Source organism: Jatropha curcas, chromosome 9 (genome assembly GCF_041381405.1).
Source record: "Jatropha curcas cultivar XTBG-Jc1 chromosome 9, XTBG_Jcur_1.0, whole genome shotgun sequence".
Lineage (NCBI taxonomy): Eukaryota > Viridiplantae > Streptophyta > Magnoliopsida > Malpighiales > Euphorbiaceae > Jatropha > Jatropha curcas.
Window position 1 is genome coordinate 27,434,118 of NC_143159.1, and position 139,137 is coordinate 27,573,254.

The window sequence follows — 139,137 nt, forward strand, 5'->3', positions numbered from 1 at the left end:
ACATCAGAAATATTGTTCTTGTTTGTTCATAAACATATACTGTTCATTCACTGTTTAAATTAAAACGGATACTGTTCATCTTTAAACAGATACTGTTTAAATTAAAATTCTTTGGTATATCAGCTGGAAACACATAACCTCCTGGTGTTTATCATTGCACTTGATAAACAAGGGAAACTTTGTGCTACAATGCTAAGTACCATATGAATTATATTCATGTTTTTGTAAATTTAAGAGAAAATAATATTTTCATTACAATATATAATATTAATTTAAATATTTTTGAAATATTAATTGATTTAAATAATAGATCTATTTTAGTTGATATGTTTGATATAAATTTGGATAATATAAATCATTTCTTGTTTGAAATGAAATAAATACTTAAATCGGTCGATCTTGGTGATTTATGGTATCAGAGCCTAACGATTTGAGTATTGGTTACAATCACCCAATAAAGTATTAATTTTATAATATATTAATGAAGCTTTCAGCTTTGCCCACTGAGCCGATTCCATATGAACCCGTTGTAAGACCCATTTGTTGAGATTTGTTGGGCAGTGAAGGGTATAACCGGAGGGCATAATCGGGTAGCTTCAAGATTCTTTAATATATTATACAATGAATCCTTTATTGTGTCGATCTGTAAGTAATGTTAAGTCGGATGATTCTGATTCCTCTGAAATAAAAAGAATCATAAGTAGGAATGAATTAATATTGCAAGATTTTAATAAAGCTATAGATGATTGGGAAATACCTAAAGTAGACAAAGAACAAATTTATAAAATTAGTAAATTTCCTTTATGGAACACAGATTATGTTATTAAAACTGAAGAACGTGATTTTCAATTAAGTAAACCTTTTGAACGGATCATTCTTCTTTCATCAAAAACTTTACAACAACATAAACATAAAAAATATAAATATATTCATATAGGATTAATACAAGTAGGTATAAAACCTTTAACTAGAGAAGGATTAAACACTAGTATATTGGCCGTCGTAAGAGATGCTAGATTTTTAAATTTTCAAGATTCTTTATTAGGATCAGTTGAAACAAGCTTAAGTGAAGGACCGATCTCTTTTGAGGTCTATCCAGATATGACTGTTTCTTTAAATGATCTTAATATTTTAGAAAGTATAATTTTAGAAGTTAAAACTCATAATTATAAAATGAAGCAAGGATCTATTCCAATTGCTTTAATCTATAAAATCCATTATAAAGCTATGAATTCAGCTTTTAGTACTAAATATAAATTACAACCAAAAATTGGAGAAACTAAATTTCTTCAAACTGATTTGACTAAAACCAATACTGTTATACCTAAAACCATCCAATGGAAGGATATCACCTTACCAGAGGAATGGATTTTGGAAGGGATTGTCCCTCCCCCTGAACCAGAACCTATTAAACCAAATGTCAATTTACAGAAAATTGAACAATTTGAAGATGGTAAAGTAACTTTAAAATTTAATAGGAGTCAAAGCTCTAGGTATACAGGATCTACATCTTCTATTGTAACAGATGATGATAAACCAAAAATACCTTCAGTCATTTATGCCAGGTATAAGGAACATGAACCTAAACCAATTCTTCAAACCCTAGTAAAACCTAGGTATTCTACATCAGATATACCTGCATCTAGTCAATCATTTAAAATGAAAGGAGTTGATTATAGTAATATAGTTCCACAGGCAATTTATAACCCTGTTGACAATTATTTAAATCAACAATCTAATTTAGTAAATACTTCACCAGAGTCACCAACAGCTTCAGCCATCACTGAAAATGTTAGTGAAATAAATAGATCTATTTTAGTTGATATGTTTGATATAAATTTGGATAATATAAATCATTTCTTGTTTGAAATATAATAAATACTTAAATCGGTCGATCTTGGTGATTTATGGTATCAGATTAATGAAGTCTGGATTGTAAACTTTAAACTTGTAAGTTTAAATTTGAATTTCATATTTAAATAAATTTATTTATTTAAATTTATAAATTGCTACTACTAAGCCCTGTTAAAGGCTTCTTTCTCTTCTCCCTCCACATTCTGACTTAGTTCTGGGGATCCCAGGCTAAGGTTGCAGGAACCCTCAACCTTAATTAAAATCAAATAATTAAAATTTGGTTGAGTTAATTGATAAATATTAGTTTGTAAATTTATAAGTATGCTCTGTGGTTGCACCTTCGTGTGATCTTCCACATCAGAAATATTGTTCTTGTTTGTTCATAAACATATACTGTTCATTCACTGTTTAAATTAAAACGGATACTATTCATCTTTAAACAGATACTGTTTAAATTAAAATTCTTTGGTATATCAGCTGGAAACACATAACCTCCTGGTGTTTATCATTGCACTTGATAAACAAGGGAAACTTTGTGCTACAATGCTAAGTACCATATGAATTATATTCATGTTTTTGTAAATTTAAGAGAAAATAATATTTTCATTACAATATATAATATTAATTTAAATATTTTTGAAATATTAATTGATTTAAATAATAGATCTATTTTAGTTGATATGTTTGATATAAATTTGGATAATATAAATCATTTCTTGTTTGAAATATAATAAATACTTAAATCGGTCGATCTTGGTGATTTATGGTATCAGAGCCTAACGATTTGAGTATTGGTTACTATCACCCAATAAAGTATTAATTTTATACTATATTAATGAAGCTTTTAGCTTTGCCCACTGAGCCGATTCCATATGAACCCGTTGTAAGACCCATTTGTTGAGATTTGTTGGGCAGTGAAGGGTATAACCGGAGGGCATAATCGGGTAGCTTCAAGATTCTTTAATATATTATACAATGAATCCTTTATTGTGTCGATCTGTAAGTAATGTTAAGTCGGATGATTCTGATTCCTCTGAAATAAAAAGAATCATAAGTAGGAATGAATTAATATTGCAAGATTTTAATAAAGCTATAGATGATTGGGAAATACCTAAAGTAGACAAAGAACAAATTTATAAAATTAGTAAATTTCCTTTATGGAACACAGATTATGTTATTAAAACTGAAGAACGTGATTTTCAATTAAGTAAACCTTTTGAACGGATCATTCTTCTTTCATCAAAAACTTTACAACAACATAAACATAAAAAATATAAATATATTCATATAGGATTAATACAAGTAGGTATAAAACCTTTAACTAGAGAAGGATTAAACACTAGTATATTGGCCGTCGTAAGAGATGCTAGATTTTTAAATTTTCAAGATTCTTTATTAGGATCAGTTGAAACAAGCTTAAGTGAAGGACCGATCTCTTTTGAGGTCTATCCAGATATGACTGTTTCTTTAAATGATCTTAATATTTTAGAAAGTATAATTTTAGAAGTTAAAACTCATAATTATAAAATGAAGCAAGGATCTATTCCAATTGCTTTAATCTATAAAATCCATTATAAAGCTATGAATTCAGCTTTTAGTACTAAATATAAATTACAACCAAAAATTGGAGAAACTAAATTTCTTCAAACTGATTTGACTAAAACCAATACTGTTATACCTAAAACCATCCAATGGAAGGATATCACCTTACCAGAGGAATGGATTTTGGAAGGGATTGTCCCTCCCCCTGAACCAGAACCTATTAAACCAAATGTCAATTTACAGAAAATTGAACAATTTGAAGATGGTAAAGTAACTTTAAAATTTAATAGGAGTCAAAGCTCTAGGTATACAGGATCTACATCTTAAAAGTAGAATATTTTGAATATCAACTTCAAACTCAGACTAAAATTACATTTTTAGATTGGTTTTCATTAATTTACCATAATAAAAGTCTTAACCCAATAACAATTCGAGATAAAAGACCAGAATGGATAGTAAATGATAAGATAATTCAGAGTGATTTTCCTCCTAAAGCCATTAGTAAATTTAAATACCAAGATAATGATATTACTTGTGCACCATATAAAGTAGCTAGAGAAAATGATTCAGATAAAAAATTAATTGAACAAAATAATTTTAGTAATGCTAGTTTAATTTGTCTGAATACACAATTAAAAAAGATAGAACAGTTACTTCAGGATAAACCAGTAGTAATTGAACCATCTAAAGGAAAAGAATTAGTAAAGTCACATATGTTTAAACCATTTCAGGTTTCTAAGTCTAGCCAAAAGGAATTAAATTCACAATTCATAGGAGCTTTAAAACACCAGCTTAGTCAACTTGAAGCAAGTTCGGGATCTACTCCCCAAGTAGCCCAGGATTCCACTCATGCTTCTAGAAATATAAACCTTTTAGAGGAAACTTCTAGCACTGAAGTTAGTGAACCTGATTTAGAAGATGCTAAACAATTTGTAAATAATATAACCCATAGAGAAATAGTCTCTAGGGCTCCAGACTTAGGATTCATTGACAAACCTCCATACATATCCCAATTCCACTATAATGCTAATACATTATATGAATGGAATATTGATGGATTATCTGAATATAAAATCTTAAGTATTTTGCAACAAATGACCATGGCTGCAAATGCTTATAAAACCCAGTCACCTATATCTGATAAAGCCGTTGCTGAAATCCTCATTGCAGGATTTACAGGACAATTAAAGGGATGGTGGGATTACCATCTCACTGAAAAAGATCAATTAGATATTTTAAATGCAGTTCAAGTAAATGATCAGGATCAACCTTTATTTAATGAACATGGTGAACCTATTCAAGATGCAGTTGCAACTTTAATATTAACCATTTCATTACATTTTATAGGAGATCCATCACATATAAAAGATAAAAATGCTGAACTCTTAAGTAATTTAAAGTGTAAACATTTAGGACAATTTCAGTCGTATAAAACCACTTTTCTTACACGCGTAATGTTAAGGGAAGATTCCAATCAAGCTTTTTGGAAAGAAAAATTCCTAGCTGGTTTACCTTATTTTCTCGGAGAAAGAGTTAGGAATTATATTAAACAACAACATGGTAATCCAATTCCATACAATAAATTAACTTATGGTCAATTAATAAGTATAATTCAAAAAGAAGGATTACAGATTTGTCAAGATTTAAAACTTCAAAAGACTTTAAAGTATGAATTAAAAAAGACTAAACAAGAATTAGGAAGTTTTTGTAAACAATTCGATTATAGTATAACCCCTACTCAGCAATGTAGTGGTCAATGTTCTAAACCATCAAGTTCCAGGAAACACTATAAAAAACATTATAGATCTAAGCCTAGTAAAGAAGACTATTATCGTAAAGATAAAACTAAACATTATAAAAAACCTAAAAATAAAAAACCATATAAAAAGACTGATAAAATTTCATATAAAGAATTAACTTGTTTTAAATGTGGTAAGAAAGGACACACAGCTAAATTTTGTAAGTTCAATAAAAAATTGCATGAATTAAATTTAGAAGATGATGTGATAAATAAAATTCATGAATTGTATCTTACTTCTGATACATCAGATTCTGAGATACAAGAAAGTGAACATCAAATTGATGAACTCGGTTCAACAACCAGTTCTTCAGAAAAATCGATAAATATGTTAACTAAAGATCAGAGTACACTCCTAGAAGTAGTAAATACTCTCACAGATAATGATCTTAAAAGTCAACTTCTTAAAAAATTAATTAAAAGTTTTGAAGAAGATAAAGAAGTAAAAATTATCACACCTAAAATTCAGACTAATACTTATGATTTAACTACTATATTAAATAAGAACAAAAAACTAGAAACAAAACTATCATTAGAAGATCTACATAAAGAAGTTAGGATTTTAAAACATGAAGTAAAAGAATTAAAACATCAGGCACAATTAAATGCAACAAAAATAAAACATTTAGAAACTCAGTTAAAATCTAGTTCCTCTTCGGAAGAACCAGATGATGAAATAAAAGATGGAATAAATGAATTAAATGAAGAAGAAGAAATAAACCCTAATTTTCTCTTTCTTTTACAAGAAATAACATCTAGAAAATATTTAGTAAAATTAACTTTACAAATTTCACATGATTTTGTAGTAAATGGTATAGCTTTATTCGACACAGGAGCAGATTTAAATTGTATAAAATCTGATTTAATACCACATAGATTTTGGTCAGAAACCCATGAAAAACTAACTACAGCTAATAAATCTAAATTAGAAATTCTTGGTAAAATTGAAGCAAATATTGTAAATAATGAGTTAGAAATTAAAACAATATTCTTACTTTCACCACAGATAAATTATATGGTAATCTTAGGTACACCATTTATAAACCTAATTACACCATATTCTGTAAAAGAAGATTGTATTAAATTTAAAGTAAAAGGACGTAGAGCTAGGTTAGAATTTACTGAAAAACCTAGGAGAAAAAATTTAAATTTATTAAAAGCTCATTCTATTAAAACTTTGGAAATTAACTCTTTAATAAAATCTAAAGAAGAAGACTTAAATAATTTGAGAAATCATGCATACCTTCAGAGAATTAAAAATCAACTAGAAGATAAAGATATTCAAACTAGAATTAGTAAATTAAGAGCATTTATGGAACAAAAACTATGTGCAGATCATCCAAATGCATTTTGGAAACGTAAACAACACATGGTAGATTTACCTTATGAAAAGGACTTTGATGAAAAGTCCATTACAACTAAAGCTCGGCCTATTCAAATGAGCCCTGAACTCATAGACCATTGTCGCAAAGAAATTCAGGATTTAGAAAGTAAAAACTTAATTAGCAAATCTAGAAGTCCTTGGTCTTGTGCAGCTTTTTATGTCAATAAAAATGCTGAAATAGAAAGAGGAGTACCTAGATTAGTAATTAATTATAAGCCATTAAACACAGCTTTAAAATGGATAAGGTATCCATTACCTAATAAAAAAGATCTATTAAAACAATTGTATAATGCAAACATTTTCAGTAAATTTGATATGAAATCTGGTTATTGGCAGATCCAGATTCATCCTAATGACAGATATAAAACAGCATTCACAGTTCCTTTCGGACAATACGAATGGAATGTAATGCCTTTTGGATTAAAAAATGCTCCTTCTGAGTTCCAGAGGATCATGAATGATATATTTAATCCCCATAGTAAATTCTGCATAGTATACATTGATGATGTTCTAGTTTTTAGTAGAACATTAGAAGAACATTTTAGACACTTAAACAAGTTTTACACGGTAATTGAAATGAATGGATTAGCATTAAGTAAAACTAAAATGGACTTATTTAAAACTAAAGTTAGGTTTTTGGGTCACTATATAGAACAGGGTATTCTCCAGCCCATAGAACGAGCTATGGTTTTTGGGACCAAGTTCCCTGATGAATTAACCAATAAAACCCAACTTCAACGTTTTCTTGGATGTTTAAATTATGTTATAGATTTTTATCCAAACCTCAATTGCATGATAAAACCATTACATGATAGGCTTAAGAAAAATGCTGGCCCATGGACAGCCCAGCATACACAGTTAGTAAAAAAGATAAAGGCCTTAGTAACAGACATTCCATATCTTTATATCCCTGATCCAACAGCTTTTAAAATTGTTGAAACAGATGCTTCAGATGTTGGATATGGCGGTATTTTAAAACAAGTAATTAATAGTAAAGAACGTATTATTCAGTATACGTCTGGTCATTGGAACCCAACTCAAATAAACTATTCTACTATTAAAAAGGAGATTTTAAGTATAGTAATTTGCATAAACAAATTTCAATCTGATTTATTAAATAAAAAATTTTTACTTCGTATTGATTGTAAATCTGCAAAAGATGTTTTACAAAAAGATGTAAAAAATCTGGCTTCTAAACAAATTTTTGCTAGATGGCAAGCTTTACTTAGTATATTTGAATTTGATATTGAATTTATTCAAGGAGATAAAAACAACATTCCAGACTTTCTGACTCGAGAATTCTTACAGAACGATGGGCAGGAAAAAGGATAAGGGCAAAGCCCCTAAAGAAGAACCTGAATCACCTACTAAAGCTCTTTCTGAGCACTCCGAAGATTTACCTAAAACCCTAGACACTAAAATTTCTCCAGATCTTAAAAAATGGATTGAACAGTTAAGTCAATCCCCTGAAGTGTTTAAGGCGTTACAAAGTATAGCGTCCTCTTCCACAGAGACGCCTGGTATGTCTTCTACACCTAAAGCGATCGTACCCGTTCATGGTACGGCTAGTCTGTCTCAAACGGTAGACAGTAAAGACTTATCAAACCCGTTGATGGCTGTGGGTTTGCCAAAAATCCAGTATACTCCAAGTATACATAAATGGTTTGTTAAAAATAATTTTGATTATGAAATTGAGATTGAGGATGGATATAACAATATTAATTCTTGGTCTGTTTTAAAACAATATTATCCTGAGGATTGGTATTTTTCTCCAACTGACCTTTCAAAACCTCAAGAATATTATCACAATATTCTTTTGGATACAGGCTCCGTAAAAATTAAACATAATTATGATTCCAAAAATAAATCGATTATTTTGTATTCTTCACTTAAAATCCACAGGATTCTTCATCCCAAGGATTGGCCTAAACCCTCTCTTTATACACCTGTACAATTTAAAGTTTTATATAAACATGTACACAGTACTGTGTATAATTATTTTGATTACCGTGATGCATGGGAAAAGGTTTTTGCTATTCAAAATCCCACTGCTACGCACTCATGGTTAATTTATTTTGATACTTCATTCCGTACAGACTGTAAGGTGCCTAACTGGTTTAAAAGATGGTGGCAAACAAGGGGTATTTCCAATGAAATTCTCCCTCCTCCCATTCAGGCCTTATATCAGTATTTTAAAGCCCATTATAAACCTAGTCCTGCAGAAGCCCATATTCCTTCCCTTATGTATTATTGTATGGCCTTCTTCACGCCCTGGGTATATCAATGGTATTTGGACACTCAGTATGCAGTAGGAACATATCAGATTCCTATGTTGGTAAAACGGCACAAGATTAAATGGTGGGGATCATTCAAGAACTCTACCACAGAACTTAAAATTGATCTCTGGATAAGTGATAAATTAAAACAAGTCTCTCCATTAACCTATGCAACCACTCTTGCATTAAAGGATCAACCGACTTTCGGAATCCAAAAAGCACAGTGCCAAGCAAGGTTAGCTGCTGCTAAAACTCCGGATGAGTATAAAAGAATCTGTCAAGAAATGCTTCAGCATCTTTCAACAGATTCTGATTCTCCAGTAAAACCCTCATCAAGTAAAAAGCATGCAGACTGTTCCAGTAAAATATCTAAATCAAGCAAACAGAGGTGGGCTGACATGGCTTCCTCTTCTTCATCAACATCATTCCCACTATCCTCCAACGAAGATAGTAATGATGAAGCTTTTGAATCCATTATAGTCAAAAGTAAAGCTGATAAGGCAAAAGAAAAATTAAAGCAAAAAAGCAAAGCAAAGAAAAAAGAAAAGAAAAAGAAGGACACATCGTCCTCATCTGAGTAAAAGGCAGGTGAAACCTTATTTCACCATCATTCAACAGTAAAGGCTAAATCACTGTTTCTACAGGAAAAGCCAAACGCATTATCCACAGTAAAGGTCAACACTGTTCAAGATTCGGTGGCAGACCAAGCACTATTCATAAATAGTAAAAGTAGAATAGTAAAGATTTTTTTCTATGTTATTTAAAGGGAGCCTTTCCTCTTGTGAAGGCATAAGCTTGTATAACAATATACTAAACACTCTCTCATCCTCTCCCCCAAAGTTCTTTGTAAGCATTCAACGTTCGAAGTCTGGATTGTAAACTTTAAACTTGTAAGTTTAAATTTGAATTTCATATTTAAATAAATTTATTTATTTAAATTTATAAATTGCTACTACTAAGCCCTGTTAAAGGCTTCTTTCTCTTCTCCCTCCACATTCTGACTTAGTTCTGGGGATCCCAGGCTAAGGTTGCAGGAACCCTCAACCTTAATTAAAATCAAATAATTAAAATTTGGTTGAGTTAATTGATAAATATTAGTTTGTAAATTTATAAGTATGCTCTGTGGTTGCACCTTCGTGTGATCTTCCACATCAGAAATATTGTTCTTGTTTGTTCATAAACATATACTGTTCATTCACTGTTTAAATTAAAACGGATACTGTTCATCTTTAAACAGATACTGTTTAAATTAAAATTCTTTGGTATATCAGCTGGAAACACATAACCTCCTGGTGTTTATCATTGCACTTGATAAACAAGGGAAACTTTGTGCTACAATGCTAAGTACCATATGAATTATATTCATGTTTTTGTAAATTTAAGAGAAAATAATATTTTCATTACAATATATAATATTAATTTAAATATTTTTGAAATATTAATTGATTTAAATAATAGATCTATTTTAGTTGATATGTTTGATATAAATTTGGATAATATAAATCATTTCTTGTTTGAAATGAAATAAATACTACAAGCCCGAAAGCTTAGTTAGTAAACCTCTCTCCTCTCCTTCCAACGTTCATTGTAAGGATTCAAGGTTAGAGATTCTTTAAACTTTGTAAGTTTAATCTTTTAAATTTTGTATATGTCTTTCAATTTTGTAAATCAAATTTAATCTTTGTAATTAAATAAAGTTTTATATTTTATTTATAAATTGATACTTATTAAATGCCCTGTTGAAGGCATCCTTCTCTTCTCCCTCCACACTCTGACTTAATTCTGGGGATCCCAGGTTAAGGTTGCAGGAACCCTAAACCATATAAAATTGTTCTTGCGTAAAATTGTATGTCGTATAAGTATGCTCTGTGGTTGCACCTTAGTGTGATCTTCCACATCAGAAATAAATTGTTATATGCTTGTTTGATTTAAACAGTAACTGTTTGTTCATATAAAAAAGATAAACAGTAACTATTTCTTAAGTTTAATTTGAACAGTACTTGTTATAAATTTATTTGTTTAATAAATTCATTTGTATAATGTTTGATTTTTAAAATAGGAATATTAAATAATTTCATCATAGCATTTACTTCGTTTAAATTTATTCCTTTTATAAGATTCAGATCTGTTAAACGGTCCTATAAGCTTTTGTTGGTATCAGAGCCTGACGATTTAGATCTGCTAATTGGTATACATATAACGACTCCGATTTATAATATATCATAGGTTGTCTTGATATGGTTCCATTGAACTATACATCTAAGGTCCATTTGAGATATCAGATACAGTAAGAGGCCTATTTTGAACCCATGTGTAAGACCCGATTGGTAGGGCAGTTGAAGGGTATAACCTGGCCGAGTTCTTGAGATATCATAACCGGACTTAGATCTTTGTAGTATAACCGGACCACTGTCATTAAAATCTATGCTATTTTATAAAATGGATCCTTTTATATGTAGCTCGATTAGTAGTAATAAATCGAATGTTTTTGAATCTTCAAAATTTCAAAGGATTATTAATAGAAATGAATTAATTTCTAAGGATGATTATAAAGCTATTGATGCAAAAATGATTTCTACAGTGATTGTTCCTGATAAAAATGATTTTAAGATCTCTACAGTAAATGTTTATACAATTAAAGAACAATTCTATAAAAATTCTAAGTTTTATTATGAAATAGAAACTAGAATACCCCGAACATTAAATATACTTAGTAAAGAAGAAATTGAAAACGAATTACTTGAAGAAGTATCTAAAATAAACAACTTAATTAAAATGAAGCAGATTCTAAAAACTTATACTTTTGAAGAATTAAAATCTGAATATTTAGACTATAGACTAAATAGGCAAAATGAAATAAAATTCTTTGATTGGTATAACTTAATTAAAGAAAAAATTCAATCTCATGTTTGTAAACCATATCACATTTCACAGTCTAGTAAACAAGAATTTGTCAACATATTAAAAGATCAATTAAGTAAACTTGAAGTGCATTCAGCGACTACTCAACCAGTAGCTCTTGACACACCTCAAGCATCACGAAATATAAATAATTTAGAAGAAACTTCTAATTCTGAACTTAGTGAACCAGAATCAGAAGATGTAAAACAATTTGAATTAAATCCAATAAATCATCATAGGGAAATAGTTAATAGAGCTCCAGATTTAGGAATTATTGATAAACCTAATTCGTTATCTCAATTTAAATATAATGCTTCAACAATCTATGAATGGAACATAGATGGTTTAAGTGAATATAATATATTAAGTATTTTGCAACAAATGACAATGGCTGCAAATGCTTATAAAACCCAGTCAACTATTTCTGATAAAGCTATAGCAGAAATCCTCATTGCGGGATTTACTGGACAACTTAAAGGTTGGTGGGATTATCACCTAACTGACCAACAACATGAAGAAATTTTAAATAAAATTCAAGTAAATGATGATAGTGAACCGGTATATGATGAGAATGGTGATGTAATTCAGGATGCTGTGTCATCTTTAATTCTCACTATTTCATTACATTTTATAGGAGACCCATCTCACTTAAAAGATAAAAATGGTGAATTATTAAGTAATCTTAAATGTAGAAAATTAAGTGATTTTCAAGAATATAAAACCACTTTCCTTACAAGATTAATGTTAAGGGAAGATTCAAATCAAGCCTTTTGGAAAGAAAAGTTCTTAGCTGGACTACCTTTCTACTTAGGCGAGAAAATTAGAAATTCTATAAAACAACAGTTTGGTAATCCAATACCTTATGATAAATTGACTTATGGTCAATTAAATAGTATTATTCAAAAGGAAGGATTACAAATCTGTCATGATTTAAAAATTCAATTAAATTTAAAATCTGAAATACGTAAAACTCAACAAGGATTAGGATCCTTTTGTAAACAGTTTGATTATGGCATGACTTCTACCAAACCTTGTAGTGGTCAGTGTTCTATATCAAATTTATCTTCATCTAAAAATTATTATAAAAATATAACTTGTTATATTTGTGGTAAACCAGGACATACGTCCAAAGTTTGTACAAGAAAACCATCCTCTAAATCTCAAACTCCTAAAATGACACAACCACATAAATCTTCAAGAAAAACTTCTTTTAAAGATTTAACTTGTTTTTCTTGTGGTAAAAACGGTCATATTTCTAAATTTTGTCGATTTAATAAAAAATTAAATGCATTAAAATTAGAAAAAGAAATATTAATAAAAATTCATAAATTATATCTCGATTCAGACACTTCAGACTCTGAGTCTATAGAATCTGATGAAATCGAAACATCAACCAGTTCATCTGAATAAAATATTTTTGTATTATACAGTATCTTTATGTTTCTAGTAAAAATCCGTCTTTAAAAGTTTTCAATATCCGCATAAAATATTTTTCCTATTATTTATTTGAATATTTGTGGTAAAATTGTAGTCGGATATGTTCCAGGTATTATTTTCTAAATGTATACTTTTACTATACTTGGTATAGTTTACCTTCCTCTCTAAAATTTTCATTGTTTACATAGTAAGTATCATCTCTACAGTAATTGTTTGTAAACAGTATTGATATTTAGGCTGGAAACCCAGAGGTGCGGGCTACTGGTCCAAAGGACTATTTAATTAGTCGTCTTCTTGGTATAACAACGCCATGTATCATACTTAAATGAATTACATTCATATTTTCGTAAATTTAAGAGAAAATAATATTTTAATATATTAGTTTAAATATTACTGAGATTTTTATAGATCTCAATAATCATACAATTTTAACAATTTATATATATATAATCATTATATTTTGTTCTTGCATCCTTTAAACTCTTCCTTGAAGCCTTACAGGAACAATGGGAAGAAGTAAAGCTACAGGGAGTAAAAACTCACCCATTAAAGCTCTTTCAGAGCAAATTGATGATATTACTAAATCCCTTACCACTAAAATATCTCTCTCTAGCGATGTTAAACAATGGATTGATACTTATCCTCGATCCACTATAGTTCTACTCCAGATATTATATGATATAGTATCTTCTTCAGCGGAAGATACGCAGGTATGACTTCTAAACATAAAGGCGATCGTATCCGCTTATGATACGGCTACTCTGTCTCAAACGGTAGACAGTAAAGAGCTATCAAATCCGTTAATGGCTGTGGATTTGCCAAAAATCCAATATATTGATTATTTAATTGATTGCTCAGGCTATATGTAAAGACATTGTTTGATTAAATTGTCTAATATCACTATTTTAAAACCCATACTCGTAAAATCAGGCTGGCTTTCTTTTTGCCCTGGGTATATTATAGGTATATTAGCAAGCCCATATAATAGGCCCAAATGGTCTCAATAATATTTTGCATAAAGAAAAAGATAAAATTATATTATCATCATCACCTTCACCTTCACATGGCGATAGTGCAATTCATGATGATATTCCATTATTACAGTCAAAAGATAAAAGATAAATCAAAGAAAAGAAATGTGAAGATAAAAAGAAAAAAGTAAAAAGAAGGACAACTCATAGTCCTCATCTTCTTGTAAAAGGCAGAAGGAACCTTATTCCTTCAATTTGATCTCATAAAAATCCAAGATATTATCTCCAACTAAACAGGTGGCAGACAAGTCACTGTTTATCCACAGTAAAGATTCGGTGGCAGACAAGTATCACTATTCATCAACAGTAAAAAGGCAACTAAACAGGTGGCAGACAAGTCACTGTTCATCCACAGTAAAGATTCGGTGGCAGCCAAGTATTACTATTCATCAACAGTAAAAAGTAAATAGTAAAGATTCTTTCTTTTGTTATTTAAAGAGAGCCTCTCCTCTTTGTGAAGGCATTGTCCAATTGTCCAATTATAGGCAATCCTAAGCCCGAAAGCTTAGTTAGTAAACCTCTCTCCTCTCCTTCCAACGTTCATTGTAAGGATTCAAGGTTAGAGATTCTTTAAACTTTGTAAGTTTAATCTTTTAAATTTTGTATATGTCTTTCAATTTTGTAAATCAAATTTAATCTTTGTAATTAAATAAAGTTTTATATTTTATTTATAAATTGATACTTATTAAATGCCCTGTTGAAGGCATCCTTCTCTTCTCCCTCCACACTCTGACTTAATTCTGGGGATCCCAGGTTAAGGTTGCAGGAACCCTAAACCATATAAAATTGTTCTTGCGTAAAATTGTATGTGGTATAAGTATGCTCTGTGGTTGCACCTTAGTGTGATCTTCCACATCAGAAATAAATTGTTATATGCTTGTTTGATTTAAACAGTAACTGTTTGTTCATATAAAAAAGATAAACAGTAACTATTTCTTAAGTTTAATTTGAACAGTACTTGTTATAAATTTATTTGTTTAATAAATTAATTTGTATAATGTTTGATCTTTAAAAGTTTGAATATTAAATAATTTCATCATAGCATTTACTTCCTTTAAATTTATTCCTTTTATAAGATTCAGATATCTCCTTGAATAAATTCAATATCAAATTCAAATATACTAAGTAAAGCTTGCCATCTAGCAAAAATTTGTTTAGAAGCCAGATTTTTTACATCTTTTTGTAAAACATCTTTTGCAGATTTACAATCAATACGAAGTAAAAATTTTTTATTTAATAAATCAGATTGAAATTTGTTTATGCAAATTACTATACTTAAAATCTCCTTTTTAATAGTAGAATAGTTTATTTGAGTTGGGTTCCAATGACCAGACGTATACTGAATAATACGTTCTTTACTATTAATTACTTGTTTTAAAATACCGCCATATCCAACATCTGAAGCATCTGTTTCAACAATTTTAAAAGCTGTTGGATCAGGGATATAAAGATATGGAATGTCTGTTACTAAGGCCTTTATCTTTTTTACTAACTGTGTATGCTGGGCTGTCCATGGGCCAGCATTTTTCTTAAGCCTATCATGTAATGGTTTTATCATGCAATTGAGGTTTGGATAAAAATCTATAACATAATTTAAACATCCAAGAAAACGTTGAAGTTGGGTTTTATTGGTTAATTCATCAGGGAACTTGGTCCCAAAAACCATAGCTCGTTCTATGGGCTGGAGAATACCCTGTTCTATATAGTGACCCAAAAACCTAACTTTAGTTTTAAATAAGTCCATTTTAGTTTTACTTAATGCTAATCCATTCATTTCAATTACCGTGCAAAACTTGTTTAAGTGTCTAAAATGTTCTTCTAATGTTCTACTAAAAACTAGAACATCATCAATGTATACTATGCAGAATTTACTATGGGGATTAAATATATCATTCATGATCCTCTGGAACTCAGAAGGAGCATTTTTTAATCCAAAAGGCATTACATTCCATTCGTATTGTCCGAAAGGAACTGTGAATGCTGTTTTATATCTGTCATTAGGATGAATCTGGATCTGCCAATAACCAGATTTCATATCAAATTTACTGAAAATGTTTGCATTATACAATTGTTTTAATAGATCTTTTTTATTAGGTAATGGATACCTTATCCATTTTAAAGCTGTGTTTAATGGCTTATAATTAATTACTAATCTAGGTACTCCTCTTTCTATTTCAGCATTTTTATTGACATAAAAAGCTGCACAAGACCAAGGACTTCTAGATTTGCTAATTAAGTTTTTACTTTCTAAATCCTGAATTTCTTTGCGACAATGGTCTATGAGTTCAGGGCTCATTTGAATAGGCCGAGCTTTAGTTGTAATGGACTTTTCATCAAAGTCCTTTTCATAAGGTAAATCTACCATGTGTTGTTTACGTTTCCAAAATGCATTTGGATGATCTGCACATAGTTTTTGTTCCATAAATGCTCTTAATTTACTAATTCTAGTTTGAATATCTTTATCTTCTAGTTGATTTTTAATTCTCTGAAGGTATGCATGATTTCTCAAATTATTTAAGTCTTCTTCTTTAGATTTTATTAAAGAGTTAATTTCCAAAGTTTTAATAGAATGAGCTTTTAATAAATTTAAATTTTTTCTCCTAGGTTTTTCAGTAAATTCTAACCTAGCTCTACGTCCTTTTACTTTAAATTTAATACAATCTTCTTTTACAGAATATGGTGTAATTAGGTTTATAAATGGTGTACCTAAGATTACCATATAATTTATCTGTGGTGAAAGTAAGAATATTGTTTTAATTTCTAACTCATTATTTACAATATTTGCTTCAATTTTACCAAGAATTTCTAATTTAGATTTATTAGCTGTAGTTAGTTTTTCATGGGTTTCTGACCAAAATCTATGTGGTATTAAATCAGATTTTATACAATTTAAATCTGCTCCTGTGTCGAATAAAGCTATACCATTTACTACAAAATCATGTGAAATTTGTAAAGTTAATTTTACTAAATATTTTCTAGATGTTATTTCTTGTAAAAGAAAGAGAAAATTAGGGTTTATTTCTTCTTCTTCATTTAATTCATTTATTCCATCTTTTATTTCATCATCTGGTTCTTCCGAAGAGGAACTAGATTTTAACTGAGTTTCTAAATGTTTTATTTTTGCTGCATTTAATTGTGCCTGATGTTTTAATTCTTTTACTTCATGTTTTAAAATCCTAACTTCTTTATGTAGATCTTCTAATGATAGTTTTGTTTCTAGTTTTTTGTTCTTATTTAATATAGTAGTTAAATCATAAGTATTAGTCTGAATTTTAGGTGTGATAATTTTTACTTCTTTATCTTCTTCAAAACTTTTAATTAATTTTTTAAGAAGTTGACTTTTAAGATCATTATCTGTGAGAGTATTTACTACTTCTAGGAGTGTACTCTGATCTTTAGTTAACATATTTATCGATTTTTCTGAAGAACTGGTTGTTGAACCGAGTTCATCAATTTGATGTTCACTTTCTTGTATCTCAGAATCTGATGTATCAGAAGTAAGATACAATTCATGAATTTTATTTATCACATCATCTTCTAAATTTAATTCATGCAATTTTTTATTGAACTTACAAAATTTAGCTGTGTGTCCTTTCTTACCACATTTAAAACAAGTTAATTCTTTATATGAAATTTTATCAGTCTTTTTATATGGTTTTTTATTTTTAGGTTTTTTATAATGTTTAGTTTTATCTTTACGATAATAGTCTTCTTTACTAGGCTTAGATCTATAATGTTTTTTATAGTGTTTCCTGGAACTTGATGGTTTAGAACATTGACCACTACATTGCTGAGTAGGGGTTATACTATAATCGAATTGTTTACAAAAACTTCCTAATTCTTGTTTAGTCTTTTTTAATTCATACTTTAAAGTCTTTTGAAGTTTTAAATCTTGACAAATCTGTAATCCTTCTTTTTGAATTATACTTATTAATTGACCATAAGTTAATTTATTGTATGGAATTGGATTACCATGTTGTTGTTTAATATAATTCCTAACTCTTTCTCCGAGAAAATAAGGTAAACCAGCTAGGAATTTTTCTTTCCAAAAAGCTTGATTGGAATCTTCCCTTAACATTACGCGTGTAAGAAAAGTGGTTTTATACGACTGAAATTGTCCTAAATGTTTACACTTTAAATTACTTAAGAGTTCAGCATTTTTATCTTTTATATGTGATGGATCTCCTATAAAATGTAATGAAATGGTTAATATTAAAGTTGCAACTGCATCTTGAATAGGTTCACCATGTTCATTAAATAAAGGTTGATCCTGATCATTTACTTGAACTGCATTTAAAATATCTAATTGATCTTTTTCAGTGAGATGGTAATCCCACCATCCCTTTAATTGTCCTGTAAATCCTGCAATGAGGATTTCAGCAACGGCTTTATCAGATATAGGTGACTGGGTTTTATAAGCATTTGCAGCCATGGTCATTTGTTGCAAAATACTTAAGATTTTATATTCAGATAATCCATCAATATTCCATTCATATAATGTATTAGCATTATAGTGGAATTGGGATATGTATGGAGGTTTGTCAATGAATCCTAAGTCTGGAGCCCTAGAGACTATTTCTCTATGGGTTATATTATTTACAAATTGTTTAGCATCTTCTAAATCAGGTTCACTAACTTCAGTGCTAGAAGTTTCCTCTAAAAGGTTTATATTTCTAGAAGCATGAGTGGAATCCTGGGCTACTTGGGGAGTAGATCCCGAACTTGCTTCAAGTTGACTAAGCTGGTGTTTTAAAGCTCCTATGAATTGTGAATTTAATTCCTTTTGACTAGACTTAGAAACCTGAAATGGTTTAAACATATGTGACTTTACTAATTCTTTTCCTTTAGATGGTTCAATTACTACTGGTTTATCCTGAAGTAACTGTTCTATCTTTTTTAATTGTGTATTCAGACAAATTAAACTAGCATTACTAAAATTATTTTGTTCAATTAATTTTTTATCTGAATCATTTTCTCTAGCTACTTTATATGGTGCACAAGTAATATCATTATCTTGGTATTTAAATTTACTAATGGCTTTAGGAGGAAAATCACTCTGAATTATCTTATCATTTACTATCCATTCTGGTCTTTTATCTCGAATTGTTATTGGGTTAAGACTTTTATTATGGTAAATTAATGAAAACCAATCTAAAAATGTAATTTTAGTCTGAGTTTGAAGTTGATATTCAAAATATTCTAGGAGACAAAAACAACATTCCAGACTTTCTGACTCGAGAATTCTTACAGAACGATGGGCAGGAAAAAGGATAAGGGCAAAGCCCCTAAAGAAGAACCTGAATCACCTACTAAAGCTCTTTCTGAGCACTCCGAAGATTTACCTAAAACCCTAGACACTAAAATTTCTCCAGATCTTAAAAAATGGATTGAACAGTTAAGTCAATCCCCTGAAGTGTTTAAGGCGTTACAAAGTATAGCGTCCTCTTCCACAGAGACGCCTGGTATGTCTTCTACACCTAAAGCGATCGTACCCGTTCATGGTACGGCTAGTCTGTCTCAAACGGTAGACAGTAAAGACTTATCAAACCCGTTGATGGCTGTGGGTTTGCCAAAAATCCAGTATACTCCAAGTATACATAAATGGTTTGTTAAAAATAATTTTGATTATGAAATTGAGATTGAGGATGGATATAACAATATTAATTCTTGGTCTGTTTTAAAAATATATATATATATATATATATATATATATATATATATATATATATATATATATATATAAGTAGTAATAGGAATAAAACATTTAGCTTGTCAAAAATAATTATAGATCGAACAGCGCATAAGATATGATCCTGCAATAGATACGGGTTCGATTTTTCTCCTCGATACTCAAAAATAATTATATATCGAAAGAATGTCTTCAAAAAATTTTAATTGTATTTAAAAATAAAAATCTTAATACAATTTGAGAATAATTAACATGTTTAAATCATGTCGTCGCAAGTTTTATTTACTTTTGCAATCAATAATCTTTACTTTCATTATTAAGAATTTCGCTATTAAGAACAATTCTAATACTTATCGTTCAACTTATTATTATTCATAGTTAATCTATCGCTAATTTTGATTTATTATCCTACATGTCATTAATGTTATTTGTTATGAATTGTGATTATTTATGCATAAAATATCATAATCTTTTAAGTCTAATCATTATTTTTGTCTTAGCATAATCTATTCTTTGTTGTACAAAACAAATGGTGGTCTACTCAATATCAAGCTTTCTTTCACTTTAGAAATCATCATGCAGCTTTCTCTCTCCCAATCGCTCATGTTGCTGAATTGGTCCGCTATCTCTCAGTGTTACTCTATTCTCTCTTTTTAACTCACTGATTTGGGCAAGTTGATAAATTAATTTATGCAGTTATGGAAGTGGGCTAGCTGACTTTACGTTTTTCACCACTGCTTGTGGAAGAAAAGGTGGTTAAGATGGAGTTTAAGCTGGGACTTGAACACCCTCAACAACTGCCTCGACCACCACCACCACCATCACGATCGTTCCACCCTATCTCTTCTTTGCAACATTTCACTCGCTAAAATTCTCACTTTACTTATAAGCCTACCATAATGAGTTATACTCCAATTTTGTGCTAGAAACTTTTCAATGATGAGCGTCTATGATCGATCCAATTTGAGAGAACCTTTAAGGGTTCTATATAATAAACGGTCAACAATGTCATGCTCATGCTAACTTGGATTTAAATTCATATCAAGCAAAGAGATGGATGAGGATCGACATAGATGATTAATTAATCCATATGGTGAGTAGAGGCTGTGTACTTATCAACGTATGGCAAAGAAGAGTTTGAAATATGCAATTTGATAAGAATCAAATTAAACCATGTAAGCATTACAACGTAACAAAGAAGATTAATTTATGACGTTAACCTCGTTTACCTACAATTTAAACAATAACTTCCTTAAATCTCTAATTAATTCAAGATCTAAATACGCTTTTTCCTCTCTCTCTCTCAATCCACAACTTCGATTATAGCTTTTGTGACATCTCGACCCGGGCAAAGCGATCCTAAGGATGGCAGGCTAGCTAGGGTAGTGGAATGCGGGACACATGAATTAATCGAATCATATATCGAAAAGGGGTAAACTAATCATTAGAGGCGCCTTTTTTAGTGAAATGGCTGGAGAGTTGAAAGAACTCTAGGATTAAGCGTGCTCGCTTAATAAAAATCTCATGATGGGTGACCTCCTGGGAAGTTTTCCATTTCACTGCGGGACAAAACCGTGAGGTGTAGGGCATGCGGGGACTACACGATGGGGTAGGGCGTCCGTGGACTACACCAAAGCGGACAATTCCTCTAGTGATTAGAGTCGGGGCGTGACAGCTTTAATATGAAATCTCGATTTTACAAGTGTGAAATCACATGCTCAGTTCGAACATGATGGACTGAATAAAATCCTAGAAGACGATTTGTTACTTGCAAGATTCATTTGGTGAGTTTCTATTTCAATTTTTCCCAAATCAACTTTGGAATTTTGAGTTTTTTTGATTTGGGATTGAAAATACGTACTTTAATTTGAAGATTGAACGAAGTAATAGTTTCATTTCTTTGAATTGATTGATTTTGTTATTTACAACAGAGCTAAAATGATTATACTTGAATTATAGAAGAGCAAGAATGAGATGAAAGTTGAGTTGCATAAAAGTTAGAAGCGAGATAAGCTTTTATGGGTCCCGGCCGTTTTTGTCCCTCATTGTCAAAATGGTGACTGATAATGTGGTAGGAAGTTTGTTTTTGTTTCAAACTCACACTAATTAATATTATGATGGATTGTAGTTAGTTAGGATTCTATTTTTGAAACTAAATTGTAATGTCCTGGTTTGAGGATTGAATGTATGTAATGATGACTCTTTGCCAATAATAAAAGATGTATAAACATTGCCTTTTAACTATTTGTTTAAATGTGTGAATGAGTATTACTGTTGTACACATTGAATTTTGATAAATAATATGAAAAATGGACCTAAAAAATGGTTCTATTTATCAATTTATGCCCTAGATTTGAGAAGAAAGAGTTTAAAGAAAATGCCCCTCTTTTGCATCATGAATTAGGTTAGAATTTTTTGGAATTGTTCTTTCGGCGGTAATAAATGAGGTTAAAATAGTAAACCAATCACTTTGCCACGTTGAACTGCTATCGTATATTAATTGTTAGGCCAACGTGAGTTCCATTTCGTTCTATTAGACAATCCGACTGTTTATTTCATCTATGAAGACATTAAATTAAAAAAATTGCAAGTCGAAATATCTAATTATCACTATTTTCCGTTCAGACACTAAAAAAATTAAAAATATAAATTTAAGTGCCAAAAATAATATTATCATTTTTGTATTAAAAATTCTAATCATCTTATTTTGGGAAGTTGATATATAATTTTCAAAATGAAGGTACGTAAGGAACAAATATCATTTGATGATGATCATGTTATAAGTCGGAAAATTTAAAATTTTTTTATATGTTAGACTTTAAATAAAAATAAAAATTGAATGACTAAAAATGAAAAATTGGAATTATATAACCTTAACAAAACTAAATATAAATTTAGGTCATTGTTGGTATAATTTACCCAAGTTAATTATCCAAAAAAAAAAAAAAAAAAAAACGTACTCAAATGAAAATAAGTCAATAAGAGCGTGTAGACCGGGCGGCTCGTTTCTGTCTGGCAGAGAGGAAACTTCTGGAGGCGAGGAAGGGAGAAATAAAAGAAAGGAAGGATTGGATCTCAACGTACATTGGCCATTGCCCTTCAACCAAAGAAGTCATTGTTTTATCTTCAGGGTATTTTGTGTTTGATCTTCTAGGAATTTAATTAATCAGCCTATCGAGATCTCGGAAGGAAGGAAAAGAAAGGAAGGAGAGGAATGGAGGAGGAGAAGCAGCAGCAGCCGCCGCAGGGTGCATCATACACATATTGGGTGAGGGAAGCGACGGCAGATGCGGCTCCTCTTCCTCTTCCTAAGAAACTCTCTACTAATGATTTAATTACCTCACAATCTCAGCCACCAACATTGGGTTCCGTCTGGAATCGGGTATTTTTAAATCTCTTGTTCTTTAAGCTTTTGGGTGTCTGTATGTTTTTGTTTTGATTTTTGATTAATACCTATGCAGGCTGGAACTTGGGAGGAGAAAAACCTTAATAAATGGGCAACTGATAGGATAAAGGTCTGTACCTCCACAAACCAGTAAGCCATTTTTCCTTTACTTTTCAGTATTAATAACAAAATAGTATTATGGGCATGGCGTGCTCTTATTATAATATTCTGGTAGTCAGTGTTTATACTGATTTTTCTTTTAATTGCAGGAACTTCTTGTGTCAGTTGGCTCCTTGGAGTTCTCCTGTGGCAAAGCTGAAATAACAGAAGTGTCAAAATGTTTGGGTGACGTGAGTTCTTGTAACTATTACATGTTATTGTTTGTTCCAGTTTCTTAGTTAGAGCTTTACGTATTTATTGCTGTTTTTACGCATGCATGGATATAATCCTGTTTGTTCTGGTTGTCTAATGCTTGGTTGATTGCCATTATTTCACTTTCCAAGTCCCTATATAGACAGGATCTAAATGGAAAACCAAGTCATTCTATGGCATTGTTAGCAGATTTAGCACAAAACCGTGAATGTGAATTTGAGCATGTGCGTGTGCGCACAGAACATGAGCTGCAGGGCTGCAGACCAGAATAAATTGTGAAAGTTCTTGTCTTTGCTCTTTGATATTGCGTGTAAATTTATCATGGTTGTTGTTCCACTACACATTATTAAATTATTTCTTCAAATTTAACTGATTATTACTTAACTAAAGAAATTAAAGAAGTGAATTTGTGAGAGGCTGTTTCTCTTTAACTGTTAACTTGTAAACAGACTACTTATCGTTATTTTCTGATTAAGCAGGCATTCTTGGTGACTGTGAGAAACAAGAAACGAGTTGGCTATACTTATGAGTTGACATTGAAAATCAAAGGTAATTTGGTGCCATCTAACATGGATTCTCTTTTATTATTAGTCTATTTATGCACTAATTTGAGTTGAGTTGACAATTGGAATAGGGGAATGGACAGTCAAAGAGGAGAAAAAGAATGTGAAGGCCCATATAGATATCCCAGAGTTTTCTTTTGGTGAGCTAGATGACTTGCAGGTGCGTTCTCTATTTTCATTCAAATGCTTAAATGTACAAAGTGAATTATGTAAAGTAATGAATGGAATGTCCTTGCTCTAATTGGAATGACTATGGAGAGAAATCTACAAAATAAAATACGTGTATGCATGTTTTATTCCATTGTTCTTTTCCTTGTGACATTGACCCCATGGTGTTTTTTTTGCCATTATATACTAAAATTCAATAGATTCTCTTCATTTATTTTTAAAGGAGACAGGAGACAGAAAAATGGTTTTCATAATATTTTAAAACAAAGTAAAGGAAGTTCATTGAAAATCTATATTTGTAATTCTATACATTTGAAAGATTTAGCAAATTTGGGTTAAGGTGTCTGATAGTAGAGGTAGATTAATGATGACTTGAACGAAATGGTCAAGTAGCATTTAGCATTACAGACTCTCCTAAAGTGCAAAATAAATCAAGCAAAATAGAGAAAATATATCCTTATCTAACCCCTTTTAAATATGAATTCTGGCTGATTTAGTTTGAGTGTTGTGAAGTGAATTTCATAATTAGAAATTGAAATGTGTTTACACATTTTAAAAAAGCTAATTTTCGCCACCCTCCCTACTATATTAAATAACAAAAGGGACATGGTTGTTAATGCTTTAATTTTATAGGTTCATTTATTTCAATGGATTAGATTGTGAAAATGACCCAGAGTCAGTATGTTACATTAGAGCCATATGGTGATGGAGTGGAAAAGGGCCCAAGCTTAACTATCATGGAGATTTTGCTTGTTCCCCCTTTTATCCTGTAGCGGAGGTGGCGGTGGTGGATTTGAAGGTGATCGATTGAAAGTTGGGGTTCTGAGTAGGGTTAAGGGCAATTTTGTCCTTTGATCTTTACGCTTCATTGCTTGACACGTCAAATCCGACGCGTCAAGCTATTTGGCGTTCTATTCAGCTTTATTTTTAACTATTAGTGGGTCCCATGCTTCCTATTCATATTTTTGGCAAGTCACGTAGGACGGAAACACCTGATTGAAAAAAAAAATATTGGTCCTGACACTTGATTGCAAACGTTTTCCGTTGAGACATTAAAATAAAAAATTTTCGGAAGTTGGGGCACTAAATATAATTAAGCCTAAAAAAAAAAAAAAAAAAAAAAAAAAAACTCTAAAATGAGTGCTTGTTTGGGAACAGTGGGGGTGGGTAAGCGGGCTGAATTGGGAAATGAACTTCCCTCCATTTGGGAAGCTGGAGAAAGTAAGAGAAACAGTTCCTGAAAATTGATGCCACTGATCTTTAACCTGAATTTTTGGAGAAAGGTTAAGGAAATAATTTCTATTTTTTTTAAATTATACTTTAAGGTGATTTGACCTTTGTGGCCTATATTTATTCTTCACTTAAACTAGATTACAATAGGTATAAAAAGTATGTAAGGTAGTTTTAATTGGGGCCTGAAAAATTTTCTTACTCCATTTTCTCTCCTCTATTTTTTATCCTCTTCTCTTTCTTTTCATATTCCATTTTTTTCATGAATAAAGAGTCAGTGCTATTTTGCGCTCTTTTTATTGAAATCACACTCATGTTGCCTGTACCAGACTTAATTTAACAATTAGGTTTAAGCATTTTGATAAGGTAACTACATTGATTGGGGTGGTGCCTAAAGCCTATTATACTTTTATGTCTAAAAAATGATGTCTATATTGATATGATTTAAAATTGGAAATACAGCATGGTTTGTCTAGTAAAATTAGGGTATAATCTATGTTAATATTCAATGGATGGTGATCTATTGTTATGATTGGGTCGATACACTACATAACGACTGGCATTTGAAACCTTGAGCCGAGCGTGAGATGGAGAAGTTGGGGGAAAAAAAGAAAATTAGCGTTCTTGGATCTTAATGGAGAAGTGGCTCTAAATTGCATATAATGAGGGCAGAGGATCCATGTAGAGATTATAACTAGTTTGTTATTAAGTGTTAGTTAAGGAATAGTATATTCAGTTTCAATCCTAATTACTGCTGTCTTTTTCCTAAATTATGCATCTACTGTTAGTCTACACTAACTATTGTGCATGTTGGGCGTTTTTGTGTGGTTATTGAAAAAAGGAGAAGTTTGTGCGGAGTAATCATATATTGACTTGTGACCGTTCAGAAACTTTTTTTAAGGTAGATATGACATATTTTAGTTCATAAAATAGTTAAACAGCAAATTGCCTTTTGTAACACCTAAAGGAGTTCATTTTTGGAAAAGCAATTTCCACTTCAATATCTAATGGACCCATAATTCAATTCGTTTCTTCACACTAAAAAGTAAAATACTTATTAGGAATGCTTTGTACAATCGCCTAGCAATTTAAACCATTACCAAATGGTGGAGTTTAGCATGTTGGCATATGTGGAGTTACATCCAAGTGATGCAGATGCACTGTCAGGATGTGGGCATCAAGCTAATGATTGAATATATATTTTGCTTTTGATATTGCAGATGGAAGTGCGGCTTAGTGATGAGAAAGATCTTCCGCAGCAAGACAAGCAGCAAATCAACCGGGATCTGAAGCTGTTCCTGAAGCCTGTCCGTGAAAAATTGCTTCAGTTTGAGCAGGAACTGAAAGACCGGTAGATAGGGGCGCTAGAACATCCAATTTTCCTCAGAAACCTTAGCTTGTGATCCCTGGACTGTAAAACTATTTATTCTCAATTCTTAGAACTGATTGTTTTGCAATACACGTAATGGGATATAAATTCAAGGAAGCAAATGCTTTGCTTGGTCATGTTTAGAATGTAGACAAACCTTGATATCATTTGGGACCAAAATGGAAATTTTATGCATTTGGATTTGGTAAAATATGAAATGTGAAATGTACCAAGTTTGATGGGAGGGAATAGGGATGACTCTATCTAAAAATGTTTCTGCCTGCAAGATTTATCTTATTGCCAACATATTTATGGTATGTAAATTGAACACGTGATGATAGTTTTGAAGTGAAAAAAAAAAAAAAATATATTATTTACTGTAAATTTAAAGAAGTCTTAAAAATATTTACACATTCTGAAATAAGTGTTGATGTTCCCCATTCTCAATAAATTGTATATTATAAAATAAGCTAGGGATAGCGATTTTATATGATTTGGTTGATTTTTTGATAAGAAATTGATTGATTTTCTCACTAATAAAAGGAAATAGAAATTTCAAATTTTAAGTTTTTGTGATCAAAATTTGAACATTTAACTGTTGAAATTCTGAAGCGCCTAGATATTGTTATATTTGGTTGTTGCTATTGTTTTTAGCAACAATTAAATCAAATATGGCTTATGTGATTGTAACAATAGCAATATGCAATAACACAGTATTATTATTATATTATGTGCATTCGGTTGGTTCAATTTAAGGAATATTAAATTGAATCCAATATGATTTTTATTTTTGTGGAATTTATATAATGAAAACCGAACCAAAGAAAAAAAAAAAAATCAATTTTGTCAAATCTATGCTTAGCCCTTGGCACCACCGTCCAAATATAAGAGTGTAACAGGGACATGGGATTAGGAAAAATGCCAATGATTTGGTGACAAGATGCCAGTTCAACTTAATTATGTTGCAATTCTAATCCAAAACTAAAGCTTGTTTCATTAAAATTATAGACCTAGTATTCACATCCAATAAAGAAAATATATAATGACAGGTTTACAACAAGAGAGACATAGTAAGAATCATATTCATGGCTGGACTTTCCCTTGTTTTTGCAGGACAAAATACAGAAAGAGAAACACACAAAAAGATAATCTTATAATCTCCATCATCATATGATTCTTGATACCCTTTTCAAGGTGTTTCTCACTCTTCTCACCTTTGGTTTGATGCTGTTTTTGTTTGATAGATTCATGTTCAAGTGTCTTGTATTGCTGTGTCTATATGCATGAATATTCTTTGATTTTAATTCCTCTCAGTTTGTTTTTATTTTTTTTAATCTGAACAGTCAGTATGACATTTTAATCCACACTCTTTCTAGCTTATTGCTTGATGCTTTAATTTTGTTTCGTAGATTATAATTCATTTGGAGGTTTGATTCATCTTAATCTTCTTCCACCATGCACCTATTTCTAAATCATTTCCCAATTCCTTAACTATCTGCTTTCACTTGACAGTGGCTGTTGATGAAAAAGTTGAGCTCACATCAGAAAACTATGAACTTCCAGAATGTTATTTACATGAACAGAAGGGAAATGCAAACTCACTGTATTGGAATCTCCCCCTTTTATTCTGGGACAAACACTGAGTCAGTAGACTTTAGATCTTTAAATAGAAATCTTCCATCTACTCTTTTGCACCAATGCACACCATCAAATCCATTCAATTCTATCGCACGAGTATCAAATCATTCTATGAGAACTTCTGGTATTAACTCTCTTGATTCCGCATTTCTTCTGGATGGAGAGCTACCCGTTGAGTCTGACAATTATGACTCGACTACTTGGTTAGACTTTCTTGATATTCCTGTAGAGAGTTCAGTTGGAAGCTTTCCGAGTTTGCAACAAGCCAATGAGAATTCAAGAATGATAGAGAAGATGGGAATAGAGATTCCTCATGACAAAGATACTGGGAATCCTGCACCTGCTGTGAGTACTTCTTACTAAATAAGTACACATTCAGGGTGAATTAAGAAAATGATGTTCACATATGTAGTTTACAAATCTTTGTAGGAAATATTTGAAGTGCCTCGAATGTCACTGATCCCTGTCATTGACTTGGATTGCAAAAAAACCCATCGTTCTTCGTTTGGACGGAAGGACAATAGTGCCGCTTATTTTGACTATGGAGTTCCTCAGGCTGAAACTTCATACAGACAAAGAATGAGATGGACACCTGAACTCCATGACCTCTTTTTGGAAGCAGTTAAAACTCTCGGTGGCCTTGAAAGTGAGTCCAAGATCTTTGACTCTGAAAGAATTACTAATTTTCATACTTTTCTTCTATGCTTACAATAATTTTATCTATTAATCATAGATGCAACTCCAAAGAAGATACTGGGAATTATGAATGTTGTGGGCTTAAACATAGACCAAGTGAAAAGCCACTTGCAGGTAAATTTGTACTCTCCATATGCTCTTTATGTTGTAGAAACAGCTGCAGAAATTGCCTTTTCCGTTTCAGAAAAAAAATATACATATATGATTTTGCAGAAATGTCGGCTTGCTAAGAATTTGTCAGATCAGAAACATGGTAAGTTGGCCTTGTTCTGGACTTTCTTTCTCATTTAATAGGTATAGATTCGAATTGACGATGGCTTTGGTATAACGGCGTGTGGAATGCTCTGTGCACTCACCTTCTAATCAGATATTCAAATTACTAAACCGAACTTTTGTCGCGATAATGGCAATTCGACTCTTTCTCTCTTGCTTTTGATTGAAGTGACAGTTAATCCTAATTGCTTACATGCTTAAACTGTTGTATGTCAGACAGAAAGGCTTCCAGTGTAGAGAAGAATGCAGCTTGTCTGAATAAAGATAGTGAAGCAACTAGCAAGAGGTTAACCATCAGTATCATTTTCCCCGCTTTTTTTGTTTTTCAATTCATAAAGAAACCTCCAATTTATATTCCTTTTACAGTGATATAGAAGTACTGGAGTCTTTGAATATCCAAATAGAAGCTCAAAAGCTGCTGCATGAGCAAATTGAGGTGCCTTTCTCTTCTCTTATTTTTCTTTTGCCAAAGCTATTCCTAAACTGTGGTACTAATGAAAGTATGAGTGGGTTTTGATTGTGGAGGAAAACTGAAACAACAACAATAATAACAACTACGCCTTAGTTCCAAACTACTTCGATTTCATAACGTGTGTTTGACTGAATTTTACGTTCGATGTCAAGCAACTGCAACCCTCCTTGTACCGAGCTCTGCAACCCTCCTTGTATCGAGCTTGGGACCGGCTATGCTTCACACAGGCGGAGTTATGGAGGAAAAATGAAAAAGAATAAAAAAAAAGACGCAGAAGTCCTAAATCATTGTTTAATCCTAGCTTTTAAAATCTGATAATTATCCTAAATTTTGATGAAGTATGATTTAATTGTCCAGGCACAAAGAGAGTTGCAGCTACGCATACAGCAGAATGTAGAGTTGTTGAAAAAGTTAATGGAAGAACAGCAACAGAATGCAATTCCTAAACCTATCCATGATGTGCCAACTTCCATTTCAAACTGTGATCAGCTATCTCCCTCCTCATCAAGGCCTGTGATCAATTACTGCTCTGCATCTCAACCATCAACTCATGAAGCTACCAAAAATCATTTAAAATCTAACAAAAGGCTCCGAGGAGAGCAGTAATTTTTCCTTCTTCTTGGGCATGAATCCTATGCCAATGAGATGGCCGATCTGTGAAAAAATTGCATGAATAATTGAACCAGTAGATGATATTAAATTCCAGATCAAGCAGACTTCAACCAATGCAAGTTCTCATGTATAAAAGAAAATAACTTTCATAAGAAAAAATTGATTATTCAGTTTTTCTTCGTAAAAATCAGTTACCATGCAACTGATTATCCATGATTTGACTCATAAGCAAAGGATAGGAAGAAGATGACATGATAGGAAAGATCGGAAAAAACAAAACCAACGAGTAGATTGAACCGTGTTCATATCTGAAAATAATAGCCTGCCGAATCAAAGTACAAGATTAAGCAATAATCCTTTAATAGACTGGACAAAAAATGTTACCATTTCCCCATCTTCACATACATAAACTTCCGCATGAAAACAATGTTAAATATATCTAGTTCATGGCATCCACCATGAGCAGAACTGCTGTTTTTGTGTTCATGATCATTACCAGCACAATTGTTGTGCTCATCACTGCAGACCTGGCTATCACTGCATTGTCTTGCCACAGTTAGGGCACCATAAATATCACTTGTCACCACTACCATTACAGTTAAAAGCTTTTTCTCTTAACTTTAAAATCCAAGGGCGAGAATAACTTCTCAGGGACAGCGGCCCGGTATATAAATCCTGTTTAGACTAGATTCAACACTGGCATTTGGTAGCAAAAAACTAACAGGAGGCCAAACGTACTGGGTAATATGCTTTTCTCCTACCTTTTTCTCTTGCGTGATCCACTAAGAGCTGCTTTAATATTTTCCCACTCTTTCAATGATGCATCTGTCCTCATAAATGAGCAACTCTCACCTATCAAAACACCTCCAACATTTGTTCTCAGATCAAATTGCTTTTTCGCTGATCTATATATGTTCTCTGTTGGAGGTGCAGCTTGCTTTGTTGCTGAACCGTATTTACCATCTGTTGGAGCTGGAACATCATTGTTGCCCACAACCATGTGCTGGCTAAGTTCTGGAGTGCTTTTAACGTCACGATCCCTTTCAAAACCCAAAGCCATTTCCCCATCTACAGCAGTATGACTTTTCCGCTTTTCAGTTATATCACTATGCTTGCAGGATGTAGAGTCAGCAATAATTACCCCATCAGGTTTTACTGGCTCTTGCTTTTCAAAGTTAAGACCTGGCAAGATTTGGGCGATACTGAATGAACTACTACTATTACTAGCGACCAATTGTGTCCATGAAGCTTTGTTGAGCCATGCAGAACCTCTCCCTGTCTCATTCGAAGCAGAATCCTGTTTGGTAGGCTGAGTTTCTGCAGGCCCTTCCAGTTCTATTTTGTCCAACACTCCTTGATTTTCTGTTTGACCCCTCTGATTTTCATGCCTCAATAATTTATTGTTCTTGCTGTTCTTGGAGTTTGGTGTACTATCAGAATCCTGTTTGGTAGGCTGAGTTTCTGCAGTCCCTTCCACTTCTATTTTGTCCAAGACTGCTGGTTTGTCTGTTTGACCTCCTTGATTTTCATGCCTTAATAATTTCTTGTTCTTGGAGTTTGCTATACTATCAGAATCCTGTTTGGAAGGCTGAGTTTCTGCAGGCCCTTCTATTTTGTCCAACACTTCTTGTTCATCTGTTTGACCTCTCTGATTTTCATGCCTCAATAATTTCTCATTCTTGGAGTTTGGCATACAATCAGAATCCTGTTTGGCAGGCTTAGTTTCTGCAGGCACTTCCACTTCTATTTTGTCCAACACTTCTGGTTTGTTTGTTTGACCTTTCTGATTTTCACGCCTCGATAATTTCTTGTTCTTGCTGTTCTTGGAGTTTGTTATACTATCAGACTTGGATTTCTCTTCCTTATTGGATGAAATTCCAGGCAATATATCTGATATGTTCATTGCACTGCTGCTCTTATTCCCAATAAGTTCTCTCCAAGAAGACTTCTGTGACCATGAAAGCTTAGGATCTGATTGTTTGGCAATTGACTCTGGTTCAATGAGTTTAGCCTCCAAGATATTTCCAGGCTCATTCAAGTTAGACTGAAAACTCCCATTGCCTTCAGAAACAGCAGACACAGATCCCTTTCTATTACCGTCATCATGTCTTCTTGTCTGACTCTTGAGCACATCTTGAGTTGGTCCATCTTTGGAAGCTTGCCCTTTATTTAGCTTTGACTCCTTGGTATTTGAGAAAGAAAACAAAGTTAAAATTGTAAATGATATCAAGGCACTGCCAAGTAAAAAACCAAACTCCATTAATTAATGTTAAGCCATACCTGATCAGTGAAGGCTGTTTCCTTTCGTCTCTGTACCACATTAATAATGAGATTATCGTCATCTTCAGTGGAGTATCCTTCATTCTCCTCAGATTGGAAATCATCAGACACTTTGATGGAACTTTCTTGTTCCTTCGTCAGTACAATGTCACTATGTGCAGTGGCTGAAACATTTTCTATCTCAAAGAGCTTATTCATCACAGAGTTCATCATATCAAGTTCTTCCTTACTCATCCCACCACCTTGTTCTTCCAGAACAGGAATTGCTTTTTTTTCAGTAGTATAGACAGAACCTGAATGTTCCTCACAATCACAGAAATGTGTAGGGAGAGGAGGAACTTCAACACGTCTGAAACTGTATCTGTGCTTGCCAGTTCCACTGAATGGCAGTGATTTCAACTGTAAAGAAACAGGGTAAGCATACAAAATAATTGGTACTGAGGTGCTAGATAATGATGAGCATGGATACTTGCAATTTTGTTAAAAGTTACCTTTTGCAACCTTGGGAAAAAAATCCGCAGCTGCTTCTTTTCTGAACTGAGCTCTTTCATGGGCTTTTTGAAAGACTCCATATTCTTATCCGTGTCATCATCGGCAGCAGCAGTATATGTACTACTTGCAAGTTGAGCATCTTCAGCCCATTCCTGCTTCAAACGATCAAGATAATGTTCTTTTGCCTTCTCAAGTCTCAATCTCTTACCCTTCCAGACACAACCATTGTACTGCATATGACAATTTTATTTAGAGGGTAAATGACAGCAGCCTCATGAATCAAATATGGAACTAAGAAAAGGGGTTTTCCACAAACAACACTTAACAAAAAAAATTTTTAAATTTCTTTTAAACATCAAAGAGGCTAAGATGGTTCAAACTTTTTATTTAAATCCAACACATGAATTTTTCTATGGAATTTCACCAAATGTTTGATGTTAATTCTATACTGAACTCAACTAAACCCTAATCCCAATATGAAATGCTAGCTGGGGTCAGGCATATGAATCCGTTTTCACTATTTCTCCTACTTTATAACTACAGTTTCTTGAAGGTACATAGCGTCTAGATCCTTATTCACTACTCATACAGAAAACGAAGGTTCCACAAGAACAGCCATAAATGAGCACAAACAAGACGTGTTAACTCTTTTACAAACAGGGATACAACAAACAATAAAGAATGGAATGTAACTCAACACAAAATAATGAAAGAAAGAGTGAAGAATACAGTGCTGAAGAGCTTGGAGAGGGAATTATGAGACGAAGGAGAGAAGTCAATATAGGCAAAGCTCCGGCCTTTGGTTCTGATGATGTCCACTGCTTTAATATCACCGCCGATTTTTGAGAATATGGTGCATAAATCATCGCTGGTAACACTTTCTCCCAATCCTCCAACGTAAATTCTGGTGGTCGAATCATCTTCTCCTCCTTCCATATCTGATATACTTGCTTCTGTAGCTGGGTCGCCTCTTCAGCTCTTCTTTCCTCAAATCTTCTCACCCTTTTCGGCGCTTGTTGCAAGTTTGCAGCAATCAGCTCTTCTTATTTTTATTTATTTATTTATAATTTCGAATTTATTTATATTAATATTGCTAATTAGAGGTAAACCGGTTCATTACGGACGAGTTATATTGAAACCGGGTTCGGTTTGTTAAAGGTAAATTTAAATTTAAACTCCGTTTGAGATCCATGAGTTCACCTCAATTACTATTTATCTTTTTTATCTTTTTTTTTTTGGATTAAAATTTAAGTTCAAGCTCTATTTATTTATTAAACAAATTTAATAGTAAACAAATTCAATATGGAGATTCGAACTCAACTTAATAAGTATCACGAACTGAAGTTAAATGAACTTTTTTAGAATTGAACCTCAAGCGGCTAGTTAGGCCTTAAAAACAATAAACGTAAATGATGACCGATAAAAGTGAGCAAACTATTAGTTCCATTCAAATTGAATAGAGCCAAGGTTAATATGCAAACCAAAGTGAAACCGAATTGATATTAGCAATTGAATCGAGTAAGCCAATTTGGCCGGATTTTGATTGGATTTTGCCATATCAATTCGATTTAAGTTTGATCAATGAATTCTATTGAACCGACTCGATCAAAAAATAAATTTGATTTAAACTGATAATTCGAACAGAACCGAAATGGGTCGGTTGGATCGGTGGTTTTGCACACCTCTAGCAGACTGGGCCTTTAAAACGACGTGGTTTAGCAAACGTCATAGATTATAAGCTCTAGTTGAAGGTTTGTGCCACATAACTGAAAGGGCCAGACTTTGCCAGTGACCACAAAACAATGGCGTAATTTCGCGGCGTAATATTTTACTACGAACTACAAATACAACCGCAAGAAACAGAGAAACTGATGAAGAAGATGCCTTTCAAGAAAGAGCTTTGCAGAAACTTTCAGCGCGGAAGGTTACTCATCCTCCGCTACTTCTTTTGCTCATAAGATAAATTAGGGTTTTCTTTCGAGCTCAGATCACTTCTCTTGTAATTGCTGCTTTACTTGCTAGGTATCAAATTACAATCATTTCAAATTTGATAGCTTTTAGACAACTCAGAAGAAAAAGTAAGAGAAAATGAGAGAAAAATAGACGAATGCTTTGTATTGTGATGCTCAGTTTTGTTATTAATTGACGTTTGATTTTCTTGTTCAAACGCTTAGTTGAGCTCTGGTCCTTTTCGTTTAGTAAATGGAATTATAATTAGGATTTTGTGTTGTTGGTTGGTTTGTATTTTTGCTGTTGCAGCTGTCAATATGGTGAAAGGTGCAAGTTTCTTCATCCGATTCAACAACAACAACAAAAACCTAATAATAATAACCCTTTTGGATTTGGCTCGCAACAGCAGCAGCAGCAGAATCGGTCTTCTAATCCGTTTGGATTTGGCGTTCAATCAAAAGCCGCCAATGATTTTGGAAACAAACAGCAGCAACAGTTTAAGGTTTTTATTTTCCTTATATCACTTCATATGTTGGGTTATGTTTTGGTTCTTTCTCCCCCTTTTCCTATTTTTATGTTGGATGTGTTCACCACAGAATTTTTGAGGGGGGAAAAGAGAAGGGTTGCAGGGTTTGAGCCCCTAATTGTTTGCACTATGTGGCAGGTACCTTCCACTAGGCTATTGGCAAAATCGTGGGAATTTTCAATGTATCTGTACATCAAAAAACACAAATTTCATGATTTTTTAGTGATTATAAATTGCTTATGAACTAGCCTTTTGAAAATAAATGGACCCGGTTCTCCCCTATATCCAATGGTGGTGGTGGTAGTCAATCCCGACAACCAGATAATCAGCCCCAGGCAGTTAATCACAAGTATGTATCTTGTTCCATAAGTTACTAGTTTGCTTTTTCTGGTCCTGTATGGCCTCGAATTGTTTTTTTTTTCTTTTTAATCTTTCACAAGACTTGATCGTTGTCTTGGTCATCATGTGAAGGTGCACAGATCCTGAATCTTGCAAACGTGAGATTATTGAAGATTTTGAGCATGAGAAACCACTTTGGAAGCTTACATGCTATGGTCACTCAAAAAAGTATGTTTGAACTACCACATCCTTATGGCATTGTTTGTAAGAGATCTAGGATTTGGAACCTATAGAATCTTGATTTTTAAATATATATACCCCACCCCCAAAAAAAAAAAGTCTGCCAAAAACCTAAATTTAAAAGAGCAGCCACATGAACCATGCATGTGGCTGCTCTTTTAAATTTAGGTTTTTGGCAGACATTTTGTTTTTTGGGGTGGGGGGTGGGTGGTGTTTGCAAGGGAGTTGTTTCCATAATGTGTACAATCATTGGATTTCGTTGATTTTCATCTCTCTCTCTCTCTCTCTCTCTCTCTCTGTTATGCAGAGGTCCTTGTGACATTTTTGGCGATGTCAGTTATGAAGAACTGCGGGCTGTTGCATATGATGATGCTAAGCGTGGATTAAGTTTGCAGTCAATTGTAAGAAAATGTGGCATACTGCTTTGCATTTTTACTCTTGTTTAAGGTTCATAAATGCTTAAATTATTTATTAATATCATATTTGTTGTTCCGTTATGTTTTCTTGCAATTTGCTCTTGAACTTATTGCTTGTGGTGTTTTATCGTTAGAAGTTATTGAATTCAATGAATTAACTGAAGTTAGGGAAGTAGAAGTAAAAAATATTGAAGACAAACTTTATTGTATGGAAATGCAGTTTAGGGATTATAAAAGTATGCAGTGATGTTCAAAGAGCAACCCTTTTGAGATGCCAAAATAATAGATAAATGCTAATGTTTGGTCCAGTTCCCAATGAATTAAGCCCTTTTAACATATATCAGTGTAATTATATTGTCATCTTACCAATTCTTGGAAAAAAAAACCCTTTGCATTAATCGTGATTGGCCTTGTCCAGGAGAGAATCAAATGGTTACCACTGAAATAAGTTAAAGAAGCTAATTTATTGGTGTCCTAGTGAGCTTCATCATTTCGATAGTGGTGGTTGTTTCTATGCTTCACTAATTGTCATCTGGACTATCCATTAGTTTCTCAAGCTAAAATATTAAGCTTAATCTTTGTTAGGCTTACTCGTAGTCTGCCTTTCAGTTTAGCATCATAGAGATTGTGATTTCACTGTTTGGTATGAACATGTGCCTGTGTCAAACCTGATGGAAACCCCTACCCTGCCCGTGGTAGCATGGTAGGCATGGGTTTGAGCCACCCTATTCCACCTTGAGGCAACTATACAATTTGTAACTTACCTGATGTAAAATTTTATTTACACTTTGTGTGATAGATTTCTTTTTTGGAACAGTTTGAGGATCTCAGTTTCACTCATGATAAAAAATTTTTCTAAACCTGCTTTACATTGCATGAATGAGAGGGTGGTTTTAATATAGCGGTAAAGTTTCTCCATTCATGACTTAAAGATCATGGGTTTGAGCTACAAAAACAGCCCCTCTGCAAAAAAGCAAGGGGAAAGTTGTGACCCTTCCCAGAGTCCACTAAATATAGGATGCTTCGTGCATCCGGTACCTCTTTCATTTCGTATCAATTAGTTCAATATCATGATGATTCAAATATTAATTGTTGTTATGGATAGAAATTGGAAAAAAAAAATTATCTGCATGATGGGCACTTTCTTTTCACATATCATTTGTATGAATCTGTGAAGAAAATAGTGAAAATGCTGCTCTTGCTTGCATTGAAAATCTCAAACCATTCAAGGTTCAAATTATGATGCTTTAAACCGCAGGAAAGAGGCAGCAATTGACTCCATACTGGAGTATACTTTTCTTTCCTTTTCTTGTTTAAGGTACTTTATCCTTTCTTCTCCCAACAGTAGAAGAGGGAACTAAATTATGTGCACATCCATTATATAAAGGGAAAAAAGGAACAATTACTTAACTTTTCTAAAACAAAGTGAGAGCCATGCACATTTTGATCGTGGATTAATGCATTTCAGTAATGTAATGCTAGTGTAAGCCGTCTACTTTGTTCTATTGTCATGAGTGGTTGCTCCTAGTGCAAATAACCAAATTCCATGGAGTTTTGACATTTTATGGAAGAAATGAAGAATTATTCAACTTAATTGATGCTAGAATTATGTAAAAGGCATGTCAAATCTTCATCAACCAAATGAAAACTGTTTCTTCTCCCCTCCCACTTTAATTCCTAATGTTGCAGAAAAGTTGGAAACTGAATTAATTGCTGTTTTAACTCTATTGGGGCTTATACACAGGTGAGACCTTGTTAATTCCCATTAACCAAGTGAAGTGGACATAGTTCATCAATGGGCAGAATACTCAACTATATTTGATTGACTTGAAATTGATGTGCATTATCTGATATACTACAATCACAACAACTAACCTTAATTCTAAGCTAATCGGGGTCAGCCTTGATAAGCATATTTATCCCAGCATCTGGTTAATGAATTCAATTCCAGAAATAAGTTACGGAATACAGTACAAATTTATATGAAAAAAAAGTCATGCAAGTGCTCAAGTTACTGTTACATTTTGGTTACAATTCTAAAGGTTAGGAAAAGCAGATATGATATAAAATTGGTTCTTCTAAGCAAGTTGTTATGCAACAATGTGAATCAACTAATAAGTAGCACGAACATTATTGTCTGGGAAGGAATCTGAATGCTGGTAAAAATTCCATGTCTCTGTCTATTTACTACCTATTTTATTTTTAATACAGATATATTGATGTTATAGTAGCTATGCACAATTGCTATTGCAGATATCACTGCTTTTATGTATTTATCTACTAGAAATATTCTCATGCCAGGTGGAGAGGGAGAGAAATTTGCTTAATTCCAAGTTGATTGAGTTTGAGAACTTGATTCGAAACCCCTATGTAGCACCCGCAAAGTCTGCTCTCAGCCAGAGTCCGTTTGCAGGAGTCACTCCTCCTGCAATTGCAACTAGTGATCAAAATAATGCCCCTCCTTTAGTATCCAGTTTCAGTCAACTGGGCCCGTCACTTAATGTGGAGTCTGGAACGAGGCATAGATCTTTCCTTCCATTCAACTTTTGTTGTTTCATTTTTCTTTTAAATTCCGTCAACTATTTTTCGCCTTTACATGATTAGCTATCATGCCTTGTGAATAGTAGTCAACTAAAGGCTTTTAGAATCCTGTTTAGCACCTTTTCCATTTCTTTTCTCAGGCCTCTTGCACCATCAAGTCATGCGTTTGGGCAAGCAAATCTCTTTGCTAATTCTACTTCCACTGGATTTGGAATGAGGCAAGGATATGTTTCTAGTATTTTAATTTTTGATTCTTGAAAACAGTTGATTCTACAAATCACTAATTTCTTAAAATGTTTCTAAGCTTATACTTTTATTAACTTGTTAAGCAATTTTTCTAGCAGGCCTTCTTCATCATCAAATAATGCCTTTGGGCAACCAAACATCCTCTCTAATTCAAGCCAAACCTCAGGTTCGTTTGGGATAAGCAATTTTGCACCTGCAAATTCTGGTACGAGTTTGAATATTTTGTTATTTTCTTTGTGGTGGATGTATTTATATGGTGCTTCTAATTATCAGCATTATGTTAGGTTCAATTAGCAGCCAACTTCCTAATCAGGCATCTGGAAATCCCTTTTCCTCCAATGTAGCGGGCTTCAGCAACAGCAGTGCAATCATCAATCAGAGCAATCCATTTGATTCTTCAGCAGTGACAAAGCAAGTCACAAATTCATCTACTGCCCAGCATGTCATCATTTCCAATTCACCTAATTTAGCTTCTAATGCAGTTGGGCAAGCAACTGAACATATTCATTCAACGTAAGTATATAGAGGTTGCTTTCATAGCTGTTAAAAAAGGGATACACCTCACCGGCCCCTTATGCTCAAACCCTGAGGGGTGGTTGGTGTTATTGAGGGATACTCTTTTTGGTCTTTACTTTAAGACCAAAAAAAATCAAAAAAAAAAAAATGTAAACTAGCAAATTATAACAATTGATTGGTGCAACCATGCCCCAGATTTTAGGATGATTGCCTTAAATTGGTTCAAACTTCTGCTCCAATTCCCCATTACCATATATATACAGTACAACGAACAGGCCCTCTTGTATATACATAAATAGGGATTAAGGTCCTCTCGAGTTTGGTATAAGCATGACCTGTAATGTTTGAACAATTTCAATAATTGATTTTGTAATGTGCAAGTTTAGATCTGTTTTAGAAATTAATTCTGAATTTTTACAAAGTGGGTGGTTATAATGAAATCCTAACCATTCATTATCAAATCAACAGTTATCAAGAGTTGAGTACAAACATGATAGGTCCTGTTGCATAAACATGAGAGAATTTCAGTCCTATAAATAGATGGTACATCAGTTCTATATTTAATAATTTAATACATTCTTCAATTCCAGTTGCTACCCAATTCAATATTTAGTGGAGTTTAGGATTATGGCTTTAGACATTCTAATCAATGGTCAACCTTCTCGTTGAAGGCCCTGAAGGGGTCGGAGAATGTATTAATGCTTATTTTATTGTTTTATGTAACTATTTTAAATACCTGTCTTATGTATGATTAGGTGTTATCTTTTATATTTGTGTGCCTCATGTCTCTCAGGCACACATGTGCCTTGCGTCAAGGCTCTGGTTTGTACCTTGCACCTTGTACCTTTGATAACTTTGCTGCTTTTGTACACGAATTGGCAGAAATTGAAGTTGAAAGTAGATAACTGAGTTCTCAATCAAGAACTTGCTAATGTGCAAAATCATGGGTTTTGAGTTTCAATCTAAAATTATTAATCATTATTGTTTGACATTGTGTTAAGGTTCTGAAACATTGAATTTGCATCAACTTTCTCCAATTTGTTTGTAATTCTTCTAACTGTGTTTCAGCAAAAAAAAAGACCTCCTTTTTTCCTCATACACAACTCCATTAAGTAAACACATTCATCATCCCAATTGAAGTGGTCATGCTTTCATGAATGCGTTAATTTTCATTCATCTCAACTTTTCTTTATCATCGTCAAGACTGTATATTGACAATACCAACTGATGGTATTCTGATATATAATTGTGTAGATAGGTTTGAAAATTTTAGTCTTATACTTTTTGGTATTAAACATATGCAATGATCGATTTGTGTTTTTTTTTTTTTTTTTTTTTTTGACAATTACACAGAAATGGCATGCAAAAGGGAGCTGTGGATGCGAGTATTTGGTTGAAAGAAAGCTGGAACCCTGGGGAGGTAATGATTTCTCAAACGGCTTTCTTGAATAGGACATGCAGTTAGATCCTGATTTTACCGTCTGAAGTTTTTGCAATAAGAAATTCATTTTTGGCTATCCACATTAAGAGGCCCAAAAAAACAAATCTGAGAAACTGAAATGTGCAAGCAGCTAGAAAAATCAACACTGCAGCTGCAAATGCAAATATCTTATTCGTGCAATTCTTTTTCACAAGCTTTTATCCACTTCAACTATATTGTTTCTTGACCTTAGTAACTGTCTGATCATTTTACTTTTCTTGTGCATACCAGATTCCAGAAGAAGCGCCTCCAGATCAATATATCTGACCGTAATGTTCTTTTTCCGGAAATGTTAACCATTAGGCTCGTTATAAGCTATGCTAGGATGTTTTCTGTTTAGCCTATTTTTTGAAGCTAGGCTCAAGAACTGCATAAAGATTTTGCCTGCATGCACTTTATGTGAAAGATTTAACAGATGGAATAGAAGATATGTTTGTACTTTGTATACAACACATAAAAAGAGAAACTGTAATATGGATTTTGAGTTTTGTTTAGCAATGTACTGGGAATCAGGCCAGTTACATGAGTGAGTTTATCCATTTGGGGTTTGGCTCTCTCATAATTTTTTTTTTTTTTGCTTTGTATTGATATTGATTTGATCAGAGCGAATATTTAAAACCAAGGATTTATTAACTAGTTTGAGACTAAGCTTTTTATTAACTAGTTTGAGACTAAGCTTTGGTGATGGATGTTATTTTTGCAAATGTGTCAGTGCCATGTTCAATAATTAATCATAACCAGTGAGGTCTCTGTGTTGTAATGGTGAGATTAAATTTAAAACTTTGTTTTAATTAGATGCATATTCTAAAAAATGACAAATTAAGTAAAAAGAGCTACAAGATAATTAGAAAGTGTGTACTGATTGGTAACAATTGGGGGTGTTGGATGATATTTTTTTTTCCTTTCTCATTCATTTAATGAAATAATTTTTAGTTCTTCTGCTAAAAAATAGTTAATTAGGTATTAAAATAGTTGATAATATTTTGAAATGAAAAATAATACACTATAAAAGAAGAGAGGGAGAATTGACATTTGCTGCTGGTCTGGTCTGTCCCACTTGCATAGAGAAAGCAAAAGTGCAATCCATCTATGTTGTGTGTATTATTACTCATAGCTCATGTATCAGCAACAACACAAACAAAAGATTGAAAAATTAATAATTTTCCATACGCGTTTTCAATTTCAATTTTTGAAAAATTAAAAAAATTAATTTTTTTTATTTAAAAAAAAAAATAAAAAACATAAAAGATTCTCAATTTGAAAAAGTCTGAAAGATCGTGCAGACAGTGTATCTGTGGGACCCATGTCTGCTCTGTCATCTTAAAACTCCCCAACCCATCTCTTACTGAACCTGAACAACTGAACCATAATTATCCAATTAAACTATTCAAAGAATAAAGACAAAATGCTCTTGTAATTTTTTTTTTTTTAAACTTTTTACCAAAGAGCAAAGACATTAATATATAAGTTGACGTAGCTAGGGGTAAAAATTTCTTTCAAATGCTGTTTTTCGAGTCTCAAACTAAGTATATATTGTTTTTACAAATATGAATTAATTTTCCTATTTTACCCTTTTTCTTTTTCAGTAAATGGGTAATAAATACTTTCATTTCTTAAAAAAAAATTTCTATTAATTTAAATTATGAGTGAATTCATGTACCCAAGTGATTCAATGATATTAGGAAGTGGTGCAATTTACTTTTGGATGAGAAGAAGACAAGTTTGAAGTGGTGATTTTTCAATGCATGTGGTATGAAAAAAATAGTGAATAGGAATAAAGTATTACAGAGAATGATATATGTAAAGCGAAAAGGACAGTGGCTGTGGCTGTGGCTGTGGCTGTGGCTGTGGCAGTGGGTGTCACGTCCTCTCTGTGAGTCAAAGACCCTTTTAAGCTACGCCCTATACCAACTCAACACTTTCCAAATCTTTGTTAACGAATACGTGCTTCCATGTTATCATTTCTTCCATTTCATTTTCATTTTCTTTCACAGTCAGACCCCAGCTCTTAACTGGCCCATTCTTCTGCCTTTTTTTCAAGATTGTTTGGTATACTAGTTTAACATTGATAGGTCTAAGCATTCAGTTGGTTTGATTCAAATGAAATGAATAAAAGCCAAATCAAAATTTTAAGAAATAAAATCAAACCAAAATAGTATATTGGAATCTGATCGAATTGAACCAAATCGAAATTTTTATATATTTTTTTGAGAGAAAAAGATTCACGTAACAGATTTTAACTAGATTAAGATGTAATTATTATTGCATGTCTTATGCTTTGTTTATTTGTTAATATGGTAAATGATTTTAGATATATATTTTTCCAAAATCACTTTTAAACATGAAGTATTTTCAAAACTTTTCTAATTTTATACTTTGCTTTTAGAGGAACTGAGCGAAGAAATAAAGAATTCATATAGCAAACTCCAATCGGTTAGGGATTAAGGTTCGGATAGTTGTTGTTAGGTTATTTTTTAAGGCTCGTGAAATTTAATATTATGGTTTTGATAAGCAAAATACCTAATGCATATAATTATTATTATCGAGAATATTTAAAAGAGATGGAGTTGTTAAGATTTAAATCTCTGTATTCTCATAACGATATATAACTAATTATTGGTGCTTAGTAGGTTAAACTATGAATTTTAAAATGTTACTCAATTGTATATTCTTTATACTAAAAATTTACCAAAACCAAATTCAATCAATCCATTCATTATATGTATGCTTTACCTTAACAGACCACACCAGAAAACCAAGCTAGTCTTATAATTTAAAAAAAAAAAAAAAAAAAAAAAGAAGAAGAAGAAGAAGAAGAAGAAGAAGAAGCAGAAAAAGAAATGTCAATGTTAATCACGCCATAATTAGAGGTTTGAAAACTAAAAACACATTTATAAAAATAAATCTTATTTTGTATCTAAAGATGCCTCATGGATCTAAATTATATGATTAAAAATTAACTATTTTAGTAGCTGTTAATTGTTTTAGAGTTGTTTGGCAATACTAGCTGTATATAAAACTGTTTCGGTTAAAAAGATTTGATAAAAATAATTATTTGATTAGCTATTGAATTTAAAATGACAAAAAAGACATTTAAATATAACTATAGAAATGAACTCGTTACAACAAAAAAAAAAAAAAGAGATAATTTATAGTATGTGTTAAGAACGTCAATCTATAGTATGTAGTCGTCTAATTATATAAATTGAAATAATTATCATTTCTAAAATTATAATACAATTTTCTCACATATTCCTCTATTAATTCATTATTAAATTATTTTATTTAATTTTTTTTTGTAAAAAAATGTAATTTTTTAACTTAATTGCAGACTTGTAGTATCATAGCAACCATTGAAAAGAAAAACTTTAAAGTTCTGTTAATATAAGTTAATTAAGGACAGAATTGTAAAAAAACTTTCAATCAAAAAATGGAATCACTAAACAGTTAGATAGATTAACGTTTTAATAAACACTATCTTATTTACTACTAGCTATTTTATATACTATATTAGCGAACTAATTACAAAACAATGTTTTGACATAGTCAAAATTCTAAACGCTTCCTCAAATGATGTTGTCGAATAAAGCATTAATAGTGTTTAGTTGTTGGCTGTTCAAGTATCTTTTTATATAACGCTAAAAGCCAAACAACCTTACATGAGTTAATTTTTTATAAAACGTTAACGATGTTACATGAGTTAATTTTTTATAAAAATTATATTAATCTTTAAAAGTTAGCCGAGCTAGAAATGTTAGAGTTTAACATTTTAACTGATCAAAGCTGTTGTGAAACAAAATCTAGAAATTTCCCTCCATTATTATAAATTTTTTTCCTCACATTAAAGCCCCAGTTTCCCTTTCAAAAAATAAAAAAAAAAGCCCCAGTTTAAAAAAAAAAAAAGAAAGTTTAACCCCCCTCAATACACAACCCGGACCAATTGTCAACCAACCTATCCAAATCTTACTATTTTGGTCACAAGCAAGTAAAGTAATGAATAATAATAATAATACAAATCAATTCCACTTTGTACAAAGAAAACAGGAAGAAAGAAAGGAAAGGTAAGTAGAAGAAGTAACAGTTGTAAAGGAAAAAAAAAAAACTATGTGAAATCACATCCAGCAAAGGCTTAAGGCTTTATAAAACAATACCTAGGGAGATGGGTATATACACATTGTCCAGCGTATCTCATATGACTCCAACTCTTTCCTTCATGTGACTCTGCTCCTCTTCCTCCCTCCCTCCACTACCAAGCAATCAATGTCTTCTTTTCCTCCTTTCTTCTTCTTCTCCATTCTCATTCTCCTTCAGATCTCCTCTGCCATTGCTGCTCATGAAGATGAGCCCCTTGCTATTCATGTAGATCCAACTTTCAAGTTTGATAATCCAAGGCTTCGCCAAGCCTACATTGCCTTACAAGCATGGAAACAAGCTATCTACTCTGACCCTTTCAACTTCACAGCCAACTGGAATGGTCCAGATGTCTGTTCTTACTTGGGTGTTTTTTGTGCTCCATTTCCTAAAAATCCCAAAATAAGAGTAGTTGCTGGGATTGATCTGAACCATGCTGATATTGCAGGCTATCTTCCTCCTGAGCTTGGTCTTTTGACAGATCTAGCTCTTTTCCATATCAACTCCAACAGATTTTGTGGGGTTGTGCCTTCCACTTTTCATAAACTTAAGCTTCTTCATGAGCTTGACATTAGTAACAACCGGTTTGTTGGAAAATTTCCCAAGGTTGTTCTTTCATTGCCTGCTCTGAAATATTTGGATCTACGGTTCAATGAGTTTGAAGGTTCTGTCCCTTCCAAGCTCTTTGATCAACCGTTTGATGCTATATTCTTAAATGACAACAGATTCCAGTTTGGAATTCCTCGGAATCTTGGAAACTCTCCAGTTTCTGTTCTTGTTCTTGCCAACAACAATCTTGGAGGTTGCATTCCAACCAGCATTGGCAATATGGGTAAAACCCTTAATGAGATTATTCTTATGAATGATAATCTCACTGGTTGTTTGCCTTCTGAAATTGGGTTGCTCAAGCAAGTTACAGTCTTTGACGTAAGCTTTAACCATCTTCAAGGCTCATTGCCTTCTACTATTGGTAATATGAAGAAGGTTGAGCAACTTGATATTGCACATAACAGTTTCACAGGTGTTATACCAGCTAGTGTTTGCCAATTGCCTAATTTGCAGAACTTTACCTATTCTTTCAACTACTTCACCGGGGAAGCTCCAAGTTGTGCTGCTATTGGAGGCAGCGTGGTCACTAATGGTACCAAGAACTGTATTCCTGGTAAGTTGAATCAGAGATCTGCCAAAGAATGTTCTTCAAACGCTGCACGTCCTGTGGACTGCAGTAAATTCAAATGTGGTGGAGGTTCTAGCGGTGGCGGCGGTGGAGGTGGCGGCGGTGGAAGCAACCCTCCTTCACCAAAGAGAAGACCTCCGGTTGGAAGGCCATCTGTACCAAAGCCTGCAACTCCAATGAGGCCAGTTATTCGTCCTTCACCTCCACCACCCACTTCCAAGTCTTCACCTTCTACCAGATCACATCCTCCTCCCCCTCCCACAACGTCATTCAACCCACCATCTTCACCGCCACCGCCTGCTGAAAAGGTATCACCCAAAATACATCTGCCACCACCATCACCTCCTGTCGAGCACTCATTCCCACCTCCTCCACCTAGCCATTCCCATTCTTATGCTCCACCCCCGCCTACTAAAAAGGTTTCGCCAAGTACACATCAAACTCCTCCGCCGCCACCAGTTGAACATACACCCTCTGCACCTGAGCATTCACCCCCACCTGCCACGTACAACCCACCTCCCTATCAACATGAAGCACCGCCACCGCCACCTGTCGAGTACAACCCACCTCCCTATCAACATGAAGCACCTCCACCACCACCTGTTAATTATCATGCCCCTCCCTATCAATACCATCCATCACCACCGCCGCCTCCTCCACCAACGAATGGCTATACACACTCTCCTCCTCCAACTCATGAGCATTCACCGGTAAGTCCGCCTCCTCCTCCACCAAAGAATGGATATACACACTCCCCTCCTCCAACTCATGAGCATTCAACGGCAAGTCCACCTCCTCCACATGGGCCTGGATGCACCACTCCAGAATCACCGCCGCCATCCTCCTCACCAAACTATCACCACCCACCACCATCATCGCCACCAACATCTACACCAAGCTATCACCACTCACCACCATTAGAACCGCCGCCAACATCCACACCAAGCTACCACCACCCACCCCCACAGCATCATTGGCATTACCCACCATCACCTTCTCATTATCAAAATCCTCCTCCACCTAATGAGTATTCATATTCCTCACCCCCACCGCCGCCCCCACCACCACCGGCAATTGAGAATACCCCACTCCCACCAATTGTAGGAGTATCATACGCGTCACCTCCTCCACCAACAATTCCATACTACTAAACACTTTGTCGGCTTCTGATTTCATCGTCTCTAGTAGAAGAAAAACTGAGTATTAATTCTTTTGGTGCAACGACGAGGACTTGTTCCATATTGTGTGTTTTTTTTTTTTTTTTTGTCAAATCAAATATTTATTTTATTTTTCTGAAATTTGTTGCAATAATTAATATTATATAGTTGCATTGCTGGTTATTGAATTCTTGTTCTATGTACGTATCACTTTGTGTGATGCACTTCGAACACTAAAAAGCTATGCTTTGCTGATTGCTATACAACAATTGTGTATAATTTGAATTCCTTTACACACATAATTATCCTTGTAATTTAATTATACTATTTATTTATTTCAAATAAGAGAAATATTAATTTATATTATAAATGTATTTGATTACATTAATTTAATTAGCAACAGTTTTGTTTTGAGTTTGAGTCTTTTTGACTAAAGTAAATTTTTCTAATTTTGTGAACTAAAAGGAGAGTTACCCTATTCGTAACCTGTTATTATTTTGGTCCGTGAAATCTTTCTATGAATGTAAAAAAAAATTTGAAACTCATCCGATAAGTTTAATAAGCTAAGTTTAAACTTGGTTATCGAGCTTACTTTTAAGCTCGAATCCAGATCGAACTCGAGCTCACAAGCATGGTGCATCAATAAGACAAGGACCTACTAGATGCATGGTAGCAATTTTGCATTTAAGTTTTCTGAGCATTTTGGGACCCCCTGAAATTGATATCAATGCTAAGCTTATTCTACTTGAACTCCAAGCTACATTCTGCCATCACTTTAATGTCTGCATCTGGGGATAGCAATAATGGGTTATTATTGATTTTGCTTTACCATAAAAAGAGAGATGGTTGAGGTCAATAATTATATAGTATCAATAAAGCCTGTCTTGCATCAAGCATTGAGTGTGATAGGGTTGATTAGATATGTCATGTTCTGGTATAACCCAACAAGTCCACCGCCACCCATATGCTTCTTAACGACTAAAAAACATTACTCCTCCATAAAAACCAAGTAAACCAAAAATTAGTGCAAGACTGTAAAAATATTACACAGCCAGCTGAGAATAGATCCAGGGAAAGACACTGATATAGAAAATAACATTCGACGAATGTAAGAATCATATTCATCGTATGACATAGAATACCCTGTTATATAACCACAACCATCACTACATACAATACACAAGAAAGTAGCAGATCTTAACTTATTTATGTTCACAGCCTATACACAGATTAGAATCTAAACCATTTTTATGAACTTCCTATCATCCGTCCAGTGAAAGAATTAACACCAGTAATTGCACCCAAACCCAGCAATAACCTATTTCCTGTAAGAGGAGACCGCCTATCTGCCTATCATGCACACATGGATTTATGAGGATCTCTCTTTCCTTGGTCAGATAAAAAATGCTTCGGTACTTCCATTTTAACTTTGCTCTAACATGAAAATTTCTAACAAAAAAGCAACTACATAAACAAAGCCCTCTATGGTCCCTATTTCCAGCTTAAAACAAACCCAACCAGCTCATAATTTCAAAGGGATAACAGTAGTAATGCTCAGTGACTTTGGAAATAGCAATGTGCTATTTATGCAGAATCATCCAAAACGGATCACGATGCATGATATGTCATCCTTACTCTTTCTTGTCAATGCTTCAGTCGTTAACCGCCTAGCAGCAGCCTGCGGATCCTTAATAGGTTTCACCAAATCAACTGCCTCTTGATTCTGCATGACCTGCCAAATGTTAGATAACCAATTAGCATTAACCAGTACTGAATTGCTACTTGGAGAAAACTTAGTGATATAAATCCCGAGATAAATTTGCTTTCTTTGCTATACAATCAATGACGTAGACAGGTAGATGCTTGTGCACAAAATATATGCGACCAATATAAGCATATTTTCGAACTACGCAAACCTGGAAACAAGAAGAGGAAGGCTCAGATTGTTTAGAAACTCTAAACAGAAGAACTAATGCCTAACATCAGCAAGAATATCCCTTCTAATAATTGTTTACATTCTCTTTTCTGGCTTACTTGTTCTCCAGTGTGACAAAGTAAGCCCCAGAAACATTCCCATGGACGAATACAAAAAGATTATTAACTATGCATAATGTCATGGCACCATTTTCAGCATGCCATATGGTTTGCATAGTAACTTGACCAAAATCATAACTGCTATATAATTTCTTGCAACAGTTCATTGATATATTGCTTAATAACTGACATATCCAATTCACAAATAGCTCTCAATGATAAGTTTGCCATGAGGAACGACTTTGGGTACTTGTAGTTGCATGCAAAATGAAGAGGAGAGTGAAGTTCAACCTTGTTCCACGTATCATCATTCAAAGAATCATGACTTTTAACAGCAAAACATTCATCAGTATTTTGTATGCTCCAAGAATGCTGGAGAAAATGATTAAAGAACAATATCCCACATACAAGTACCTCCTTAAACTGACTTATGGAGAACATTTACATCAATTTTCTATCTCTAACTCGTAACTTTGAGCAAAATACTAATATTTTTTTACAAGCATCATAACACTCATTGGTATGATATAGCTGTAACTGACATATCCAATGATAAAACCTTCATTTGCCTCAAGTAACCATTTCTTACTGAAAAAGAAAAGAAGATTTATTGCTCTTTTAGCATTCAATTCAAGAAAAATGGCTGCATAGACATCTCCAAACTCCTCAAATAAGCTACAAGACGCTTCCAAAGAAGTCCATCAATTATTTCAATGTCATAGAAACATTCTCCATGCCATCATATTCAGGAATAAAGGCTTTAAGTTTGCATTTTCAATTCAAGATTTCACATCATTATGTCATGCAAAATTATTTGTAAGATCTAAGGCTCATCAAAATTTTGGAAAGTGAAATCTTTCACATCTTTGCTACACTGATGAAGATTTGTTAAAAGATATAACAGAATAGAGCTGGAGTTCTGTCAGAAGAGCTTGAAAAGGATCAAACAGAGGGGCTAAACCATACTGAGGAGCAATGTATTAATCATTTAAGTTTATAACAACAATAATTAGAAGCTACACCCCCAAAAAGTATTACATTGTATTATTTTAACACAACCCGATGTGCACCTAATTTCTTTATTGGTAAAACAAAGTGGATAAGTTGTATTCAATATGGTAAAAATATAGTAAAACCTCCAAATCAATTTGGATATCCAAGGACATCCACAAACATCTAGAACCTAACATTCCATGAAGAGATTATGGAAATAATTTTTTTCCCATAATAGCTGCAACAAGTACTCAAAAATAGAATTCCTAGCATTCCCTTCTAACCTTACCATATAGGCCAAATAACCCATGAACAGAGTAAATTCCCTGAACAATTTAGGCACATCTACTCAACAAATTCAACATTGGCAAATAGTGCCTAAGGTTCCTCTCCCTTAACAACTTATTGATGTTAATTGGATTCGAGTACCAACTACATAAGAACCTTAACATTATAAGGAATCTTAGCTTTCCCAATGAAGTTAAATAAGGAAGAGTACAAGCTATAAAACCTTCATTGCATGATCATTTCTACTAGTTTGAATGTTTGAAACTCAATCGGACAACTAAAACCCTTAGAAAAAAAAGAATACAAACCTTCAATGATTTTTAAATCATCTACAACAAAAGCAGTTTAACCATGCATTGAAACAAAATTCATCATGTTTTAATTGTTAAGACAAATTTTAAGATACCTCAGAGACTCAATCAAATTAGTGAATTACAATCTGATTGAGCACAGCATGCGGAGTAGATATATAAACGATCTATATGTCAATGCACATTTAGTGGATTTACTATTGGAAAATGGTAACACTATTCTCAAAGTTATTAGTATCTTAGATATTAACCCTTTTCTCATCTTTATATATCATCTTCTGTTCCCCCCAGAAATAAGGTAGTTTTTCCCTATGAAATTTTCAATTTTCACATCATAGGTCCTGAACTTGATTCCTGTCATTGTGTGCTTGATAAATTCTCCATGGATTTTCATACTACCATTATGCTAACAAGATGGAGAATATAAAAACTTCCATGGCCCTTCAGCATTTAGATGAAACCAACTGAACTATAACACTGCAAATAATAAGAGCACTATGCACAATTCCAAAGACAATATATAACATAATCAAATGTGATCAAATAACATTGGAACACATCTCCATGAAGAAATAAGGAGAAGGTTCAAGCAGAAAGGATTCTTTGATATACACATAGATAAAACCTTGGAAACTATAATATTAGTTCCCAAGAAGAACTATATGCGAATTATAAAAAGATTGACCAGATAACACATTCTACTATTCAAAAGCAACCCGCAATTCCATATGCAAGGTTTTGTCCTAGAGATCAAGGCAAGGCGATGGGGAAGGACTTTCATGCACAATACTGTGAACAGTATATCACTGCGTATTTTGAAAACAAATAAATCAAATTAACAGGAGATTGAGCCTACATTTACAGGAAAATATCTAAACATTTAACCCTGTATATTTCAACATATCCACAAAACTCTAAAACAGGGAATACGCAAGTAATGAAAAAGAAAGGGAAAACTGAGACAAAAGCCAGGAGTTATTAAATTAGTAGCACAACTGACCTTCCACAAACCATCACTTGCTAATATGACAAACTCCATAGTTGAGTCTATTGGCACATGTCTTACATCAGGTTCTGAACTTAAATGTGCTTTAAGACTTTGATCTCCAAAAGCTCGTGCAACTGCAAGTTGACCATTAACCCTGGGGACATCTCCTGAAACGATTTATAAGCTTTTGAGCACAAAAAGAAGAAAAGCTGTTTAGTTCCCAATTAAAAGCTCAACATTCTGGTTGCAAACGTAGACATTACCAGGAAGAGTTGTAACAAAACCACCCTGCTTTTCTATCCTTTTACGTTCAGTGTGTGGCTCATGGTCCACAGTAAGCTGGTTGGCACAGCCTCTTTCACATACAACAGCTCTAGAATCACCAACATTGGCCACCCATAAGTCTTTTCCATCAATTACAATAGCAGTAACAGCAGTAGAGCCACCAGGCCCCAATTGCATAGAATTGTCTAATATGTACTTATCAGTGGCTCTATAGGCATTTTTAATTGCAGTCTTAGGGTCATCCCAAAAGTTTGGCTGTCAAAAAAACAAAGAAACAAGAATCAAATAGTAAGTAAAAAAAATTAACAATAATAACAATAAGTCAAGTCAAACTAAGTAAACAAAGAAGAGACCTCTTGAAGGATGTTAAGGAATAGATTATCTTTCAAATAACTAGGGACTCGATCCCCAAGATGACCATCAAAGATAGCAAATAATCCAAGCTCGTGATTCTTGAATTTCCGGTACTCGGCCACATGATAATCTTCCATATCATGGCCGGATTTTCCTTCAACCAATTGAAACCCATGAGAAATCTTTTTATTTGATGATTTACTTTTCCCTTTTCCTGAGTCCGGATTAGCAGAATTAAGACACGCGATCTGCAAAAACCATCATAATCAAGAAAATCAATAAACCAAGATTAAAGAACAATCTATAATAAAGAAAATCAATAAAAGGAACCAAACCTTGATCCTTTGAAAGAAGCTGGAGCGTTTTGAGGTGCAAGAAGCACCTGCAACTGAGTGTCTACTCATAGTATCTTTCAATTTCAAACATATAAAATAGAATCAGTCTTTAGTCTTTTCTCCGATATTATGTTGAGGAAGAGAACAGAACACAAAAAGGGGAGGAAGTGGAGGAGGAAGAAGAAGAGAAAGACGAGAAGGTGAGCGTTTACCAAAATTTTATTTTAATTTTTAAATTCTTCTTCGTAGTTCTTAATGCTGCGGTAGTCAAACCTCTGTTTTTTTCCCCTTTTTTTTTTTTTATCATTCTTCTATTTCTAATTTTTTTAATCTTATTTTAAATTTTTTTTAAGCTTTTGAATATTGTCCTCTGCAGTATGATTTTATGACCAACGAAAATCAAATGAACGGCTAACACGCGGATTCCCATTTGGAATGAATTTCGCCCACTTTCTCATTTTTCCCTTAGTAAATACACTATTTTTGTTCGGCCTCGACAGTAGTGCTGGCGTCCCGTTACCGTGAAATCTTATAATTTTCGATATTTAAATTCGATATTTCTTATTTTTAAATAAGTGAAAATAAATTAAATATATTTAATTAATATTTTTTATTTTTTTATTCGGTGTAAGTGCAAACATATTTATTTTTTTAATGTAATCCTAACCTTTGATTTACATGTTAATAGAAGGCAAGTGATAATTAAGTGGTGTAATATTATTATTATTATTATTATTTGGTTAGTGGCATAGTGTTTATCATGGACTGCTTTTCAATAACAGCGGTTTAGTCATTTTACTTTTTCTAATTCTTTCAAACGTAAAAAAGGATTTTGTTTGCTAGGATTAAAATGGATTTTTTTTAATAGCTTCAAAATAAGAATAAGTGCATTTTTTATTTATTTTTACCCGTAATTCTTCAAATTAATAATATTTATAACTATGAATATCGACTACAACACCGATTGGAATCAAAACGACAAACTGAAGTATGGAAGAGATGCACATTTAAATTAGGCCACAATGTCTTTCATATAAAGTTTTCTCTCTATAATTTTTCCAAATAAAATGAAAATTTGTTGAAATATGTGTAAATTAAATTGGTATAATCCTATATTATTAGGCTGATACCGATCGTGTTGGGGCTACCAATTAGGATTGCAAATCCGATTTAATCCAACTTAATTTAATATGTTTGAAAATAGGATAGGTGGGTTGGACGAGTCATTTTTTTATGTATATATTGGGTTGAATTAGGTCAGCGATTCACTATATTAACCTGCAAACCTGATCTAATCAATAATTAATATTAAATTATAAATAAATAAATTTAATTTAATTTGTAATTTTGATAGATGCTAAATTTTTTTACATATTTAGTAGGAGCTGCCTTTTAAATTGGTGCTTCCTTAATAGAAACTTATTTTAAAATGTTGTTATTGGAACATGTCATAGTATAGAACTCATTGTATAAATATGTTATTTGTTTGTTGCATTTCTTATTAGAAGATTTAATTTTTCATTATTGTTGCTTATTATTACAATAATTATTACTTTAAAAAAATTTATTTTCAAATGTTATTAAAAAATATTGTATGATTTATGAAAATATCGTATAATTATATTTATAAGTATATTTAATTTTGTTGGTTATTCATTTTAAATAATTATATTATATTTGAAATTATTTCTATTTTTTATTTGATCCACCTGATATATCCACAATTCATATCTTATTTGATATGTGGATTCACATATTTGATAGATTCGATTAGATAAAAATATTATTGACCCGTACATATAGATCAGGTGTTTACATATTTGATAGATTAAATTAGATAAAATTATTATTGACCTGTAAATGTGGATCGAGTGTTTTAAATCAATGAACTTGATTTGGCGAGTTTGGGTAGTGATCTCTTACCACTAGGGATGGTAATTTAACCTAATCCAACCCATTTTGGTGGATTCGTGTAGTGATTTTAGTACCCGCATTGGATTCCGTTTGGAGCAGATCCGGGTTCAGGTGGACGGATAACGGGTAGCCGCTACCTGCTTTGTTACCCATATGATTTATGGCAAAATTTTTATGTCAAGGGTTAACATATCAATTAATACTTAACATTTTTGTGTAGAATATATGCACAAGAAATATATATATATATATATACTTACTGATAATTATAATAATTTATACTTTAAACATTTATTACAATATCTTAATAAATTGAAATTTTCATAAAATATAATAAACAAAATTTTGTATATAGTATTTATGTCATGTCTTAGTAATTTAATTAAATGTTTTATAGTTTGATAATTATGAAGTTTATTAAAAATAAAAAAGTTATTAACTAAATAGAATGTTAATAATGTAATAATTAAAAATTTATAAATCTACTTATCAACATCACTATTAAAACTTCTAATGATAATTATAATTAGATCTTAATTTCAATATGAATCATGTGGAATATGAAATCTAAATAGATTTTTAGTAAATTATAATATAACTCGTATAAAATATCACAAAAGAACTTATAAACATAATTACAATTAGATCTTAGTTACATGTCTTTTTATTTTTTTATTAGTATTATCATATATATTAGTATACTTATACTTAGAAATCTAGTGTATATAGATACAACAATCATAATTAATTATAACCTACTAAGTATATTCTCTAATAAAAAAATATTAAATTTAATACTTTACATAATACTTTGTTATTACACTTACTATAATATTGAAATATAATTCTAGCTTTTTAATTAATAATTATTAATAATAATAATATTTAAGGATAATAAGAATAATAATAACAAAATAACTATTTTCCATCAAAACGACGTAGTTTGGATGTAGGAGGTTTAAATGAATCCAAAACAAACTACGTCGTTTAGCCCAGGGTTGGATTTTAATCATAAAAACAGATAGTCCTCTCATACAACCCAACTGAAACGTATTTTCTCCTCCCTCCTCCCTCCTCCCTTCGCTGCTTCGCTCGTTTTCTGCACTTCTACAGCCAGTCTTTCTTGAAGACCTTCCCGTTGCTTTCGTTCTTGGCCATCGCCTCCGCGGCAGGCGTGCTCTTCAGCCACAGGTTCGTTCTAGATTTTTTTTTTAATTCTCAGTTTTTTTTTTTCCATTTTGCTTCGTTCCTTTTTCTTTTTTTCTTTTTTTATAAACACATATAAACAGACAGAGATTGTGAATTGTTGAATTAATTCTAATTGGCAGCTTATAGTGGGATTTAATTCTACAAAAAAATAGATGGAATTATAATTGTACCGCTTAAAAATAAATAAATAAAGAGCATGTATTTAAAAGTTGCTATGGATGTTTCTGTGTGAACTTCATTCTTCTTTAATTCTTTCATTTTGTCAGTGGCATTCTTATTCTTCTAGATGTGACACCTTTTTTATATTGGAATGTGTACATTGCTACTTAGTTTTTTGTTTCTATGAACCATATGGTTTTGTTTGACTAAGAAATGGTACTTTCTGCTATAACAATATTTGCAAAATAGGTGCATAGCTTTTTGTCTTCCACCTTCCTGGTTTTTTTTTTTTTTTTTGCCTTGTTTTGTATCCGTTTTTTCTAGCTTGAGAAGCGGTAAATTTGTTGTAATAGAAATAAAGAGCATGTATTTAAAAGTTGCTATGGATATTTCTATGTGAATCTGATTCTGCTGTGAATTCTTCCTTTTTGTCAGTTGCATTATCATCCTTCTAGATGTGGCACCTTTTTTACATTTGAATGTATACATTGCTACTTAGTTTTTCATTTCTATGTTAGTTTTTCATTTCTATGAACCATATGATTTTATTTGACTGAGAAATGTTACTGTCTGCGAGAACAATATTCGTAAAATAGTTGTATAGCTTTTTGTCTTCCAATTTCCTATTTATTTTTCCTTATTTTGTATTCATTTTTCTAGCTTGCTAAGCCGTGGTAAATTTGTTTTGTTGTCGTAGAACATAAAATCATTTAATTTCCTGCAATTTGTTAACTTTATATTCATGTTTGGAGTTGTTCCCATTTTCTCGGATCAATGGATCCCTAGCACGCCGAGCAATCAAGGATTTGATGGCAAGAGGTTCTATCAGGATGATATCTGCTCATGCTAGTCAGCAAATTTACACCAGAGCCACAAATACCTAGATGGAAATCAATTGTAGAATGTTTTACCTTAGCTAGTCTTAAGGATGAGGATCTGTTTTGCTTTGTTATCTTAATGCTTAAGCCATTCAAGTTCTTTCTGTTTAATACTTGTTATTTGAGGCTGTTGATGGTGAAATGATATTTTTTTAGCTGCCTGTTGAACTGGATTATTATGAGATGAGTGATTTTGCCTTTTTGATTACTCCCCACATTTGAATAGTTAAAATTTAAATGGTATGAGATCTTTTTCAACTTTGGTAGTTTTTTTTTCTTGTTTATTTTGATGTCATTGGAATGCATCAATTAATCAATAAACTGCCTTTTGGCTTTTTCTGATGGTAATTAACAACTGCGTTAATTATATTTTTGCCTTGTTGCATGAACTTTTTAATTCGAAGCATTTGTAATGGATTGTGGGAATTTTTCTAAACATTGCAGACACTGATTTGGCTTGCTGAAATGTTAACTGTGACGAATCAACCATGGCTTGGATTTTATTGAAGAATTGATGATTGGTTTCTGGTTTCGAAGTGACAGCATGGGGATGGAGATTTGAGAGTTTGAGAGAGAAAAGTAGTGTTCTTGGTTGAATTAGCTGATCTGTTTGTTTTTCAACTTTTAGGCGTTTCTCTAATGTACACTTTTTCTCTCTCTTCCTCTGTTGGTATGTTCTGTCTCATTTCCTCTCTTGGTTTTATCGATGATGGAGACAGAAGGTACAAGAAGCTGTCTGTATTTAAAATTTGTCTTTTAGGCTACAGCCTGTTCGTCTTCTGATCGTTTTGTTCCGGGCTGATAAAGTGTGAGTTGAAGTTTATGCTCTTGGATCTGTTTGTGTTGCTTCTCCACATCTATAAGCCAAAATGGCTTTTGGAACAAGCTTCACCATTTCATTACTACCTTCTCAGTATCTTCTTATGCAAAGGCCATTCTTGAGCCATCGATCATCTCTTCTATTCCATTATTTGTTTATAGAGAAGAAGAAAGACGAACAATGTTTAGATTATGTCGTTTGCTTAAGCATCTTTGAGGAAATTGAAATTTGTAGAAGATTGAAAAAGCGTGGGCACTATTTTCATATGGAGCGTATTGACATGTGGGGGGTTGCATTGTAACTCTAATTGTCCAATTTGCAGAGCTCCTGCAGCTATGATGGAGATTTTAGAATAGATATTGTTGCCAATTCAAATGAGAATTAGAATAGTTATCAGAGTGAAAATGTATTTTTCGTATTAAATTTCACGTGCAAATGGCATGCACAGTTTTTTTATTATATTAAATTTTATTAAATGATTTTCATTAATAAAACCAAAATAACAAAAATTAAAAAGATTAGGCACCAAAAGTATAATTAACTCCCAGAGTAAAATGAATCCTCTACTAGATTTTTTAAATGACAGTTAATTAATGACTTGGTGTACAGTTCCCCTACATAGTTGTGGGAAAAAAAATAATTTCTTCAAACATTTGTCATCCTTAATTAATTCAAAGACTAATTAATGAAAAGGATACAAAGATGCAATGACAGTTATAAAATCTCCTTTGAGAAGTAGAGCTAGAAAGTGAGCAACAATCAAAATAAAAAAATAAGAAAAAAAAAAAAAAAAAACAAATAAACACGCTTGAATCAAAGAATTTGTTGAAAAGAAGAAGCAAGTTAAAGAAACTCTAAGCATTGGGTCTCCTCCTACCAAGTTGAACAGCACTTTGAAATCTAGACCTGAGAAAAAGAGCACTCCTGCTGCTGCATATAACAGAAGTAGTATTTGGTGGTGTAATTGGTCGCTGTTGTTCATCTGCCAGTAGCACTCTTTGTCCATGAAAAATCATAGATCCTGCTGTATCAACCGAAACCACAACCTGACTCCTCTGCTTCCTTAGTTTTTGAACACTTACCTGACTTATCCCTCTGCATCTTTTCACCTTCAGCTTGATGAGATTAGGACAACCATCTCCAATGGCTTCAATTGCAGCCTCAGATATAGGACAGTTCTTGATGCACAGCTTCTTCAAGGCAGAGAATTTCACAGCAATAAGTCCCATTTCATAATCTCCAACAGAATCAGAATTGCAAAGGGCTAATCTTTCCAATGTCCGGCAGTTGGAAGCCAAAACAGTGAGAGAGGAAACACTTATAGGAAGTCCCATTAGGACTAGTTCTTGCAATTTAGAGCAGTGATTTGCTACAGATAACAATCCATCATCTCCTATGCTTCTGCCACCGAATCTGCTCCACGCATCTATGTGTAGCTTGCTAAGATTCTTGCAAGAACTAGCAACTGCAGACAGCCCATCGTCCGTACAATCACTGGTTCGGTTGAGCTGCAGAACTTGAAGGTTAGGGCAAGAAACAGAGATGGCAATAAGACCTGCATCACCCATTTGCACATTCTCCATTTGGATCTCAGAAATGGCAGTAATTGTTCCTTGGAGACTCTGGAGAACCTTGTCCCAGTTTCCAGAGCTCCTGCAAACAATGAGGGATTTCAAGGCTTTGACAGAAGAAACAAGAGGAATAAAGATACGAGCATTGTGCAGGTCTTTGAGGCAGAGGAGTTAAAGTTTATTGTTGTGGTCAATAACAATGGCATCACTATGAGCATCCAGTTTCCGAAGACGCTTGAGAGTAAGATGCTGGAGAGAAGGGCAGTTAGTGAGAAGAGAATTAAGTCCTCTTGCTCCAAAACCACACGAAGCCAATGAGATTCTGGAAAGTAAAACAGGACGTTGCTTTGAGAATGCTTCTAACCCATCATCAGAAATATCGACGCAACCCTTAAGCTTAAGCTTTTTAAGACAAGCAAGAAAGATAGGAATTCGAGACAAGGAATGGTCGTCAATGCTGAGGAGCTTGCGAGAGCATTTGAGAGAAAGAGTAGAGACAGAGCTAAAGCGAGAAAGTAAACCAGGTAAAGAAGAAGACATCTCACAAGGAGAAAGCAAGACTAGACGGTTTCTAGATTTGGAATCCACAAACAACCATCGCTTACAAACAAGAGAGCAAGAGTTCCTGTCATGGCAACCAAGTTTCCCAAATATAGTGGCCAGGCATTCGTCAGGCAGAGACATTGTCAGATCTTCATTGTTATTACACTGTTTCTTGGCGATGACAATAGAATGGCTTTCTTGACTACAAGGAGAAAAAGAAGAGGAGGCTTGTCCCATGTTCAAGAAAGATTGCTACCCAGTTGCTTGTTTTCTTCAAGAACCAACATTCATTTATTTCCTAAAGAAAATACAATCAGACAAGGTACTTCATTTCCTGGATACCCAGTTGCTTGTTTTCTTCCAGAATCCATATAAGGTACTTCATTTCTTGGATGCAGTTTGGACTGCAAGAGTGAAGAAGGAGAAGAGGCACTCAGAAGTTCTTGATGGCTTCAAATTCTGTTTTAATAGAGAAATATGGTGAAAAGTGGGGAACCATGTTTGAATTGATTTGATGATGGGGCTCAACTTTTGTTGCTGAATCTTACCTTCACATTAAAAAAAATTGAAAATAAAAAGAACTTTGTCTATAGCTGAGGGGTCCATCTGCTTCCAAAGCTCTAATGCTGTCTGCTAGTTTCCATAACATAATTATGACTTTGTCTTTTCCTTTTCTTCTTTCACTTTGTTTGGAAAAAGATGCTCTGGCCTGGCCTTCCTTGGGCATGGTTATGGAGCAAATTAAGGGGGGACGAATATAACTCTCATTATGCAAAACAATAGGTGATACGACAAGTGCCAGCATCAGTAGCAGTGACAGTAGCTCAAAAATGTCATTAGTAGAAAACTACTTTTCCTTTTCAACTATTCAACTGGGACTTGAAACTGCGGTAGCATTTCATTATCAAAATTCAAATATATTCCCTACTCTTTATCTATTTATAGATTTAACCCATTTTAATTATTAGCCTCTCAAAGAGCTAAACTTACAAACAAAATAGAGAGTTTTGATTTTTTTTTTTTTTAACTTTCTTTGATTGTTTTCTTTACTACGTTACAGCTTAAATTAGAAAAGGAAAAACAGGAAATGGTGAAAATAATAGGATAGCCTTTTGAATATTCAAAGTATGCAACTTTTTATTTTTCTTTTGATCTTTTGTACATTCATATATGATTTTTTATTTTTAAATTTGATTGGTGGTTGCATCCTTCATCTAATTAATATTTATCACAAATTTTTTGACATTATTAAGTATATACCATAATTTAATTTTGTAAGTAGAAGTTAAATCTAAAAATTATTATAGTAATATTCCACTTGAAAATTAAAATTATTTATCTAATATTATAAATCTTTTTAAAACTTGTGCAGTATGCGAGCAAGCAACGAGTTATTTACTATGTATCTAAAATTCGGAGTGTGCAAAACTACTTGCAACCGAATCGACCCATTTTGATTTGGTTCGGTTAACTATTTAAGAGAGGCTAAGTTTATCGATTTGAATCGAAATTGTTACTTAGTTTGAATCGGTTTTATAGAAATTCATCAGTTGGATTTAAAATCAAACTAATATGATAAAAACCAATTAAATTGGCTCAGTTGACTGGTTTGATTTGAGTTGATTTAGTTGAGATGCCAATTTCAATTCTATTCGATTTGTTGTAAAAAAAAATTTTGTCGTATTTTTTAACTTGATCAAACCAAATTGACCGATTGCTCACTCCTATCTAAAATAATATTGTAATAGTTGAAGTCTAGTTTTATTTGAAAAAATATAATATTAATTAATTATAAAGGATAATTTTTTGATTAATTTTTGAAAGGAATATAATTTACAACATAGAATTAGAGAATATAACTATTTAAAAATTTTCAATTTCAAACGTTGCAATTTGTAAAAGGAGAAGGGCGTGTCCGTAATTTTCCGGTTTGCTTCTTACTTCGTATTTCTCCCACTGTCTCACTGTTGGGTCTGGCGGCAAATCGTCTCCGTGTCTCCTCAATATCTCAACGTCGGCAACTAAGATCGGTTATTCCAGTTTTCAACACCAATCTGAATCCAGGTTTGTGCTTTTCTCGTTGTAATTTGGCACCTGGGCTTTTACATTTTTTATAATGATAAATTCCATTTGTTCTCTCTGCAAAATATTTATGGATTGATACAAATTTCTTCATGTATTGGTCATTGGAGCTTTGAAATGCAGGCTTGGACTCCCTCAAGCTTTGGAAACAGCCTTCCAGTTTAGGATTCAGTGGACTTAAGGTACCGCCACTTCCTTTTTCTTTTTTTGAAGTGTTGATTTTTTTTTTAACTGTCTCTCGTTTTGATAGTTTATGACACTGGTATTGCATGAAGTTGATTTTTGGATGAAGTGCGTGAACGAGTTTAACAATTCTTACATGTTGGATTACTGCCTTGAGTGCTTGACAAATAATCATAATATTTAAGTAGTAACTTCAAACTCTGTACATAAACACCTGCTGTTTGCTAGATTAGAAAAAAGAAAAAACAAAAAAACAAAGAAAAACAGTAAATATAAGCACTTCTAAAAGGAGCTTAAGCACCAGGTAGGTGCTATGTTTATTTTAATATGTTCCTTATCATATCTCTTCCAAGTTCTTTTTTTTCCCCGTGTTGCTGATTAATTTACTGTTTCGTACGAAAATCATCAATAATTCTTCACAGTTATTGGATTCGCAGAAAAAAAATGTTATTGGAGTTTGGTCGTATTTGTTTGGTATATTTTCTATTTTTTCAGACTTAATTGTTGATTATCATCGTTGATGTCCACTCTATTTTAGTCATGCAATTCTCTCTCATTATACTATGGACTCTTTTTATTGTTGTCCTAAATCCAGCTATAAACTTTTAAATTAGAGAGCTATTCGTGTAATTTAGACATATCTTCCTCTTCGAAAGAATTATATAAATCCAAAGTTTGCCAACCTACTGGATATGTATTCATTGTCTATTAAATACCATTACAAACGCAGGTGCAGAACCAAACAATTAAGTCTAATAACAACAATACAATGAAAATCTTGCTTTCTACATATAAATGGTTCTTGTTGAAATGGTTTCGAGTAAGGGTGGGACGGAGATTACATAATCTTGTTTTATGGCTGTCACACTGTAATATCCTTTTCTATTTTGTCATGCTATTGTATCTCTCTTTGTGTTTTTTATTTTTTTTACTTATTTGGTATTATTTTGTGAAATTTCCTTATTGGTTGATGGTGTAAGGTTGAAATGACTTGGTGGGAAGGCTTCGAAGAAACTCGTCTTCTCATTGCACCCAGTAAAGTGCCATTTTGTTGTCTTTTCTTTTTTCTTTCTTTTCAAATTTCCTTTTCATGAAACAAAACTAATCCTCTTGCCTTGTAAGGTGCAACTGGAAATGGTCTAGGACATTTATTATCACTCCAGCATCCAAAATCAGGTAATGAAATACACACATGATTGTTGCATTTGCAATTCTATTTCTACCCTTTCAATTCTTCAACAAAAATTGTTGTTCATAATGGATGTAGTACTGTGGGTAGCCTCATCATTGATATTCTACAACGTTTGTTCTATTGGTATGACAGGGAAACCGACGTGTTATCTCCTTGTCAATGGAGTGCTCCATGAACTTCATTGGTTCAAGCAATCTTATACATCTTGGTTTTTGGGAGATTATGTTTGTGAAGGTAGATATTGTTACATGAATATATTTGGAAATTATTTTCAAGAATTCTTCTTCTTCTTCTTCTTCTTCTTCTTCTTTTTTCTTTCAAAAGGAACACATGGATTTATTGCTATTATTGACATTATTTCTGACAAAAAAAAAAGGGAAAAAATTAACTCCTCTTCTATGTCCAATCTACCTAGATTATCTTTTCTCTTGACAAATAATTCCTTCCTTTCATTTGATTTCTCTAAATGATTTGTTATAATGTAAATCAATACTGATACTTGGGTGCAAAAATATAACATGATTGATACAAGACATGACAACATAATACTTCCAATATAGTAATTAATATTTTATTTATTTGATTCTTGGGTGCAAAAATATAATATGATTGATACAAGACATGGCAACATAACACTTCCTGTATAATAATTGATATTTTATTTACTGTCTTGAATACGCAAGCACCCTGTTAGCATTAGAAACTCTGATACCACCTAAAAAAAAAAAAAATAGAAAGAAATACAATTGATAGAAAACCCAAGAGTAGTAGACAGAGTAGAAGTTTAGAATAGAACTTCTTTATTAGAACACTCTTTGTTGCTTGATTACAACTAGCATAGGATAAGCTATTTATAGGTAAACTAGCACTTGCAACTACAAAGAAACTAAATGCTAGGTTTGAAACTTAAGCTCTAAATTACATAAGAAACGTAAGCTCTAAATGCAACAAGGAACTCTTAAATTTATTATTGAAACTACTAAAGCATAAATGTAAGTAAAGTAAATTCTTAATACTTTAACACACCCTATGATGTTGCTTGAGTTGTCTACAGTTCTATTTCTTGTTTATTTTAATTTTTATGCGGACTACTCTTACGACAGCTGTGGATGTGCTCATATATATTGTTTGGCATCAAAGGTCACTGATGAAAACAAATTGTTAACTTTTAGTGTTGGAAACCTAAAGAAGAAAGGGTCCTCATGGTCAAATTTTTAGGAAAGCAAAAGAGGCACATTGTTTACAAGTCAATATTATTTATATACCAGAGACATGGTTCTGCATTTGTATATGTATTTTTCTAGATATTTCTTTCTCATTCATTTCAACCATATCAATAATTAGTCTGCTGGCCTCCTTTGATTGCTTATTGAAACCCTTTTTTTTTCATATAGATGGGTGCCTTTATTCTGCCACTCCAATTGACCCTGTCTTCATTTTCCTGCCTATATTTGAGGAAGCTAGAATGAAGGTACTTGTCATTTCTGGTGCTTTATTCCATCATGAGATCAGCAAAGAGCTATCCAGGTTCTTTGATTAATCTTCATTCCTTGTTCAAAGAATTTCTTTCATCTTCAGATCTGTCCGCGAGTTATCTAATTTTGAGTGGAAAACCCACTTGAAAATCTAGAGTGATATGTCGACCTGGAAAGTAGCAACTGGATCTATCTAGTTTTAATGGTTTTTCACTATGTTTATATGGAAATATACATATAAGGTTGCTAATTGGCATGCCACTTAAATTAAAACTTTTCTTTTTTCTGATATGCAGAAGGAGGATGATCCTGGGAAGTTCAGACAATTAGATGAGATCATTTTCATTAATGGGTATCCTGGATATTGTCATTTAATGTCCATTGCAGAGAACTGCATGCAAGTAGTTTGTGAAATCAAAGGTTGTCCATTTGTCTCATTCTAGTGCAAATCATAGCGACAATGTTGAAATATGTCAGCTACTACATTTTATGCTATGACTAGGTGTTTATTTTCTTAATAAAGTTTTACTATGCTGATCTGTTACGAGAGATAATTGAAACTGCATTAGTTTTATATGTTCATGATGGAATTCTACTAACATTTTGGGTTGAAAATTGATCCTTTGCTAGCTCCACTCATTTATATATTCTAAGGCTAAATGTTAAAAATCTGGAGCCTTGTTGTAATGTCTTTGAATTGTGAATGTGGAGCAGAGATGCATGCCATAGTGGTTAAATATATGCCCTCACTCCATGATGTTTGTGCCATGTTTGGGGCTCAACCAATGCATGACAGATTTTTTGAATTGGAAAAAATGACTTAATGTGGCAACTTATTTAAATTCAGTCTAAAATCATGTTAGGTGGATATTTTTTGACGATATCTTCTTTTCTCTCTCTCCCTCTCTCTGTGGGTGCAGAAATTGGCTCTTCAAAGTTTTTTCGCCTTGATGATTCAAAGGTTTTAGCTTGGTTGTCCTGCAAGGTCTGTCTATATCAGCTTGACTTACTACATATAACCTTGCTATAATGCTTTAGTTATGTAGTAAATTTCAAGGCTTGAAAACTATCTTTCAGATTTATTTGTGTTGATATATAATGCCTAGTTGTGTCGAGAGAATAATTGCCTCATCACTTCCTTGAACGTGTCTTGATCTTTCATCTGATCATAATTATCTGACTGTCCGTACAATTTTGTGGGAAGTGTTCTGGGCCATTGTTGTTGATTTTCAAGAACTAATTAATTTTCAGCATTTTTGCTATTGATCCCTACCAGTGAAAGTGAAATGCACATGAACTTTTCAATATTGAGATTTTCTATGATCTTTAATGCCTTTTAAGTCTCCTTAAATGCAGGTCTGTCAAATAAAACAAGCTTTACCTTCACTGGACAAAAACTATGCTGCTCAAGATGAGAAGAATTCATGTATGTTGGTAAATCTAAACTGAATCATATACTCTCCTTTCTTTTCTTTGTTCTTTTTTCCCCCTTGAGAGGGAGCTTGATTTAATGAGAACTTTCTGTACGCAAGAAGACATGATATATAGAATCCTATGCATCCACTTGAAGCTGGTAAAAACTAAAATAAAAGGTATTTGCTTGATGCAAAAAAATTGCTTATTGGTGACATCCTTTGTTAGCGTAAATTTCTGCACTGGAATTTGCAGATCATATGGGGCTGTGGGATTGAGAAGCAATCATACTAGATGAACAGTGACCTGAATTATGAATAAAAGCTTGAATTTGCATTGCTGCTACCTGGCATCTAGTTCAACTGGCAGTTGAGTTATACCCAATAACTCATGGCTAGGCTAAGACTATCCCTTAAGGTCCATAATTCAGTTGGCTAGGTGGTTGCTAGACTAAACTTTCTAGCACCCAATCTGTTAGTCATCCCATTTATGTATTGACAAGTCAGACATTGGGGAAAATAGGAGCTGATAACAAAGAGATATGCAAGGGAAGCTAACAAGTACAAAAGTGCAAAAAACAAAGCAGAAAACCTTTTGTTATGCAAATGCAAAAGATACAATCCTTTCATCCCTTCTTCCAACACTTCTTGCAAGTGAATGACACACACCCTATTTATAGGTGCCTTTCATCCCCTTACTGTTTTGCCTTCTTAACTTATAGGAAACTTCTTTTAACTTGAGTACAAGCTATCTTACAATAATGACGTAATTGCTGTAATTGATTATGGTAAAGATGGCATATGCCCGTGGATGTATTTCTAGTTAGAGGGTGAACCAAATAAATATTTTTCTTGTGTTTGTTTTGTTTCTTATGTGTTTGACGTTTCCGCTACTAAGCAAAATAGCCTTGATGCCAAACATATCAGATCCTATATTTGGAACATATTCTAAAATTTGCTTTTTTCCTTTTTTCCTTTTTCCCCAAATCTTACTCTCCTTTCATTAGATCCACAAATACAATTTATAAACTCAAATATATATTTGTAGGGTTAGGAGTTATCCTTGTTTTTCTTTACCCCTTGTTTGTAGCAACACAAATTTATGTGTCACAATGTTTGTTAAGCATCTTAATTGAGTTGGGATTCTTTTCCTGCTACTATTCCTTGTGGTCTTAAAATTCAAGTTACCTTCCTAATTTAATTTGTGCACATTTAAAATGTATTATGTTACCAAACTTTTCAACCATATTGTTATCTCCATTGGTAGAATGCAAGTGATTTTGCTAAATTAACATGTGTGGTGCGGGTATTTAACTAATAAGCCTATGCCCATCTTCAAAAGATGGAAGATATGTTGAAGAAAAGAACTTTTGCTTGTCTCTAATTAGGTAATTTACTTTTGCAGTGGCTGATGCTGTTGCCATCTTAGGGGAGTACTTGAAGGATGATCCCTGGTTGAAGCTTTTGTACAAACATTTGAAGTATTGCCAACAATTGTTTAGTCATCCATTTTCCCAAATAGTTCAATTTAATGTCTAAAATGAAATTTGATTGCAGATTAAATTTTGTGGAGGCAACAAGAAAGGCACGGGATACTGAAATGTTCGAGACTGCTGATGAAAATAACCTAACGTCTTCTAATCTCACAAAGGTATGGGCAAGAGAACTCAAGGCTGTCTCCTTTCCATATTAACTTAATGATTGAACACAAGTATTTCTTTTAAACACTGGTCTGCGGCAAGTTATATCACATGTTTGATCTGTTTATTTTTCTTAGAAGCATTTGTACAAAATGGTGATCGAATCTGTGTGTCTATATACTATGAGCCATTAGTTTGGGTCTTCTTGTATATCATCCATCTCTGTGTCATTTATTCTGTGCTAGTTTTGCCATTATGCTCAGCCAATGTGAATTGCATACAAAAATTTTGTAATCAATGTAAGGGAGAAAATTGAAATTTGTCAGATAATCATAAATGATAAAATTCCATTAGGACTACCTTTACATGCTTCACCGTTACTGCTTGACAGGGTTCATACTCACCATTTTCTGATCATTTTTGCCTATTCTTCTTAATCAGGAAAAGGGAAGAAGTGACATTAAAACCAAGAGAACTGGGAAACAAACTAAAAATGCCAAAGTGGAGACAGAATCTCAAAATATCAAAGAAATGTTCAGCAGAGCTTCTAGGAGAAAATGAGTCTTTTATTGGAACAGAAAACATTAGAAATCTAGTTTACTTTGTCTTTCTGGCTGTCTAGTTTTGTTGCTGTCCAGATTTACATCAGTTTTATCAGCTAACAGGATTTCTAACCAGCTAATTGTTGGTTCCTGGGGTTTGTGACCTAATTCAGTCACTAAAGGTGTGAACAATCTCTTGATATAATTGTATGGCAAAAGCACTAGGTTGCTCAAAAGTTATCTCGTTCGAACTTGTTGAGTTTGGAGTATTAACGTCAAATAGATTGGTTTGTTTAACCCCAGGCAATCATTCTATATGCGTGAGAAGCTCTGCATCTACTTGAAACAAACGTGTTTTTCAGTATAAATTGCATTATTACTGTAACCATTATTATATGTCTCAACAACTGTTCATTATTAATTACTTCTAACAATCAGAATTAAGAAGTTACTAAGACCATTTGGTTCAAATCGGACTAGCCGAATATGCATATTAAGAAGATACTTGTACCTGTAAAAAAGCTCTCTTGGTTTCAAACCGACAAAAAAGCCAAACAATTAGCGCATTTGTTGACTTTGCGAACGCTAATGCTGGAATTCAATTTCCCAAGCTGGTTGAGAGGTACCTTCATTAACACTTCGGAGAGCAAGAACCGAACTAGTTTCATTTAATAATACTGTCTTCTCTTGCACTCTAAATTTATCAGCAGCCTGCTGTTCAGCACAAGCTAAAGAAGCATGCGAATGCGTTAAAGGACATGCCGCTGCCAAGCTAGGTTCTACCTGAAGTCATTCGGTAAATGCAAAACATCAACTCCCTGTCACAGTAATTCTAATGCACTATTAAAAGTTGCCCCCATAAACCAAGATGTGGTTAGATGAACGGAAGTGGATTATATTTCTAAATACCTTTGGATATTTGGACTTGGAAGCCTCCGCATGGAACGACCCGAGCTTGATTTAATGCTTCCTACATATTAATAGATGAAATATTACATTCTAGAAACAATGTGCCAATTAACAGATAGAGGGATATTGGGCTAAAACTGTAAATACTTTCGGAGTGACACAGATTTTGCGTATAGTTAATCCGCCAAGCAACTGACAAAGAGATATTAAGCCAAAACTGTCAAATGCTTCTAGAGTAGTTTCGATTTTACGCATTAATTTATATGGTGTATGCGATTCTTAATGACTCATCAAGCAGGCGAGATATGCAAGTCGAATTGACCATGAGACCCCAAACTATCGCCTATAAGACCATATACAAACTGCTCGTCAGGTATACTGACGATATTTGCTTCAGAACCGAAATTCATATAGGGCTTCTTAAACCAAAGGGATACACCTTTGTATTTTTGGGCCTGAAAACTCTAGCATAGAATGGTCCGAAAGTAATTTTAATGCTTCCTACAGGTCTTGGATGAAATATTATGGTCCGAAATGGTGTGCTAAGTGACTAACAGAGAGATATTGGTCCAAAACTGTCGAATGCTTCCTGAGTGGAACCAATTTTGCACATGAATTTATATGGCATATGCATCTCTTAATCACGCATCGAACAGGCAAGATAAGCATGCGGGGGTGACCATGAGACCCAAAACTATCACTTGTAAGACCTATACGAGCTGCTGGTTAGGCATACATATGATATCGGCTTTGGAGGAGGCCTTCATATTAGGGCTTCTTAGATCAAAGGGGTATACCTTTGGATTTCAGGAGACAGAAGCTCTGACACAGAATGAATCGAAATGATTTTAATGCTTCTTACATGTTATAGACAAAATATTATGGCCTTGAAAAGATGTGGCAAGCAGCTGACACAGAGATATTAGGCCAAAATTGTCGAGTGCTTCCAGAGTAGCACCGATTTTGCGCATAAATTTATATGGCGTATGCAATTCCTAATGACTCATCGAGTAGGCAAGATAGGCATGGCAGGCTAATGATGAGACCCAAAACTATATGAGTTGCAGATCAGGCATACACACGATATTTGCTCCAAAACAGTCATTCGTACACGGCTTCTTAGACCAAAGGGTATACCTTTAGATTTTTAGGGATGGAAGCTCTGGCACAGATAGCCCAAAAATGATTTTAATGCTTCCTATAGGTCTTAGAAGAAATATTATTGCCTCAAAATGATGTGTCAAGCAACTGATAGAGAGATATTTGGCCAAAACTGTCGAATGCTTCCGGAGTGGCACGGATTTTGCGCATGAATTTATATGGCATATGCATCTCTTAATCACGTATCGAGTAGGCAAGTTAAGCATGCGGGGATGACCATAAGAGCCAAATTATTACTTGTAAGACCCTATACGAGCTGCTGGTCAGGGGCACACATGATATCTGCTTCGGAACAGGCCTTCATATTAGGGCTTCTTAGACCAAAGGGATATACCTTTGGATTTATGGGGACGGAAGCTCGATATGAAATGACCCAAAAATGATTTTAATGCTTCCTATAGGTTATAGACAAAATATTATAGCCTCGAAAAGATTTGGCAAGCAACTGACACAGAGATATTGGGCCAAAACTGTCGAATGCTTTCGGAGTGGCATCGATTTTGTGCATGAATTTATATGGCGTATGCAATTCCTAATGACTCATCGAGTAGGCGAGATAGGCATGGCAAGCTAACCATAAGGCCCAAAAATATCACCTAAAAGACCCCATACAGGCCATAGGTCAGGCGTACACACGATATCGACTCAGGAATAGGCCTTCATACAAGGCTTCTTAGACCAAAGGGGTATACCTTTGGATTTTTGTGGACAGAAGCTCTGGCACAGAATAGCCCGAAAATGATTTCAATGCTTCCTGTAGGTCTTAAAAGAATATTATTGCCTTGAAATGACATACCAAGCAACTGACAGAGAAATATTAAGCCAAAACTGCCAGATGCTTTCTGAGTAGCGCCGATTATGCGCATGAATATATGGCGTATGCAATTCTTAATGACGCATCAAGTAGGCGAGATAGGCATGCCGGGCTAACCATGACATACCAAAATATTGCCTAGAAGCCATATACGAGCTGCTTGTCAGGTGTACTGATGATATTTGCTTTGGAACATGCATTTATAAAGGGCTTCTTAGACTAAAGCGGTATACGTTTGGATTTTTGGGCCCAGAAGCCTGACATGAAGTGCCCGAAAATAATTTCTATGCTTCTGACAGGTCTTGGAAGAAATATTATGGCTTCAAAATGTCATGCCAAGCAACAGACATAGAGATATTGGGCCAAAACTATTGAATGCTTCCGGAGTGGCAACGATTTTGCGAATGAATTTATATAGCATATGCATCTCTTAATGACACATCGAGTAGGCAAGATAAGCATGCGAACTGATCATGAGATCAAAAACTATCACCTAGAAGAACCTATACGAGCTGTCGGTCAGGCGTACACACGATATCGGCTCCGAAAAAAGCCTTCGTACAGGGCTTCTTAGACCAAAGGGGTATACCTTTTGATTTTTGGGCCTGAAAGCTCCAGCATTGAATGACCCAAAAATAATTTTAATGCTTTCTACATGTCTTAGATGAAATATTACGGCCTCAAAATGGTGTGCCAAGCATCAAACAGAGATATATTGGATAAAAACTATCGAACTATCGAATCCTTACAGAGTGGCTCTAGTTTGCGTATGACTTTTTATGGCATATGCAATTCCTAATGATGCAGCGAGCTGGCAAGATATGCATGCCGGGCTAACCATGACACCCCAAACTATCGTCTAGACTTATACGAGCTTTCCATCAGGCGTACACACGATATTGGCTCATAGAAAAACCTCCATACAGGGCTTCTTAGACCAAAAGGGTATAACTTTTGATTTTTGGGCCTAGAAGCTCTGGCACCGAATGGCCCGAAAATAATTTCAATGTTTTCTATATATCTTAGACAAAATATTGTAGCCTCAAATGGCATGCCAAGCGACAGACAGAGATATATTTGACAAAATTTACCAAATGCTTCCAGAGTGGCACCGATTTTGCGCATGAATTTATATGGTATATGCAATTCTTAATGACACAACAAGCTAACGAGATAGGCATGTCAGATTGACCATGAGACCCCAAACTAACACCTATAAGACCATATATGAGCTGTTAGTTAGGCGTACACACGATATCGGCTCTGGAATAGCCCTTTATATAGGGTTTCTTAGACCAAAGAGGTATAGCTTTGGATTTTTGGGCACGGATGCTCGGGCATAGAATCATCCGAAAATGGTTTCAATGCTTCTTACAGGTATGAGCTTAAATATTATTATCTCAAAATGATGTGTCAAGCAATAAACAAAGAGATATTGGCCCAAAACAGTCGAATGCTTCCGGAGTTGCATCGATTTTGCGCATGAATTTATATGACGTATGCAATTTCTAATGACGCAGCAAGCAGGCGAGATATGCATGTTAGGTTGACCACAAGACCCTAATCTATACAAGCTGCCCGTCAGGCGTACAGATGATATCGGCTCTGGAACATGGCTTCTTAGACCAAATGGGTATACCATCGGATTTTTGGGCCTGGAAGCTACTACACGAAATGGCTCAAAAATGATTTTAATGCTTCTTACATGTCTTAGACAAAATATTATAGTCTCAAAATGGTGTGCCAAGCAACAGATAGAGAGATATTGGGCAAAAAACTGACGAATGCTTCTGGAGTGGCGCTGATTTTGCGCATGAATTTATATGGCATATGCAATTCTTAATTATGCATTGAGCAAGCAAGATAGGCATGCCGAGCCAACCATGAGACCCTAAACTATCATCTAAAAGGCCCTATACATGTTGTCCGTTAGACGTACAGATGATATCGGCTCCGGAACAGGCCTTCTTATAGGGCTTCTTATACCAAAGGGGTATGCCTTCAGTTTTTTAGGACCAGAAGCTCCGGCATGAAATTGCCCAAAAATGATTTCAATGCTTTCTACAAGTCTTAAATGAAATATAATGGTCTCGAAATGGTGTGTCAAGAATAGACAGAGAGATATTGGGCCAAAACTGCCGAATGCTTCCGGAGTTGCACTGATTTTGCGCATAAATTTATATGGCGTATGTAATTCTTAATGACGCATCAAGCAAGCAAGATAAACATGTGAGGCTGACCATGAGACCCTAAATTATCGTTTGTAAGACCCTATACGAGTTGCAGGTCAGGTGTACACACGATATCGGCTCTGGAACAGGCCTTCATATAGGGCTTCTTAGACCAAATGGGTATACCTTTGGATTTTTGGGCTCGGAAGCTCCGGCACCGAATGCCCCAAAATGACTCCAATGCTTTTTACAAGTCTTAGACAAAATATCATGGCCTCAAAATGACATGTCAGGTAGCAAACAGAGAGATATTGTGCAAAAAGTGTCGAATGCTTTCGTGGCGGCACTAATTTTACGTATGAATTGATATGGCGAATGCAATTCTCAATGACACACTGAGCAGGTCAGATTAGTATGTTGGGCAGACCATGAGACCCCAGACTATCACCTAGAAGACCCCATATGAGCTGTCTGTTAGGCATACAGACAATATCGACTCTGGAACACGCCATCGTACCAGGGTTCTTACACGAAAGGGGTAAACCTTTGGTTTTTTTGGCTCGAAAGCTCTAGCATTGAATGACTAAAAATGATTTCATTACTTCTTACAGGTCTTAGATGAAAGATCATGGCTTCAAAATTGCGTGCCAAGCAACAGACAAAGAGATATTGGGTCAGAACTGCCGAATGCTTCTAGAGTGGCACCTATTTTGCGCATGAATTTATATGGCGTATCATTTCTTAATGAGACATCGAGCAAGTGAGATAGGCATGTCGAGCTGACCACGAGACCTAAAACTATCACCTAAAAGACCCTATACGAGCTACCAGTCAAGTGTACACATGATATCGGCTCCGGAACAGACCTTCATTTATATAAGGCTTCTTAGACCAAAGGGTATACCTTTGGATTTTTGGGAACAAAAACTTAGGCACGGAATGACCCGAAAATGATTTCAATGCTTCTTACGTATCTTAGACGAAATATTATAGCCTTGAAATGACATGCCAAGCAACAGACAGAGAAATATTAGGCCAAAACTACCGAATGCTTTCGAAATTGCATCGATTTTGCGCATGAATTCATATGGCATATGTAATACCTAATGACGCAGCGAGCTGGCGAGATATGCATGCTGGGCTAACCACGACAGTATAGCCTGTAGTTTTTGAATCCTCCCACTCATGAGCTATAACCTTCAGTTTTCTGAATCCTCCCACTCTTAGCGAGCACTTGAACAAGTATGTTTTGCGACCAATTCTATGCTTTTAACAGTCAAAACAGTAACATATATGATGCGATAAAACATTCCTTTCCCAATTTGGCGGTCTTCTCTAAAAAGTCGTGAGCTATTATTATATTTGCAGACAAAAATTCGTGCCACTTTGGATTGGTTATTTGCTTGTGGGTCTATATCTTTTCATTTTGAGCCTTAAAGCCTGAACTCCGGCTCTACTATGTTTTGACATTACCACTCAAATGAAATGAACTTACTGTCACACCATTCAGTTCAGAGGGTTCTAGACCCAAATTGTCATTTCCTAATCGCGTCAAAGCATAAGTTTTGCAACCTGTTCAACACTTCCAATATTTAAACCCTGGACATATATGATGCGACAAAATCATTGTTTTCGCCGCATCAAAGTGTCATTCCCAAATTCATGAGCTACTCCATTTGCACCAAATAATTCATGCCTCCGGATGGAATATTAGCTTATGAGCCTATTTCCTTCCCTCTTTGAGTGGTTAAGCTGGAATTTCAACTCGAATGTGTTACAACATCATCCCTCGGATGAGATGAAATTATCATCACACCTTGGTTCCATTCCACGTCATATGAATAAAACACATTTGCAATTATTTAAGGATCCAAATATAATATAAATACAAATTCAACCAGCAGCTAATACAGCTTATCAACACATTTACTAGTTATTTGAATACTCGAATAAAATTCTTACCGAACAAGAGGGTTGGTTGCCAATATCTTAAACTCCTAAACCTGCCAATAGATTACTACCCTAGTAGATATATCCAAGTACTTTTCCACACCGCCAAACCATCATTTTTAGGGGATTTGCTATATTCGTGTCCTTTTTAACATTCCATCTTTGGAAATGAAATGTTCATTCCTTGCACTTGCTAAAATGCAACCACATGGAACTAATAAATTAATTCCCATTAAAGATTTAATTAATAATAAAATAAATAAATAAATAAACACTAATGATTTTGCATTACCATTTCTCCTTACAATGTCAGCTCAATTCCTGTAATTGTTTAAAAATAAACCTAAAGTTACATTCCATTCTTTACTTACAAAGCCTGCAACACCCGGCAGCGGTACTCTCCCAATGCCCATATGGGGAAAATATCTCTGTAAGCCGCATAAGTTATCATACAATTCTTATTGAAAACACCCATAATTTCCTGGGGGAAAAAAAAAGTGTTATGCAAATGAATAGGTTGGAGAAGTAAAAGTAGGCAATGAGGGAAGCTTGGACAAACCAAATTCAAATCATTGTTTTTACTCAAGCACCCAAAAGGCAGCAGCCACTGCCAGCAATGACCACTTTAACAAACTCAGGACACACACACAGGAAAAAATCCAATGACTTTTGCTAGTCATTTCCAGCTAATTGCATCAATTGTTATTTAACCCTAGAATAACTTTACAATACAAAACTGCCCCTTAACAATTAAGAGCCAAAAATTAAAAACTACTAAGGCGATAAACTGAGTTTTTGAAGTGCAGCAACGTGATCTCTCACTATATCATGCATCTACCTGTGAGTGTTACTGTGTTCAAATCTTAACAGCCTTCATTCTTAAAAATTTTCCAACAGGTTAGAAATTTCTTTAACAAACAACTCGATTAGACACTTACAGATTATCAAGCTTAAATGGTCGAAAGGTTGAACTAATCAAACCAAGAGACAAGCAAGAATGATTAGCTATTATAATTACATGTGATATGAACATCTTCTTTTCAACTTATGAGTAAATCAATATCACAGGCAAAGGGCAAACCTACTACAAAATTTTGCCAGTAGATGGAAAAAAAAAATAAAACTGATACTTCATATAGTTCTGCAATATAATTTTCCACAAAAAGTTTGTCATGAAATAAAAAATAAAACACGCATCTTATACTCTATATGTTTAATTATCAATTCAGAATGTAGATCACTTCAGAATGTAGATCACCCAATTAATTACCCGCCCAAGTCACAATATAAACACCACATTATATATTGCAAAATTACCTGCTGTGGAAAATCTCCGTTCTCCATTTGAGCATTTATTAAATATCGTGCTGCTCGGTGCAAAGGTATTGGATCTCGTTCAGCCTGCTCAACATTTCAGTGCACCAATGCAAATATTATTTCAAAGAAAAGACAAAAGAAAATTTTGGTACGGAACAAGTTGAACTGTGATTACCACAGCATGCAATATAAAACATTCTATATGAGCATGAAGATTTTTATTTCTTTTGAGCAATTTTTCAATTTCATATAGATGGTTTAAAAAAAACACTTATGGTGATGACGTTAATATGAAATATATTATTGATATCTGAGGAAGATTTATTTATTACTTGGTTATAAAATAAATGATTCTTGAAAATCTTATTGCTTTCAAATTCATTTAGCATATCAAATTATATAGATAATTTAAATATAATTCTTTCCTACCCCCATTCCACAGTTTAGGTGAAAATGATAGGGTTTTAAGGTGTCAATTGCCTATGTATTCATTGTACATAATTGAAAATTTTATTATTTTTATTAAATTAAAAAATGTACTATATATAATCAATGCAATATGTTATGTAATTGACCCTTGCAAATGTTACATTTTTAACCTAATGAAAATCAATATTATAAGATATGAATAGATCGTGCAACATCTGAGCAAAAAAAGCTAGTGCTATATACTGCAAGTGAAATTGTTGTCAAGGAAAAGAGCAAATGAATTGCGCACTCAACATATCAAGTTCATACATATCAAAGCAGTAAAACTTTATATGTACCTGCCCAGCATCAATAAGACTCAACATAGCCCAAGCAGTATTTACCACATGAGACTTGCCGCCTTCAAGATGGGAATAAACCTGTAAATGATAAAAACAGACAAACATTAAAGAAAAAATGAAATGAGAAATGAGAATAGGAAAAGGACCTTGAACATGAAGAATGTTCTTTTAATAATGGTATCTCACTCTGACAAGGTTCAAAGCTAACAAGATAATTATTTCCCAAATTTGTTCGTGGACATGCATGTCGAGCCATTCTTTTTTATCTTAAAAAAAAAAAAAAGGTAGGGTCCCTTAACCACAAAAAAAATCCTCATGTTTTGCCAACCCATTCTCAAAATCAAACACTTCAGTTCTTGAGTTTCATTAAATAATGAACATGTGGCTCTCTCATATAACAAAAATTTTTGCTTTTTCAACCTTTCTACAATTAAGGAATAAACTGTCCAATTTTGCAAAGGAGAGAACCAAAGAGCTTATTAAGGCTCAGTTCGTTTGCAGAAATAATTTGTTTGTGGATAAAATTTTTATGAGAAAGTAACCATATCTGATTTCTACAAACCCTAACCCTATTCTCCCAAAATTTTTAAGTTTTCCCTAGCTGTGGTATGTCAATGCACCTAGTATAACTTCTTTGAAATGTTTAATAATCTTGTGATGCTACTGAATTTTTCAACAAAGGAACATCTATATAGTTAACACAAACCGCATGTAGCTAAAATGCAATTTGTTGACTGCTGGTGACACTAGTTTCAGAAGTTTATTTAACTTTTCCTTTCTTTATGGACACAAGGCAACTGTTGTAGCTTATTTTCTCAACCAACTTAATCCTTTGTGGTTAAGGGGTTCTTGTTCAAGATTGTACATATTTTTTGAATTTTTTCAGGAAAGCATATTTAACACAACCTGCATGTAGGCACTCTCACCTAAAATGCAATTTGTTGACTGCTGCCAACACTAGTTTCAGGAGTTTATTTAAATTATCCTTCCTTTATGGACGGAAGGCAACTGTTATAGCTTATTTTCTCAACCAATTTCATCCTTCGTAATTAAGGGATTCTTTCAAGATTGTTTAGCCACTGTTATCCGTTCACTTTTACTTTCCCTACTCCCATCTTTGGACTTCACTTTTGTCAATTTTAATGATCTGCAATGTCATTCTTTTTTCTTCCTCTATGAGAACCTTCACAGCATTCTCAAAGCAAGCACACAGTGCATATCCTTTTCAAGCCATTAGAAAATATACTAATGAATTTCAAATTCATAAGATAACTGAAGATTACATCACATCCACACTAATGAGCACATGCCCTCAAGAAAGATATATACATAATAAAAAAATATTTTAGAAAGCATTAATTTACCTTTTTTTCACATGAGAGATAACTCTCTCCCCAGCCACCAGAAGGGCGCTGTTTAGACAGCAGAAATTCACAAGCTCTACGAATACTAGAGCAATTATTGAAGTTCCTTCCAGCAGCCACCAACCCTTTTATGCCAAACCATGTACCATAGGTGAAGCAAACACCCCATGAACCATACCTGTTCATTAGTTTCATATTTTAGAGATAGTCTAAAATCAAATGGAGTTTCAATCAAAGCAATTGAAATAATACAGCTAGATACCATAAAAACTATCAAATTAAGAAATTTTGATCCGTAGGTCATCCAAATAAAATTTCTTAAAGAAAGAGGAGTAAACCATGAGCCATCTGCTGCCTGTATATTTTCAATGAACTTAGTTGCCTTTGTGATACAGCAATCTATTTCTTCTTGCCGATGTTCAGGATACAATTTACTAAACGACATCAAAGCTTGAATCGCAGCTGAAGTACATTCCACATAACTACAGAAATGGTATAAGTTAGTGGATTGTAATAATTATATGCATAGAAGAATATAGTGATTGATTTGACTGAATGTGCAAATAACTTACGGGTAATCAATAACAATGTCACCAAAAGTTTCAGCAGGGTTGATCAACTGAAATGACAAACATGGGGCAGTAAGTAAATGATAGAATTAATTGCCAGTAATGAATGCAAAGGAATCATTGCTACATAGTATATATTTCAAAGTAAAACATAGATAGACAAATAAATGCGAAATATCTAAAATATGCAATTAACAACAGACAATATCATCATAGAACTATAAATGAACTAGAATGTCCAGTGAGGAGCTCAGAATGAGCTCAGAAAAAGTTCACCCATGTTCATTTATTAAGATAATTAAGTAACTCTCTACAAATTTTAGTCTCATTCATTGGATGAATTCAACACAAAATGGAAGCTCAGCATAATTATGCCCATGAAATGGCTTATTCAAGCTCAATTCTAGTTATTGTTAATTTTCATAGTTAGAACATTTGGTTACTAATTTTAGGCCATTAGATTTGACTTTGCAACAATGAGTATTCCTAGATGTTGGTCTAAAATCATACTTTTATTACAGAATTTGTGTGATGACAGGTTATTTGTCTAAAATAAATCAAAAGAAAAGATATGAGTGTTAAGGAAAGTCAATATAAATTATGTATGTAGCAGATCTTAGGGATCTTCATAAACAGACTAGGATTTACCTAAATAGTCTAGGAATTTACTTGTATATAAACTTGTATCTTTCATTGATGAAAGACAGAAATACAATTTCTCAGTTCTCATCACATTGAAAATCATTCGTCTTTGAAATAATCTAAGCAAAAAAAAAAGAAAGCGGCTGACAATGTGGGTTTTCCAATATTAGCAGAGAGAAGTAGTGAAGCCTTCCTTTTTGTTCGAAGAGCTCCTCCTCTCATGTGCCTTTTGTGTGCAGGCATCCCTTATTATGCCCAATACATTTGGTTGATGGATGTGAAGCATTAGAAAATTAGTTTAAGTGGTTGGTGGTTGTGAAGCATTAGAAAATTAGTTTAAGACTTTTAAGTCCATGATCATTCGAGCAGTAGCTTTAGTGTTTGATTTAACTGGTCAAATTGAACCAAGCTGAGGTCAGATGAGGCTTCTTGAGATTCAACCAACTCAAGCTTGCAAAGGAATGACCAAACAGAACCTGGATAGCTAAGAACTCAGCTTGTGAACAATTGCAGATGCAAATCTACTACTGAGTACTGACAAAGAAATGACCAAACAGAGCCTGAACAGCTAAGAACTCAGCTTGTGCACAACCGTAGATGTAAATTTATCATTGACAGCACAAGGCTTACTCATACCCATTCACAATCATTGACCTCAAACATGTAATCAAATTCCACTTTGATAATTGACTTCAAAGCATAAGAGGAGTACCAGACAAACAATCTTCATCTTTTATACTGCTCCTAACAATGTAAAAACTTAGATTTCTAATAAATTATCATAAGTGGAGTGAAAAACATGTACACAAGTCCCATGGAGTAGAAAAAGGCCAATAAATAAGCAGAGTAATTTCCTTTATCAAAAAAATGAACAAATTTTTCCCATGTAAGAAGGTCAAAGAATGAGGGCACCTGTGTTTTAACACTAAACCTAATGCACACTAGAGATTATTATAGAATGGGTTTTTATTGGAGCCCATACCTAAAACAATTCCATGAAAAATGCAGAATTAAAACATAAATCAAGTAAGACAGCCAACGCAAGAAACACTTGATATAGATATTACCTCCAGCCAATTGTAAGATCTTGTGAGCTCATATGTAGCAAAGCCACCACTGTCATTCTACAAATTGCAAGGGGAAACATATCATTAATTGAAACTGCTTAATAAAGATATGACAGGAAAACAGAGAACATTCTGCTCTAGAACCCTTTGCACCTTGGACTCTAACAACAGTTTACTAGCCAAACTGTCTATCATCTTAATATTATGGCCAAGAAATAATAACGTTGATATCTAGACCTCTTCCCTAAAGAGATTGTTCGAATCTTCCCTTCTTCAACAAAAGTAATCATTATTACTTTTGCAATGCGTATTTTTCTCCTAGTCTAGATACTCAATCTAAGGATAAATTACTATAACACCATTGTGATTTATCATACTTAGCATTTTAATCCCTGTTGTTTCAAAATTAACACTTTAATCCCTGAGTAAAACATAAATGAGAAGTCCAAGACTTTGAGGGACTGAATCGTTTCATGATATAATAACTTGGGGACTAAGTTTCCAATTTTAAAAATCAGGACTAGATTGTTGATCATTGAGGAACTGAAAAAACTAATCTTAAAAACAGTAGGGAGTAATGCACTAACTATGGTAAACCAGAAGGGTTTTATAATAATTTACTGAATAAAAAAATGACCATTATGGAGTTTCAAATTTGTTCAAGTAGTACTCTGATATCTATATCTAAACTTGCCAGAAACTTTTGAATACACAATCTGCATCTTCACTTATTAACCCAGAAAGCCACTGAGAGAGAGAGACTTCTATCAGCTAACTGATATAGTTTATCACCTTCAGAAAACCAAAGCATGAGATACCTGCAATGAGAGAATAACATTCACTGCATCATATAAGTGGTTTGCATCTACTCCTTCCCCAACAATCTCTGAGGGAATTTTTGACAATAAGAGAGCAGCCTGGATAAAAAAATGTTTGTTAGTAATCGGGAAATTTAAGTGAAGGGAGCTCTTCTAATTTAAGGAACCATTACTTTTAGTCCCTCTGCTGTACAATCTGAGATAGGCCATCCATGATCTGCTGTTGAAAAAGGCCACGCTCCTTTTGAAATGTGACGATACCAAAAATTAAGATCTCCAGGACAATTTTCCAAAACCTTCAAAAAGAAAAATGGATCAACAAGGTTAAACTTTCAAGAATTAAAAGACAATACAAAATATAATCTTCAACAAGAAATACCAATCATTATGAGTGGGTAAAAGAACACCTGTGATTTTTTTAAGTATATGTGTGCTTTTCTCAAAGTTGGACCATAGTCCTCAACCAGATTAGTTGAGAGGATAGCTTGAATTGCAAAAGCTGTGTCCCACAATTGACTACCATTATAACCCTGCAACAAATTTATTATTTCCACCAAAGTGATAACCTTGATACCAAAGTGCAAAAAGCTAAAAACAAAAAAAAAAAAAAAACAGATATACAGACACAATAACCCAAAAAACCTCAAAATAGCTTCATGCATCATAGCAACTGTAGATTTCAGTTAATGATACATATTACAAGGTAGAAAAAGCCACCATTCTGTGAATGTATGTCAACTAAAACTATATCAGTGATCAACTTTTCTTTCAGCATTCCTAAAAAACATGAAACTCCCCACATACAGTGCCTATGAAGCATACTATTTATTAGTTGTTGGTAAATATTTGAGACCTGCATTTTCATTCCATCTTCAGCAAGCCAGAGATAATCATATATTCTCGGAAGATGCAGCTTGAAAGCTTCTGAGTTTGGGTCTTCCACCCAACAGCAGAGCATATTTAACACCTGTATACCAAGATAAAAGAAAATGGCACATGTCATCACCCTAATGCAGCTTGAGTAATCACATTACCATCTAAATAGCTGAATACTGACCAATTATTTCACATCAGGAAATATACAAATAAGCCAAAAATAAAAAATAAAATGAAAATTAACCCAAAGGAGGCATCTAAGAAAGCGTTAAAAGAAGCAAATTGATCAAAATTTAGAGCAAATAGATGTATCCTTCCAAATGATCAATTATGCCCATAATTTAAAGTTAAATGCAAGCAAGCTTTTGACAAAAATTAGCAATGCTAGACACCTGAAATTCAAACCTTGTTTACAGGCCCTATGCATATGTAACGAGTGTTTTCATCTTCATAGTGTATGTGCTCAATGGCAGTAGAGAGAGCCTTTTCTCTCAACTTTTTCGCTGGCCAATGCATTAGAATAGGCTCAACAATTTTATGAAGAACTCCCCAGAGAACATCTTGCACCAAGGGATGCGGATAATACAAGTCTTCCTGCAAAAAAAAAAAAAAAAAGTATCAAGTTAATGTTGGTTGAACAAACATAAACGGAATCCAGTAATTCAAATGCTGAATCTCCCTTCGGTGCACAACATAATTTCATGTCAAAGAGAAACAAAAACAGTATGCTTTTATCATACTAACTACTCTCTTTACAGTTTTTTCTTCCTTTGGATTAAGAAAAATGGAATTAAAGAAGAAAGAAAATCTACATAAAAGACGATGAGATATTCTCCATGGATATACAACCAAAGGAAAAACAGCTAAGAACACCAAAAGGATGTTAGGATCCTGGTTGCAAGACAAGCTATGGAAACTGTAAACAAAAGTAAATCAAATCACACCTTAATTACCTTTTTATTAAAGGATTACTACAATTCCTTTACATATTACCCATCCTACTTAAGCATTTTGAGAGTTTACCGTGTGGATGCTTATATTAAGTTGTGTGTTTTACTAGTCACATGTAATCTCCCATTCCCTGGTTGCAGAATTTATTGACATCCTTAGCATTATTTTATATGTTAGATGTGTAGCAGAGCAAACAAATGTCACAATCAGTTACATAATTCACCTTACAAGCATCGCCTAAACATTCCGTATAAAATTTTAAGGGTCACTTAAATTATCTAAGGCCAAAGTGCAAAGCGATGTAAAAGGGAAAAAACAAGAATGTAAACTAGTTGCACCAGTGCTTTGATAGGATTTAGATACTAAAGTACAAACCTTTGCACAGTGGTTGCGAGCATGATTCCAATCTATTTCATGATATGGGAGAGTAAACAGTTCCTTTCTCAAAGATAAAACTGTTGGTGTGATTGGGCCAACAAACCTCTTCCCATATAAATATGACATAGGCAGATAAACCATCCGGCAGTGACACCACATCCTCCCTGCAAAGAGTTTTTCATTCTCATTTGTACAAAAAAAAAAAAAAAAAAAAAGGAAAGGAAAAAATAGAAGTTCAACCATAAAGCATTTCAAAACCTTAGAAAATTACTAGAGACGAACTGTCATACATCAGATGGATGACAAAGATATTAGTCAAGAACCATTTGTCTCAAATCTTAGTTGAAGATAATGATGCATGCTTCTCGCAATTATCTGACAGTAGAAGACAAGAGAAGCCCAATAAATATGCAAATTAAACGGGCCAAGTTAAGAATGCATTTGCTTCACTTTTTTTCCTTTTCTGTTCATTGAATTTGATAACCAAAAGGAGCTGTCATGCTAAGGCTACATTGTATGAAAATTTGCGTATAAAAATTCAAAATTTTAATTAACTATTCAGGCAAGCGAACAGAACTGCACAGAATGGAATTAGCACATTATATTTTCTTTCAGATAGATATAAGAATATATTATTAATGAAGGAAGAAGAGATCAACATTTTGGATAAGATATCCTCATCAAAGAGAAACAAGACCAGCACTCGTAAACAAAATTAATGAAGCAACACCCTGCAATTGCATTGAGACTCCTTTTTCGTTAAAAGTCCCAAAAAGCCCCCTAAAGAGGATCCAAAGCCACCCTATCCCATAACGTTTCAATCAAAAACTCCAACTTCTAAAGATAAGCCAGTTTATCCCAAGCATGGCTGAGAACTAGTTCTCCGGCCCAAAAGCTGTAAGCCTTATTTCCAAAAATTGCTCTAATATTGCCTGCCATAACCAACTTTCGTCGAAAATACCAAATGAAAAGTCTGAAATATTAAGTAGCCTCTTAAGATCAAGGTATATACTTGCTTCTCATAAATAACTAACTGTTTCCCTGGAACTAGTACTGCTTCTACAATAAGGATTGCCTACCATAAGATGCTAGCTCAGCTTACTAGAACAACATTCTACTTGTTCAAATTAATGCTGTAGCTAGTATATTTCTAAGCCAAACTAGCCAAGATCAAACTCTTACTATGAGCAAGACTGGATCCTGCAGAGGTGGAAACTAGTGAACCAGGCATACTACTTCCCTATCTTCCATAGATTCACACATCTCATGATTTTTGCTATTTTTTCCAAAAAAAGATCGACCTCCTACAAAATCAACATTCATGATGCAACGCATTTTTGGATCATAATTTAATGATTCTTTCATTTAATTAAGTCATATTTAATTGAATCTCCATCTCCCTTAATTTACTTCCATTCTGTCATTTCTTTTACCTGAACGGCTCTTCAAGAATTTCAGGCTTTCCAATCTTTCCTCATCAAAGTTATCAGCAACTCCTCTTCGTTTCATGAATTCAACTTCAATTCTATGAAAAGCAGGTGAATTCTGCACCAACTATCCAGCCAAACAGGATACATTTTTTATTTTACTGCCACTTGATCCTCAACAACATTCAAAGATGTCTGTCCTTGAGATTAGCCATTCCTATAGTTTGACTTGGCAGTGAAGATGGCCAATCCTACAACTCAATTGTTTAATCAAAATACTAGGTTTCTGCTATGTTAACTCAATAAGACTGGTCAATTCAACTATTAGCTTACAACTACATCCACAATAGAATAGCCAAATACATATATATGAACTATGATGCTGCAGGAATTAGCGTCTCCCAGAGAGTACTTTTTAAGTTAATCCTTTGACTAGAATTAATGATGCATTTAAGCACCATTCATATACAGATCAATACATTGTGGAAGATCATTTACAATTCTTACTATAAGGATATGCAAATCGACAATAACCTGGATGGAATGGAAGAAAGTAAGGGAGAAGCCATATCTCAGGGGGCAGTGGATTATTGCCAGACCACTCAAATGCTCCAAGCACCTGCTCCCATTAAGCATACAATCAAACAAAAGGCAAACAAAAGCCAAATGACAAAGGCAAAACTTGAAACTGCTTTTAAATAATCAAGATCTAGCTTGTAAGGACTGAACTGAGAGCCACATTTTTCCCCATGATGTTATTGCAGTAGCACCACCATGGTCCAGAATCCAGTTACGTCCTCTCTCCATGGCTCCCTCTCCATCATTAGCCCCTTCACCAAGCAACCTTAAAGTAACATAGTTCAAGACACTGCCAAACATGGTGCTCGGACCCTCAATATGTAGGCCCCATCCACCATCTCTATTCTGCAATCACATTTCTACTTTGAGAAATCATATGGCCCATGTGTGAACGATAGTTAAAAAGTAAAGCTCCAGTTAAACAACTGAAATCATCAGTAAAAATTGTCAAAAAACAAAACTAGGGAAAGACCAAAGAATGATAAGCCACAAAAAGCACACGTGCCTGGTGATTGTAGAGGTAACGGCACATCTCCCGTTTATGTTCCTCAGATAAAACCGCATTCAATGCACCAGTGACAGACAGAGTTATAACCTGAATTCAGAAAAAACAGAAAAAAAAAAAAAAAGGTTCAAGAATTCCATTCTTTCCCGCGAACAAACTCATGCCAGTAAATTGATAACACATTACAAGCAGTATACTCCATCAAGAAGCAAATGCAATGAAACTCATTAAGACATTCACGAAGAGCAACATTTACCAAGCCAGGCATGAGAAACATAGGACCACCATAATCCCCAGGCCAATGTCCATCATAAGCCTGAATCGTGGAATAGAAATTCAAAGCCCTTTTCAATGTAGTAGTCACTGCCTCTTCAGTAACGTCTTGCGTGTCATTCAGTTTCACTTGAGGCAATACCGCACCCAACGGATTTTCCTTTCCAAACTAAACTCGACAATGAAGAAATACGTCACACTCACCAAAATAACTGATTCTTCACTCTACAAAACAACAAACAGAAGAAAGGAAGATACCTGAATGCGCATAAGCAGATCCGAGCTATGCTTCTTATCGAATCGATTTTTTGAGAAATTTTGACGAGCATTTTCGATCTCTAACAATTCCTCAGGAGATCCAAGTTTGGGATCGAATTCCCACACTTGTCTTCCATAATGATCATTGTTTGTTCTAAGCCAAGAAGTTCCTCCTCCTTCAGCGATCTTGAGTCTCCACATTCTGTGCTCTCCCTGACTTGCCTCTGCTCTCCACCACAAACAAAACAAAAAAAATACAAATGAACTGTAATGCTGAAGCAATAATGGCACTGAAAGTGAAATATAGCAGAAAGGATTAGGATTTTGCACAATGCGGTACAGATGAATTTACCTTTCTGGAATTTGATGTAATGTGTTACCTTTTTTGGTTAATTTAACGCTGAAGGAAGACCAGAACCAAAGCGCTTCTTTGATGAAATTCTTCACCGACGATCACTGCTGCTACTAAGCACTACTCGTATTTTCTTATTTTGGACTAACTTTTCGTACTTTTTCTTTTGGCAAAAGAAAGCAAAATCAATTATCAATTAGTAATTAATTAATTTTAACAACAACGACGTGACGACGGTAGAAGGTGTGAATGTGTGGCGCCTGTGTAACAATGGGTTAACACTTAAGAGTTAAGACATATGTCAAAAGCCAGTTGTCCTGACACAATGTCTACCATGAGTAGGTCAAAAAAATAATGGGAAAAGATGCAATTTGCTCCCTGATCTTCGAAGAAATATACAATTTCTATAAAACTCAACTGTTTTTTTTAATTATTACCCTAAATAAACAAAAAGAGTCAATTTTATATAAAAAAAATTCGTTTCAATTTGACCACACATTTTACCATTCATTAGTCCACATGAACAATTACAAACTTTTAGAGATTAGAATATAGTTTGTAATTTTTTAAATAGTAATATGAGTATTAAACTAATTAGGTTACTAAATAACCTTTGTTCCATGAAAATAGTTCATTTTCTTTTTTATTTGTCTCAAATTATAGTCTACTTTCTTTTTTTAATTATAATTAATCATTAAATTGTCTATTATACTTTTATTAAATTTTATTTTATTTTTAATAACCCTCATTAATTCTTACTTAATTTAAGATTGACATAATAAAAAAGTTATATCAATAAAATTATCTTTTAATAATAATAATTGATATTTTCTTAATCCATATGAAATTAAAAAATGGGCTATTTTTTTGAAATGTATGGCGCATCGAACTTAATTTATTGAATTCTAATGATTGTTTGCTTTTATATTCATATAAATTTTTTTTTATCTAAAAAACAAAATAAATAAACAAAATCCCTTACTTCCTACACCTTCTATAAGAATTAAGAAAATCAATCAAACTATACAAGATTAATAGTTTTTTTTTTTAACTAAGGGTATATGTACCAATTCACTAAAAAAAATATAAAATTATGACTGTTTGTCTTAAGTCACAAACAATTAATTAGTAATTAGGTGAAACGATAGGCCCATGCAGCAGGAGTAAGCAAGTAATTGATTTGCATGGGTTGGGCTCCCAATTATGTGTGGACTCAACCCAAATCCAATAGCATCAATCTTTAAGACTTCGATTATTTTCTAAAACTTCGATTTAATAAAAATTTAAAAGTTTAAAAAATAAAAATTCGGGGTATTTCAACATTTAGCACCAAGTGCTCTGGATTAGCGGGGAGGCAAATGGACATTTCAAAAAAATATTAAAAATTTAGGATTTAGAACCGTAGAGAGAAAGAGACAATCGATGGACCGCAATGAATCGGAAGAAGAAGAAGAAAAGGGGAGGAAAGGAAAAATAAAAAAAATAAAATTATTAGTATTTTATTTAAAGTTTGTCTATAGTTGCAAGTTGGAACATAATTATAATTTATAATAATTAGAATAAAGTTAGAAATTTGAGATATACTAATTGCAAAAGATTCCAAATTAAATTGTTTGTCGTTAGACCAATACAAAAAGGTTATACTTTCTCCGTACACAAGATTTTGATACCGTCATTAAAAAAATAATTAATTTCTCAAATTACATTATTAATTAGTTAGATTATCTTTTATTTCACATCATTAAAGATAATTTTAAAAATTCATAAAAATAACTAAATTGGAGGGCGTTGTTGTAATCTGCATTATTTGGACGCCTATAAAAGAACTCGTCGTTCAAAGCTTGTTTATGCAAGCAAAAATCATCTTTCATGCTCTTCTTCCTTTCTTTTCTCCTCCTAATATATAAATATATACAGATAACAAAATTCTCAACTAGTAAGAATTTCCCTTTTCTAATTACCTTATTTCATTTATTTATTCCCTAATTGCTTTATAATTATCACTGTTATGCTTAACTAAGAAAATGTAAAAACATGATGTATATCTCTTTGCAGGTTTTGGAAGTGTTGTTTGAAGTAGAAAAGAATGTGGAAGCTGAAGGTTTCAGAAGGAAACGAGGGTTCGCTTAAAAGTGTTAATAATAATATTGGTAGACAATTTTGGGAATTTGATCATTATCTTGGAACTCCTGAAGAGCAAGCACAAATCGATAAACTTCGAAATGAGTTTACAAACAACAAATTTCAAATCAAACAAAGTTCTGATCTGCTAATGAGACTTCAGGTGAGATCATATGCTTAATTTTTTTCTACGAGTATTTCCATACTAATAATTATGCGTTTCGTATTGGAAAAATATAATAGTTTGCAAAGGAGAATCCATGTCCAAATAAGATAAAGCAAGCAGTGATGAAAGTGAAGAATGAAGAAGAAATAAGTGAAGAAGTGGTGCTTTCAACGTTGAGAAGAGCCCTCAATTTCTATTCAACTCTGCAAGTTGAAGATGGATTTTGGCCTAGTGATTATGGTGGCCCTTTGTTTCTTCTACCAGGTTTGGTAAGTTACCAATTCAACTTTATTTGCTAATACTCTTAAAATTATGCTTCAAAAACTAATTATTTTTCTATTAAATTAGAAAATAATATTAATTTTAATTGTATATTATTTAGTTACTACCAAAATAATATTTCTACTCCTGTCAAAAAAAAAAAAAATATTAATAATGAGAAGATGTCTTTTCTTAAAATGGCCTAAGAGAAGACGAAGGAAAAAACAAGGTATTACAATAAGATTGAGAAAAAAAAAATTTGTTTAGAGGAATGATTGGTTGGTTGGTTTTGCAGGTGATAAGTTTATATGTGACAGGGTCCCTGAATGTCATTCTGCCCTACCCCCATAGACAAGAAATCCGACGTTATCTTTATAACCACCAGGTATTTATTTATTCCTATTCCCAAACAATCCACAATTAAGAAAAACTTATTTTATTAATATATTAATAAACTGCATGCAGAATGAAGATGGAGGATGGGGATTACACATAGAAGGAAACAGCACCATGTTTTGCACTGCTCTTTCTTATGTTACACTCAGATTGCTTGGGGAAGGAATGGACGGTGGGGATGGCGCCATGGACAAAGCTAGGAAATGGATTCATGATCATGGTGGCCTCACTTATATTCCATCTTGGGGCAAAATGTGGCTTTCTGTAAGAACTGTTTATTATATATATAAATATAAATATAAATAATTGCATGTTATCATCATCGATTATCGTTTTCACATAATTATTGCCCTAACAAGAATAATTAATTAATTAATAATTTAATTATTATTGGTTTAAAAGTGGTCCAGTCTTGGTTTATATGCATATATTTTTTTTCGAAAGGGAGTAAATATGTATATATTGATTATAAGTTTATAATTATCATATTAGATAATGATAATGATATTCTTTTTTAATTTTTTTTTTATATTTCTTTTGTTATTTAAGGTTCTTGGAGTATATGAGTGGAGTGGTAATAATCCACTGCTCCCAGAGATATGGCTTCTTCCCTACTTGGTTCCTATACACCCAGGTACGTAATCACTAATCAGTATATATATAAGAAAAGAAGAGTCACAGTTGTATCTATATGAATATATAAATCTTGCATTGCAGGACGTCTATGGTGTCACAGTCGGATGATATATCTGCCAATGTCGTATCTGTATGGAAAGAAATTTGTGGGTCCCATTAATTCCCTTGTTTTGTCCCTTAGAAGAGAGCTCTATCCCATTCCCTATCACCAAATTCTTTGGGACACAACAAGAAACCTTTGCGCCAAGGTATATATTTCAACTTTCAAGTATAAAATCCCGAAAAGCTTAATTACGCAGTATCATTTTAAACCTAAATAATAAAAAAAATATCAAATTATTGAAAACTTTGTGATCGAGAAAAATCAAACTCGAGGTTTCTTATTTTCTACGTTAATGAAAAAATCAATCCTACTACAACCGAACCGATTAGCTAAAAAAAGTAGTTATGAATAACTTAAAATTGGCAGGAGGACTTGTACTACCCCCATCCGCTTATCCAAGACATGTTATGGGATTTTCTTTACAAGATTGGGGAGCCCCTTCTTGCTACATGGCCCTTTTCTAGGCTAAGACCACTGGCCCTAAAAACTGTGATGAACCATATTCATTATGAGGATGAAAACACTCAATATGTCTGCCTTGCCCCTGTAAATAAGGTATTTTTATGTTTAATTAAGTAATAACTAACTATTTTAATTAATTCAAATCCCAAAATTTATATTTAATTGCTTTTGGTAATATCAAAACATATATTATATTGGATATTATATATATAGGTTCTAAACATGCTTTGCTGTTGGGTGGAGGACCCATATTCAGAAGCATTCAAATGTCACCTACCTAGAATCAAAGATTATTTGTGGATAGCAGAAGATGGCATGAAAATGCAGGTAGTAGTTATATTCAAATCTAACATTCTTCTTGGATTGTCATCCCTCTTTTATTTTTTTTATTAAATATATTATTTTAAAAACTTAGTTAATATTTTTTATTTTATATCATGTACCAAAATAAAAAAATATTTATATTTACCTTAAAAAATTAAAAAAATTATATGTGAAAATATATTCAACAGCAATCAACAACCACTACCAACTACCAATTAATACGACAATGTTTTAAAATTATTAGCACCAGATAAATTGAATACAACAATGATGTTTAGGATATTTGAAATCATTGAAAAAATAATAATTTGAAGAGGTATATAATAATATGTCATTTTCACCTTAATTCATATTATTCAAAGGCAATATATATATATTATGGAAGTTAATTAGTTATATACATATATACATTAAACAAGAAAATGAAATATAGTTCCATAGATTGAATATATTTCAATTTTTAAAGCAATTCAAATGTAGCCTAAAAGTGGAATTTTATTATTATTATTATTACTGAACATTATATGAGAAGGTAATAATGGTGGTGAATTGAATAAACAGGGATACAATGGTTCTCAATTATGGGATGTTACTTTTGCTGTTCAAGCAATCCTTGCTACCAACCTTGCTCAGGAATATGGACCAATGTTGAAGAAAGCACACAATTTCATAAAGAATTCACAAGTACCACCTATTCAACTTTTAAGCCTTATTTTTGGGATAATTACATAAAATTAACTAATGCACATCAATACTAAGATATTGGAGGTGTTTGTCCTTTGGGTTAATTGAGGTTGAGAGAAACAGCAATGGTGATTTGAGGAAATGGTATAGGCATATTTCAAAGGGAGCATGGCCTTTCTCCACCCCAGATAATGGCTGGCCAGTATCAGATTGTACAGCAGAAGCTTTAAAGGTAATATTTTTTCTTTTAACATTTTAAAAAAGTAACTGTGATGGCTAGAAAATTAGTTAGTATAATTTTTTTTATTGTAAGAATTGGTTAAAAGTTGGTTTGGTCTCGCTTGCAGACAGCAATCTTACTGTCCCAGATGCCAGCAGATGTTGTGGGAGAAGCAATACCAGCAGATCGGTTATTTGATGCTGTTAACTTCATATTATCTCTACAGGTTTACTGTTTTTCCTGAAATTTAAATATGACCAGCTTACTATTGGATTCGTATTTGTGCTATGATGTGGTCATACATGCATGTATATATATTACAGAACAAGAATGGAGGTTTTGCATCATATGAGCTCACAAGGTCACATGCATGGTTAGAGGTAAACCATTAAATTTTGTCTATTCCATTGGATTTACAAAGATTAAAGTGATAACTTTGTTCAAATTAATTCTTAATTGCAGCTGATTAATCCAGCTGAAACTTTTGGAGATATCATGATAGATTACCAGTAAGATGAACAAATTAGTGATAATTGCAACATAAATATACAATTCTGATGCTCCTTATAAGAATTTATTTAAAGGTCTATTTGGATATTTATATATATATAGGTATGTGGAATGTACCTCAGCAGCAATTCAAGGCCTGAAATCCTTCATGAGACAATATCCAGGGCACAGAAAAAAGGAAATAGAAGCATGCATTCTGAAGGCAGTGGAGTTTATTGAGAGCAAACAAAGACCTGATGGGTCATGGTAAGTAAATTTTTTTAGGACAAAATTAGTGTTTTAATGTTAATATGTTTGAGAACTTTAACATGAATATTAATTTAGGTATGGGTCATGGGGAGTTTGCTTCACATATGGAACATGGTTTGGAATTAAAGGGTTAGTGGCTGCTGGAAGAAACTACAGCAATAGCAACTGCATTAGAAAAGCTTGTGATTTCTTGCTTTCTAAACAACTTGCTTCTGGTGGATGGGGAGAAAGCTATCGTTCAAGTCAAGATAAGGCAAGCCTTTTCTTTTTTTCTTTTTTTATTCAAAGGAGGCTGAATGCATCCGAAGAACAATGCAGACTATGCAGCAAGAATACCGCTTCCTGTTTGATGGTTAAATATTTATTTATTTATTTCAATCTTCTACAATAGGTATATACGAATTTAGGAAGTTGCAAATCACATCTTGTGAATACTGGATGGGCAATGTTAGCTCTTATTGAAGCTGGCCAGGTATGAATCTGTATATATATATATATATATATATATATAGTTTAGGTAAATTATATATAATATAGGAAAGAAATAAAAAAATCCAAGCTACTATATTATATAGGCCAAAAGAGACCCAAAGCCTTTGCATGGTGCAGCAAAAGTGATAATTAATTCACTGGTGGAAACTGGAGATTTTCCACAACAGGTGAATTTCAAAGAGAACTTTTTGCTATATGGAGTGATGTATAGATTTATTTATATATTATTGATTATTGTGTGTTTATAATTTTTTTGTAGGAAATCATTGGAGTTTTTAACAAGAATTGTATGATTAGTTACTCCAATTATAGGAATATCTTTCCTATTTGGGCTCTTGGTGAATATCTCAACCATGTCTTGTTATCTTAAATTGAATGTCTCGTGCAAACATCCCATGTATACAAAATGGAATCATAATAAGAAGAATTTATCTTTTTTCTCGAAAAAAATAATTTGTTATCTTTTTTTGAGCATTGGAGGAGGGAGATTTATACTTAAATCTATTGTCGGATCATTTATACACTTGGTGTGCAAGTAATTTGCACTATGCATTAAGTGGTAGTATGGAACTTTGGATTTCTAAGAATGTAAAATTCAAGGATTTATATATGCATCTGCTGGTGTAAAATTAATATTTTAATTGATAAAATGTAGAAATCCATGTAAATCAAAAACAGCAACTCTTTGATCATTTTTTGAATGTAGATTGTGCCTTTATCACTCTTTATCTTTTCTTGCTAAAGTCACCCCCACGCTGTAAAAACTATTAAACAGAATAATGCAACAATATGATTTAATACAATGATTTGAGAACTGCAAAATACTTGTAAAAAAAAAAGAAAAAGCAAAAAAAAAAAAAAAAAAAAAAAAAAAGAAGAGAGAAGTCATTGTTCAATGACATCAGTGAGAAATTTAAAGAGAGAAAAATAACTTTTTCCTTTTCTTCTTACTGTTTTATCTTCCACTGAGGCATAAATTTTTCCAAAAATAGTAATGGAAAAAAAAAAAAAAAAATCAGGCAGAAAGTATCTACTTCTATAATAAATATAGGAAAGACACAACAGGATTTGCAGCAAACTGCCACTACTAACTGCTTTCATCCATGAGATCATTTCGACCACAAGATTGAGATGTTAAATCCTCGTCATCTTGTCATGATTCCTTAGAAACTCTGGAAACCGAAGCTTCAAGCGCCTCTAGAAAGCACGCAACAGCGAACTTGTCTGCAATATCACAGAAAGAAAATAACAGTTACTCATGGCGTCTTTCACTCATGAACTAAAAAAGGTTAATGACAAATAAATCCAAAACTTCAATTAAGTTGTGTAGTATAATAAAATTAATTTTCTGTCAATTACGTAAGGTAACTTTAATTTTTTTTGTCAGTACATTTTGCAAGAGCACATAGGAGGAATTTGCACAATGGATATGACAGGTATAAGCAGTGCAAAAAGAGTATTAGTGCAATAAGCAGTGGAAGGTTTTAACCTCTAGCATAGAATACACTTCATGGGATAATGCAGCTTTGGGGATCGAATTCGGTATACCCTACATCAACAAGACAAAGCCCATCTGGGGGTGCCGGAGGAGCACTGGCACGTCTACATGAAGCATCCATCAGCTTTAGCAGTGCATCATCTTCTGCACCTGCAGCCGCTTCCCTTATTGATGTTGCCACAAGAACTCGGACCATCTGTCACAAAAAAATCACCCAAAATGACGACAGCAAATACAAAAACCCCAAAACAGTAGACAATGGCAGTTGCTATGATCAATTGAGAGAAAAAGTGACTATGAAGAAGCATAAAAAATTTGTCATCAATTTTTAACTAAAAAATATAGAAGGCTGCTCCCCATACACATTAACTGCACAAAAATTCCAAAATCATTCCATCAGAAATGCTAACAGTGAACTGTTCCACATGTAAAGTTCACTTCCAATTTGCCAAATAGAAATCTTCTGATGTCATGAGAGAATACATTCATGCTGATATACTTTACAATATATAAGTCAAGTAAAAGACCTTGCGTAGAAACCGATTAGCAACCAGCTCAATACAAATAACTTTTCTTCCTTGCCCGTGATCCTACAGGAATAGCAGTGCTATTAGTAACAGCGGCAGATTGCAATCATATAGGTAAATACACCATTTCTGATAAATCAAGCTAACTTTGATCGCCTCAATAGAGGATGGGATTACTCTGTTAAAAGTTGATTTTGAAATGGAAAAGCCAAAATCAAACAGAAAACAACAAATTTATAAATGTAAAAACCAAAATGATCTGATTAGTTCAAGTTAACCTAGTTTTTGTTTCAACTTGCTGTTTGCAGGAACTTACTATAAGGCAAAAAAAAGTGTAGACCTTTTCCCATGGTTATTTTACTTTACCATGCAAACCAAAACATTAGACAAAGAATCAGACTCCTTGTATTCTCTATACTGAAAAACTTCTGTACTCTGTCTCATATCGAGAGATTAATTTGTTAGTGCTTTTATTTTCTATTTTGGATGATTTCAGTCTCTATGAGTAGGGGCTGCAAAATATGCTATTTTTTCCTCAGGTGCTTTTACTATAGGAGTTTGTTTCATTGTTTAGATTTAACAAATTTCTTCTGTTGCTGATAAAGACACATCATACTTATAAGGCATCACAAAGAAGCATAATCCACGGCAATTGAAGATACAGTCCACAGAAAGCCATAGATAACTAAAAGAACATACAAGGACCATACATGGACGCAGATAAATGCATGCCAAAAAGTACCACATGCATATTGGACTCCAAAGGACAACTTCAAGTCAAACCATGTAAATTGTACAACAGGAAAAACAAGAATACGAATTTTCAAGGACAGAAAGATTTACAGAACATGGTAATCTCATTTCCGTTGCCCGAGCATGATAAATGAAGCACTCTGTTGGTGGACCTCTGAAACAGAAAGATAGATACCACTGGCTATCAAATTGAAGGATCGCAAACATTGAAAGAAAGCAAATTTCAGCAGTTGTTACAGGCCAAATCAGTGAAATGCAAATGTCCAAAGCAACCCAGAGTGTTGAAATGAACTGGTGAAACATTTCATCAATAAACGAATATCAGGTTAAATTGGTTGAAAATTATATTGTTCCAAGATAAATAAGCGACTTAATACCACAACAACCTCCCACTTTACCTGCTGTTGGTTTTTAATGAAATATAGGTAGGATGGGGACACAGAGAAAAACAAATAAAAGCTTAGACCCCACAAGCAACATAACAAATTCAGTAAAGTAGCATATACATTCAGTTCTTGAGTCAAATTATAAGGAGCCAGAGTAAATACAAAGTAGTGGATTTGGAGCACTTTCTGCCATAAAAGAACAAGGGGTGTAACTGCATAGTTGCCAATTCATGACAATATGACAGTGTTAGATAATGTAAAAATTATATTCTTTTGCCATGTACAATTAAGAGGAACAACTGCACAAGTACTAGGTAGGTTATTGGAGTCATTACACAAGTGAAATTACATTTGAAACTATGGAGCAAAACATACAACTCCAAATTGAGAGGACAGGTTAACATTTCTTTAAACAACTTTTATTGGTAGTTGCTGACGATTCTTGAGAATTCTGACAATGCATACGATGGTGTATATTCTGCACTTACGAGTTCATAGACATGCAAGAAATTTTTACTACATAATTTTGTAGACCGAACATAGATTTAAGGATTTCTTTTTAAAGATGATATCTAACAATATTTTAAGATGAATATACATGAAGCTAATATTAAATGCTATTGACAGAAAATTTTGACTGAATTTAATCCAAACAGCACAACTACTGATAAATGCTATAGCAATGCAAGCAGAGAAAATGCCTGCTTCCAGTAAATACTTACTCATTTCTTGAAGCTTTTGTGTCTCGTGCAAATATTTTGTAGGACAGTAACTTTCCTTCTAGCTGTTGTAAAAGCTGGTTAACCCTGCATACACTGAATGTCCTAGGTTTTATTGTACCTTCAGGCTCATCCTTGTCAATAATAAATGATTCATCAAGTTTCTCCTTACTGGTGAGTTCACCACTCCCAGGTCTTTGCTCATCATATTTGTCATGAGAACTAAAATTTTCAACATCCTCCCCATTTTCTCCATCATTTAGTGGAAAGATATATAGATACCGTCTCCATTTGGCAGAAAAATTAGGATGGAAAGCACGTGAAACCTATAACAAGTTCGTATCTCATTAGCATGCAAAATTGGCCATTCACTAAACCCAGTTTTCTAAAGTTATCAACAAAATCTGGCATTCAAAAGTTTGAAGCACTTGATACCTCAGAAACAGATACAACTCTAAGTTTTCCGGGCGCTGAACTGTTGATGGCATCTTCTATTTCGTGAGGTCTAACATCCTTTCTCCATGTATCTGGACATATGATAAAATTAAATCCAACCAATAAAGTATCCAAGTGACGGTAAAACCTACATAAATCCCCTTAAAAAATTTAATCAATAACCTTTTTGTTAATTTTGTATGCATGTTCTGCAAAACAAGTTGATTCACCTTCCCTTAAAAAAATTAGCATCAAGTAGACATCCCATCATTAAATTTTTACAGAATTTGGAAACTTTACGAACATGGCTACTTTGATCATATGATATCTATTCCCCATGGCCCAGGAGGAACAAATACTACGTTTGGAATAGAAAAATCCACATTGAGAAAAGAGAAATTAAGAGACGAAAAGGATTATTTAAAAGAAATATCTATTGAAGAACTAAATTTAGTGATTCATCAAAAAAATAGACAAAAGCATAATACAGTTCATATTAAAAATTATGCTCCACTTTTCTCTTTCTCTATGATGTTCTAATTTTTTTGAAACTTCAATAGATTCTTTGAGATGTGAGATAGCCCAGGAGAACAGAATAGAATATTTATAATGGGATTTAAGATGAGAAACAGTGTCAGAGCAATGCACCTTGTCAAACAAATCTACAAAAAAGCTAATCCTTCTAAGTGATTGGAGAGAAATACACATAAAGCTGAAATTGTCACAGGAAATCCTTATATAAAGCTTTAGAATTTTAGGAATTTATACTAATAAATGCAAGCCGGCAACTAATTGACGGGATGACGCAAGTTAGATTTAATGCCAAATTAGAAAACTGAAAATCACTTAACAACTCAGATCCCAAAGCCTAGTAATCCAATTCAAATTAATCAATTCCAAATCTTATGTTCACATAAATAAATTTAAAAAAAAATCCAAAATCTGAAGCCCTTTGAAGATTCCTAATATATAATTAATCTGTATTGTTCTTTCCAATTTGGAAAAACACTTGTCTTCAAGTTTTAAAGTTTAAAATTAGCAAATCACATTCATGACTGTCATCTACATTATAATGAAAGGAACCCCAGATGTCTTCCCTGTTTTAAGGAAGGAGAAATGATAGGGGGAGATCAATGCCTCAAATACTGCTATTGGATTTAGTTGGACTACAGAACCAGCAGTGGAGCCATACTGACCATCAACATAAAGCTATTGATGTTAGAATTTGCTACTTTCTCCAGTCACACAGAAAAGATAATTACACTTTTTTTTTTTGTGCTGTTCATTTTGAACATATGTCTTGGAAGCTTAAAATTAAATATAAGAAGTTTCATTTTAATATTATCTTTATATTGCCATGACCAAAATAGTTAAATTGTATAATATGTTCAAAGGATGAAGAGATATCTACAACAGTAAATGGAAGATAAGGCACATACATACTAAGGCAAAAAAAAAAAAAAAAAACCACAGCAAATTAAACTTACTTTTGCAGGAGCACGGAAACACAGTTACCATCAAATTAGAAAAGGAATTAAATTGGTTGAATTTACCTCCAAAAGTTAATCTTTCTTGAAAATTGAAAAGTCAATAACAGAGACACAACAATAATAACATCATGGTCAATAACAAATGAAATACTTTTTAGAATATGCTGGTTCATCTTATGACAAAATCATAATGTAGGTCACAATGTACCACATCTTTGACAGCATCCATTAAAGAATAGTTGGGACCAATATTGTTCAACACCATTTTCAATTTTAAAAAGCCAATTATACCAAGAATACTTCATCATGAGTAATATGTGTTTTGGATCTTTGAATTGAACATGAAATTAGCAGGTCATAAAGAAACAAATGGCAATCATCATTAGAAAATATTAGAAATTCCAGAAGACATAAAAAAATCAAAAATTCAAGTCACTTGATAAAAAAAGTTTCAAAAAACATATTACACTAAAATTTACTCAGACAGTCAGTAAAGAATTAAAATGGTAAAATATCATATGAAGAACATGCACAAATTAATTGATTACAACTGAAAGAAGTTAAATATAAATAAAAGACATGAGGGGAAACAAGGCAATCACTTACAGAATGAACAAATTTGTTGAAAAGCTGAGACACCTTTGTCTGTGCGCCCTGCTACAACAGCACAACCTTCCAGGGGTTTACACTTGTCTTTCAGCTGTTGAGATTTCTTCTCATCAACAAATGTTCCAAGCGATCTTTCTACTAAGCTGTAAAAAGTAAAGAAGTAATTCAAGAACACTCAATTAATTTGCAAAGTAAAATAAAGGGTTTCTCTCTAAAGAAGAAAACTAATTTATTGTATTAAATTAGAGCAAATTTTCCATGTCTTAAATATGCTTTACAATATTTTGAAGCAACAGACACAGAAAAAGAAATAAAATGAAGAAACTATGAACTAAGAAAAATAAGATTGTTATTTCCTTTGAGGATCAATGCCTTTGTATCAGAAACCTAAGAGCAACTAAGTCAAATGGCTGCAAAAGAACAACAGAGCGAGATCTATCTATCTCAAAGTATGCATGACCAAACTACAAGTTGACAGGAAATAAATTACCCCTGAACAGTGTTCAAACCAGGCTGTTTCTGCCACCCATCAAACGATGCCCCATGATATGAAAGAACTATCTTGAATGTTACTCTTGCCCACCTCCCAAATTTATCTTTATCTGAAAAATCCTCTAATTTACTTTCGACGAAAGAGTCTTGAATTTTAGCATTATCATGAGCAAAATGTATCTGTTGATGAAATTATCTAGAATAAATATAACAGATGAGAATACCATATATGATAAAATGATTAAATAAAAAAAATGAAAATATCATATAACATATAGCAATTAATCAATTTGAACATACATAGTGGTAAAATTAACAGGGGTCTTATTCTTTGAAATGATTCTATTTTATTTTATGGACAACAACATTGCTGAATTTTATACAAAGAAGTCACTTAAGATTTCCACTGTACTTTGTGCTTTCTATGTCCCAACCCAGTTTTGTTTCAGAGAGAAAACATACACATAAATGCTAACTAATATAAAAGAACATCATTATATTTGAATAACAATGTAAGGTGATCTGATAGTGCCCACAAAGTTTAACCCACAAGAGAAAAGCACACATTCAGTGCCTAACTGTTTGAATGCAAGTCAAACCAACCAAAGTACCAACAATCACATTTCGAACATGTTAATAATCAAAGACTCTATAATGGCAATGGTTCGCTTCAATGAACATCTCTTAAAAAGAATGCTTTGCATCCTTGACCGAGTAAGCATAACAATTAGTGGTTTTTACTTCAACCATTCTCTTGATTTTCTTTTTTGTCCTATTATTTTCCAGATCTTATTACTTTTTTTCAAGTTTATTGGTTGTTGCAAATTAATTGAAAAGAAAGACTGATTAGCAATTCAGAAGCAATTAAACTTAAAATTTAACAAAAACAAGTGAATATTCAAAAAAACAACCACTAAATCATAGTCTTGGTTACTGATTGGTGATTATATTTTCAAAATTTATAATTGGAATCCTTGAATGTGGTTTACAAGCCCTTAGTCATGAGGCAAACATGGTTACTTCACCTCCTTCAAATATTTCCTAGTGCTGCATTTGGATAAAGAATTGAAATTCAAAAATTTAAATTTGAAAATTTCTCTCAGATTGTATAAATACATATTTGTGCATGGCTAACGAAAAACATTATCTTTACAGATCCTCCCATCTTCATTGCCTATTTTTCTCTCTTTCCCTTTTTCTTTCTTTCTTTCTTCCTATCAGCAACTATAGTTCATACAATTCATTTCATATTAATGAGTCCAAGCACATTAATACCCCCAAATCATTTACCTTTCACATAATCCCTCCGAAAACCAAACCAAAGGTTAAAGAAACCCAATAATTATAAGTGCCTAACAACTAAAATTCAAGAAAAGATAAAGAACCCACCTGAGTTCCAAACAACTCCGACAAAGATAAATGGCCATTCACCACATTCGAATAGAACTCCACGACTTCTTCCCAAGGCCTTGCATACATGAATTGGAAGCTCTCTCTATCCAAAAAAAAAATAATAATAATATCAACAATTAAATCCCAATGATCTAACACAACTCAAACCAAATATTAACAAAGAAAAATAGAGGTAGTATACCTAGCGGTCCATCTTAAAAACTTGCAAGAATCAGTGTGATTATAGTGAACATAGACTTTGTTTTGTGCTTGCATCTGCCCATGCATTTGCAAGGATCTATAAAATCTCTGAATCTGCCGTCTATTAGTAACAATAGTGGCAAGTGGTTTCGCGTTGGCAGCCCAAAGGAAATCTCTTACCATGCCCGTTACTGAAAGAGGAGTTCACAGTATAGCCAATGAGGCAATTTAAAAAACAGAAATTAGAATAAATTATTATTGAGCTAATTACCTTGTAGTCCCTAATTTTTGGTAAATACACTATGAAAGACCTTGGATTTCAAAATTATACAATTTAGTCCCCGTATTAAGTTGAATTAAATGTCTTACGAAATTGTATTGCAAGGCTTCTTGCAGTAAGCAAAATAGGAAATGAAATGCGCGAGTGGGAATTTATTATTGGTGGAAATAACTTAAGATTAGTATTTTCAGATGCAAAGTTGACACTCTTAGAGCATGTTCCAATTTAGGATTAAGGTTTAACTGGAACTAATTTTTCCCTAATCTGATTAGGATTGAAAAGTTAAACAATTAGGAACCAAACCATCACCTCCTAATTGAAAATTTAGGGTTATGTTGGGACATGAAAACCCTAGAATTAGGCTTCATGCATATAAGAATTTCTTCCTCGGATTTGATTATTGATTGGAATTGAGAAATTAGACTTGCTGATAAAATTCATCAAGAGTTTTATTCATCTTTATAAAGATTTAAATGTTACAAGTTTGACTTTATCTTACTTTATATAAAAAGAACCTTATTAGTCATTTGATTCTAAAATTATATTAAAATAGGTTAAATATATCAATAATAAATGTGCATATCTTCATATAATTTTAGAATTTAATTGTTGATTTTTATTTTTTTATTTTTTTTGCTTATCAAATTTTAAAGGCAGACCGAATATATCTCATTCCAAATACACTTTCTACTCATAAAACACCAATGAGCAAAGACTTTGTCAACCTCTTTACACCCCCATTTCCTTTTCCATGCTTCTAATCTTAGCATTCTCTTTTCTCTTCCCCTCTCTCTGTCTCTGTCTCTCTCTCTCTCCTCCCTCTCTCTCTCTCTTCTTCCATGCCATCAAAATTTCATCACCTTCCCAACCTTCTTCTCCACTCCCCAGAGCACCTGACTACAAGCATTATAGTCCCCATTGCCGCTCCAGCCTGTTAAGGGCGGGCACGCCGCCCCAACAGTGCGCGCTATTACCACCACCATGGCTTTTAGAAATAAACCCTTGTTTCTTCTTCTCTTTTCTGTTATATCCATGCATTTCATTGTCTCTTCAGGATTGACAGAATTTGAGAGTCTCCTTAAGTTTAAGGGTTCTTTATCTAATGCCTCGGCATTAGCCGATTGGAGCGACAAGACCAAACCATGCAAAGGGGACGTTACAAATTGGCATGGTGTTCTTTGTTCCAAAGGTGTGGTTTGGGGTTTGCAACTTGAAAGAATGGGGCTAACAGGTAAGATTGACGTTGAACCTTTAGAGAATTTGTCAGAACTGAGAACTCTTAGCTTCAAGAATAATAACTTTAATGGTACCATGCCCGAGATCAAGAAACTTCGTGCTTTAAGATCAACTTACCTGTCAAACAACCATTTTTCCGGGGAGATTCCAGGCAATGCTTTTGAAGGTATGCCAGTTTACAGTTGTTTTATATTAACATATATGTTGCAATTTAGGGACACTTGTTGTATCAATTGAGCTAACCAGGGCACTTTATCGTTTCAAGGCATGATGAAACTAAAGAGAGTGCACCTAGCAAACAATAATTTCAATGGTGCCATTCCTTCATCCTTAGCTACTCTGCCAAAACTTTTCGATTTGAGGTTCGAGGGAAACAAGTTTAAAGGGAAAATACCAAATTTTGCACAAAACTTTTCATCGTTCAACGTCTCCAACAATGCATTGGAAGGGCCAATTCCTGCATCTCTTAGTAAGATGAACGTAACATCATTTTCTGGTAAGTTATTATTTACTCTTGTGATGATTGTATATTTGTCTTTTTATTTGTTATCTCAAACATCCATTACTATTATATTAAAATCAGATGTTAAATAAATCATGATCCAATGTATTTTTCATATTTAGTAAGAATCCTATATTGGTTAAATATAGCTAATTAGTAGTACTAATCTTCTAGCAAATTTGAACGTTTTTTTATTATACTTTTGACGGCATTATTTTTTCCTTCTCTCTTAACTGTTTGTCCTTCTTGTTTAAACTTTGCTCCTCTTAATTTAAATTTCTGGCGTTAACATTGTATGGCCTCATGACTAAAAATGTAAAGGATTGCACCATTAGTCAAATACTATGCAAGTCACTTGTGAATAAAAAAGCAATGATATACCAGAAATAGCAAGGTTGGGGTAAAGATTTTGAAAGAGCCAAGAGTCCATCTCATGAAATGGACTTAAATAGAAAAAAAAATGATTTGAAAAATCCTTAATGTTCTGGCAATAATTTTAAATGAAGAAAATTATTATTCGAAAAGAGATTACTATTCTCTTTCTTAACGTTTCCTATGCATAAACACCAGGTCACTAAATTTACTGATGCTTAGTTTTTTTGATGGAGCAGGCAACAAAGGACTATGTGGGCTTCCACTAACTAAATGTGATAATGTTGGGACCTCCACAAACGCCTCCAACTCTGGATCAAACTTGCACATTGAATCTAACTCTAAGAAACCTTCAGTTGCAAGTATAGTTATTGTGGCTGTAGTTGTAGTGGTAGCACTGGCAGCCATATTTGCCGCTGCCTTCATCCTCCTCCGACGACGGAAACGAACATCAGCGTCAGTAGAGGCACCGCGAGGACCAAACCGTCGGAAAAAAAAGCGTTTGAAAAATCAAGACCCTTCAGAAAATGGCAAAAGGCCTGAGACGTCAAAGTTATTGACATTTGTAAGGGATGATAGGGAGCGATTTGACTTACCTGACTTGTTAAAAGCCTCAGCAGAGATTTTGGGTAGTGGTTGCTTTGGAGCATCTTATAAAGCTTCTCTAAGTGGAACAGTTATGGTAGTTAAGAGATTTAAGCAAATGAACAACGTTGGGAAAGAAGACTTTCACGAACATATGAGAAGGTTAGGGAGGTTGAGTCATCCTAATTTACTACCTCTTGTTGCTTACTATTATAGGAAGGAAGAGAAGCTCTTGATAACTGACCACGTTGAGAAAGGAAACTTAGATGCTCATCTTCATGGTATGTTATATATGTTTTTTCAGGGTTTTAATTTTGTCTTTTCACTGGTTCTAAGTGCTGAAAACTCTCATTTTCATGTTTATCTTTTCCTTTAGGTTATCGGGCTTTGGGCCAACCAAGCATGGATTGGCCAACTAGATTAAAGATTGTTAAAGGAACAGCCAAAGGACTTGCTTATTTGTGCAAAGAGCTTCCTAGTATAATAGCAGCTCACGGGCACCTAAAATCCACAAATATTCTTCTCAACCAATCCAATGAGCCTCTTCTCACAGACTATGGACTTGTTCCTGTTATCAACCAAGAGAATGCCCACGAATTCATGGTGGCCTATAGATCACCTGAATTCTTGCAGCTAGGTCGGATTACCAAGAAGACCGATGTATGGAGTCTTGGGATATTGATTCTTGAGCTTGTAACAGGAAAGGTTCCTGCAAATTTGTTGCCACAAGGAAAAGAAAGTGAAGAAGAAGATCTGGCAAGTTGGGTTAGTAATATTCCTCAAGAGCAATGGGTGAACCAAGTGTTTGATAGGGAGATTAGAGTAACTAAGAATAATGAAGTTGAAATAATAAAACTATTAAAGATTGGGTTGAGTTGCTGTGAAGGGGATGTAGAGAAAAGGATGGACTTAAAGGAGGCTGTGGAGAAAATTAATGAGTTGAAAGATAGAGAAGGTGAAGAGGACTTTTACTCTTCATGTCCCAGTGAAGGGGATGGGGATGTGAAATCATCAAGAGGAAAGTCTGATGATTTCACAGTTTCCTGAATGAGGAATGTTAATTAGACTTTTGATCAATCCATACTTAGAGGATTACAAATTACGTTGTTCCAAAATTTGAAGGAATTAAAGGTGATAATGGAATTGGTAATGCACACTAATTAAGATTTTCATTCCTTTTCAGTCTAAAATTGTAGGGTGGAAGTTGGAGTGGGATTGGGATTGGGATTGGGGTTTGCTAATGCAAGTTTTTGTTTTATTTTGCCACTAACAATGTTAGGATTTCAGATTGCATCTCTCTTTCTCACTCTCTTAAATTTTTTTAATAATAGTTTTCCTAGTAAGAATGTAAGATAGGTAAGTGAGAAGACTAATTATTAAGATGTACAAGAAAATAGGAAAAAGAAATGTTTGCTACAGAAAAAAAAAAAAAAAAAACATAATTTAGTGAAGCTAATTTACAACCAAAAAGAGCATTATGACTGCTAGAACAATTTGCCATTCTAAAAATTCACATTCAAAGTTAAATTATTTATGATTCTTCTAATGATAAAATACATAAAATTTTCAAATGTATGATGTTATTATACCTCTAGAAGGCAATTTGATTATTTTTGTTTGGAATGAACGTATATTGTAACTTCAATATGAGTTTATTCTGCATTTATCTAATTTTTTCTTTGTAGGAAAATGATTTTAGCTTATTTTGAGTTTGGATAAAGTATTACCAAAATGTTAACAAGTAAGTTTTCTATCCTTTATAGCCAATTGAGTCGAACCGTTCAATTTGTTCACCTCTATAATAATTATAAATTCAACTGTATTTTAAATATTTGATCATGGATCAGGTTAGGATTGAATTATATGTAATATCCATATTTTATCCACCAATAAATAAATAGATGCATCATGCTTCAAATTCTGGTAATAAAATATATTTTGATAAAACAATATTCATTCCTCAAATGACATTTGTCGAACATTATGCATTAAATCTTAAGGTTTTGAAGAGTTGACAGTCTCTGACATGATTGAATCATAAAAGACACGAAGATGAACTAATTCTTAAAATCCCTTTAAGTTTGAGGAATTGTGAAGACAAAATCATTTGGCACATGGAAAGGAGGGGAACCTATTCTATAATATCGGCCTATCATGTAGCTTTTAGCTTGAATAATTCTATTACAGCTTATGGGGTGCAGCTAGCGTCTCTGAAAATATTTGTGGAAATTAGAAGTTCCCTCTAATGTTAAGAGCTGTGTTTACAGGATGAGTCGGGATTTCTTACCAACCAAGTCTAGCTTATCGAGGATGAGAATTCATGTTAGTATACATTGTGCTTATTGTGATCAAGCTGAAACTATTGATCATCTGTTATTATGGTATCACAGGGCTGCATGGTTTATCTGGTTCCATAAGAATTTATTTATCTGGCAGAATTCGGTCTCTGATCCGTGTCAAATGGTTCCTGTGGCTCTGTGTTACTTTCAAGAATGGAGAGAAGCTCGGTTCGAATTCGAAGATGGTGATAATAGGCCATGTCGTGCTGATATTGTGCAGCAGATGGGATGGTCTCTTCCAGTTTCTGGGTTCTCGAAATGTAATGTTGACACAGCTATATTTGAAGGGTTGATAAGGCGGGTTTTGGAACCGTGTTTCGAGATGAGAGGGGTCAGTTTGTGCAGGCCTTATCTGGTTTCTTCAATGATATTCTGTTAGATTATTTGATAATCTATACGTGGCTCATGTAATTAAAAGGCTGGTTCTAATTAAGATAGTCTAAAATTATGGTTATTGGACTTAATAGAGAAGGACCAGTTAGGGTTCTAATATCCTTTCTCTGCCTTATAAAAAAAAAAAAGAAAATCAACAGTTTAGGTTAAGAAAAAAAAAACAGAGAGCGTGACGTCTACCTCAAACACATACTGTGATAAGTTGTTTGAGAGAGCGTGAAAAGAAAACTTTCGTGTTCTTGATAATTCTCTGATCATTAAGAAAGCACTTACAGACAAAATGCCAGAGTGAAGAAACATACATCTGCTGTTACGGTGAGAATCGAATTGCCGCAACGAGATAATCAATAGCTATGGATCAAGATACGCTTCTGCTTATGAGCTTCCTAGAAATATAGAAGCTCTCGTTGTATCTGATGTTTTTATTTAATGCTAATTCCATTTTTTTCCTAAAAAAAAAAAAAAAAAAAAAAAAGTTCATATGTGAAAATTTATGTATTAAGATGAAGAATCTTACCAATGCAGCGTTACTTGTTACTATCTTTGTTCCCCAAATTTTGACGCTTCTTGACTTTTATTTTCTTCTAACACTTTTGGAAAATCAACTTTACATTTATATTAATCAAATTATTCTGTAGAAAATTATAGATATAGTTATTAAATTCAATATAAATAAGAATTAAATTTTTTTTAATAAATAATTAATTACACTTAAATATTCTTAAAATGACTTATTTTTATGGATAAAAAATTATCCTAAAACGATTTATATTTATGGACAGAAAACATATTTAAATAGTAATTTAGTTAGTTACACTTATTTTTTCTATAATTGAGATAATTAATCTTATTAATTTTTATAAAAAGTTAAAAAAAATATCAAAACCGAACGGAGATAGTAGTCAAAAGAATATTTTGTGCGGGAGAGAGATCTAAAGTTACATTCCTATTCCTCTCCTTCTCAATTATCTATTTATCTATTTCAAGACTCAAGAATTTTTCTTTTTACTAGTTCATTCTCAATCTTAATAATGCATGCAGGAGCCATGTTAATGGTTATCATAATCTGGCATCTAGGCAGTGCAAAAACCTACTGTTTATCTACATTTACGGACTAAGAAAATGATTAATTTATCTTGATTTTACAAAAATTATATTTCAAATTACCTCAATACCTTTTTATTAATTTTTTTAATTCTTTCTTGAATTTTAAAAAATGACACTTAAAGGTAAAAAAACAAAAATCAAAAAATTGACCATTCGAATGGAATGAATGAAGTAATATTTGTTAGAAACATTTGAATACCAAGCCACCTAACCATATGAAACACTCATGTGGTTTAACATATTGTTATTACCAAGGTACAATGTATATTTAAATCATGGTAGGCTTTGTGGATAAGAAACATTTGAGCTAGCTATGAATACCATTTTAAAAAAATTTGGAGCCAAGGAGCGAGGTTCTGCTGGTGTATCAAAATTCTACCTGACCACTAACTTTAGTATCAAAATGGCTCATACCATATGTTTTATTCAGAGGGCAAATCAAGGTAAAGAAGAAAAGAGAGAGAGAGAGTGCCTCTCTCATGGTTTGGTTGCTATATATAGTAAAGCCAAAAAAAAGAAGAAGAAGAATTCTCTTTCTTGTATTTTAGGAGCCAAAATTGATTGTTTATGTCTCTGCAATTTGTTATGGCTACACATATTTAGCCATTGAATATGTGGGCTTATTGTATTGATAGATCTTGTTTATGTCTTATTTAGTCTTGTAATTAGTTATTAAAAGAGTGAGAGGTAGGAGAAGGAAAAATTATGTTGAATCCAAGAGGGAGCAATGTCGATAGGACCATCATTCAACCCAGAGGGAGCAATGTCGATAGGACCATCATTCTTGGAAGAGAGAGCAATGTCGATAGGAACATCATTCTTGGAAGAGAGAGCAACGTCGATAGGACCATCATTCAACCCAGAGGGAGCAATGTCGATAGGACCATCATTCTTGGAAGAGAGAGCAATGTCGATAGGAACATCATTCTTGGAAGAGAGAGCAACGTCGATAGGAACATCATTCGAGGAGGAGGAGGCGGAGGAGAGAAAAAATGCATAGCAGTGGCAATAGATAAGGATAAATCTAGTCAACTTACTCTAAAATGGGCTCTTGATAATCTTGTAACGTCTAAAGATGATATTTTGAAACTCATCCATGTTAAAGAAAGACAATCAACAACAGGTAATTTTGTAGAATTTTTTTTAAAAAAATTAAATTATGTATTTGCATTCTTTTTATTTTAAATTTTACGTGATTATAGTGCAGAAAGATGATCCATCAATGGAACAACAAATTGATAGCATTACCATGGAATTATTCCTTCCATTTAGATGTTTTTGTCGACGTAGACTGGTGAGGTTTCATTTATACTTGATATTAATTTTAAATTATTTGGTTTATCAAGGAAAATTATTGAGTAATTAGTAATTTATCTTCTCGATTCCCAGATTCTGGTTTATCAATTTCTTTGCAGAAATGAGCAAAATGTTATTTGTGGAATATTCGATGCTCGGCTCAAGAATTGCTGTACACATCCATTGTTTGTAAAATAATATGACTTCTTATTTTATGTTGTTAATTAAATTAGGTACAATGCGAGACAATTGTGCTTGAGGATCAAGACATAGCAAGAGCAATTACTGATTATGTTTGCCAAAACGGAATTGATACATTGTTACTTGGTGCTGCGGCAAAGAATGGGCTTTCTAGGTATTCACCAAATGATGTTTAATTGATTCATTAATCAAGATTAATTAGCAACTACATATGTATTAACTTAATTGTTTCACATACAGACTTTTCAATAAGACTGCAGATGTTCAAAACAACGTATTAAAATGGGCACCAGATTTTTGCACAGTTTATATAATCTCAAAAGGAAAGGTCAGCAACGTCAGGAATGCAACTCGTGCACCCCCACTTATTTCTTCCGCCCCCGCCGGAATGCCCCCGCTTCCAGACTCTGTACCTCATAATATCCAGTAAACGCTGAACGAATAGATAGTTGTTTCATTTCCAGGAAAAAAAAAATGAGAAAAAACTTGTTTGGTTACCTAGAAAATGCAAGAATATTTGTTTATTTAAAAAATGAATGATTGTGCAGATCATGGTATGATGAGATGTCAGCATTAGACATTGACCCAGTAACAAGCTCTGGAAGGCCAAGCACCGATAGCAATTTTTCTCACTTTTATGAAAATCTAGGGAGTGATTTAAACAAAGAACAGTCTCCAAGACGCTCAAACTTAAATATGTTTGAGTCCCCATTTTCTTCAGGTTTCAGAAACCAATCTCTATCTGATGACTGTAATAATGGCTTGGATGCAAGAATTTCTTGGTCTTCAAACAATATGGTTAGATATAAATATTCACTTTTACAACTTCTTCTTCTTTTCTTGTCAAATTTAATTTTATGTTCCAATCCAATTCTTGCAGGAAGAGTATGAAGAAGAGATGAGAAGGCTCAAGACTGAACTTAAGCAAACAATCGACATGTATCATGCAGCCTGCAAAGAAGCACTAGCAGCAAAACAAAAGGTATTTATTAAAGAAGTGTATATTTCTCTTTTTCGTTTTCTTTTCTTTAGCACCAGTTTGGACCCAAATCAAACTAGAATCAGACCAGAACTGGTTTGAAATTTTAGTTTTGAATGACAGGGGAATAGGCCTGATTTCAGTTCCTGTCTCCCCTTAATAGGACCAAAACTAGCCTGAACCACTAGTTCAATTGAAACCCAGGAGGATCCATCTCAGTTCCTGAGCCTCACCAACCCAGAACCACTGATTCATTGAAATGAAACTGCCAACTCAATCAACCAGCCATAGATAAAACTCTTTGAAAAAAAGGTGTTTAATTAAGCTTTCGAGAAAAAAAAAGGGATTTGTTCTTCCCTAAAATACATTATTTACAATAGAAAATCCATTGGTAGGCTGCTGAACTTGAAGAATGGAAAAGAAAACTAGAGAAAAGGTTAAAGGAGGCACATACAGGAGAGGAAAATGAATTAGCAATGGCAGAAAGTGAAAAAACAAAGAGCAAAAGTGCAATCGTTGCAGCTGAAGCAGTTCAAAAGCTTATTGAGGTAGAAGTACAAAAACGAGTGGATGCAGAAATGAAAGCTCTCAGGGACAATGAGAGAAAGCGGAAAGTTTTAAATGCTTTAGCCCAATCCCACGTTCTTCTTAAATATCAAAGCTTACTTCACATGTTAATTGTTTTCTTTCTGTTTTACTTTTACTTTTCACTGTTTAAGCCCTAATTATTATTATTTGAAATATGTATAGTTTTTCTCTCCTAAATATCTCATGCTTTCTTCGGACACGAGACTAATCTGTAAATATCACACACACTAATGCTTTTAACTATTTAAAATCAAGCACACACCAACAAAGAGAGAGAAACATATGAGCAATCAATGGGAAGCGCGGACAGAAGGCAAATTCGAACACGCATCATTTCGTTTCATGCAATTATTATAAAGAGGGTTAAAGCATACATGCATTTACTATTTGAAAGCAGTCATTTTGTCTAAAGAAATGGGAGATTGGAGACGTACCAAACAAATTTGACCTCAGCTTTCGTACCAACTACTACATTTATAATATTATTATAAATTAATTGAGTTTGAAAAATTATGCAAATGCTTTCTCCTACCTACAAAGAATTAATTATGTTGAGCCCATGGATTTCCCTTTGAAAACCATTGGACATGCACCTACCCTCCACCTACCCCACTTCCATCTCTTTATATAAATAAATCCATTTCCCTCCTTTCTGTCTTCTCATCAAATCAAACCATCTACGATGGCTCATCTTATTACTAAATCAATCTTTTGCTCTCTCATTATTGCACTTTTCACCAAGTTTCTATACCCTGACATCTTCCAAAATGGCTCATTACCACATATTTCAATATTCATCCTTTTACTCCCTTTATTCGCATTCTTGTTTACCTCAATTTCTAATTCTTCCAAAAACCTCCCTCCAAGCCCTATTTCTATCCCCATATTTGGCAACTGGCTTCAAGTAGGAAATGACCTTAATCATCGCAACCTAGCTTCTATGTCACAATCTTATGGTCCTGTATTTCTACTTAAACTTGGTTCCAAAAATTTAGCTGTAGTTTCTGACCCTGAACTAGCTACTCAAGTCTTACACACACAAGGCGTAGAGTTCGGGTCTCGCCCACGAAACGTGGTGTTCGATATTTTCACCGGCAACGGTCAAGATATGGTGTTTACGATATATGGTGATCATTGGAGGAAGATGCGTAGAATTATGACACTGCCATTTTTCACTAACAAAGTTGTGCAAAATTATAGTAATATGTGGGAGAAAGAAATGGACTTAGTGGTATGTGACTTGAAAGCAGACTTAAAGGTGAGAGATGAAGGGATTGTTATCAGAAAACGTTTGCAATTGATGTTGTATAATATTATGTATGGAATGATGTTTGATGCAAGATTTAAATCGCAAGATGACCCATTGTTCATTGAAGCTACAAGGTTTAATTCTGAGAGGAGTAGGTTGGCTCAAAGTTTTGAGTACAATTATGGAGATTTTATTCCTTTGCTTAGACCATTTCTAAGAGGGTACTTGAACAAGTGCAAGGATTTGCAGCAGAGGAGGCTAGCTTTTTTCAATGATTATTTTGTTCAAAGAAGAAGGTATTCAATTTTATTTTTTTTTAAAATTTTGTTTATAGAAAAAACTAGAAAATTATGTTATTAGTCATATCAAAAGTATAGGACTGTTCGGTTCCGACGGTTTCGAGCCTTAAAAACATAAGTTTTTAGAAGAATTAACCCTAATTCATGTTTTGTGAATTTGACAGGAAAATAATGGCTGCAAACGGAGAGAAACACAAAATAAGTTGTGCAATTGATCACATAATAGATGCTCAATTGAAAGGAGAGATTAGCGAAGAAAATGTGTTATACATTGTGGAAAACATTAATGTTGCAGCAATTGAAACAACATTATGGTCCATGGAGTGGGCCATAGCTGAGTTGGTCAACAATCCATCTGTACAACGGAAAATCAGAGATGAAATCTCAACCGTCCTTAAAGGACATCCAATTACAGAATCTAGTATACAAGAGTTACCTTACTTGCAAGCAACTGTAAAAGAGACATTAAGATTGCACACTCCAATTCCCTTACTTGTACCACATATGAACCTTGAAGAAGCAAAATTAGGAGGATTTACCATTCCTAAAGAATCTAAAGTAGTAGTCAATGCCTGGTGGCTGGCTAATAATCCTAAATGGTGGAAAAATCCTGAGGAGTTCCGGCCGGAGAGATTTTTTGAAGAAGAATCTGGAACTGAGGCTGTCGCTGGAGGAAAAGTCGATTTCCGATATTTACCCTTTGGTATGGGAAGACGGAGCTGCCCAGGAATTATATTGGCATTGCCAATTTTAGGACTTGTGATTGCAAAATTGGTATCAAACTTTGAGATGAAAGCTCCAAAAGGGATTAACAAGATTGATGTGAGTGAAAAAGGAGGACAATTCAGCTTGCACATAGCTAACCATTCCACCGTCGTTTTTCATCCAATCAAATAAGTTTGTAATGGACAATGCAAAATCAAATAATAATTGAGTGATTTGAGTGAATTGGTTTGCCCCTACGACAGTCTCATGCACTTGTAAACCCTTTTTCTTTTACAGCATGTAAGATAATTTTCTATATAAAGATTAATTCAATATGGATATTGCATATTCAAGATTTATAATTATTGCAGGAACATCACAAAAATTGCCAAAGACTTCTATCATTTAGTTCATATATGCAAATACCAATGAGTTGCCTAAAATTGATTTGCTTAGTAGAACTATATCAACAGTATGCAGAATCACAATAAACATTTGAAGTTCAATACCTTAAAAACAAAAAACTTAATCCCAAATTTGTTGAAGTAGGCTATATGAATCTTTGTTTCCTTTCTGCTCCCTCAATACCTTAATATGAGAAAATTATAACATAAGATGCTATGCAGAAATATGAATGATAAGATGAGGGATGCAAGTCAAAGTAGAATTTGCCGCACAAAACCATAACTTACTGAGCAACAAAATGAGATTCATTATCAGTGACTAAAATATTAAGATCGGACACAAAAGTAATCATCCTGTTGACTGAGGAAATAACATAAAGAAGTGATCAGCTCAAATGTTAAATGTTAAACAGCTATTGGAAGGATAGGATTTCTTTTTCCTTATAGTAAGTAGCAAGAAGAGAGAGAGTTCGAAAATAGTACCGTCTTGCTTAAATTCATCTCTGACACTGAAAACTGAAATAGAAGACATTGTTTGAAAAAGTTAAGCCTCTAAAAATAGTTTGTAGTTGGAAAAACTAAAATCACTAGCATTAATCCACAAATAGGTGATTAAAACCAAATCTGTCAGTATCATTGTCACTCAAAAATCATAAGAAATTTACACTATCCGGACAACTCATATGAGAGCTTTAGAACGAGATGGAAGGCAACAAAGAATTCCTTAATGCAAACCTACCCACTTCTTGAAGCTTAATACTGCTTCTCTCCTTTTTAATTGTGATTCTGTCTGGAATTTGGGAGCTTTTCCCTTATGCAGTGTTTTATGGTACTTCAAGAAGAGGGTTCGGTATTTGTACTTGTCGACAAACATGTTACCTTTCTCCATCATATCCGCAACTTCATTTGCTCGAACAAAAAATCCACCTCTAACAAATGTGTAAAGCACAGAATCCAGGAGTTCCTGGTCAAACTTCATAGAGGTGGACGAAGCAAGAGATTTCATTTCACCCCATAACTCTGTTACCTCTATATATTTTCCCCCAATAGCAGCGTAGCCCGTTACCATAGAATGGAAAGTTTGAGCATTTGGAGCATGTCCTAGACTTCTCATCTTCTTCAGAGCCTTCTCTGCATCATTCATCAATCTTTTTTTACAGAAGAAGTGTATTACATTATTCCAATCATAAACTGCAGAATCCACTGTCTGACCATCCTTGATTTCCCTCAAAAGCTTAGCCATCAACCCCACTTCACCACCCTCTGAACAGCCCTTAACCAACCTCTCGAACTCTTGACAACCACTTTTATTTAGTTTAGCATCCTTCATTTGTTTAAACAAGTGGAGAGCTCCCTGAGTATCGTTTTGCAAAACTTGGGATTCAATCAATGCCTCATAACAGCTTGAGTCAAGTTGGATCCCAGCTCTATGGGCATCTCTCAGAAGTGATGCAGCCTCTCCTGCTCGATTGGCTTCACAATATGATTTTAAAAGGGAGGCATATATAGAAGAACTAGCTCTAACCCCAGCCAAACGCATCTCGTCAAGAAGGTCATGTGCCTGATCTAGCCAACCAAGTGAAATGCATGAATTAATGACATTAACCAAGATTGAATCATCATTAGAAGCAGGAGAATCTTCTTTCTCAGCCTGGTTAAGAAAGGCGGCCAGCTCCTTGGTCTTGCCAGCTTCCAAAAATGCCTTGACTAGTTTCACATAAATTTTATCAGTAGGCTGAAGAATACCCCGGTCAGTGGTAATCAATACAACTTGGGTCTGCAACTTTGATAGCAAAGAATTGAGAAGTTCCTTTGCCTCTGCATCAAGTTTCAAAAACTTTAGATCTTTCAAGAACTCTTCATAAGAAATCATAGGATTTCCAATTGATTTATTTTTCTTTAAGCTATCAGGTTCTCCATGGTTCAAACTTGAATAGGACTTCCTATCAGATTGAATGCCAAGTGTGGCTGTGGCGAGAGAATTCTGTGCCTCCTTTGCTTTCCGAAGCATTTTCAAAACCATGCTAGAAGCAGAATCAAGATCCCCAAATTTCAAGTGGCATGTTAACAAACAATTATAGAACTGCCGAAATTGACTATCACTTAAACCTTGAGCTTCATCTACATGTCTCTGAAGTTTCTTCAACTCTTCTCTTCTCCCATTCCTTTCATATATATGTGCCATTGTGATCAACAGAGATGCATTAACTTTGATAAAAATGCGAGGCATCATGTCAAGGAGCTGCTCAGCTTTCCTCGTGGTACCAAACAAGAGACACCCAGCCAAAGCAATGTTCATAGAAGTAGCGTTAGGCCTCATAGCAATCAAAGGTGCATTGCTTTTCTTACGTGGATCAACTCTCCCATCTTGGAATAAATAACCTATCTCAAGGATCAACTCAGCAGCAAGGTAAGCTCCAGGAGCTGTTAAGGACATGTGGGCCAAAATTGCAGACCAAGCAGTCACAGGAGGAAATTTTTCCATTTCTATTAACTTTCTTATAATAGTTGATGCTGGAACTGGTAAACCACATTTAGCAAGACCATATGAGAGATATATCAGAGCCTCCTTTTCCAACAAATTCTGTTTACTTTCTTCAATAGCCTGTTCCACCAAGCCATAAGCCTTCTCAAGCCACTGAATATCCATGCTTTCTGCAAAACTTGCAAGAACCTTATTTACAATGGTTTTACGAGGAAATCCTTCCATCTGCATGTGTTGTTCAAACAGATTCCAAGCATCATTATATCTATGATTATCAATTGCATTTTCAATTTCTGCACTTAGTTTAGCTGGATCTCGAGCCTGGACCAAGATAGTTCCAGCCATGGTTGATAAAGAATGCGATTGATGAGTGAACCCATTACACATTCCTAAAACAACAATTGACATGTTTAAGTTGGTCAAAGAGGAATTGACAAACTCACTGACAGGCTTCTGACTTGAAGAAACTCGCATCTGGGGTCTGAAAATGTGAGTGGAATCATATCCACTGTTGAAAAGTAAGGACAATAAAACAGTAGGGGAAACTGTAGTGATATTGTGCCTAAATTTCCTTGTGGATAGCATTTTTTTTTTTTCCAAACTCCAATTATCAACTCGAAATCCTGCACTAAACGAATCAATACGTGCAATGTATTGACCAGCTCTTCAAGTGATACAAAAGCATTCACATCTACCAAATTGCACACAAAAGTTCAAATTAAAATGAAAGAAAATCAATACAGAATGAAACGAACATGGGAAATTACATTTCTTAAAAAATATAGAAAATGTAATCGTGGGAAAACATGCAAATATAAAAGTATTCAGGCATTTTTACAAATATCATATATTTTTTTTGTATAAAATGTATAGACATTAATTAAAAACATTTTTTCAAGCAAATATTATTAACTATCAACATTTTCCCAACTTTTTTTCAATGGTTTCATCATGTCTAATTCAATTTACTTGTTTTATTTCTTTTATTTCTTTTTTTTTTTTCAAGTAAAAATATGTTAAACTCGGTAGTGTTAAATGATAAAAGTTATATGCTTGACAAAATAGGAAAAAGGAATTCAACTCATCAAAGCAACTGCATTCCTATTAAAAAAAGAAAAAAAAAAGGAGCTCTATCAAATGAATAAATTAATGAAATCCAATAACAAGAACAAAATCAAGAAAGAAATGAAAACTACGGAAATTGAGAGGTAACAAAAGGACTGGCCTATAAGAAGAGAAATAAGAAGCTGGAGAGAAGCAAGAAAGGTTGAGAGCTTTCTCCGCCACCACCACCCACCAGAATCCTCCGCCAGCAACGCCGTTACCGTTACCGCCGGAGCTGGGAAAAGAAAACCCAGTCCCCAATAAACCATATGGAGCTCAAAAATTTAAAAAAAAAAAGAGCATGAAAGAAAATACCTACAGATTAAGAGGCATACCTTTCCATAAAACCAAGAACCGAATTGCAGCATGATGAGAGAGACTGAGCGACAGTGTGACGGACAGAAACAGAAAGAGGTGGCTTGTAAGAACCGGGGATTTTTTTTTTTCTTTTTTTTCACATAAAGAAACGCGTTTCTGAGAGAAAAACACTTTGTAATTTTCAAAAATTACAAAACCGATTCGAAACGCTTGAAAGCCGTTTACTTGAATTTCATTTTAAAAACCCAAAAATAATAAATAATTTAAAATTAATAATCACTGAAAATTTAACTATTGAATGCTACAATCTCAACATCAATTATATAATTTCTCTATATCATTTTAAATCTAACTTTTTTTTTTGTCTTTTTCTGTTTAATATTCAATATATCACTTCCAAAGAACATTTGTAATAGTTGCACATTTTCTCGAATGTGTTGAATTTGAATCTTGTATAATTATACATCCGTCTTAATATTTTCATTTGTGCAATATCTATTGAATTGGGAGCTTCAAGTTCAGAATATGGCAATATTGTTGAGAATATATCCTTAAGATGACCCAGAAAAGAAGATTTAATCGTTATATATATATATATATATATATATAAACTACCCCAACAAGTACTAAAAGAAAATTACACAAACCAATTGGTCTAATATTGTCAATCATCCTCAGCTTTGGACAATCTAATTTGGGACAGTTTTATACAATGCAACCACAACTACAAACTTTCCATGTAACCTCATATACATTCAAGCTCGAGGCAATTTCTGCTGCAAAATGAAGAAATCTACACATTTATATACTCAAAAAACAGGGCATACAATTGCTTGCTTTTGCTTTCTACAACATATCTGAGTGGAGAATTCTTGGCTACTAAAGACATAAAACAAGTTGAGTATTAAACATTACAACAACATCAAACATCTCAACCAGTTTACAGGCATAAACTAAACTGGATTCTTTATAAAGCCGGACAAAACCTTTAACAAGTCTTGTACCAGTTGCATACCATCAATTGATCTGATGAAGAAATCTCTGATTTTCTGCTTTTGATCTTTGTTCTATATTTTAGACCTAGGCCAAATTGAAAAAGAACCCTAACTGCCAAAATACAACTTCAGCTTACCTGCTACTCGTGCAAGCAGACAGGTCGGCATAATATTCTCTGTTTGCCGGTGCTTTTGCTAGCCAGCAAATCAATGACAAACCATCAGCCAAAGTAAACATCATATAGAAAAGCTATTGACATAATTGAACAAATAATTTACGGTCCCAGCGTGGAAGAATATGGTTAGCATTTTGGTAGACTACTTTACACATTGCCATTATCCGAGCTGCTGCATGCTTGATTTGGAAAGACAGAATTCCCAAAGTCTCCATCCAAGCTCATTTGCTGGACTTCCTGAGGCGATAGGATCTTAATGCAGCGGACACAGTTCACAAACTCTCTGCATAAACAAACCGGTGTAAGAGACAAACCAACTATACACAGAATTATGGGGGATATTTCAGCACACATTTGAAATATATCTGAATATTGAACAGAAGAAACCATATGTTCAACATACTTCAATTGTTCAGGAGAATGCACAGGAAAAGTGTGAAGTTCTCGCTTAATTTAATTAATGATTCAGAAAATTCACTTTTATAGTTAAATTTTCAGGATTATCAAATTATATACCCAATGTTGAAGTAAAGTTTTGTCAATAAAAGCATAAAGAAGACCGAAAAAATGAGGACAAAAGACCAAAATAATTTGAAAGTAGTCAAGTGACTTACTCCCATGGATCATCCCCAACTAACAGGACATCATTTTCATGATCCACATAGACAAGCTTCCAGCCTATCCTCTGTCTGTCTTCCAACTGTCCCTCTATACCAAACCTCCGAGCCAGGTCTTGCTTAAGCTCATCATAATCTGAATACCGGGTTATATCAATTGACCTTCCCACAGCTCCGCGTTTGTAAACCTTTAAAATAAACATAAACAAACTTAGAATTGTAGACTAAGAAGGAAAACCCAACACAAAAAAATATACACAAACATACATGCAAGTACATACTTGCATACTTGCAAGCGTACAAATAGCATTTAATAGGCCAAAACAATAAACCTTTGTATATGTTCGCATTCGCTGAAACTGTGGTGGAGGGGCCCAAGGACCTCTGTTCAAGAAGCTGCTATCATTGATTGTGGAGTCGATTGAATTGAATGCCATATCTGGAACTCCAAATGACTGGGAAACCATTGAAGATGGAGCATCTTTTGAGTTTTCACAGTTAGCAAGCATACAACCTGACGAGAGATTGTTTGGTAAGTCTTTTCCCAAACCTATAACGCCTTCTGACAACACATTATCAGAGTTCATAGGTACGCCCAACTGGCTTTCAACATTAGTACCATATGGAACACTATTCCTAATATCTGCCTGGAGCTCCCCATCTTGGCTTGTGTCTCTCAACAACATTGATTGTGGATTGTATGAAGATGAGTTGTTCTGCTGCAAATGGACATCATTCTGAGAAACACAAACTGAAGTTGTAGAAGAAGACGTATCCAAATAATCTGCCTGGGCAGTTGCACCATTTAGGTACGTTTGTGGAGGAAAGAATCCTTGGCTTTGATTCTTGGCAATGTTCAATGAGGGCTTAACATCAGATTTCTGTTGCAAATCTTTAACCAAGTTAGCACTGCATGACATTGTTTCTAAGGCATTGGGACTTAGGAGTGTTGCAGCAGACTGAGCCGCGTCATCTCCCAAAACTGTGTTTTGATGCACCCGACTGTTCATTGGTTGAACCAAATTCGCACAATTGTTTGTGGAAGGTGAAGTTGAACAAGATGGGACCTCCTCAGTAATTCCAGACAGACCTGCTCCTGCAGCTGAAGTTAATATAATATTACCAGCAATAGAGAGATGATTGGCAACTGAGTGATTGACAACTGAGCTTGTGGTAAGGCCCATATGTCCAGGCATTTCAGACAGTGTGCCAGGCTGCTGTTGTTGGAATTTCAGCTGCTGTGGCATATGTGAGAGCCGGGCATTAGTCTGGTTGCCATTCTTTGTCATCTGCTGTTGAATAATATTTGACTGAGGAAGCGAGGCAGGAGTTGTTTGAGGCATTTCTAATAGTTGATTGGCTGGCATGGACCTTGCAAAGCTCTTGGATGCCTCTAAAAACTGCCTTTGTGGATCCTGAAGCTGTGAAAATTGACTAGGTTGTTGCAATACAGACTGCTGCGACAAAAGCGATTGCTGTTGCTGTTGAAGCTTCTGCAACAGCTGAAGCTGAATCTGATTGTCAGGCATTTGTAAATGTTGGGTTACTTGATCAGGCAACTGAGTTTGCAATAAACTTTGCTGTTGGTTCTGTCCCATAATATGCTGCTGTTGATTCTGCTGCTGTTGCTGCAGGTTCTGAGAAATGTTTCTAGGAAGCTGATGGCTTTGAAGAGATGGCTGTTGCTGAAGAATGTTAGTGTTTTGGGCTAGAGTTTGTGGCTGCAGATTTTGGGGTTGAACTTGACTTGACGGTATGGTTTGAGTTACCAAATTTTGCCTCGGTTGTTGAGTGATGTCACCTAACTGGTGCTGTGACTGAATGATGGAACCTAGTGGATTTAGTGAGGATTGCAGCTTTGGAAGCTGATCAAGCTGCTGTGCTTGCTGGGGCAGCCGCTGGGCATTGAACTGTAAGTTGTTTGGCTGAGGCAATTGTTGTGCTGACAAGCCTAACTGACGGGAAAGATCAGCCCCAGGAAGGTTCTGCAGAACAGATCCCGACAAGGATTGCATGTAATTGGGCTGCAGTGAATTAGCAAGGGAAGGGTTTTGCTGCATGTTCATCCACTGGACTAAGCTCAGGCCAGGTAGAGAATGGGGATCTTTCATGTACATATCATCACCAAGCCAAGGCATGGTCTTCTTAAATAAGTTGTCTAAATCGGCAGAATCACCTTCTACAAAATTTAATAGAAGAAGTAAATCAGAACTACAACAAAAACTTGAAACATTGAAAGCTCATGACAAAGCTTAAAATTTGCCTTTGAGGTTGTACAAGTCAGGAAACAATCAGAAGCATCTCCAAGATTTTAATCATCAGAAGCTCCTGTGGTACCAGCAGACATGGGCAAACCTTGAGGGTCAAACTTTGACACACAAGAAAGACAGAGAGAATCTACCACATATGTCTGTCCCACAGCTTTATTGTATTGTTAGCTTAATTGAAAATTGAATTAGTTGTTGTGTCCATCAGTATCCAGGACAACACCTTTGAAGGCCCAACACATGGAAAGGTAACACAAGGAAACAAGCAACACAAACGAATGCCCAGCAATATACCTAAGCAAAATACTCCTAATCCTAGGCTAAGCAAGGAATCATAATAAAACATAACATCAAATAAATGTTTGAGAAAAAACCCAACCCTATGAGGTAAAATTTTAGAATAACAAAAGTTTGCCACGTCTTGTCTTGTACCTGGCATTCCAGGTTGCCTGGGACGCTTAGATCTAAAGAATGGAGGTGGGCATATGAAAAATGGAGCAGTCACGGGTTCAATCTCCCAGATTGAGACTCGATTGCGCCTTTCACCAGCAGTTGACTCATCCCATCCAACCTATGAAAGAGCACGGAGATATACAATGATTATCCACATTTTTATTTTGTCATTCTGGCATAACTGGAGCACCAAAAAGTGGTACAATTTCTACCTGCAAGTTACGCCATTGTGAGTTCTTCCATCTTACAGGATCAAGATCACTAATGCCAGTAATTGTACCCATATACCTGCAGAAGAGATCCCTTCTTAAATTAGAAAGAAGTATATATGAAACATAATAAAAAATTTTAAAAAAGAAATCTAGATCAATTTCTCTTCATCAAACAAGAATTAGGAGTTACGCCTCTAGCTAGTCAACATGAAAAAGATACCAAACAAAAAATTTATTTATCTTTCTTTCCAAATTTTACTTCTCCAAATACCAGGACTCCACTTAAATTTTCCTGTCTGTACCCAAGACATAATGCTTAAAATTGGTAACACCAGAACAATTATCAATGTTCATGGGTTAGAAAGAACTCAAATATTATTACCTTCTTGTTCCTGACTCTTCAGTTTCAAACATCATCCGAAAGCGCATGCCTAGTGATATTTGATTACTGCACACCGCCTTGTAATACTTGGCCAACGGGATGACAAATTCTGATGGACTAGCCCTGCACAAACGTTCATCCAGTGTAAAGTATATCTGATGTACCCATGAACAGTTACTATCAATTCAATTGGGGTGGGTGGGGTGGGGGCCAGCATACTATAATGTAGAAACTGAAGTTGAAAACCTTGGATTATAAAACACAGTAAAGGGGCTGTTATTTGCTGCTGCATGGGCTGCAGCAGCTAGGATCCCAATGTGCATGCTGTCACTTGACAAAACTGATGATGATAAATTAGTAGTTTGTCTATTTGCTCGCCTGATGCCCAAGAGAAGTTGCTGCTTTTCATCTCTGTTCACATAAAATGTCACAAGGTTGATTAAAATAGCTTTTTTTTTCCATAAGAAAGTTAGCTAAACTTTAAAAGTACAACATTGCTCAACATGTAAATGAAAAAAACTAAAAAATCAGTAAAAATCAGCCGTCTGATATCAAAGCAAAGGAATCAAAATTCTTGATCATTACCTGATAAATAAAACCGAGTCGCCAGCAAATAACCTCTTTCCACTAACAAACAGACTCCATCCTGTCGTAAGCAAGTGACGCTTCGGTTGTCCTGAGATGAGACCAGGAATTTGCATGAAATGACAATTATTATAAGCAAGCTAAAACTTATAGGTAAAAATCCCTCATGGTTTCAACTATTTAAACTCCATGGCTGCTAAATTAACATACCACGATATATATGACGGAAGGTCCAGACATTATCATGCAAATCCCTGGCTACAATTTCTTGAGCAGGTGGTTGCATAGAGAAATCCTATAAGAAACAAATGTTAAAAATGCCATTCATATGATCTCCCATTAATATAAAACATTTCTATTAAGAATGCCATTTCATGGAACACCTTTCTGTTGTTAGTATAGCAAAAGTTTCCAAAATTAAGGAAAAACAACTTACAAGAGGAGGAAAAATCTTTTCGGCTGCACGTCGAGGCACAGAAAAACCTCCATGAGTACTCGTGTCACTTGCAGTTAATGTTTTACAGAAAAACTCTGTCTGCGGTTTATTTGACTTCAGTGCAAGATCTGATCTCAGCAAAGCATCTTTGTCAAACTGCATAGAAGTTGTTGATAGATTCAGTAGGAGTTGGCAAATGAAAACATGCTGACATCATTTACAATTTTTTAGACATTGCATCGAAATATTTAATTGCCATTTTGTTTCTATTTGTTTTCCTTGATTTGATGGAACACCTAATACCAAGCATATTCTATCAGTTACTTCATATAAAATCCTCACAGAAGGAACAGGTTGGAGAGTCATCTGAGCATAAACTTCATCTGTTTCTGGGTCCGCCTACAAAAAATATGAGATAGTTAAGTCAACAGATAAGGAAAATTACCAAAATGTGATAGGATTTTGAGGAAGGAAATTTTAAAGTAGAGAAAGTGGGTATTGTACATGCAATGTCACATTGTGAAGCAGACACAATAGCTTTGAAGGAAGATTTGGATAGTTTGGGATTTGAGCATCTATATCCTTCTTCATTGACACTGCAACCTGAAATGAAACCAGCAGTTTCACTCTCAAGTAAGGATATGAACTTTCTTCTGGAGAACAAATACTGAAGCACAGATGATTTTTTTTTCATACATAAAAAACCTCTTTTTCTTTTAATAAGTAAACTAAGTACCATCAACAAAAGATCATATAAGGCTACAAACATATGCTTGAAGACTCTACAAAATGCCATCATAATCTCAAAACTTCTTAAATGTACAAGACAGTAACATGAACACAATTACTCTTTTGTAATATGAGAAATATGAAGATCAATTTTCAAATTTTCAAAATTTATGTAGTTAACATGAATTAATATAACAAACCAATAACATTACAATTTTACAATTACTTGCTAAAAAAGACTACCTTGGACCCATAAGTTGACTTCATAAACACAGGAAAATAAAAATGTATTTAGTAGCTCGTTAATTACTCAAAATGCCCAAGCAAACGAACATACCCATGGAAATAATTCCATTAATATCCCAGACCTACATTATAAATCAACCGACAAAATCTGAGTTCTGCAGGGTGAAAAAAGGTAACTAGCCACCAAAAAAACTTAACTGAAAAATCTTCCAAAATTGATCTGCCTTTTCTTCCCTTATAATCCCAGGCTATTTCATTAAACCCCCAACAACTTCAGATAAAACCTAACATTAAAAATTACAAATAAAAGAGAGAGGGATAGACTATACAGTAGGTTAAGAAAATACACCGATGGGGCGCATAATAGCGGGGACACTGACCTGTTCGCTATGACCTTGAGGGAAATAAACCACAAGCGTCCCAGCCGCCGGCAAGCTGACCAGAGGCCCAGCGCATGCTTGCCATAGCTCTGGGTTTATGCTCTTCTTCTCTCCTCCTCCTCCTGCATCGCCACGTGTTAACCTCCCATTAGTCAATAACCTTTCCATCATTTTTATAACTTTTATTTCTTTTATTTTTTTTTCTTTGTAATCTCTGCTCCTCCCTTGTTTGTTTCCAGAGAAAAACACGACAGAAAAGAAAAGAAAATATTGTAATCTTAGATTGCCAGATTTCAATAAATTTCCCCCTTTCTACTCGTAGATTTTCAATTTTCTTAGTTCTCAAAGAAATAAAGAACAACCAATAATAAATATATACACATAAAAGACAAATCCACCGGTTCTTCCTATGTTGTTCTTCTCCTTAAAGATAAACAGATACAGACATATATAAGAAAAAAATAATAATTGTGACCTTCAGCTGGATTTAAAGCGGCGGCGGATGCTGCTCCTGCACCGTTTGCCGGCGACTTCATTGCTTCCTCCGGCAAAGCTAACTAACTAAAAAGGAAAGTTTGATCCAGTAGTTGTCACTTGCTCATAGTATGCCTTTTATTTTTTAATAACTCAAAAAGGCTAGAACCAGAAAGCGGTTAAGATTTTCTTAACTTAGTTAGATCAGCTTAAAAGTAGAAAAGGAAGCTCATCAATGAAAAGAAAAATAAAAAAAAAGTCAACAACTGAATTAGTTCCGGCGAGAAATTCCGACGAGGTTGCCGGGAAATGGGAAAGATAAAAAGTAGTCGCCGGAGAAAGAACCGACAAAGACATAGAAGCAAAGACCAAATGCCGAAGCTTTGCCCCCTCTCTTCCCCTACATTACCCAGACAATTTTCTTTCTCTCTCTTCTTCTCCTTCAACCAATGTTTTTAGTTTTTTTTTTTTTTTTTTTTCTTTTTGGGTTTTCTCTTTCTATCTCTAAGTAATTGTATTAGTCGTCTTTCATGTCTTTCTCCTTCAAAATGACATTGACTAAAGTAGCATCTGGGTTGAGTGAGGTTTGTTTATTGTCCAAACCATGGTTCATTCATTTTTGTTATTATAATTATTTGCATATTTCGCTAAAACAATATTCTAATAATCTATATTAGACATTTTTCTCAAAAAAAAAATCTATATTAGACATTAATAGTCTATTATTGAGACCTTTTAAGATTATAATATCATTGATGATTTTTTAAAATTTTATATTTATTCACTCTCTTCTAATTTTTATTTTAAATATTTTTCTCACCTTCCAACCAAAATTTACCTAAATTGTATGCATTCTACTGAAATTGAAGCATTGCCAAATAGTAAAAGAAAATTACTACTTTCTAACTAGAAATAAATTATTACAACATGATTAATTCTTTATTAATATCATAAAAGAAATAGAGAACATCTCATTACTATTCACCCCTTAGGAATTAGGGACTCTACGTTCTTGCTTAGGTTTATAAGGCTTGACTGTGATACCAAATCCATAACATCTCAACCTAATAAGGTTTTTTTTGCTTTGGGCCTATCCCACATGGATTTATTTTTAGACTAGAACCATATTATAGTCCAAAATACGTCTTATTAATCTAAAACTTGTCATTTTCTATATATCACTTTCATCTTGTATTTAGCCGATTTTATTTAGGGTGTCAAAAATTCGGTCTCTCTTGTTTAATAATACATTGATTAGTGATTTAAAAAAAAAAAATAGATGATGGTTAGTCATTAATATTTAGCCATGTTAAATTAAGTCAAGTGATTGATGAATCTATGGCAGATGCTTATTATTAGTTTATTTCTCTTCCATCCTTCTTTTATCTAGTTTTTTTGAGTTACTCAATATTTTGTCCGTTTCACTCAAACTGTTGGTTAATTTTTAAAATTTTCTCATTTCATTTTAATTTTTAAGTGTCATTTTTTTGAATTCAAGAAAAATTTTATTGCATTTTTACTTTTTCACCTTTATTTATTAATCTTACTAATATCTAAGGCTAGGATTCGGGAAAGGTAAAAGAGTATTTTTGATGTAATTCAAACTGGAAATTTTAGAGAATTAAGATAAATTAATCATTTTCTTTTGTTTTTCGAAAAGCTGAAAATTAACGTTTTGAATAGAACAAAATGAGTAGCAATTATAATTTGGAAGTGGATGGCAATATTTATCATTCTATTCCTAAGTGTCATTTTAGAGAGAACATACGCCGTAAAATTTCACTATTTAGTTTTTTTTTTTTTATTTAGACTACGTTTATTTTCGAAAAATAACTTACATTTGAAAAATATTTTCCAAATGATTTATTTTCCGTTATTTGGTTGCAATTTGAAAATTAGTTAAAAATATTAAAAATTTTAACTCATAATACCATAAAAATAAAAATATAAATATTATAAATCTTGTATTTAAAAATTTTTATTGTTAAATATGAGAATAATGCAAAAAAAAAAAAAAGATAAATTGTGAAAGTCGATGGCCGGCGGTGGTGTTAAACGGTGAGTGGTGATAGTGGCTACCAATAATTAATAAATTAACAAAATATAGATTATAAGGTTATAATAAGTTTGCTAAAATTCAAAAAATATTTTACACTATTGAAAATAGAAAATCATTTTCCTTAAAAATGACTTAATTTTCCTTTGACCAGAAAAATATTCTTCATTGACTTGTTTTTCTGAACGCATCTAAATAATAGAAAATTATAAAAAATATTTTTATGCAAATTATTCTACGGAAACAAATAAAGCCTTAACATTGAGTCATCGCATTTACCAATATATTTACCATACAAAATGAATGAAATTATAATTATGATAAAATTTACCGAGAGATAAATAGTTAGTTATCCATTTTTTATTTTTATTTGCACACGTGTGTTGTTAGTATATTGGATTAAATCTAATTCTAGTTACCCGCTCCAAGCCTATAAGGGACGCCGACCAACTTTGTTGGGGCAATTAAAACTCAAGGATTCCATTGGCATTTTGCTTTGACCATCACTATCACACTCCACTGAATGCTTTTTAGGTGCACATGATCAAAACCTACCTTATTTATTTATTTATTAAATCGACAAAACATATCATGTTCAATTCCTCGATAAAATAAAATAAGTAAATTATTACTTAGTTAATGCATTATTGTGTATTTTATTAAGTGTGATTTCTATTTTTAAAAGTTAATTTAATTATATAGTTCTGTTGCTAATTTTTAATTTTAAATTACGTAAAATGTCAATTTTACCCTATTATCGAATTCAAATTAAGACCTTGTTTAATAATTCATAAAAATCATTCTCATGAACCTTGAACTCATTTGTGCAAAATGGCGTAAGACAAGCTACATGGGCAATATGGATTTAATTGTAATTTCTTTTAAATGGTTAACATTAGACTATAAATTTTTCTACTTGGACACCAAAATAATAAAAATAAAAAATTCCACCAATGGCATAATTATCTTACTCATAATAAGGCTAGCTTGTCACCCTCTTTTAATTTTTTTTTTTTTTTGAATATACACATATATTTGTCTAAATTGATTCATTAAATTAAATTCATTTTGTTTTTCACTACTCATTTTTTTAAAAATAAATTTATAAATCCGACACTATATATACAAACATGTAAATCAATTTATAAAATCTGAATTCATGGTCAAATTTAGTTATTAATCATAAAAATGATACTGTTAAGTATTAGGCATTATTGATGTTCAATTAATTGAACTACAGGCTTGGCTGGGCTGGCTAGCCTACTCCATATGTTATACTCACACGTGAGGATAACTGGAAAAGCATACAAATCACAGGTGTCCTTCCACTCTTTCATATTTGACAAACATAAAATAAATATAAATTTTACTTGGATAATCCTCAACTATTCAATTCTTACTAATAGCATTTCCTAATTTCAAAAAAAATATACTACTACCACATTTGCATGTGCGGTGTAGACTGTTAGGTGGGGCCCAGACGCCGACATGATTTGCCTCGTCAGCATCCTAGTGGTAGGATAGGATGAGAGGCCTTTAATTAATGGGATTTGTTATTTTTAATTTGATCTTAAATGGTTGCCCGTACAGCAAACACATGAGGCCATATGCGGCCCTTCATAAATAATAGTAATAAACTGAAATAATTTCAAAGCATTATACAATTTGCTTTAAAAAATCGTAATCATCACTCTAATTTTACAGCAAATAATAAAAAATTTAATTTCTTTTACCGAAAAATAAAATAATAATTTTAATTAGCTAAAAGTGTAAAAAAATATTTAGTCTGAATCATTTAGAAAGTAAGGAGTTGAAATAACATTACACAAATTTGTGTTTGTGCAATAATTACACTGCTTTTTTGAAGACAATGCAATTCCACTCTTGTTAACCAATAATTTGTGTTTTTGTCCTTATTTCATAAAGCATTCACGATGTCATATCAATCAATATTACGATACACTTGGTAAATTATTCGTCGGCCGGTTGCAAAAATGTGGACGACAATCATCCGCCCGTTGCAACTTTATTTTATATATATTTTAATATTGAAACAAGTGATTCAAACTTGGATCTCTTATCAAATTATTTATACATACACTTACACTGAACTATGCACAAACTTTATACCTTTAATTTGCCTATTTCATTGTCTATTATACATTTTTATTCGTATAATGCATAGCAATTGATATGAGTATGACGTGCTCGAACAACACTAAAATTTTAAGAAGGTAGTTTAGTTTTTGAAATCACGTGAATCTATGATTTATTTAGAGATATAGTATTTGCCTTTGCTTTCTGAGTACATTTTTTCTCTGTATATATCTTGGACAAATTATATTTTTATTTGAATGAAAAATCAGGGGGATTAATGTATTTAATTAAAAAAAATATCGTCCGTTAATTTTGATCAAAATTCTTTTACTATTTTTCATAGTTCATTTAAATTATTATCATGTTATACCATATACATAATACTATTTGAACTTTTAAATGACAAATAATTCAATTTAATTTTTGAATAGAAATTATTTTCCATTGCTTAGTAATTAAACCAAATTTTATGTTAGTTTGATAAATTCATGAAAATCTATTAGCACAAATTATGTATACACAATACAAAGGTGAAACTATAGTTTTTTTTTTACAGAAAAATTTAGTAATAAATTTCGGAACATATCAACATTTAAATTTCTATACAAATAAATTGCTTAATTAATGTCTTGTTTAATATGTAAATTATTCTAGGCCATACTCAAAAAAAAAAAAAAAAAAAAAAAAAAAAAAAAAAAAAGCACAAACAAATTAATTTAAAACTTTGCAAAACCACCTAAAATCATTCATTTATTTTATATTATCCTTTATGTTAATCCATTTTTCATATTTAAAAATTAAAATAATATCAATCTTTAAGATTAATTTATCTTCTTTGAAACTGCCTCAAACCGAAAACCGAACCGCCATTAAAGTTTCAATTTAAATTTTTTAATGGTTTAGCTTAATTATAATTTTTTTCAAAATGGATTAGTTTAGCTCAATTATAATTTTTTTTTTTCAAAATGTCATTTAACTGCTGTTTGATAATTACTTTGATCCAAACCAAACCGACATACAGATATCCGGTACTGTTGTTTAAAACATAATTACTGTTTTATCTTTCATTTAATAGATTAAATAGATAAATAAAATAATTTTTATATTTATTACAAATAATAAAATAAAAATTTCATTTAAAATAATAAAAATATTTTATTAAATTATCTAAATTAAGTTTAATAATTACTAATATACATCAAAAACTAATTGTTGAATAATTAAGTAGTATATGATTTTATAAAATCAGAGACAAATAAGCTCTAAAAAGAAACTTTCATTCTGACAATTTATCTTACAAATTCATATAAAACCTGCTAGTTTAGCTTAAACAAACGAACTTATTCGATTGTTATTTGACCGAATAGACTCAAGGTCTAAATAAGTAGTCAATCAGACAAAACAAATAACCTCCAAGTTTTTCATGTCTCTGAAAATAATAGTTGAAGAGATTTAATTCAGGCATAAAATTAGAAGTGTTTACTAAAAAAATATGTAAATTCTAAGGGCTCTCCAGACTACAATGCATTTTCTCAGACAAAATAGGCAAATCACGAGTGCATGTTCAAATAAAGCACAAAACTCAAAAATGGACTGCATCAAAACGAGATACATTCCTCAATTAAGATCAAATTTGGACAATAATAAAAACTTTAGATGCAACCCTCAAACCTTGTTTGCACTGTCTTCTGTCTGGAGTCGAGCAAGTGATGCCTTCCAACAAACCACGGTCATCCACGAGACATACAACACATCGTGAAGAATGTGAAATAAGAATAAATTTCTTCTACTATTTCAAGATTTATTGACATAGAGGACAGGAACTAGGCCAGACATTTTGCCATCCCTTCCAGGACGCTTCTTCTTCACCTGAAACAAATTATGATCAACCAACCATTAAGCATTACTTAACAAACCACCAAATTTCTTCTTCTGGTTTTTGTACCTTGGAAATCCGATTGATAAAACAATGAAAAAATTCACTTTTTTATAGTTTTTCCTTGGTTATGGCAACATGTGATATCTCTTTTAAGACACCAAGCAAAAGAAATGAACATATTTTAATAAGAGAATTTTCTTTTACAATTGCTAAACATTCTCTATAATCAACAAATTGCAGAGGGCTATCCTCTCTGTGAATACTTACATGGAACCACCCATCAACTTCATACTCAATTTCAACCTCTTCTCCAGCTGTTAAATTCAACTGCAAGGAAATTATTTGTCAACTTCATGATTTAGATACAACTAGAATCAATTGATCGTTTATATGTTCAAAGTAATAATACAACAGATAATCATGCTGAAATGACAGAAGATCCAACATTTTTTGGAATTATGAATCCGCACAATAATTTCAAAGACCAGACAAAAGCAACTAGGAGTTGACTTACCTCATCATCTCCTCCTGCAGTGAAGTCATAGAGTGCTGTTCCCGATTGTGGATTTCCGGAAGGTCGTTCTTCATCCTGAGAATCAAAGCTCTGGGAGTCCCGGCCAGGGTTCTCAAATGACTCGTATCTTTGCATGACAGATGATGCATATGATGGAGGTTCTTCTCTAATCTGAGTAATAATAATAATAATAATAATAATGATAATAATAATAATAATAAAATTAGAATTTATTAGTAATGTAAAATGAGAGGCTGAGCCCTTACCGGAGAACCTGCTCCCTCATAAATTGAGGAGGAACCACTATACCTTTTTCCTGTTGACCTCTCCTATATAAGAAAATTGATGTATGTCAACATGTCCCAAGACAAACAATTGAAGTGTGAACATAAGCACAGACAAACTCAAGCAGACAACGCCATGTGATTATGGAAGACTGAGACATTATTTCAATATTAAGGCTCCGTTTGTTTCTGTAAAATAATTTGCAGAAAAATATTTTTCACAATTTTCTATTGTTTGGAGCGTTCAGGAAAATAAATCAAAGGAAAATATTTTACCTGTCAAGAGAAAATTAAGTCATTTTTAAGGAAAATAACTTCCCATTTTCAAGAGCGTAAAACATTTTTCGGATTTTGACAAATTTATTTTGACCTTATAAATACATATATTTTTTTTAATTTATTAATCATCGGTAGCCACTACCACTACTTATCGTTCACCACCACCGACTACCACTATCGGCTACCAACACTAGTTATCGGTGACTTTCATAATTTACCATTTTTTTGCATTATTCTCATATCTAACAATAAAATTATTATTATTATTATGGTTTTATGAGCTAAAAATTTTAATATTTTTAATTAATTTTCAATATTGCAACCAAACAACGAAAAATAAGTCATTTGAAAAATATTTAGGTAAATTATTTTTCGGAAACAAATGGAGCCTAAGGCTCACTTTGTTTCTCAAAAAATATCTCGACTCTAGAAATATTTGTTTTCCAAAAAACTTTTTGCAACAGAAATGCTAAAGCTAAGATTATCAGTTGCTCTAACCATATAAAAACTGCTTTGGCAATATCAACACCCAGAAAATATCTAGGTCTTGTTTATTCTAGGAGCAAAAATTTGAAAGTTAGGCTTCCAAGGAAATACAGCTAAGGAACAAAGAGACACTGCATTAAACTTCCCAAGTATAAATAACAAGATTAACTATGTTCTCCTTCAAACTTTATTAAGAAAACAATGTAGTAACAAAAATTTGTATTAATGTATATTGTAAACATATTTCCTTGGAAGTAGGTGAAAAAGCCACATATCTCAAGAACATAAAAGGAAGAAGTATAAGAATCACATGCCAGAAAGTGCAACCTAGCAAGTATATATCTGTAGAACTATCTACCTAAGAAGGGGAATATGCAAAATGAACGAGGCTGTGAAATAAAACCATTATGTTAAATTTTACCGAGGTTTGTGATGTTCCATAACTGGTTGGCTTTGAACTGAACAATGACGGGTAGTTCATTCCACCAAAATGGGATGATATCGACGTTTCAACTGATCCTGTTGAGTCTGGGGAAGATGACCCAGATGACCTTGCATCCTCCTGCAAATTCAATGGACTGAAGCAGTAAATAACTTTGTTTCTCCACAGCTCATTCGGCATGCATATACTATCAATCTGCAGCTGATTGGCATGCCATGCCCAATTGACAAAACAAATTGGTGAATATTTTCATACCTCTAATTCTGAAGACTCTAAAAGTGACTTGGCCCACATATCGTCATAACTAACTGAAGGTCTAGATACTATTATCTCTTCTTCAACATCTGGAGCATCAGTTCCCATACCAGCAAGAAATTCATTGACCTGCATGAACATGAAGTACATACTGACTCTCATGATAAATGAATAAAACAACCAATGGTATCATATGAAATAGGTGAAGAACCAGTTAAACAACAACAAAATAAAAATAACAGGAGAAACAAGAAGCGGAAAAAAGAAGAAACAACTGGTGAAGATAAGGAAGATACAATAGAACCATGGATATCAGAACAGAAAAGCATAAAAATATATTGACATCAACTAAAATAACTTAACCAATAGGACATATAGATACAAATACACAATATTTAATGTTCTCACTTTGTATTATCAAACTCTCTAAAATAAGTGATGGTCGAAATAATAGCTTATAGTAGACACAATTTATAGTTGTAGAAGAGAGAGAGAGCTTTTGATTCTTAATTCCTCATTTCATAATTGCACATTCTTTTCTCACTGGAAAGGTCTCTATGTTGTAAGAACCAATCTCTAAGTCGTTAAATTGGCCAAGATCCAGAAAACAATGATCTTTTCTGCTATCTATCATACTCTCTATGATTGAAAAGCAGTTTGGATCTGAAGGCACCTTGTCCTCATGAGTATTATCTTCGGCTTTTTATTTCTTTACTTACAATATTTTTGGAACCATTAGTTAAATCATTTATTTGATCCATTTTAATAGGGCATCTTCATGCATAGGCTCAATACTCAACAAAACCAAAAAAGAATAGATTAAATAACAACGACAACAAATGAGCATGGAACGACAACAATAAAAGATGACTCTAATCAAGTTAAAGCATGCAATCCATAAGTTTAAACTTTTTGGCGACACCTTAACAAACTTCACACACAAATATTGGATCTCTGATAAAAGGACCAGCCAACTGAAGATCCTATCAGTCACAAGTATGCACAATTTGAAATTAAGGGGAAAAAAAAAAAATTCATGAAGAAGAGGACCTTGAGTTTGTTTGAGAAAAAAAAAAAAAATAGCAGTAACCCACTGAAATTCAATCGCTAAAATATTTGGAAATATTGTCAATAATACTCCTAGAGTCCTGACGTATATTTCTGTGCGGGACTAAATGTTTAGGATTTTAATTATTTGCTTCTGTTTTTCAGATCATCATTCAACCTAAAACTAATTAAAATTCTTACCCTGTTCATTGCAGGTGCACTATTTCCCAATAAGCCATCATCACCAAGATTTGCTGCCCAAGCATTCACCAAGTCATCATCAAGGGCATCAGGTTCGGCACGAGGTGGCTTTGATTCATATATTAGGTCTGATATTCCAGTAGAAACAGCTGGATCACTTAAACCGGTTGTTGAACTTATGTTGTGCTTTTTGCGATAGATGTCAATAAGTTTTGCACTGTCGTTAAATTTCAGAATAGAAAGATTACAAATATCAGAAACACATAATGGGTAAAAATCAAATTGAACATGAAATAAACCACATCTAAAAACTAGGAAAAACACTCATGTACAGCATTTTAAAATTAAGGATTAATGACTAAAAAAGCACGGACTTTAACTAATTGCGATTGTAGCCAATTTTTCAAAATGCATTACTATAATAGCATAAATTTCATGTCCTAGTTACAAATACATTGGTAGCCAACATAAATAATTCCATGCAGCCGCATGAGTATCAAAATGTCTCCAAGATGATTCTTTTTCACACAAGTATCATGCCTAAAAATTGATTCCTGACAATGGTCTGACTGGTAAAACAATACTTACCTAATGATATGGCTTTTCAATCTGGTAGATACTGAGGTCGCAATTTTTATTTAATAGAATTGATATAAACCTCAAGCCTTATGGAGTGATATTGCATTGAAAAATATTATATATATATATATATAATATATAGTTAGTGACCACATTATCATCTAGAAATGTATTTTTGGATTTGGTCAGATTTGTAAATAACAAAAGCATAGAGTAAAATTGCAAATTTAGTAATAGTGCTTTTACTTTTCTCCTTGGTTCGGAATCCCAAACTTAATTTTTTAAGAAATGTTATTAGAAAGCTTCCAGTTCAAAAGTTCAAAATTTTAAACAGTTCGCTACAAGATAACCTTGAAATGGAATGGTAAACATAACATTTTTGTGATTGACTAACTAATGCATATGAAATTATCACCTTGTAGAATAAAATTTTCTGTAAGGTTCAAGTCTATTATTTTGCAACAAAAAAAAAAAAAAAAAAAAATGATAACATGTAATAAAATAAGGAAAAAGAAAAACAAAAGTGAAGTTACAGAAAATATGGGGAAATTTTCATAGGAGAATTATTTTCTCTCTTCCTTATTTGCCGGGAAGAAATAAAAAGAAATGAAGGGAAAAGAAGGAAGTTGTCTGACATTGTTTATGAAAGCGAATACAATGGTCAAAAAAGTTATGTATTGTATATTTATTCCATCACTTACCTATCATAAAGCAATTTCTCTCATAAAGTTGAATTCTCAACATCAAATAATCAATTTTACATTTAATGGTGCATTTTTTATATCTCTCTGTCCATATTGATAGATTGAAAAATGATGAACAGAAGAAAAAGCTCTATGGTTATTCTCATCTCTCTTTTCTCTCCCATTTTCTTTTCCCAAAAATTCTTCCACCATTTTCCACTCTCCAAAATAGAGTTGAAGTAATAATAAGATCACATGATCTAATTCCAGAATTA

General features: G+C 33.4%; 16 protein-coding genes, 1 long non-coding RNA gene and 1 pseudogene across 34 annotated transcripts in view; 10 read left to right on the forward strand and 8 right to left on the reverse strand.

The window, feature by feature from the left end:
* The first annotated feature begins 22,915 nt into the window (after positions 1 to 22,915).
* LOC105643718 (chaperone binding / ATPase activator) lies at positions 22,916 to 27,217 on the forward strand. The gene is made up of 6 exons (XM_012228914.4): positions 22,916 to 23,294; positions 23,374 to 23,427; positions 23,567 to 23,647; positions 24,149 to 24,218; positions 24,304 to 24,392; positions 26,851 to 27,217. The coding sequence occupies exons 1-6, from the start codon at positions 23,127 to 23,129 to the stop codon at positions 26,983 to 26,985; spliced, it is 597 nt and encodes a 198-aa protein (XP_012084304.1). The 5' UTR covers positions 22,916 to 23,126; the 3' UTR covers positions 26,986 to 27,217.
* Positions 27,218 to 27,366: 149 nt separating this feature from the next.
* On the forward strand, positions 27,367 to 30,804 carry LOC105643722 (myb family transcription factor PHL6). 2 transcript variants are annotated; one of them, XM_089725817.1, is made up of 8 exons: positions 27,367 to 28,193; positions 28,512 to 28,982; positions 29,067 to 29,283; positions 29,371 to 29,447; positions 29,547 to 29,586; positions 29,823 to 29,892; positions 29,973 to 30,042; positions 30,436 to 30,804. In XM_089725817.1, exons 1-8 carry the CDS (start codon positions 28,170 to 28,172, stop codon positions 30,682 to 30,684), a joined length of 1,218 nt encoding a protein of 405 aa, XP_089581943.1. In that variant the 5' UTR covers positions 27,367 to 28,169; the 3' UTR covers positions 30,685 to 30,804. The 2 variants fall into 2 exon arrangements, with proteins under 2 accessions (XP_089581943.1, XP_089581942.1); XM_089725816.1 differs by having other exon boundaries at positions 29,371 to 29,586.
* Positions 30,805 to 30,954: 150 nt separating this feature from the next.
* Positions 30,955 to 34,504, reverse strand: ROS3 (RNA-binding (RRM/RBD/RNP motifs) family protein). Its single transcript, XM_012228913.4, has 4 exons — positions 34,192 to 34,504; positions 33,462 to 33,692; positions 32,971 to 33,369; positions 30,955 to 32,872 (listed from the first exon to the last, which is right to left on the reverse strand). Exons 1-4 carry the CDS (start codon positions 34,396 to 34,398, stop codon positions 31,448 to 31,450), a joined length of 2,262 nt encoding a protein of 753 aa, XP_012084303.3. The 5' UTR covers positions 34,399 to 34,504; the 3' UTR covers positions 30,955 to 31,447.
* A 711-nt stretch (positions 34,505 to 35,215) lies between these two features.
* On the forward strand, positions 35,216 to 42,379 carry LOC105643716 (Zinc finger C-x8-C-x5-C-x3-H type family protein). 4 transcript variants are annotated; one of them, XM_037636113.2, is made up of 11 exons: positions 35,216 to 35,386; positions 35,722 to 35,914; positions 36,187 to 36,287; positions 36,410 to 36,505; positions 36,825 to 36,918; positions 39,235 to 39,452; positions 39,615 to 39,692; positions 39,816 to 39,925; positions 40,005 to 40,233; positions 41,590 to 41,656; positions 41,948 to 42,379. In XM_037636113.2, exons 1-11 carry the CDS (start codon positions 35,334 to 35,336, stop codon positions 41,981 to 41,983), a joined length of 1,275 nt encoding a protein of 424 aa, XP_037492041.1. In that variant the 5' UTR covers positions 35,216 to 35,333; the 3' UTR covers positions 41,984 to 42,379. The 4 variants fall into 4 exon arrangements, with proteins under 4 accessions (XP_037492041.1, XP_089582153.1, XP_012084301.1 ...); XM_089726027.1 differs by having other exon boundaries at positions 39,816 to 39,886; XM_012228911.4 differs by having other exon boundaries at positions 39,819 to 39,925.
* A 3,466-nt stretch (positions 42,380 to 45,845) lies between these two features.
* Positions 45,846 to 48,369, forward strand: LRX2 (leucine-rich repeat/extensin 2). Its single transcript, XM_089726100.1, has one exon. The coding sequence runs from the start codon at positions 45,977 to 45,979 to the stop codon at positions 48,173 to 48,175; it is 2,199 nt and encodes a 732-aa protein (XP_089582226.1). The 5' UTR covers positions 45,846 to 45,976; the 3' UTR covers positions 48,176 to 48,369.
* An 898-nt stretch (positions 48,370 to 49,267) lies between these two features.
* On the reverse strand, positions 49,268 to 54,038 carry LOC105643714 (putative protein phosphatase 2C 44). The gene is made up of 5 exons (XM_089726101.1): positions 53,770 to 54,038; positions 53,434 to 53,682; positions 53,059 to 53,335; positions 52,808 to 52,962; positions 49,268 to 49,913 (listed from the first exon to the last, which is right to left on the reverse strand). The coding sequence occupies exons 1-5, from the start codon at positions 53,836 to 53,838 to the stop codon at positions 49,776 to 49,778; spliced, it is 888 nt and encodes a 295-aa protein (XP_089582227.1). The 5' UTR covers positions 53,839 to 54,038; the 3' UTR covers positions 49,268 to 49,775.
* Positions 54,039 to 56,725: 2,687 nt separating this feature from the next.
* Positions 56,726 to 58,831, forward strand: LOC149493937 (uncharacterized). Its single transcript, XR_016322596.1, has 2 exons — positions 56,726 to 56,874; positions 58,374 to 58,831. It is a non-coding gene; the product is annotated as an uncharacterized LOC149493937 (long non-coding RNA).
* Positions 58,832 to 59,389: 558 nt separating this feature from the next.
* Positions 59,390 to 61,407, reverse strand: LOC149493938 (putative F-box/LRR-repeat protein 8 pseudogene; annotated as a pseudogene).
* A 1,342-nt stretch (positions 61,408 to 62,749) lies between these two features.
* Positions 62,750 to 69,625, forward strand: LOC149493939 (ribonuclease H2 subunit B). 2 transcript variants are annotated; one of them, XM_089726108.1, is made up of 12 exons: positions 62,750 to 62,927; positions 63,056 to 63,127; positions 64,109 to 64,163; positions 64,251 to 64,304; positions 64,453 to 64,554; positions 65,715 to 65,791; positions 66,092 to 66,215; positions 66,716 to 66,780; positions 67,152 to 67,221; positions 68,613 to 68,688; positions 68,765 to 68,858; positions 69,289 to 69,625. In XM_089726108.1, exons 3-12 carry the CDS (start codon positions 64,115 to 64,117, stop codon positions 69,406 to 69,408), a joined length of 831 nt encoding a protein of 276 aa, XP_089582234.1. In that variant the 5' UTR covers positions 62,750 to 62,927; positions 63,056 to 63,127; positions 64,109 to 64,114; the 3' UTR covers positions 69,409 to 69,625. The 2 variants fall into 2 exon arrangements, with proteins under 2 accessions (XP_089582234.1, XP_089582235.1); XM_089726109.1 differs by having other exon boundaries at positions 62,751 to 62,927; positions 63,069 to 63,127.
* Positions 69,626 to 76,658: 7,033 nt separating this feature from the next.
* On the reverse strand, positions 76,659 to 88,747 carry LOC149493940 (cycloartenol synthase). Of its 2 annotated transcripts, none has more exons than XM_089726103.1 (19): positions 88,569 to 88,747; positions 88,189 to 88,412; positions 87,914 to 88,099; positions 87,658 to 87,747; positions 87,303 to 87,497; positions 87,108 to 87,192; positions 85,144 to 85,310; positions 84,223 to 84,411; positions 83,795 to 83,908; positions 83,349 to 83,471; positions 83,115 to 83,237; positions 82,942 to 83,040; positions 82,124 to 82,180; positions 80,418 to 80,464; positions 80,184 to 80,327; positions 79,846 to 80,023; positions 78,479 to 78,559; positions 77,712 to 77,795; positions 76,659 to 76,875 (listed from the first exon to the last, which is right to left on the reverse strand). In XM_089726103.1, the coding sequence occupies exons 2-19, from the start codon at positions 88,387 to 88,389 to the stop codon at positions 76,762 to 76,764; spliced, it is 2,277 nt and encodes a 758-aa protein (XP_089582229.1). In that variant the 5' UTR covers positions 88,390 to 88,412; positions 88,569 to 88,747; the 3' UTR covers positions 76,659 to 76,761. The 2 variants fall into 2 exon arrangements, with proteins under 2 accessions (XP_089582229.1, XP_089582228.1); XM_089726102.1 differs by having other exon boundaries at positions 88,541 to 88,747.
* A 1,652-nt stretch (positions 88,748 to 90,399) lies between these two features.
* On the forward strand, positions 90,400 to 95,812 carry LOC149493941 (cycloartenol synthase-like). 3 transcript variants are annotated; one of them, XM_089726104.1, is made up of 19 exons: positions 90,400 to 90,476; positions 90,596 to 90,824; positions 90,905 to 91,096; positions 91,384 to 91,473; positions 91,554 to 91,748; positions 92,034 to 92,118; positions 92,202 to 92,368; positions 92,590 to 92,778; positions 92,899 to 93,012; positions 93,571 to 93,693; positions 93,803 to 93,925; positions 94,041 to 94,139; positions 94,237 to 94,293; positions 94,376 to 94,422; positions 94,526 to 94,669; positions 94,748 to 94,925; positions 95,064 to 95,144; positions 95,248 to 95,331; positions 95,424 to 95,812. In XM_089726104.1, exons 2-19 carry the CDS (start codon positions 90,627 to 90,629, stop codon positions 95,532 to 95,534), a joined length of 2,277 nt encoding a protein of 758 aa, XP_089582230.1. In that variant the 5' UTR covers positions 90,400 to 90,476; positions 90,596 to 90,626; the 3' UTR covers positions 95,535 to 95,812. The 3 variants fall into 3 exon arrangements, with proteins under 3 accessions (XP_089582230.1, XP_089582231.1, XP_089582232.1); XM_089726105.1 differs by lacking the exon at positions 92,590 to 92,778 and having other exon boundaries at positions 95,424 to 95,811; XM_089726106.1 differs by lacking the exons at positions 92,590 to 92,778; positions 92,899 to 93,012 and having other exon boundaries at positions 95,424 to 95,810.
* A 264-nt stretch (positions 95,813 to 96,076) lies between these two features.
* Positions 96,077 to 103,873, reverse strand: LOC105643709 (Pseudouridine synthase family protein). Of its 2 annotated transcripts, XM_012228902.3 has the most exons (10): positions 103,668 to 103,873; positions 103,463 to 103,568; positions 102,072 to 102,253; positions 101,579 to 101,724; positions 99,483 to 99,574; positions 99,051 to 99,373; positions 98,033 to 98,096; positions 97,190 to 97,252; positions 96,654 to 96,858; positions 96,077 to 96,388 (listed from the first exon to the last, which is right to left on the reverse strand). In XM_012228902.3, the coding sequence occupies exons 1-9, from the start codon at positions 103,847 to 103,849 to the stop codon at positions 96,673 to 96,675; spliced, it is 1,344 nt and encodes a 447-aa protein (XP_012084292.1). In that variant the 5' UTR covers positions 103,850 to 103,873; the 3' UTR covers positions 96,077 to 96,388; positions 96,654 to 96,672. The 2 variants fall into 2 exon arrangements, with proteins under 2 accessions (XP_012084292.1, XP_089582233.1); XM_089726107.1 differs by lacking the exons at positions 96,077 to 96,388; positions 98,033 to 98,096 and having other exon boundaries at positions 96,685 to 96,858.
* An 855-nt stretch (positions 103,874 to 104,728) lies between these two features.
* LOC105643708 (pollen receptor-like kinase 1) lies at positions 104,729 to 107,940 on the forward strand. The gene is made up of 4 exons (XM_012228901.4): positions 104,729 to 105,348; positions 105,448 to 105,678; positions 106,296 to 106,922; positions 107,018 to 107,940. Exons 1-4 carry the CDS (start codon positions 104,928 to 104,930, stop codon positions 107,686 to 107,688), a joined length of 1,950 nt encoding a protein of 649 aa, XP_012084291.1. The 5' UTR covers positions 104,729 to 104,927; the 3' UTR covers positions 107,689 to 107,940.
* A 3,069-nt stretch (positions 107,941 to 111,009) lies between these two features.
* Positions 111,010 to 114,071, forward strand: LOC105643721 (Adenine nucleotide alpha hydrolases-like superfamily protein). Its single transcript, XM_089725762.1, has 7 exons — positions 111,010 to 111,603; positions 111,683 to 111,774; positions 112,010 to 112,131; positions 112,218 to 112,403; positions 112,526 to 112,775; positions 112,858 to 112,959; positions 113,352 to 114,071. Exons 1-7 carry the CDS (start codon positions 111,186 to 111,188, stop codon positions 113,679 to 113,681), a joined length of 1,500 nt encoding a protein of 499 aa, XP_089581888.1. The 5' UTR covers positions 111,010 to 111,185; the 3' UTR covers positions 113,682 to 114,071.
* Positions 114,072 to 114,195: 124 nt separating this feature from the next.
* Positions 114,196 to 116,162, forward strand: LOC105643707 (cytochrome P450 CYP73A100). Its single transcript, XM_012228899.4, has 2 exons — positions 114,196 to 115,089; positions 115,257 to 116,162. The coding sequence occupies exons 1-2, from the start codon at positions 114,227 to 114,229 to the stop codon at positions 115,987 to 115,989; spliced, it is 1,596 nt and encodes a 531-aa protein (XP_012084289.1). The 5' UTR covers positions 114,196 to 114,226; the 3' UTR covers positions 115,990 to 116,162.
* Positions 116,163 to 116,810: 648 nt separating this feature from the next.
* Positions 116,811 to 120,284, reverse strand: LOC149493942 (Pentatricopeptide repeat (PPR) superfamily protein). Of its 6 annotated transcripts, none has more exons than XM_089725761.1 (3): positions 120,126 to 120,284; positions 119,912 to 120,025; positions 116,811 to 118,911 (listed from the first exon to the last, which is right to left on the reverse strand). In XM_089725761.1, the coding sequence occupies exon 3, from the start codon at positions 118,909 to 118,911 to the stop codon at positions 116,926 to 116,928; it is 1,986 nt and encodes a 661-aa protein (XP_089581887.1). In that variant the 5' UTR covers positions 119,912 to 120,025; positions 120,126 to 120,284; the 3' UTR covers positions 116,811 to 116,925. The 6 variants fall into 6 exon arrangements, with proteins under 6 accessions (XP_089581887.1, XP_089581885.1, XP_089581883.1 ...); XM_089725759.1 differs by having other exon boundaries at positions 116,811 to 119,075; XM_089725757.1 differs by having other exon boundaries at positions 116,811 to 119,377.
* A 461-nt stretch (positions 120,285 to 120,745) lies between these two features.
* On the reverse strand, positions 120,746 to 128,583 carry LOC105643704 (auxin response factor 19). Of its 3 annotated transcripts, none has more exons than XM_037639286.2 (14): positions 128,062 to 128,583; positions 127,587 to 127,708; positions 126,736 to 126,834; positions 126,556 to 126,630; positions 126,232 to 126,387; positions 126,006 to 126,090; positions 125,796 to 125,886; positions 125,457 to 125,621; positions 125,211 to 125,333; positions 124,829 to 124,904; positions 124,596 to 124,734; positions 122,229 to 124,075; positions 121,894 to 122,084; positions 120,746 to 121,562 (listed from the first exon to the last, which is right to left on the reverse strand). In XM_037639286.2, exons 1-14 carry the CDS (start codon positions 128,120 to 128,122, stop codon positions 121,427 to 121,429), a joined length of 3,366 nt encoding a protein of 1,121 aa, XP_037495214.1. In that variant the 5' UTR covers positions 128,123 to 128,583; the 3' UTR covers positions 120,746 to 121,426. The 3 variants fall into 3 exon arrangements, with proteins under 3 accessions (XP_037495214.1, XP_037495213.1, XP_012084285.1); XM_037639285.2 differs by having other exon boundaries at positions 126,535 to 126,630; XM_012228895.4 differs by having other exon boundaries at positions 126,574 to 126,630; positions 128,062 to 128,582.
* A 5,036-nt stretch (positions 128,584 to 133,619) lies between these two features.
* The window catches only part of LOC105643703 (SH3 domain-containing protein), a 24,628-nt gene continuing 19,110 nt past the window's right edge, over positions 133,620 to 139,137 (reverse strand). For both annotated transcript variants that reach the window (XM_012228893.4, XM_020683083.3), the window contains 7 exons: positions 137,601 to 137,817; positions 136,353 to 136,481; positions 136,077 to 136,217; positions 134,873 to 134,935; positions 134,607 to 134,777; positions 134,360 to 134,419; positions 133,620 to 134,082 (listed from right to left, as the gene is read on the reverse strand). In XM_012228893.4, the coding sequence (XP_012084283.1) occupies positions 134,008 to 134,082; positions 134,360 to 134,419; positions 134,607 to 134,777; positions 134,873 to 134,935; positions 136,077 to 136,217; positions 136,353 to 136,481; positions 137,601 to 137,817 (856 nt within the window). In that variant the 3' untranslated portion in view covers positions 133,620 to 134,007. The remainder of the gene's footprint in view (positions 134,083 to 134,359; positions 134,420 to 134,606; positions 134,778 to 134,872; positions 134,936 to 136,076; positions 136,218 to 136,352; positions 136,482 to 137,600; positions 137,818 to 139,137) is intronic.

Excerpts from the sequence above, each read along its gene's own strand:
- LOC149493939 (XM_089726108.1), top strand. The coding sequence starts at position 64,115 with ATGACTTGGTGGGAAGGCTTCGAAGAAACTCGTCTTCTCATTGCACCC. Across the intron at positions 64,555-65,714 it reads GGGAGATTATGTTTGTGAAG|ATGGGTGCCTTTATTCTGCC; the intron begins GTAGATATTGTT and ends TTTTTCATATAG. Across the intron at positions 65,792-66,091 it reads TTGAGGAAGCTAGAATGAAG|AAGGAGGATGATCCTGGGAA; the intron begins GTACTTGTCATT and ends TCTGATATGCAG.
- LOC105643718 (XM_012228914.4), top strand. The coding sequence starts at position 23,127 with ATGGAGGAGGAGAAGCAGCAGCAGCCGCCGCAGGGTGCATCATACACA. Across the intron at positions 23,295-23,373 it reads TGGGTTCCGTCTGGAATCGG|GCTGGAACTTGGGAGGAGAA; the intron begins GTATTTTTAAAT and ends ATACCTATGCAG. Across the intron at positions 24,219-24,303 it reads GTTGACATTGAAAATCAAAG|GGGAATGGACAGTCAAAGAG; the intron begins GTAATTTGGTGC and ends CAATTGGAATAG.
- LOC149493940 (XM_089726103.1), bottom strand. The coding sequence starts at position 88,389 with ATGTGGAGACTCAAGATCGCTGAAGGAGGAGGAACTTCTTGGCTTAGA. Across the intron at positions 85,311-87,107 it reads CTTTCTTCCATTCCATCCAG|GGAGGATGTGGTGTCACTGC; the intron begins GTTATTGTCGAT and ends AACTCTTTGCAG. Across the intron at positions 82,181-82,941 it reads ATGTTATTCTCTCATTGCAG|AATGACAGTGGTGGCTTTGC; the intron begins GTATCTCATGCT and ends TGCAATTTGTAG.
- LOC105643721 (XM_089725762.1), top strand. The coding sequence starts at position 111,186 with ATGTTGAATCCAAGAGGGAGCAATGTCGATAGGACCATCATTCAACCC. Across the intron at positions 111,604-111,682 it reads AGAAAGACAATCAACAACAG|TGCAGAAAGATGATCCATCA; the intron begins GTAATTTTGTAG and ends ACGTGATTATAG. Across the intron at positions 111,775-112,009 it reads GTTTTTGTCGACGTAGACTG|GTACAATGCGAGACAATTGT; the intron begins GTGAGGTTTCAT and ends TAATTAAATTAG.
- LOC105643707 (XM_012228899.4), top strand. The coding sequence starts at position 114,227 with ATGGCTCATCTTATTACTAAATCAATCTTTTGCTCTCTCATTATTGCA. Across the intron at positions 115,090-115,256 it reads TATTTTGTTCAAAGAAGAAG|GAAAATAATGGCTGCAAACG; the intron begins GTATTCAATTTT and ends TGAATTTGACAG.
- LOC105643709 (XM_012228902.3), bottom strand. The coding sequence starts at position 103,849 with ATGGTAAGAGATTTCCTTTGGGCTGCCAACGCGAAACCACTTGCCACT. Across the intron at positions 101,725-102,071 it reads GGTTTGAACACTGTTCAGGG|CTTAGTAGAAAGATCGCTTG; the intron begins GTAATTTATTTC and ends TACTTTTTACAG. Across the intron at positions 96,859-97,189 it reads CTAATCGGTTTCTACGCAAG|ATGGTCCGAGTTCTTGTGGC; the intron begins GTCTTTTACTTG and ends TTTTTGTGACAG.
- LOC105643704 (XM_037639285.2), bottom strand. The coding sequence starts at position 128,122 with ATGAAGTCGCCGGCAAACGGTGCAGGAGCAGCATCCGCCGCCGCTTTA. Across the intron at positions 127,709-128,061 it reads CGCTTTAAATCCAGCTGAAG|GAGGAGGAGGAGAGAAGAAG; the intron begins GTCACAATTATT and ends GTGGCGATGCAG. Across the intron at positions 125,622-125,795 it reads GACTCGGTTTTATTTATCAG|AGATGAAAAGCAGCAACTTC; the intron begins GTAATGATCAAG and ends TTATGTGAACAG.
- LOC149493942 (XM_089725757.1), bottom strand. The coding sequence starts at position 119,271 with ATGCTATCCACAAGGAAATTTAGGCACAATATCACTACAGTTTCCCCT.
- LOC149493941 (XM_089726104.1), top strand. The coding sequence starts at position 90,627 with ATGTGGAAGCTGAAGGTTTCAGAAGGAAACGAGGGTTCGCTTAAAAGT. Across the intron at positions 94,423-94,525 it reads GATATCATGATAGATTACCA|GTATGTGGAATGTACCTCAG; the intron begins GTAAGATGAACA and ends ATATATATATAG. Across the intron at positions 95,145-95,247 it reads CTCTTATTGAAGCTGGCCAG|GCCAAAAGAGACCCAAAGCC; the intron begins GTATGAATCTGT and ends TATATTATATAG.
- ROS3 (XM_012228913.4), bottom strand. The coding sequence starts at position 34,398 with ATGGAAGGAGGAGAAGATGATTCGACCACCAGAATTTACGTTGGAGGA. Across the intron at positions 33,370-33,461 it reads TTTTCCCAAGGTTGCAAAAG|TTGAAATCACTGCCATTCAG; the intron begins GTAACTTTTAAC and ends GTTTCTTTACAG. Across the intron at positions 32,873-32,970 it reads AAACAGCCTTCACTGATCAG|GAGTCAAAGCTAAATAAAGG; the intron begins GTATGGCTTAAC and ends TCAAATACCAAG.
- LRX2 (XM_089726100.1), top strand. The coding sequence starts at position 45,977 with ATGTCTTCTTTTCCTCCTTTCTTCTTCTTCTCCATTCTCATTCTCCTT.
- LOC105643714 (XM_089726101.1), bottom strand. The coding sequence starts at position 53,838 with ATGAGTAGACACTCAGTTGCAGGTGCTTCTTGCACCTCAAAACGCTCC. Across the intron at positions 53,683-53,769 it reads GCTTCTTTCAAAGGATCAAG|ATCGCGTGTCTTAATTCTGC; the intron begins GTTTGGTTCCTT and ends TGGTTTTTGCAG. Across the intron at positions 52,963-53,058 it reads TTTTGTTACAACTCTTCCTG|GAGATGTCCCCAGGGTTAAT; the intron begins GTAATGTCTACG and ends AAATCGTTTCAG.
- LOC105643722 (XM_089725816.1), top strand. The coding sequence starts at position 28,170 with ATGATTCTTGATACCCTTTTCAAG. Across the intron at positions 29,284-29,370 it reads AACTCTCGGTGGCCTTGAAA|ATGCAACTCCAAAGAAGATA; the intron begins GTGAGTCCAAGA and ends TATTAATCATAG. Across the intron at positions 29,587-29,822 it reads TTTGTCAGATCAGAAACATG|ACAGAAAGGCTTCCAGTGTA; the intron begins GTAAGTTGGCCT and ends GTTGTATGTCAG.
- LOC105643716 (XM_037636113.2), top strand. The coding sequence starts at position 35,334 with ATGAAGAAGATGCCTTTCAAGAAAGAGCTTTGCAGAAACTTTCAGCGC. Across the intron at positions 39,693-39,815 it reads TCCACTGGATTTGGAATGAG|CAGGCCTTCTTCATCATCAA; the intron begins GCAAGGATATGT and ends CAATTTTTCTAG. Across the intron at positions 39,926-40,004 it reads TTTTGCACCTGCAAATTCTG|GTTCAATTAGCAGCCAACTT; the intron begins GTACGAGTTTGA and ends GCATTATGTTAG.
- LOC105643708 (XM_012228901.4), top strand. The coding sequence starts at position 104,928 with ATGGCTTTTAGAAATAAACCCTTGTTTCTTCTTCTCTTTTCTGTTATA. Across the intron at positions 105,349-105,447 it reads TCCAGGCAATGCTTTTGAAG|GCATGATGAAACTAAAGAGA; the intron begins GTATGCCAGTTT and ends TATCGTTTCAAG. Across the intron at positions 105,679-106,295 it reads GAACGTAACATCATTTTCTG|GCAACAAAGGACTATGTGGG; the intron begins GTAAGTTATTAT and ends TTGATGGAGCAG.